This window comes from Jaculus jaculus, chromosome 4 (assembly GCF_020740685.1).
Source record: "Jaculus jaculus isolate mJacJac1 chromosome 4, mJacJac1.mat.Y.cur, whole genome shotgun sequence".
Classification (NCBI taxonomy): Eukaryota; Metazoa; Chordata; class Mammalia; order Rodentia; family Dipodidae; genus Jaculus; species Jaculus jaculus.
Genome location: NC_059105.1, coordinates 39,476,137 through 39,620,315, shown reverse-complemented (window position 1 = coordinate 39,620,315; position 144,179 = coordinate 39,476,137). Strand labels below are relative to the sequence as shown.

The following is a 144,179-nucleotide window of genomic DNA, read 5'->3' as shown; positions in this document are numbered from 1 at the left end:
TTAAGGTCAGCTTTCAAAATGGCAAGGGTTCAGAGTTAAATAAAGGAAACAAGCAGGGTGCAGCCATCTAGGCCCCCAGTGAGTGAGAGAGCAGTGTCTATCCTGAGAGCAGAGAGCAGTTGCTATAGGGGTTCAACTGACTTTCAGAATCCTGTATTATTTTTTATTTTTTATTTTTGAGAGAGGGAGAGAATGGGCATGCCCCGGACCTTTCAGGGGCTGTGAACTCCAGACATGTGCGCCCCCTTGTGTGCATGTGCGAAACTGCATGCTTGCATCCCTTGCATCTTGCTACATGGGACCTGAAGATTTGAACAAGAGATCTTAGGCTTCGCAGGCAAGCACCTTAACTGCTTAGCCATCTCTCCAGTCCTATTTTTTGTCTTTTTTTTTCCTACTTCTCTATCATGTGGTTTACAATGAGTATGAACTACTTTCATAATATAAGACATGGAATATTCATGATGGAGAAAATAGCATTCTAGTTGAGCAATGGCCTTCTTCTTGCCACTCCCATCTTCATTTCCAGGCTTGTAGAATTTTAACAAAGCTGTTTAACTTTTAGGGCTAACACTTGGGGGTAAGCATCAGCCTGACCCATGTGAGGGGCATCTTGGTTGATGTGGCCTCCAACCTCCCCAGGAGAGGACACAGACAAACCAAGCTCTCTTGAAGTGCCTGAGAATCCTTGCCGGAGAGTAGATCCTGGCTGTGGGTCCTCTGCACCCTCCTCTGTGATGGCATTGTTTAGGAAGGAAAGGTGGTATTGTCCACTACTTCTGTTTTCTGCTGAATCCATCATGCTTTTCACATGGATGAGTGACAGACAACTTAGTTTCAGATGTTTGTGGCACAAGTTACTTATACGATCAGGTTGTAGGCCATATGGGGCATAATGTCATTCTGGTCTACTCATCATGACTTGGGTAGTGATTTATCCAGTCCAAAAAATGTTTGTCTATCTATTTATTTTTGGTTTTTTGAAGTAGAGTCTCACTCTAGCCCAGACTAACCTGGAATTCACTCTGTAGTCCCAGGCTGGCCTTGAACTCATGCTGATCCTCCTACCTCTGCCTATCCAACTACTGGGATTAAAGGCGTGCGCCACCATGCCTGGCATGTTTGCCTTTAAAGATCTCCAACGGACTTCTTTGACTTGTCATCTTATAAAAACAACTGATAGGTTTATGAAAACAACTTACCTAGTAACAGAAATACTGCTGCACAGCTTACTGATTTTCATGCAATTCTACATACTACTGTAATAACTTGAATTTTAAGTATAAATATAATAGACATATAAATAACTGTGAACTATAAATACTACCCACAGTGTTATCCTTGCCAACCCACAATCTCTCTGTATGAGAGGATTGTTGGAGTGGGGATAGCTCAGTGGTGGGGGCATTTGCTTAAGATGTGCAGGCTGCTGGGACTGTTTGTTTCTAGAAGCAGGATCTCACGCTAGTCCAGGCCTATCTGAAACTCACTCTGCAGCCTAAGCTGGCCTCGAGTTCACAGCAATCCTCCTACCTAGCTTCCCCAGGGTTGGGATTAAAGGCATAACAATAGCAAAAGATTGCTGGATTGTTTCTGTGGTCTAATTTCAGTCCTCTTTGATAGTGGTGGCTGTGTGTCCCTGCTGCCTCTTCTGGACCCTGTGGTATTCACATTCTTGGCTGCCTGAACTGGAATGGTGGTGGTATGTTTATATGAAGGCCTTCAACCAGCTAGGAAAAGCTGTTAAGCCAGGCGTGGTGGCGCACGCCTTTAATCCCAGCACTTGGGAGGCAGCGGTAGGAGGATCGCCATGAGTTTGAGGCCACCCTGAAACTACATAGTGAATTCCAGGACAGCCTGGACTAGGAGTGAGACCCAACCTCGAAAAAACAAAACAAAACAAAACAAAACAAAACAGAAACCAAAAGCTCTGTTGCTCTACCTGCGATCCATTGTTTGAAGTCACGTCTTGACTGATGGAATCTTCCTCAGTGGCTTTTCGCAGGAGGCACAGGTTGTGACTGGGTGCTGCCCACGGGTCCTGTCTTCCTATGCCCAATCTCACATCTGAACCCCTCGCTGCACTCACGCAGGGCCTGGCTGAGAGGATTCCAGCTGCTCGCGCTTTGCTGAGGTGAGCGTGTCGGGGATGCTGGCTGCTCCCTTCCCTCAAACTCTGGCTACCTCAGCGGCTCCCTTCCCCGACTCCTCTCCCCACATAACTGTGCGCCCCCCGCCCCACATGCGAACAGCCCTGCCCTCCCACCACCAGCTTCAAGCACCCCAGCGAGTGCTTCATGAGCATTTCTGATCTGTTGCCATGCAAGTTGCACGCACGTAACTGCAGAAATAAATTCTTCATCCAGAAATGATAACTTGAGTCTCATCATCTCATCATCAGAAATTAGAAGGGGGTGGCACTGAAGTGATTTTCAGTCTTTACAGTCTCTGTTTTGCAAATAACTAAAGAATGATTCATTCCAATAAGCACATGTCAGGGTTTGCAAGAAAGTCTTCCCCCACCACACACACTGTGCTAACATGTTTTCTTCCAAATGGCTTAATGAGGTTGAAGAAGCAATGTCGCTACTCACAACAGAAGCTTGTCCATCTCTCTTTCCGTCCTTTGGTGGTCATATTACTGGTAAACTTCCAACCTCTGATCTCAGCCCCGTTTTGGGTGTAGACAATTGCATCCTCAACGGTGCTTCGATGGGTGAGTCTACCGAGTTCACGTCTGAGTGTGGAGTATAGTTCTATAAACACCGACGACAGAGGGTGGAATGATATGGACTCACTTACATGATTGGGTGTAATGTTGTTTCCTTCTGTGGGTAGACTGGAAATCACACATGTGGTGAAGATAGAAGGGGAAATAAGAGACTTCAAGAAATTGAGTATAACCAGTGAATCCACCTCCACTCGATGTCTTTCTTATCTGCTCATCATCAAGAGCTAAAAAAGTACAATTAACTCATGTTATAGAGTGAGTTATAAGGTAATACAGCACATAATTATTGCAGTGACAGTTTTGTATTAATAGCTTTGTGACTTGTGCTTGTATGTTAAGCCAAGGTGCACAAAGTGATGCACATGTCTAGAGTTCGTTTGCCACAGCTGAAGGCCCTAGCGTGCCCATTCTCTCTCACTCCCTCCCCCTCAAATCAATAAATTAAAAAAAAAAATTAAAAAACAATATGAGGACCGTGCTTCAGGGATAGGAGCCCGACGTTCAGGATGGCGGAAATGATGGAGACTTAACATTTTCTAGAATTTCCTGTGAAATTTGGCTGCAGTGGTATCAAGAGAGGACACTATACCCCAGGATCTAGACACGGTGTGAAAATTTGAAAATTTGTGGTATTTCCTGCAACAAGCTTCTGTGGAGAGATTAAGGCAGGGAACCTTATGCCCAGGAAGCCAAAAATGATGATGCATTTGTGGACTGGATTTCTCGGCCAGAGAAGACGTAAGCCTGAAAGTAGAAACAGTGTTTGAGAAGACAGGAGGACAAAGGAGCAGAGCCTCACAGCTCCACAGAGGCGCCTGAGGAGGAAACGGCAGGGCAGGGAGGCGAGGTGAGAAGTGGCACGCTCGGTAGCTGTTCCATGCCCTGGCCCGCAGTAGCTCCTCTCCAGTTTTAGACATGAAGGAAGTAGAAGCACTCATCTTCCCATGATGTTTTTAAAAGGTTTGTGCTATTGTTGTTGTTGTAAGTTCTCAGTGCATATGCCAGGCTGGAATTGAACTTGTAATAGTGCAACTTTGGCCTCCCAGTAGCTATGATTAAAGGCCCGTGCTACCTGGAAAAAAACAAAAAACAAAAAACAATATGAGGTTAGATGTCACTCATCTTCATTAAAGAACATCAGGATGTTGCCTTTTCTTGCCTTTCTTCTTCACCAGCTCTAAAAGTACCCTTGGATTCATACACCATGTCTGTATAAAGAGCCCTTGTTGTGCAGCCTAAAGAAGCGTGCTCATTTCAACAAAGTTTCACAGTGGATGGGCGGCAGAATCAGGACCAAAGCCTACCCTCAGCCTCAGAGGATCTCAGTAGAATAAAGAACAGCTGAGAAAATCGTTTTGGCCTTACTCCCCAAGATGAGTGTTTTCTTCAAGTTGATGATGACAACAGAGACGCACATAAGGAACGCAATGAGTTCTAGTTATGTAAGACACTGTCAGCATGTCAGGATCTCGCCGATTTGTTGATGGCTAAATATGGCTTTAACTTGCTCTTTGCTTAAGGGAAGTGTCTGTTTCCCAATGGGAAACTTGGGCAACTTGGGAAACTTGCATCTTGTTTTCTACATTAGTTCAATCAGTACTTAAAACCAATTGCCATTTCCAGAATGCAGAACAGCACAGTCACTTGTTGACACTTGCCCTTGGTGCCATTTGCTTATTTGATGTCTACTGAGAGACTAGTGAGCATGAAGATGAGTATCAGGGACAGAGAGATAATCATCACCATTTACCAGAAACAGTAATGGGTATCGCCTCTTCCCCAGGGCCTACAGTTGGCAAAAGCTAAGAAGTATTGATGAATCAGTTAGAAGAATAAGATTAAAGATTTGCAGCTACTAACTGATCAACAGAACCCAACATGTAGAATGAACTTCAAGACTAATTTCAGAAGTGCTAGGACTTCACAAAAGTCCTGTTGAACTTGAGTGAGCATTCTGTTGTGGGCTCAATACGTTTTCCCGAGGGCATCTGAGGCAATGAGATGATTCTGAACGAATGAAGCAGTACGGCCTATACTGTCCACCCGTGTCATGTTCCTGCTACCCTCAAAGTTTAACCTAAGTCAATTCATAAAGATATAATCAGATAAACCTACGTTGAAGAACAGCCTGTAAAACAGCTTTCACTCACAAAATACCCATGTCATTAAACACCAAAAAGAAAAGTAGAGAGCTCTCCTAATGAAAAGCTAAGAGAGTTATGAAGAAGACCTCATAGCTGGGGTGGGCATAAAGGTCATACTTGTCTTCCTGAAGAAATTTGAATGTAAACAACTGTGTGTTAAATAAGAGCATCCTATAAGTACTAATTTGATAAACTCATTATTATGACAGTGTTGTTGGGCTACAGCTATTCAGGAGAAAGCCCTTGCATTTTAGGAGTTTCATGGAGAAATAATTAGTGATCAAGTGTCACCATGCCTAAGATTAACTCTCACATGTTCCAACTAAAACTTGGAGGGAGTGGATGAGTATGTGACTGTGTATGTGCGCAGGTGTGTAACTAAAGGGAGAATGGATACCTGATTAATTACTGTGCGTCTATGAATGTAGGTGAAGGTGTTAATTGTACTGCTGTTAAGACTTCTGCAGCTTTGAAAAATATTTAAATAATCAGTCATTCTTCTCATTTTTCAGTGGGAGTTTGTATCAGCTTTCAGACAGGCTCCATGTCAGCAAAATGCCCTTGTAATTGTGAACACTGGGATGAGTCGTCTCAAAGAAAGCACAAACACCATTACGAGCTTCAACATCTTATATGGGGAATTGGCACTACTATAATCAGTGCAAATAACACTTATCAGAAGTTGATTTATGAACTTATACTTCTGCCATGTAAGTCTGTTGCCTCACAGGCGCAATAGTGGCATGTGTCATGGTGGAAACCAACTGCCCTCTAATTGGACAGGAGGCCCGCTCCATGGGAAGGAATACATCCCTGATACCGAAAACCTACAACGGGGAAGCCATGAACCGTAGGGGTGTATCATCTGCTGCTGTCTAGCTAAATGTATATACTAGGCTTATCAAACTGCCCAGTAAGCAATTCTCTTAATGTGCATACCCACATATTAATGTTACTCTCACTTGTGGTAGAGAATCTTCTCTTTTCAGATGGCAGTGACCTTGGGATGACTCAGAAGGCATCATGGTGCTGAGAAGAAGTGACTGAGGAGCGCTCAGCACTGCAAGGTGCTATCATACCTTCCAAGGCTCAGGGTCCATTGTGGAAAAGGTGGTGGAAAGAATGTAAGAGCCAAAGGAAGGGTAGGACTCCTTAGAACATGCTCCTCCAGACACAAACTGGCCTAGATATCCAGGACCTCACAGAGCCTGACACCACCTACACAAGACCATCATAATAGGAGAAAAAGATCATGACATCAAGATAAAAGAGAGGGGCCGGGCATGGTGGCGCACGCCTTTAATCCCAGCACTTGGGAGGCAGAGGTAGGAAGGATCGCCATGAGTTTAAGGCCACCCTGAGACTACATAGTGAATTCCAGGTCAGCCTGGGCTAGAGTGAGACTCTACCTCAAAAAACTTAAAAAATCAATTGCTCTTGATTTGGCTAACTGATCCACTCAGTGGTACTAGACCCTTAGCTGGAGCTGGGAAACAAGTCAGAACCATACCCAAACACAAGCCCACTCTACAATATCAAGCTACCATCAATCATGGGGTATAAGAGGGCCTACACCTATCAAACTGTCTATCAAAAAAGTAAGTGTTATCTCAATTTTCCGGGTGCTAACTTACTCTCCGTTGGAGAATCTGCTTCTCTTTTCCAGATAGATGCAGATCCTAAGAAGAGAGCTGCCCCAACATACCTCAAAAGGGGCTCAACTGAAACTAAGGACAACTGGCGAAATAAGCAAGGGTGATGCTTTCCTGTGAACCGGATACCAGCACAAAGGGGAAGGAGACCAACGCAGAGAAAAATCAACTCCTACCAAATCAGAGAGCCAAAGCCTCAGAGGCCCCCAACACCTCAGCACTGAAGCAGACCAAAAATGAACCCAACATGGCTCAGGGAAATCTTGCGGAAGAGGGGTCGGAAAGAATGTCAGAGTTACATGTTGGGTCATGATTTGCAGAGACATTTATCATACTAATAACTGGGGGCTAACTCCACAATGCACGACCCATTTTCATTAACAAGGAGGGTCTAATGGGAGGGGGTAGATCACAGATGAGCCTAAATAATGGTACCAAACTGCCTGTATTCACTGAAATGAAAACTAATAAATTAAATTTTAAAATAAATAAATAAATAAATAAATAAATAAATAAATAAAAATAAAAGAAAGACTGATTGAGAGGGGGAGGGGATATGTTGGAGAGTGGAATTTCAAAGGGGAAAGTGGGGAGAGGGAGGGCATTACCATGGGATATTGTTTACAATCATGGAAGTTGTTAATAAAAAATAAATTAAGTCTGTTGCCTCTAGAGAGTGGTAATTGCCATAGTTATCAGAGGGGGGGGGGGCTGTCTCTTCTCTATAGCATCTGTTATACTCAGCTTCATGTTGCTGGCAGAAAACACCTGACCAAGATCAGCTTATGAGAGGAAAGGGTTTATTTTGGTTTACAGACTCGAGGGGAAGCTCCATGATGGCAGAGGGAAAATGATGGCATGAGCAGAGGGTGGACATCACCTCCTGGTCAACATCAGGTGGACAATAGCAGCAGGACAGTGTGCCAAATGTTGGCAAGGGGAAGCTGGCTAGAATACTCATAAGCCCACCCCTCAAAATACATCACCACCAAGAGGCTCCACTTCCCAAACTGCTACCAGCTGTGGACTCAGCATTCAGAACACATAAGTTTATGGGGGGACACCTGAATCAAACCACCACAGCATTATAACGCTTTAAGTAAGACCTAAAATAAAACAGCATTACAAAGGCCTAATATGTGTTATGATATTCCTATGAAAAACTAGATGTTCACAACCTTTGCTTATATTTTTTTAAACATTTTTTTGGTAAGCACTAGATTCTTTTTTTTAGTTCTTTAACTTTAATTTTTTTTTTTTTTAATTTTTGAGAGCGAGATGAAGAAGAATTGGCACACCAGGGCCTAAGCCACTGCAATCAAACTCCAGACAGTTGCACCACCCAGTGGCCATGTGAGACCTTGAACTTGTCTCACCTTTGTGTCTGGCTCATGTGGGATCTAGAGACTCGAACATGGGTCCTCAGATTCTTGTCTGTCCTTCACTGCACTACATGGGGTGCATTTCTTTTTGCATAGATCTAGGTGTGGGGATGAAGGGATGTTGAATAAAGTTTGCATACTGGTTCTAGGTGAAATCATCCTTCTGTCTTCTTTCTGATTTCAAGCTATGTTTCTGAGTCCTTATTACTATGTGAAACAAACACAAATGGCTCCTTCACTTCATTTACATTTTCCCAAAGCAATGAAAATAAGGGTCTGGAGACCATGTGGAAAATTATTTCAACTATATCTTCACAGTAAATACTTCTCATCTTTGCTTCAGGATCCCTGAGGATCTTCTGACATCTTCAAGAAACACTTAAGTGTTCTAGAAGACTTTCCTTTGACCAGGCCTCAGGGGTGCAGCCATTTGAGGCTAGTGGGTTTTTTGTTTGTTTGTTTGTTTGTTTGTTTCCTAAATGAACAGAATGGCCAAATGAGGCTACAACTATCTTCTGACCTGGATTTACTTTTGAATTTCAAGTTACTATTGTGGTCTCATCCTTTAAGGAAGGATCAACTATGGAGTATTGTACATAAGCAATGGTCAGTTAGAAAATGCAATGGAATGCTGTCCCACTACAATAGTGAACAATAATTTTCTAAGAGTAAAATAAGTAAGAAATTTGCAAGACCTATGCAGAGTGAACTTTTCAACTACTAATAAACTTTCAAAAGAACTGACTTGCATAAAGGGAAGTGTAGTCCTTGGCTAGGACATATAAAATACAAAGATATCAATTTTCTTTTAAACCACACCATATATGTGGAATGTATTCTGAATAAAAATACCAATAAGAGTTTTGGGGTACTTGATCTTAAGGTTTATATAGAAATATCAATGTAATTTTTATTGTGAAAAATAATAGTCATAATGAGGGATACTTTCATGTATTAAATTTATACCTCTAGTAGTTAATACTAAAGGCATAGTTAATACAGGAGTAGGCTAAGAAACCTTTAGAACAGTTTAGAGTCCAGAAACTGACCAAAAACCAGGGCATCATTACATGCAAAAATGCATTTCAAATAAATAATAAAATAGAATGTTTAAGAAATGATATTGATATAAGCCACCTTGAAAACAAAGAAACAAAAGGCCATGTTTCCCACCTTGCAGTAAAAATTAAAATTCCAGATGATCAAATATATTAAATATTGAAAAATAAAAGCATAAAATATTTGATTTTTTAAAAAAATTCATTCCTGAGGAAGTCCTCTCCAAATATTATATGAAACTCCAAAGCCTTAAAGGAAAATGATAAATATGGTTATATAAAAGAGAAAGTACAAATAGTAAATAAGAAATATTTGCAACAATAACTTTTATATTGTTATTTATTTATTTGCAAGCAGAGAGAGAAAGAGAGGAGAAAGACAGACAGAGAGAGTAGAAGTGTCAGGGCCTCCAGCTGCTGCAGGGGAACTCCAGATGCATGTGCCTCTTTGTGCATCTGGCTTTACATGGATACTGGGGAATCGAACCTGGGTCAATAGGCTCTGCAAACAAGCACCTTAACCATTGAGTCATCTCTCTAGGCCTACAACAATAATTTTAGTAAATTACTAGAAAAGTAAGCTAAGTATACCCACTGCAGGTCACTGAGAAAATAAATTTAAAACATTAAACTATATAAAGCCTCACTCAGGGTTTTTACAATGCAAAGTAAGATAGCAATGACACAAAGTTTTAATCTATCAGATTGGAAACCATTTTTAATTGTTTTGTTTTTTGAGGTAGAGTCTCCCTTTAGCACAGGCTGACCTGGAATTCACTATATAGTCTCAGGGTGGCCTTGAACTCACGCCAATGCTGGGGTTAGAGGCGTGCACCACAACACCTGGCCTAAATTTATTTATTTTTTTCGAGGTAGGATCTCACTCTAGCTGAGGCTGACCTGGAATTCACTATGGAGTCTCAGGGTGGCCTCCTACCTCTGTCTTCCAAGTGCTGGGATTAAAGGCATGCACCACCACGCCTGGCCTGGCTTAAATTTTTGCTGGTACCCAGAGCTCCCTGTATTTGAAATATTTTCTGTAAGCATAGTCTATGGTGTAATAAAATTACTGGAGAGGGAACAGCTTATTTGTACAAATAGTATTGGTTCCCAGGGCTCAGCAACAGGGGGCAGCAGAGATCTCCTTTGTTACCTGGTTTTTACACACATGGCCTTCTCTGCAACATGGTTCCTGGGATGACAGTGCCACAGGAGGAGATCATTACCAGCTCTTGCCATCTTGGTGGCTTTGAGTAAATCTGGTGGCAGCTCTGTAGAACCTTCGTGGCAGGTGTCGCGTTACTGTTCCCAAGGAGTTCTGTACAAGCATCCATTTACCGAAGAGAGGGCACCAAAGACAGGCCCAAGAAATGATTCTATTCAAGGCCATCTTGGTGAACCAATGAGCTTACCAGGCTAACTTACATGAGCATGGATGAGAGGTCACTTATAGGAGTGTGGGTGACCCTAAAACAACTGAGTCACCCAAAGGACCTGCCACAACACAGGTGACGACTCCCCTAAAGCTGCATAGAGGGAACCCCATTCAACCCTCCACCTTCTGCACACTCTCGCAACCTCCCGAAGCCACATGCTGTTGTTTAACTGGGAGGCAGGAGGGCTGCAGGAATCTCAGGTGAGGCTCAGCGACCCTCCCTAACTCTCTCCCTAAGGGAACGTTAAAGGCCTGATCTTGTGGGAGAATCGTTCGAGCACAACAGCTCTCATTTCAAAATGGGCGTGTCAAGACCAGGATGTGCACGTGTCACATGGGTAGAAGACTTGTAACCAACATCAGAGCAGTGGGTGACAGCACCCCTGTCTCTAGATTAGTACTCTGAGAGATAACGCCTGCTCGGGGAGGTTTAAAGAGTTGGTGCTCACAGAATTTGTTTTTATTCACCTTTTGTTGAGTGTCCTTTGCAAGTCAACAAACTAGACCATGGAGAACAATGAAGCAAGTGTCAAAACTCTGCCGGGGCCAGAAATTTTCACTTGTCTTACCGAGCAAACACCAGCAACCACTGCATGGTTTTGTTGGGAGAGAGAAGAAAATCACAATATTGGTGTGAGGAGTAGGTTGGCCCAGCTCCTTCCTTGTGTGTGTTGTGGTGGGGTTGGGCGGGGGGGGGGGCAGGGTGGGGACTTGGCACCCACGTGGGACTCAGATTGGTTTCTGTTAACTAAGGTGTTGCATATGTAGGCCCTCCCTGAAGAAACCCGCCCTGGCCCAGCTCAGCTGACCGTGGTGATGGACGCGTCTGGGCTCATCCAGCCACGCAGATTCGCTTTCGGGAAATGTGTTCATCAACTTTCCTTCGCGGTGACCAGATAGCTGACGTAAATGCGCTAACGAGAAGGGATGGTATATTTGGGCTCACGGTTTCGTACACTTGCCCCCATGGTTTGTTTTGGGGACTGGGGTGAGGCAGGACGTGTTGAGGACAGTGCATGATGGAGCAAAGCTGCCCCCCTCATGGCAGCCAGGAAAGCGAGGGCAGGGGCGGAGGAAGGAAGAGAAGGGGCTACCGTCCTGATGTGCTCTTGAAAGGCAGGTCCCCCAAAGACCTGTCTTCCTTCCACTAGGCTCCACCTCCCAAAAGCCTTTAACACATGGCCTTTGGGGGACACTTCAGACCCAAACTATAGCAGAGAACATGCTGCTGCTTTGTTCTCTATCATAGTCAAGGCCTGTCCTGCCGGCTGCCACATGGCCTTAAGAAGCCTTGGGGGAGATGTGTCCTTCCCTGGGCACAGGGTCAGGGGCAGCGTGGACTGAGAAACCAGTATAGAATGGGTGCAAGCACGTGCATGCACTCTGCTTTCACTTATTATTACAGAAGGAAAGCATGTCCTTCAACAAACATGTGACAAATACAAAAGAACATAAAAAAGAAAACCTCAATAGTCTATATGATTCCCTCTGCCTTCCTCTGAATGCTTGCTTCACAGGAGCCAGTGCCCCCAATTCAGTGTTGGTTTATGCAAACGAGTACACTTCTTCCCAGAGATTACCAAAATGCTCTCCTGAAGGGGTTCTTTTCCTTCTCCTTCTTCCTTTTTCCTCCTCCCTCTTCCTCTTCCTCCTCTTCTTCCTTCCTCCTCCCCCCCCCCCTTCTTTCTCCACTGCGCCCAGCGGAACCAATCCCTCTACCTCCCATAGTGTTAGCCTGGGGTTAAGGCCTCCCTGGGGATGTGCACGAGAATCCCAGCATTCCTCTTAGGATTTACATCATCTTCTCATAGATGAGGCCCATATTATCCTGTGACACCCTGTAATTTGGTTTCCTTCCTAGTTCCCTTGATGTTTCCAAGGTGTTGACATCCGTTGGAGTGATTGGTGTGATAACAGCTCAGGATGTTTCTGGTGACAATGGCAGAGGGGGAGAAAGACTGTATGCACAGGGTGAGGTAGAGCTGTAACAGTGACTTAAGACTCTCAGAGTTTGTGAACACAGTGACGGCTGTTATTCTCTGGTATAGAAGATTGCACAAATAACTTTAGATACATGCAATCTTAACAACCTTAGATTATCTATTTGTACTAAACCTGCTTTCAGAACAAATTTAATGCAGCTGAGAATTCTGGTAAATTGGCACAGTTTTCTCTAAGATGAAAACACGGAGGCTTAGGGGGTGTTCGACTTATCTCTAGTGGTAGCAGAGCCACTATTCAAGCCAGCTCATGATTTTCTGTGCTCCACGTTGCCCCGCACACCATCCCAAGCCAGTCTCCCTCCCCAGGTTTACAAGGGTCTCACCAAAGCATGCTTATTTATTTCCTTCCTTCCTTCCTTCCTTCCTTCCTTCCTTCCTTCCTTCCTTCCTTCCTTCCTTCCTTCCTTCCTTCCTTCCTCTCTCTCTCTCTCTCCTCCCCGCTCCCTCCATCCCTTCCTGTCTCCCTCACTTTCTTTCTTTCCTTTTGTTTGTGAGTTAATTGCCTTATATTCCGGAAAACACGGAGACTGGTGCTCACATTCAGCTTTTTCTGGTGTATTACCTGGTCTGGTTCTTCAACAGGTGAGCTGTGTGGGTCACACTGCCCTTGCTGTGGCTGCTGAGTCAGGTGCTCCTGCCAAGAAGACTTCAAACAGAGTGACAATTGTATACAAAGATAAGGAGCCTATGGTTGTAAACATTCAGGTAAATAGCATCTGTCTACTTTTTGGGTCATCCGACAGTGAGTTTTTCCAGAAAGTTCCAAGAAAGTCATAACAACAATACCTGTGAAAAGCCTCAACTTTAAAGAATTTCTTATGTATTATGGAGGTAATATAGACTGATTCATATATCTTAGGCCTTGCTCCTTCACTGACCTTGAGTTGTCTGCTGTCCCACGTGGAACTGGCTCATTTATTTTCTCTTGGCCCACGTGGAACTGACTCACTTCCAGAATGCCAAGTGTGTGCTCTTTCGCCTGGGCTCCCTTCAGTTTTGTCCGGGCCCAAAGTAAAGTTGCGGGAACTCCTTTTGTGCACTGGGTAGAAGATGTTCTAGAGAAGGAAGCTGCTCAAGGCCTAGAGGAGGGACAGGGATGGGAGTCATTCGTATTGTGTGGCAGGCGCGGCAGCCACGGGACCTCCTCTGCTGCTTGAACTCGGGACCAGAACTGAAGATGGTCCGCAAGCACGTGCAGTGGGGTCGTGTCACACATAAGGACCAGAATTAACCTTAACACATGAGCAAGATAAGAAGGGACTAAGCACTGAATGGCGAAAATTAAATCAACAGTAAGGGAAGCAAGCCTGGGTGAACACCCTATTCATATACCTGAATATAACTCAACATCCAAATTCCATAAGAGAAAAGGTGAATGAACTCAGCAGCATCTACTAGTTAACGCCTTCAGCATGAAGAAGAGTGTGCTACAGCAGTCAGAAGGTAAGTACCAATTGGGAAAGTACTCATAAGCCAACATAGACAAGAAGCTCATTTCCTAATTATATTAAGATTTCTTAGTGGTGAAAAACAAAGAGAAAATGGAAAAATGAACAAAGGACACAAACAGACAGATCACAGTAAGAAATTATAAATGATCAATGCTATGAAATAATCAGAAATTTTAAAACTTCAACTAAGTACCATTTTCAACCTATCAGAGTAACAACAACAACAAAAACAAAAATACAAAACTTTAAGCCAGGTGTGGTGGTGCATGCCTTAAATTCCAGCACTGGGGAGGCAGAGTAGGAGGACCGCTGTGAGTTCAAGGCCACCCTAGGAGTAAAGAGTGAGTTCCAGGTCAGCCTGGGTTAGAGTGAGACATTAAAAAAAAAAGTTTGACGACAACACACTCCATTGACAAGCTGTGGGAAAGCAGGTACTTCTGTATCTCCTTGAAGGAGTATGGACTACAAATCATCTCCATGAAGAAAACTTTAGCAATGTTTACAAAAATTCCAAGTGTCCTCTCCAAGGCTCAGGGACCATTTAGGAAGAGGTGGTAGAAAGAATGTAAAAGACAAAGGAAGGGGAGGAGTGTTTACAATGCTGTCTTTCAGACACAAAGTAGCGTTGAGATTCATGACCTCACAGTGGCTGACACTACCTACACAAGACCTGCATGATAGGCGGGAAAAAGTGATGAACTCAAAATACAAGGCAGACTAGTTAAAAAAGAAGGGATTCAGTGGAAGGAGGGTCTAGGAGAGGGAAGAGAGGGTGGTGGGAGGGGATTATGATCATGATATGTTATCTATATTTATGGAAGTTCCTAATAAAAAGTTTAAAAGGGGGACTGAAGAGATGGCTCAATGGTTAAAGGCACTTGCTTGCAAAGTCTGATGGCCTGGGTTCAGTTTCTCAGTGCCCATGTAAAGCCAGATGCTCAAAGTAGCACATGCATCTGGAGTTCCTTTGCAGTGTGGCAAGAGGCCCTGGTGTGCCTATTCCCCACACCCCCTCTCTTCGAAAATAAATAAATAAAAATATTTTTAAAAGTTAAAAGCCAGGGGTAGTGGTGCACACCTTTAATCCCAGCACTCAGGAGGCTGAGGCAGGAGAATCACTGTGAGTTCGAGGCCACCCTGAGAATGCAGAGTAAATTCCAGGTCAGCCTGATCTAGAGACCCTACCTCAAAAAACAAAAAACAGCCGGGCGTGGTGGCGCACGCCTTTAATCCCAGTACTCGGGAGGCAGAGGTAGGAGGATTGCCGTGAGTTCGAGGCCTCCCTGAGACTCCACAGTGAATTCCAGGTCAGCCTGGGCTAGAGTGAGACCCTACCTCGAAAACAAAACAAAACAAAACAAAAACAAACAAACAAAAAAAAAAAGTTAAAAGCAATTCCAAGTGTGTATACCTTGTAAGTAACAACCTTAATCTAGGAACTTGTCCTGAAGTTTAGCTTTTTCACTTACAAAATAATGTGTTTCCATGGGCTGGAGAAATGGCTTAGTGATTAAAGGAGATTGCTTACAAACCCTGACAGCCTGGGCTTAATTCCCCAGTCCCACATAAAGCTAGATGCACAAAATGGCACATACATTTGGAGTTTGTTTACAGTGGCAAGAGGTCTTGGCATCCCCATTCCCTCCCTCCCTCCCTTCCTCCCTTTTTTCAATTTCCTCTTTCTCTCTACTTGAAAATAAATAAAATATTAAAACATAATTTATTTCCAAAGTAATTTTTTTGTATCACTGTTTGCAGCGGTAAAATATGGAGTACAAGTGAAATGCCCATCTGTTTCTATGGTATGGCTGTCTTATGGCTCAGTGCTAGAGTACTCGCCTAGTATGCAGGAGACCTCCTCGTCATTGCAAAAAAGCACAAAAATAAATAGATAATGGAATTCTGTGTAGAAGTGTACATTTTTTAAGGAAGACATTCTCTATACATGGTTATAGAAAGATTTCTAAGCTATAATGAACAGTGAGAGGGAAAATGCAGAAAAGTGTCCAAAGTGAGGAGTCTCGGGACATAAATTTCACATTTGCTTATATTGGCATGCAGAAGCTCTGGAAGCATGCACGGGAAACTAATCATGACACACGCCCTTGGAGGGAAGGGTAGAAACTAGACAGAGAATCTAGGTGGGCAGGTGTCCTCACTAAACGTACTCAGATTCTGTTTCACTCCTAAACCTCTGGGATGTGTTATCTAAGTTTGAAAAATAATCTTAAATCTAATTTTATTTATTTATTTATTTTAGTCATTCCCAGATTTACTGAAAATATTACAGAATAGCAGGAAACTTTCAAACGGCTCCGCGTGGTGTCTTGAAGTTCATCCCGACTGTAGGCTGAGTGACCTGGAGGTTGGAGAGACTGCCGAAGTCCAAAAGGTTGAGCATGTTCTTCGCGTCAGGATCCACCTCAATGATCTCCTCATGCGGGGCTGAGACCTCAGGACACCATTGTCTCTCCTCTCTCCATCTTCTTCCTGTCGCTCGAGGGAGAGTCCTCTCACAGGATCTCTCTCAATCCGCTTCATCAGACGCTAACATGGCCTCTATCTTGTTGCGGAGCTTCTTGCGGGGAGTGATGGCGACCTCCTCGCACACCCGCGTGTTGGTGTGGAAGTCATTGCCCAGGCGTGCGTACGGTGCTTCATGACGATGACCCAGCTGCTTTCCTCATGGTCTTCATGCACACGCAGCCCATGTTGGCGGGTCCTAGGGAAAGAGCTTAAATCTAATCTTAAATCACTCACAAAGTGCAGAACATAAGCAGGGAAACAAGAACTTGACTAAATCAAGAAACATAGGTTATATTTCACTGTAGGTCTTGGTGTCGAAATCATTCTTTGTAACATACTCATCAAAATTCCTAGGTCAGCATGGGGCATGAAGAGAGCTCTAAAGTTAGTCTCAGGGTTTAAACTAATCCAATATTAACCTTACCTAATAGTTTTGAGGATTAAAGAAGGTAGAAGAGTCCCAGGGAAGGTTGGGAGTTACAGGGGCAGGGTTCCATTATATGATGATTACATTTTCTGAAATGTGTCAACTCAGGAGACAGGATATAGAAAATATAGCTGCACCCAATGAGGTAGTGGGAAGTCATGTTTGAAACCCTTCTGTCTTGGGAGTTCTGGAATTGACATCATGTATGGTCAACATCATGTATGGTTTTCAATATGAGGGATGTGCAGGTGACCAAAATCACAACTCTTGCACTGAGCATTAGTAATACATTTTATTTGTATCCTTCCAACCCTTTATTAGACCTGAAAAAAACTAGAACAAGAAAATATTGATGAGGCATTTCAATGTGTTGGTCAAATCCTTAAAGGTAAACTAATTTCCTTTTTATGCATGTGTATATGTGGTGTGTGTGTGTCTGTGTGTCTGTCTGTGTGTTCAGAGGTTAAGGTCAGGTGTCTTCCTCAGTTATCCTCCAAGTCTTTTTTTTGTGGGGGGGGGGGATGCAATTTCAAGGTAGGGTCTCACTTTAGCCAAGGCTGACCTGGAATTCACTATGTAGTCCCAGGGTGGCCTTGAACTCAAGGCGATCTGCCTACCTCTGCCTCCTGAGTGTTGGAATTAAAGCATGCACCATCAAGCCCGGCTCTCCAAGTATTTTGTTTGTTTGTTTGTTTTTTGTTTTTCAAGGTAGGGTATCACTCTAGTCCAGGCTGACCTGGAACTCACTATGTAGTCTCAGGGTGGCCTCAAACTCATGGCAATCCACCTATCTCTGTTTCCCAATCTCCAAGTATTTTTTGAAACAGGATCTCACTAAACCTGGAGCTTACCAATTAAACTAGACTAGCTAGCCAGCAATCCTAGGAATCCTCTTGTCTCTTCTTGCCAGCTCTGAGATTATAGGCGTACACTGCCATGACCAGATTATATGTGGGTGTTGGAGATCTGAACCAAATCCTCATGCTTTGCCAACTATGCCATCTCTCCAGCCCCCTTAAGTCTCTTTTTATCATGGGAGGTTTATTTTTTTTTAACTTTTTTAATTTTAGAGAGAGACAGGCAGAGAGAAAGAGAGAGTTGACATGCCAGGGCTTCAGCCACTAAAATTGAACTCCAAACACTTGAGCCACCTAGTGGGCATGTGCGACCTTGCAACTTACCTCACCTGTGTGCATCTGGCTTGCATGGGATCTGGAGAGAAATCAAACATGGGACCTTAGGCTTCACAGGCAAGCACCTAAACTGCTAAACCATCTCTCCAGCCCTCATGGGAGTTTTAATACATTAATGTTGCTTTGTCAATAAAGTTGACTCTATGGAAGCTAAATGAAGCCACTTATGATGGCACATGCCTGTAATCTTAGAAATCAAGAGGCTAAAGCAGGAGAAGCTCAGGTTTGGGGACATCCTGGGCTACCTGTCCTGAGGATGTAGCTAAGTGACAGACTGCTTGCCTAGCATACACAAAGCCCTTGGTTTGATTCTTAGCACCCCCAATAAGTTTGGTGAACTTAATGCATCTTAATTTTTGTCATGAAATTAATAGAGCTAGGCACCTTTAATCCTAACACTTTGTAAAGGATAGGGGGATTACCATTAGTTTGAGATCAGCCTGGGGCTACAGAGTGAGTTCCCAATCAGTCTAGGCTAGAGTGAGACCCTACTGCAAAACACCAAAAAAATAAAAAATTAAAAATTTAAAAAAAGCAAATGAGAGAGAAAGTCTGAAGATAGGATCAGTAGCCACACTGTTGGAAGTTGGAGGAACATGGTGATTCCAAGGTATTCATTCTGGACACTCAGGGATGTGAAGGCAAGGCTGGCCGTATACTGGATTTGGTACCAGATCAATTTAAAATTCATGTCTGTAGATCGCAAAATGTCTCACCACATCTTTTCAACTGCCTTGATACTTTTCTGCATGACATCCATTGTCCTGACTATAAACCAACTGTATTCTTTAATACCAATAATTAATCACAGGTTTCTGACGTTTTCACTTGCTATTTGGATGAAAGTTTGAAAAAGAAAAACAGACGATGAGGCCAAAGAGGAGGACAGAATTTTTGTCCTCCACCCCCTTCCTCCCACTCCCCTATCACATACATCCATTTATTCTTCCCACGAGAGGTCTTTGTTTTGTTTTGTGAAGGGAGGTGTCTTACCCTGCGGCCTCACATAAGCTAGGCACGCACTCTGCCCATGTGGGTCTTCATGAAATCTTTCAACTCAGTGGGTGCGGCGTTGTGGTATTGCTTTAGTATTTCTAGAAAACAGATGAAGGAAAGATATGTCTGACTGAGGGTCACTGTTGAAGTACAAGTTTCGACATGCTATGTAAACTCAACTGTGCCCCAGGCAGTTTCATTACAGAAATGAACCGAACCTTAAGTAAAGCCCGGCACTCCCTACTCTTACCTGATGTTCTAGCTGTTGCTCAAGCCAACAAAACTTAATTTCTCGTTCTTGTGAGAACACACTGGAAAGAATATGTGGGGAAAGAGAGCCAGTCTCGTAGAAGATTTAAAATTGCACATAATTGCCCAATTATCTTACATATAACAGCTACTTAAGGCAACTTGGCCACGTTTTAATGATGCTTTGACATCAAATGTCATTCTCATGACCTGAGAGAAAATATTAAGCTTTAGTGAAGCATGCTACATTCTGCTTTGAATATATTTAAATGGTGTATATTAAATGATAAGTACCTCAAGGGTCTAAAAGGGGAAATAAGGCTGAAGAGATGGCTCAGCAGTTAAAGGTGCTTGCTTCAAAGACTGCCACTGTCTCACTCACACACTCTCTCTCTCTCTCTGAAATAATTAAATAGGGCTGGAGAGATGGCTTAGCGGTTAAGGTGCTTGCCTGCGAAGCCTAAGGAGCCAGGTTTAATTCCTCAGTACCCATGTAAGCCAGATGCACAAGGTGGTGCGTGCATCTGGAGTTTGTTTGCAGTGGCTATCGGCCCTGGTGCACCCATTCTCCCTCTCTCTCTCTCTCTCTCTCTCTCTCTCTCTCTCTCTCTCTCTTTCTCTCCCTCCTTCTCTTTTTGCAAATAAAACTTTTAAAAAGTTTACTTCTTTTTACCTGAAATAATGACTACCTTCTATTTAATTAAGAAAGAGAAATGAGACCAGAAGGTCTGAATGTTCCTAGTCCCCATCTCTCCTCCACAACAGTCTACAAGGGAGGGGTCTAGCTTTACACCTGCACCTTTGGTACCTGTTACTCCCTACAGTTACCCCTCCTGTGTTCTATAACTTTAACTTTTACTCTTAACTACCCATTCTGATCAGAACATAAAAGCAAGCTTGTCCCATTCTCTTTTTTTACAAAAATTTATTTATTTGACAGAGACTAGGTGTACCAGAGCCCCTAGCCACTGCAAACAAGCTCCAGATACATGTGCCACCCTGTGTATCTGGCTTAAGTGGGTCATGGGGAATTGAACCTGGGTCTTTAGGTTTCACAGGCAAGCACCTTAACCACTATGCCCTCACAACTCTTTCCTGTCCCATTCTTAAAAGCAGGGCATTTTGACACATTTGTTTATCCTTGCTCTTGGAAAGTTAAGACAGGAGGATTGCGAGTTTGAGGCCAACCTGAAGTACACAGCAAGTTCAAGGCCAGCCTGAGCTAAATAGACCCTGTCTTTAAAAAACAAAGCGCCCCTCTGCTTCACATGGTAGCGATTTCTCCCAACTCGTCTTCCCTTCTGAAACTTTCTTACTTCCCACTACGCCTCAATTCACTGCCTCTGCCATAGCCCCAGCTCCTTCTACTTCTCAACTCTAAAAATGCTTCGCTGCAACCGAAATCCAGATGCATGGGGCTTGTTGTGTTTTTACATGGATACTGGACATCAAGCCCAGGCTGTCAGGCGTTGCAAGCAAGTGCCTTTAACCACTGAGCCACCTCTCCAGCCCTGCATTGTTCTGTAGACTCCTCTACTTTGCCCTCATCGCCTCCCACAGCATGTTACTGAAATGTCCGGCAGGCCTGGAAACTCTATGGACTCCTACAAGGCACAAATGCAGCTCTTTTTCTCCTTTCCCTCCCCTTCCCCTGCCCCTCGCCCCCACTTTCTCTTCCTTTGAGATAAGGACTTACCTGGTCACTCTAGCCTAGAACTCAATATGTAGGCCACTGTGGTCTCTGATAGGAGATCCTCCCCTTTCAGACACCACAGAGCTGGGATTGCAGGCTAGCCGCACCTCCCCCCACCTCCCCCCCCCCGCACCCCCCCCCCCGATTTGCCCCTCTTTCTGTTGCCATAACGTTCCCAGCAGACATCTCTCCCTCCACCCTCAGTACTGTCTCTATTCTGGGGCTTGGTGCTTTTTTCCTTATCTTTCTCTCAAGCATTTAGTATGTTTCTTTAAAAGTTGTTGCTTTTTTTACTTTATTTATTTGAGAGAGAGGGGGTGGTTCGAAAATGGGCGCCCCCCCCCCGCGGGCGTTGGGCAGCTGTAAATGAACTCCAAGGGCATGCGCCACCTGGTGTATCTGGCTTACGTGGGTACTGAGGAATTGAACCTGGGTACTTTGGCTTTGTAGGCAAGCACCTTATCTGCTAAGCCATCTCCCAGCCCCAAAATTGCTGGCTTTTGCAAGAAAAGATAAAACCTGCTTTCTTGCCTCCCCAAAAGCTTTGCTGTTCTTTCAGGAGTTCCTGCTGCTTCCCCTCAGCAGACCCCTGTGCACTCCTGATGATGAACTATTGAATCTTTGTGAAATAAAATTAAATAATAAAACACAAGAATAAAACGAAACATGGTAGGTAGGTATGCATATATGTTACATGGCCCAAAGATCCTCCTTTATAGTCACGACACAGCCATACTTGGGAAATTCCACACTGATAAGCATTATTTATCTCATACATGACTCACTTTCGAATGTCCTCAACTGGCTCACAAATATCCTGGGTTTTATTTTTTAATTTTTTAAAATTTTTTTTGGTTTTGTGAGGTAGGGTCTCACTTTAGCCCAGGCTGACCTGGGATTCACTATGGAGTCTCAGGGTGGCCTCGAACTCACAGTGATCCTCCTGCCTCTGCCTCCCAAGTGCTGGGATTAAAGGTGTGCGCCACCACACCTGGCCTGGGTTTTATATTTTATGACTCATTTTGTTTTCTGATTTAGGACCAAATCTAGGATCCTGCTTGTTGTCTTAGTGATATTTAATCTAAATCCAATGAAAATACACAGCTAGAGTTTCGAGTTCAAAGTTCATCTGGATTAATATCTATAGTAATACCAATTTTAAATTTTTATTTTACTTTGTTTATTAGAGAGAGCGAGACAGACAGATTTGGTGTGTCAGGGCCTTCAGCCACCACAAATGAACTCCAAACGCATGTGCCATATTGTGCATCTAGCTTACATGGGTCCTGGGAAACTGAACCTTGGTCCTTTGGCTTCATAGGCAAACCCCTTAACTGTTAAGCCATCCCTCCAGCCCTAATATCAATTTTATACATAACTGACCTCATCTGTTTCTGCTTATAATCAGGCTAGCCCTCAGAGTTTTTAATAACTTGCTCTTCAACAGTGTATTTGAACACTAAAGCGTGTGATATGCCATGTCCTGTCAACCTATTGCCATGGGTTCTTTCCATGTGACCCTTTAGAATATGGGCTGTGATGCCAGGTGTGGTGGCACACGCCTTTAATCCCAGCACTCAGGAGACAGAGGTAGGAGGATCACCATGAGTTCAAGGCCACCCTGAGACTACATAGTGAATTCCAGGTCAGCCTGGGCCAGAGTGAGACCCTACCTCAAAAAAACAAATAAACAAAAAGAAGAATATGGGCTGTGAGCTAAGCATGAGGATGGCTATCTCCGTCTGTGCAGCGTGAGCCCCACAAGGTATCGAGATTACTCCTGGAAGTCACATCAGCCCCAGACAGCTAGCGTCATTCCTGTGGGCAGTGGTTCAAATCCCACGTAATCCCTGAGAACCTTGAGTGCAGATGCTGTCTCCTCTTCCCAGACCACTTATAGCAAAACCCTTGCCAACAGAGCTCCACTTAGCTATTCCTTTTATTTAAAAAACACCTTATTTATTTCTTTGCAAGGAAAGAGAGGAGAGAGAGCGGGCGAGCCAGGACCTCTTGTCAGTGCAAAAGAACTCCAGAGGCATGCACCACATTATACATCTGGCTTTATGTGGGTATTGGGGAATCAAACCCGGGCCCTTAGCCAGTGAGCCATCTCTCCAGCCCAGATCTTTGTTAATGTGTCTCTTTAGGGGACAGCTATTTACCAGGCTTGCAAATCCTGGATGCAAGATTCTCAGCATGCCACCCCGCTCAGAAATCTGTTGACAACAACCCACATAAGGAATAAATTTTCTCTAAAATGTATTGAGGATTAGTTATGCATTCATAAACACTTAGAAATCATGTAAAATTTTGCATAACTTACAGAGAATTAGGAATTTACATTCAATGGTACTTGGTAATAATTTTTTGATTCATTCCTTATCCACCCGTTGGTGAGTCTTCAAGCAGTTACAGTTAAAGACTGCCCTTATCTTCTTCCTCTGTCCCAATGCCACCATATGGCTGTTTCTAGCATCTTCCTTACTTTTGCATGGCTCTCTAGATGTCACGTGTTTGATTTCAGGCCCTTCTCGAGTGTACAGATTATCCTGAATGTGCTAACACTGTCTATTTATCCTTGTATTTTTGCAGGGGCGTCTTGGTCACTCACTGCCCAGCTGTGTGACACCTGCTGTGACGCCCATGGTTTCCCTTCCAGCCTCCCTCCAGCCTCGCTTCCTACTTCTCCATTCCAAGTGGGGGCCGTCTGTGGCATGCTGGGCTGGTAGCCACAGTCTTCAGCAGGAGGAATTCATTCCTGATTGATGTCTGAGTTAAGCAAGGCTTCTCTGCTGACAGAAGCATGGATCATATAAAGACTGGGAGTTGTTGTTCCTTAAACTTCCTACACCCCTGCTGGGCCAGGGTTCACTGTGGCCACTTCTTGGTCATTACCAGCTTCCCTCCTCACACTTGCTTCCACTTGCACACCCCTTTGGGAGGCTACACATTCCGATTTACCTTCATGTCATGTGCACGGCTGTTGCCCTGCCTGCCTGACCTGGGATGGCTTTTTAAAAAAATTATTTCCCTCTGGATGGTGCATAGCTCGCTCTGCCTTTTCTGCCAGCTCATTTGTATAAGGTATTGAGACTCAGAGTTAAGGGGGAAGAGTCACAGGTGCTCCTTGGTAAACCGCGGGGGACAAGTCAGGACCTCAGTATGGTCACTCTGTAATGTCATCTGTCCTTAATAAAGTTTGAAAAGTGATACCAATTTATTCTTTCAATTGAGATGTCACCGGTGTATGCAGCTTTTTTCTGCAGACATCCCTCCAAAATAAATAAATAAATATATTCTTATCATGGACAATAGAAAATGACATGCAGGTTTTTTTGTTTTGTTTTGTTTTTGTTTTTTAGTGAATGAATCTCTTACTATCCATGATTATTCTATGTTGCCTTCTTTGGAGCTGGTAACTCACCACCAACCCACAGGAAATAGTGGCTCATTAGTTGGGCATTGCACAAACTAGGATCAACTGCCCTGTGGAAGGAGCTGATGGAGACTTCAGAGGGAAATTGAGCAACCAGGCTCCTCGCTGCCATGGGGGCCGCGGGGGCACAGAGGTGGGAGTGTCCATTAGCCAACTCAAATGGGTTTCAGATCCTCCATATTCTGGTTCTCAGCCATTGGGTTTCTCAAAGGCGCCTGATGACAAAGGGGCTGCCACCCCATTCAGACCTAATTCCCAGCAGCCGCTGCACAGGACGCAGAGGTGCACTCGCCTGACTGCCTGCTCTCCAGCTTAGTGCACAGAACAGGGCGGGTTCAGACCCATGGCATTGTCAACTCAAAGGCCCTCCTGTCTTTCAACTGCCAAGGAAGTAAGACACAGTTTGATCAGTCCACAGTAGCCACTGAGACAGAGGCAAAACTCCACAGAGACAGACAAGACTGAACGTGACAGTATTCAGACCGTGCTCATGGGTGCTTTACTGCTTCTAAGAAAAGAGAACACCTGCTAGCACATTAAAAATTCAGTGTGTTTAGGACATTCAAGAAACTGCTGACAACTGTACTTTCTGGAAGAACTGTCCAACTATAAGCAGGAGCAGGGACATACTGAGCTCTGGTTTGAATTTTTGAGTTGGGTCATATGAGCACATATAACATATTCAAAAATATATTTTTTTAAATTTTCTTTTTGTTAAATCATATTTTTTTCTATTTATTTTATTTTATCTATTTGAGAGAGAGAGAGCATGGACATACCAGGGACTTCAGCCACTATAAACAAACTCCAGATGCATGCGCCACCTTGTGCATCTGGCTTATGTGGGGAATTGAACCTGGGTTCCTTGACTTTGCAGGCAAACACATTAACAGCTAAGCCATCTCTCCAGCCGCCCCCCCAAATAGTTTTTATAGCTACTACTTATGCACACATGTAGTAAGGGATGCTGATATAATGCTCAAAAGGGCAAATCATAAATCTCACCTAAGACAGACCACATGTGTTTTCATAGGGAGAGTATCCAGGTGTCATAAGCTCGCTCACTCGCTCCCATTCTCTCTCTCTCTCTCTCTCTCTCTCTCTCTCTCTCTCTCTCACACACACACACACACACAGTTCCAGAAAAAGGCACAACTTATAAAGACATAAGGCATGTGCTCAATTTTAGTAATTTTAACCATATTTACATAGACTGTGATGGTAAGAGCTTCACAAATGAGGAAATCTTAAGTAAAACACGAAAGGAAGGTAAAGTGAGGTCAGTGCAATGAAGGGACGCCACCAGGTGTCTGTCTGTGTTTGGTAATCACAATCACAGTGATGTTTGCCTAGAAGATAGCATCTACTCCTCTTCAGGGAAGGGAAGTAGAAATGGCCAGAAAAGACTCCAGAACTCCAACCACTTCATTCTGGTTGCAACAAAATCAAGTAAAATCAAAATCAAAGGATGCCTATTGGAAAAGAGAATTGCTGTAGAGATGGCTCAGCAGTTAAGAGCACTTCCTGTGTAAGTGCGCGGGCCTGAGGAGGCGTGAGAGATGGCTCCTTGATCCCTAGGACCCTCATACACAGCCGGGCATGGGCACATGGGTCTGTAACCCTAGTCCCACAGGGGAGCAGAGACCTGAGAATCACTGAACTTGCAAAAAATAAAAATAAAAATAAAGCAAGCTCTGGGATCAGTAAGACACTTGAGCTTAAACAAGAACTAGAGGAAGAGTGACAGAGGGGAACACCTACGATTTCCCTCTGGCCCTGTAAGCAAGTATGCAGGGGAGCGCAAGGGACACCTCGTTGGCACCTACATATGCATGCATATACCACCTACATACACACATACTGACATACTTATTACATATCACATGCACACACAAGCCAAAAGAAAATTGAACCCTAGAAATATTTTAGGAGAAAAAATTAGGCGCAATTTAAACATGAAATCGTCGGATGAAGAATGTGAGTAGTTAAGATATAAAACTGAACTTTCAGATGAACAAACCATTGACGTCATTAATGTAAATGAAGAGTGTGGTCACTAAAGGTAATAACGAATAATCACAGAAATCTCAATTTTCAGAGGGTTTTGAACTTGTGAGTTACTCTGAGGAGAAAAATCCAAATCACAGCTGCTGACAGCACTTTAAAATTCTGAGTCAGGCCCAAAATAACAAAAAAAGAAAGAAAGAAAGAAAGAAAGAAAGAAAGAAAGAAAGAAAGAAAGAAAGAAAGAAAGAAAGAAAAAAAAAAAAAAAAAAAAAAAAGCTCTGTCATGACTCCTAAGAAAGATCAATGCAAAAAGAACTTCTTAAACCTACAGGTATCTTTGCCAACTGCCTCCTCTGTCATGAAGCAGTAAGAAGCTCACAGCTTCTCTCTCTCCTGGGAGAGGTTGCATTCTGACTCTTTCATGTACAGTGAATGGGATGCCGGTGGTTTCTGGAACATTCTATAGACCTAAATTCAAATTTCAAATCAGTTGAAGTTACAATTCCATCTCTTTCTCTCTGGGACATTTTACTTCAGAGCATGGAAACGACATGTGGCTAGCTAGAGGACATTGCCTGCTGCCGGGAAATACGAGGTGAGCAGATAGCAAAGTCACCTCTCACATTTCCAGTGCAATGACCTACCAGACTGCAATGCCAGATCCGCACAGCCCTGTGCTCACCCCCACACAGTGAGCGCTCTGCCTTTTTAATAAGTCTCAGGACTGCCCAGGGTGACAGCTGAGTCACTGCACAGAAAAGATAAAGAAATACTAGTATGGAGAATGCGAGAAAGGGTCCAAGCAAGACAGAAGTGAGCAGAAGTGTTGGCATTCTCACATCTCCCTGGGTCTGGGGACCTCTGGAACGCACAGATGTTCTAGGACTTGGAATGCCACTTCTCAGAGCCTGGTTTATCCTACACATTCATGAATCTAGGCCTAAGCGAGGTCAGGGGAAGGGATTGAGTAAAGGAAGGTGGGAGGAGGGTTAACCAAAATTTAAGATGTTCTGAACAAGCCATATGGAAACCTACTTTTAAAAAAAATGAAGAGGCAAATTGAGATAGGGAGGAAATGGGCATGCCAGGGCCTTCAGCCACTGCAAATGAACTCCAGACACATGAACTACCTTGTACATCTGGCTGATATGGGTCCTGGAGAATTGAACCTGGGTTCTTTGGCTTTGCAGGCAAGTGCCTTAACCACTAAGCCATCTCTCCAGACTGAAACCTACTTTTTTGGATAATGGCGCACCCAGGTTGTTACTAGAAACTGTTTCAGTGCCAGGGATGGGATACCTTCCAGTGAGTTATTGGTCAGGAAGGTCCCTGATGCACCAAAACATTCCAGGCCATTTCCAAGGCTCTTGGTTTCCCATCAGAAATAGACGATAAGACCCTATTGCTGAAGAGTCCACATATTTGGGTTGCAAGGTCACTGAGAAATCTTGCTGGAGCTGGACTGAAAATCTCCTCCCTGTGTCCCAGCTGACAGAAAGCTGGAAAAAGTTGCACTGTATGCAGCCCTGTGGGAGAGAGAGTCATCTGTGGTGATAAACAACAGTAGACACTGTTACCCTTAAGTTTGGCCAGCCAGGCAAAATGAACCAACAGTTGCAATAGCAGCATGTCTGTTATGGGGGAAACCAACTGCTCTCTAATTGGACTGGAGGCCCGCTCCACAGGAAAAAATACATGCCTGGTACTGAAAACCTAGTCAAAAACCTATGGCAGGGGAGGTCATGAGCCCTAGGGGTGTAAGGCCTGCTGGTGTCTGGCTAAATGCATATATTATGCTCACCAAACTGCCTAGTAAGCACTTCTCCCAATGGTCATACACATATATTAATGCTACTCTTACTTTTGGTTAGAGAAGCTTCGTTTTTCAGATGGTGGTGACACTGGGATTTCTCAAAAGACATCAATCACAGTGCTAGCTGGGCGTGGTGGCACACGCCTTTAATCCCAGCACTTAGGAGGCAGAGGTAAGTGGATCACTGTGAGTTTGAGGCCGCCCTGAGACAACATAGTGAGTTCCAGGTCATCCTGGACAAGAGTGAGACCCTACCTCAAAAAACAAATAAAAAAAAAATAAACCACAATGCTGAGAAGAAGTGACAGAGGAGTGCTCAGCATTGAAACATCTCTATCACACCTGCCAAGGCTCAGGGTCCATTGTAGAAGAGGTGGTGGAAAGAATGTAAGAGCCAAAGGAAGGGCAGGACTGCTTACAATACACTCTTCCAGACACAAAATGTCCCTGAACATCCATGAACTCAGTGCCTAGCACTCCCTACACAAGACCCTCATCATGGGAGGAAAAGATAATGACATAAAAACAACAGAGACTAATTGAGAGAGGGAGGGGATATGATGGAGAGTGGATTTGTGAAGGGGAAGGTGGGGAAGGGGGAAAAATTATCACGGTTTATTATCTATAATTATGAAAGTTCTCAATAAAAAAATAAGTAAAACCAAAAAATTAAAAAAAAAAAAGAAAAAGAAATGCTTCCAGTCTTCTGGCAACACCAGCTTCATGGATTTGTATCTAGAAGGAAGGAAGCAGAAAATGCTGCTAAGATAAAAGCAATAAAATCGGCCCCAATACCAACCCCCAGGGACTTGATCCCGTAACAGGGGAGCTTTGATTCTCACGCGGGGTCCTGCAGACTAACTAAAAGCCCAGATAGCCCCATTCTATGCTGCGGATCAGACCCCCTCAGATGACACCTTCTCTAGGAGATGTCTACAGTGGGGCCCCGAGCGCCCACAGAGCTGCTTCCCTGTGCGCTGCCCCTACGGAGTGCTTCCTGTGTGCAGGGTGGCCTCAGGCTCCTTCCCTCCTCGCCTTTGGGTCCGACCTCTAGCCTTGCGCATCTCATCTCAATCACATGGCTAGTGACGAGCCCGTCTCCATGCCAGGCCACTGGCTTGTGGGAGAGAAAGGTTCTTGCATTTCCACGTCTGTTTCCCTAGTACGCATCTCATAGGCAGTGCTTGCCATGAACGTGCTGAAATGCAGTGTGTGATAGCCAGCACTTTAAAGAGTTGGAGGTCAGACAGACAAATATGTACACTTTCCTTGGAGTGATAGTTCATTCAACAGACAAATTTCCCGCTCGAGTTCCTTTAATAGAACCTGCCAGAAAGAATCAGTTCCATGCGTCAGAGCAGTGAGAGGATTAAGGGCCACTGAAAATTTTCTCTTCCCAACTCTTTCTCTCTCTCCATATTAGTCAGGGTTCTCTAGAGAAACAGAACAGATAGAATTAATTGCATTAAAAAGGAAATTTCTTGGATTAGCGTATAGTAATCCAACAATAGCAGTATTCAGGCTTGAGAGTCAAGGAACCCCCGGAGCTGCTCAGTCCATGTGGCTGGATGCCTCAGCGTCCCCATGCAGCACTGAAGGCCTGGCCTGGAGGCTTCCTTGGATTGCTGCTGGTCTTCAGTGCACACTGGAAGGCTGAGGAAAGTGGGTTCCAGCATCGACAAAGACTAGCTGCACAGTACGGATGAACGCACTGGCAAAGGCATTCACCAACAAGCTGTGCCCACAGCCAGAGGGGGCTCTTTTCTCCCGGAACTTCATAACATGAGGTCCCCTCTGGAAGAGTGGCCCACTCTGGGGCATGGTCTCATTCTGGAGGAAGGACTTCCTCCTCCTTCAGTCAATCCTTCCTGGAAGCAACCTCAGAGACCCACCCAAGAGGAATGTCTGTGAATTCTTAACCAGATCAAATTGACAACAGAATTTAACCATCTCTCTCTCTGTATCTTTCTATCTCCTGCTTCTCTCTCTCCTCCTCTCTACTTCCCTTCTCTCTTCTCTTGTCTCTTTCTTCTCCCCTTCCCTGTGTGTCCCCTTGTTTCTTCTCATTCTGCTTCTCCTTGCTCTTTCTTTCCCCTCCTCCGCTCTCTCTATTCTCCCCTTGCCCCTCTTTGCTCTTCTCATGTGCCCTCTCCTCCCCTCCTCTACTCTTTATTCTTGTAAATGCTGGTGCCAACTGAATCAGATGATTTCACAGCTTGCTAACGAGGCCCCGTGGGACAGTTTGGAAAGCTCTGAACAAGCTGGCGTTCCTGTCTGGGTGGCCAAGAGCGCCTGTGCCAGAGCCCTGGTGACCCTGATGAAAATGCAGACTCCAGATCCACCCTGCACCTCTGGAATCAGAATATCAAGGGGCTGCTTAGACCCAGGCGTCATCTCCTGACAGAAGCTGTGCACTGGAAGGTCTGGGGGAAGACGACCTCTCAGGTTCCTTCTGACTCCAAACACCAAGTTTGTTGAGCCCTTACTCCATACAAGAGCTGTGCCAATAAACCCGAGCTGGCTTTACTGATCTGGTTCCTTGTGTCGATCAAGCCGTTCAGTCTCTACCGCCCGCTGCCTGTGAGGCAGCCAGGGAGCCGTGGGCCACTTTGTAGCTCTGAGATACCCTGTTTAGGCTCGCTCTATCCACTGGGCTCCAGAGTCAAATTGTGACCCGTTGAAGAATGCCTTAGGTTTCCCCGCCCCCTCCACCCCCTCTGGACCCAGCACAGAGTTCTTTCTTCCTTCCAGTACTTTCTCCTGGAGAAGGGTGAGTGGGAGAAATGGAGGTCAGGGAAAAACGATGATGCACTTTCCTTCTGGAACAAGGGCAGGGCTTTAAGTTTGGCCCAAGCAAATCTCTCCTCTGCTTATGCCAAGGAAACCTCTTAGCTGCACACTTCCCAGCCTCTCCTCTCTCGCTGGGAGCCTACGCCCTACCTAAACTCTGGTCCAGGCCCAGCTACCTCAGTAGCTCCTCATGTTGCAAAATCACATGGAGTCCTTCCCAGGGTATTGACAACAGTTATCAACAGACGTGAGGACACCACTGGCCTGTTCAATTGGTTTTTCAACATTTTATTTATTTATTTATTCATGGGATGGGGAGAAAGAAGGTGAGTGCCAGGGCCTCTAGCCACCGCAAATGGACTCCAGACACATGTGCCACCTTGTGCATCTGGCTTTACGTGGGTACTGGAGAATCGAACCTGGGTCCTTTGCCTTTGCCGGCAAGCGCCTTAATGGCTAAGCCATCTCTCCAGTCCCCTATTTGACGTTTTGCTCACTTCCCATGTTTCTGTCAGTTCCAGAAGCTTCAGAGTTTGTCTTCCTCTACTTGCTCATGTTATCATTGCCTTGATTTCCTGAGGAGCCCAAGTAGGAATCCACAGTCCACTCTCATGACCCACCTGGCCATGGTTCATTCACCCATGCATCTGTCAGAGCTGTTCTTTCCACTCTTTATCTACCCAAAGTCAGAGTCTATGATTTGGGACAGTTACTCTGTGCCATCAGTACCAGAATGTAGTTGTCCCTTAGTACTCACAAGGGGATTGTTTCCCTCACAGATACCACAACCCATAGTTGCTCAAGTCTCTCATATCAAATGACAGCATTTGCTTATAGCCTACACACATCCTCCCACGTATTTTGAATGATCTCTACATGACATGATCTCCACAGAATGTCGATGCTGTGGAACTAGCACAACACTGTAGTGTGGAGGAAATAATGAACCCACTACGCCTGGACGTGGTCTGTGTGGACAGAATGTTTCTCTGGCTTTTATCAGTCTGAGGGTGTTCAGGTGTGGAGGACTGCCTGGACTCTGATGAAAGGTCATTATCGGAGGTTTTGGGCTTTGCTAAGCATTTATGTCTTAAGCATGCAGAAAAATAGCAAAGATCCCAGGAAATAAGAAAGAAGTGAAGTCTCTAATCAAAAGAAGAAAAATTCCAATATTCATACTACTCATCACATTTTTGAGTGTCAGAGAATTTTTTAAGAGGTAAACATTAAGTTCTTTCCACTTCTACGAAATACAGAACATGTATTACGGAAACATTTTTTTTCCTCCCCTTTGGTGTTGGGAATTGAACCCAGAACCTTGTACATACTAAGTACATGGTCTACATTGATCTGCTTCTCCAGGCCCTATAAATGTCTTCTCTCTCTCTCTCTCTCCATATCTATACAGATGTAAAATACAATATGATATTTAAAATTAGCTAGACAGTCACTGAAGTAGATGGCCAGGGAACGCATGAAATTCTTCTCTATGGCTGTGCTGAGGAGTTGAGAAATATATTATTTTATTCTCAACAGGGGGCTGACCTTTCTCCTGCCCAGACAAAGATTTTGATCAATGCTCACTCAAGGTGACATGAATCAGGATTTCATTTTATCCATTTTTCACCTCGTAACACTTTCTAGGTAATAGAATATGCTTTAGTCAAGCTGGAAAATGCTTATAATTTCCCCAACCTGTGCGTTCGTAGCTGACACTGCAAGACTAATTTGCCACAATACATCCTTCCATGGGTCCCCAGATCCTCTCCAAGAACATTTGTCACAGACCTGGGTGTCAACAGTAGCAGCCAAATGCCACTTTCCACCAGAGAAGGTAACGGGAACTGATAAAGTCTTCAAAAAGTGGCAAAAGATGCTTGCTGGCAGATGGAGGGGCATGTCCGTCAGTGGTTTTAGCCACTTGTGGGTTTCTCATTTTCTAGAAAACACCTTCCCACCTGTGATCATGCCATCATAATTCAACCCAATGGGTCAAAAACATGCATTAAAGTAGGATGAGGATCTAATGGGAAGAAGGGATTTTTAGTGGGAAAAGGAGGGTATTTAGGGGACTGGAATCAAAATGCATTGTATACATGTATAAAAGTGTCAAAAATCTTTAAGTAAGGAAAAGTACCATTTTTCAATTATTTAAATCACATTGTTTTAGGTTAATTTCAATCTGACTCCATAGTGTTCTATAGCTAATCTCTTCTAGGGACTGCTCTGTGGGTCTTACTGTGAAGTTTAGCATTTTTTATTCACCAGGCTAGAGAGTTAAATATGTACAAAACAATTAATGGGAAAATTTATAAGCAAGAATTTGACCCAAATAATATGATAATGTTCTGGGATAAAAATATAGAAAATCCATCAAACTATAGCACAGAAAACAGTGGAAGAATTTAACCAGTAGAGGTTTTGGAAAAAGAAAGGCACTGCCATTATCCAAATTCTCAGCTGGATATCCAAAGACATTTTATTAGTTGTTAATTTTCAGAAATGCTTAAAACTCTGGAAAAAAAGATTTTCTAAGCGCTGGAAATGAAATAATGAAAGATCTACTGATACAAATTTTTAGAAACTAACTTGACAATTTCAGAAGTTGTGATACAGATTAGGAGTATAATAGATTTTTTTGTTTTTTTTTTTTTCTTCTGATGGATAGGTAGTTAGGGACTGACCCACAGAGCTGTGGATGCCACTCTGCCTGCCCTGGCAAGATGAGAGCCCACATCGAATCCGGACTCATCCAAAATAGCTACAAGCAACAACATCTCAGCAACTGCTTGCTTTTTTCTCAACTGGTCCTGGGCTCAGCGCACCCGTGAGCTGGCCCTTCCCGAGTCAACCTCTTAAGCCCATCAACAAATCAGGTCTCTCCCTTACACAGCTGAGTCTAGTGATGAGGCTCATATAAAAGTTCCTGAGCCACGTGTGTGATCCTCTCTTGGCCCCTTTCCACTCTCCTAGCTCACTCTTGCCCTATATGAGGAGAATCATCTCCCATTCGTTGTTATGCTTTGTGTAGCTCTTAAACATTGCTCTGGAAGGTACCTCTGACCTGCAGTCCCTTGCTGCACCACTCAGGTTTGACGCTTAACTCTTAAGATCAGGCTATGTTGAAACTATGATTTACAGTAAGAGCTCTTCACTCTAGAAGTGAGGCCTTGGTTTTTAGTCACCTGCTGATTTCTCAGCCGAGCAGAAGGCACACATGACTGTGTGTATGTACGTATGTGTACAGATAATTGATGATGAGGAACAAGTGGTGCAACGGTAGTGAGTCTGACTCCAGATAATTGGTAATGGATAATAATAAATATAGTTACATCAATGAGAATGTGAAGGAATTTTTATGAGTGTAGGGTCTTCTTGATAATTCCTTTGAAATTATTCCATAAGTTCTAAAACACATAGCTGGGATTACATGCTCATTTCTATATAGGCAATGTGGACCTCCCCTGAATCACACTCAGAAATCACCACCTTTTCTGCTAGTGACTTGTTATTGCCTATAGATTTTCCAAAAGATATATTCTAGCCTGGGGGTGTAGAAACAACCAGAAGTATATCTTTTAAAATCAATGCCATTGAGACCATCAAGATCAGGCACAGGCAGATACCCAACAGGTGTTGTTAGTGGGAGTATAGAGAAATATTTTACAAGATGTGAGTTTCATAGGATTACATTAGAAAAAAAGAAAAAACAGGTGAGATTGAAGATTCTTGTACTGAATACCAATGAGCTCCTTGTCAAAGGGACAGGAGTATGAGATACTGATCATGCTTCTAGCAACCACCTTCCCATGGTGACCCCGGGAAAGGAAGCAGCTCTGGGCGTTGGAGTACCTGGGCTAGCTCATGGGCCTCCATTCAGCAACTCCACTTTTCTCTTTGCATTTTTCCAAACATTGGTTTGGAAACATAATTCTTACTTTCTAAACAGATATCTTTTGGACATTTAACCACACTCAAAATTATGAGGGGGCTGGAGCTGGCTCAGCAGTTAAAGGAATTTATATGCAAAGTCTGATGGCCCTAGTTTGATTTCCTAGTACCCATGCAAAACCAGATGCACAAAGTGGTGCAGGCATCTAGAGTTCGTTTGCAGTGACAGGAGGCCCTGGTGAACCCATCCTCCCTCTCTTTCTGTCTGCTTCTTTCTCTATGTCTCTTTCTCAAATAAATAAAAATATTCTTTTAAAAAATTGTGATGGAGATCAACCATCAACCTCAGGGAAAACAATGACTAGTTTAACTTTTGTGTTTTTTTTGTTTTGTTTTTCAAGGTAAGCCCTGGTATACCCATTCTCTCTCTCTCTCTCTCCCTTCCTCCCTCTTTCAAATAAATAAATAAATTTTTAAAAAAAAAATTGAAAATGGTTGGGCATGGTAACACATGCCTTTAATCCCAGCACACGTGAGGCAGAGGTAGGAGGATCATCATGAGTTTGAGACCAGCCTGAGACTGCATAGTGAACTCCAGTTCAGCTTGGGCTAGAGTGAGACCCTACCTCAAAAAACAAAACAAGAAAAACTTAAAATGTACCTGACCAAGACTCTACCTGCTTAATATATCCTCTGTTCTGCTCTGCTCTTAAAAGAGATCATAAATTATGCCCACTTGGTAATAACTGTACTTGAATAAGAAAATGTAGAGGTGGGGTGAAACTCTCCATGTTTCTGTAGTGTAAGAGCCTGCCATGCAAGCAAGAACCCACCCCATAGGACAAGGGGTCTTCAAGCCTCTTTTATCCCCAACTAGGCAATAGCTACATGGCACATCTCCTTTCAAAGAATTTTGTTATAGCATTATTTTTTGCAAGGGTATATGTGTGTTAGTTCATGCGTGTGTGTGTGTGTGTGTGTGTGTGTGTGTGTGTGTGTGTGTGTTTAGGCTAGAGGTCACTGTTACTATTTGCCTTATTTCTTTTTAAAATTCTATTTGTTTACTTATTTATTTGAGACAAAGAGAGAGAGCACAATAAGCAGAGAAAAAGAAAGTGACAGGAAAGCCAGTATGGTGCGCCAGGGCCTCCTGCCACTGCAAACAGACTGCAGGTGCACGTGCCACTTTGTGCATCTGGCTTTATGTAGGTACTGGGGGATCAAACCCAGGACATCAGGCTTTGCAAGCAAGCACCATTAACTGCTTGCAAAACTGAGCCATCTTTCCAGCCCTTTGCCTGTTCCTTGAGACAGGATCTTTCACTGGACCTGGAGCTCATGGTATGGCTACGCTAACGAGCCAGCTTGCCTGGAGGGCCTCCTGTCTCCGCCTCTCAAGTGCTGAGATTGCAGGCTCATATCACCACACCTGCAAGTTTTTTGAACTCAGGTCCTCATACTTGTATGGCTATTTCACCAGCTTAGTTCATATATATATATATATATATATATATATATATATATATATATATATATATATTATTTATTTGGGAGAAAAATGGGAGAGAGAAAGAGAAAAAAGAAGAGGCAGATAAAGAGAGAAAATGGGCACACCAGAGCCTCCAGCCACTGCAAACAAACTCTAGACCCATGCGCCACCATAAGCATCTGTCTTACATGGGTACTGGGGAATTGAACCTGGGTCATTGGGTTTCACAGGTAAGCATTTTAACTGGTAAGCCATCTCTGCAGTCCATTTACTGTATATTTTAATGGATAATATTTTTCTCAAAGAAAATGTTCTGTCGCTTTGCTTGTCACTATGTAAATAATGTAAGCTTACTATTAGATAATACAAGAAATTCATGAAAAATATCTGGAAATGTACCATGTAGATAAAATCGCTAATAACATTTTGTTAGTATTTTTTTCTATGCCTCTGAAGGTGTCTACACATGTCTATATAATTGGACACAATTGAGATCACTTTATTCATGCTGTGTTTAATTGTAAACACAGTTGAAAAGGGTTTTCTTCTTTGCTCTGCTTTGGGTTAGTGGGAGGGACTGTTGTCTCCTCCTCCCCCCACGTCTCCCCTTCACCCCCAGCCACCAGCCAGCCAGCATTAGTAGCTTACATACTTCCATTTATCTCTCTCCATTTCCTCCTCCAGCTGCATAAACTCGGCAGTCCATTCACACACAAAGATGGAGACTTATTGCGATGACATGTCTCTGTGTGAGAATGTTCTTTTCATCCCCCACTTCCTAACTCTGTTCCTTACCTAGTGATAAAGCAAATTGAAACTAACTCAGCATTGATCTAAATAGAAAAGCATGGGCTGGAGAGATGGCTTAGCGGTTAAGCGCTTGCCTGTGAAGCCTAAGGACCCCGGTTCGAGGCTCGGTTCCCCAGGTCCCACGTTAGCCAGATGCACAAGGGGGCGCACGAGTCTGGAGTTCGTTTGCAGTGGCTGGAAGCCCTGGCGCGCCCATTCTCTCTCTCCCTCTACCTGTCTTTCTCTCTCTGTCTGTCGCTCTCAAATAAATAAATAAAAAAATTTAAAAAAAAAATAAATAGAAAAGCAGTAGCTTCAAGAAAACTCTAATGAGTTGGGGGGGTGCAAAACCTCTCTGCCTCTCTTGAAACTTTCATTTAGCACATTCCCTCCAAAGCCACTTCAGTCACCTGCTTTGAGTGGAGATAAACCGAAAGTTTGGTCAACTCAGTGCACCTCCACCATCACCTCCTGGGCGGGTGACCGATGACCTCATCCTGGCACAGTGCTGGAGCCAGGGGATTGGTACCAAAAGGCCTGGTGTGCACCTGCATCTGCATGTTTTTTTTAACTATGTTTTATTTATTTATTTGAGAGAGAGAAAGAGGGAGAGAGAGAAAATGGGTGCACCAGGGCCTCCAGACACTGCAAACCAACTCCAGATGCATGTGCCCCCCTTGTGCATCTGGCTTACGTGGGCCCTGGAGAATCGAACCAGGATCCTTTGGCTTTAGCAGGAAATGGTGCGATCAGAATCACAGGCTGTTGTGGAAATTGAGGGAGATGATGCATATGAAAGCATCTTCAAGTTACAAATGCATTCGAATGAGAGACACAAAGACTGAGACTGTCCCTAATGAAGTGTCCTCGGGTGGCACAGACTTTAAATAAAACCATTATTGCTATAGTGGTGAAACTGGCTTTATGTTCAGTGGCTGACAAAGGTTCAAGTACAAATGGTGGGAAGAACTGATTCTCTTGCTTGTTTGTGTGTTATTTGAGATCAAACTTTGAAAAGCACATTTGTGAAACCACAAATGCATGGTATTTTCCACATATGCATTTCAAATATACATTGAGAAAACTGAGTAGGTATTTTTTTTGAGTGGTAATTATTGCTATTCTTTCAGAATAAAGATAATTAAACATTACCTAGCCAAGAAATTGAGGAAGCAGAGATTCTTCTAAGCCCCATAAGTATTTAATTGATGCTATTGGAAAATGACTTTGAAGTTTCCTGGGAACTCCTCAGAGAGCTTTAGCAGATGGTACAATAGAGTAACATAACATGCAACATGAGCAAACAGAGTCATTCCACTTTTCACTTGGTTCCTTTGAACCTGAAACTCACTCTCTCTCTCTCTCTCTCTCTCTCTCTCTCTCTCTCTCTCTCTCACCATAGTTGTAGCTCCACCTCAGACCAATTTGTCCAGGTATAGGAACAGAAGGATGGAGACCCTCTGTCAGAGTTTGCCTGAGAACTCGGACTCTAAACTCCCATAACAAACATTCACATCCACCCTTTTCCACTTGTTCTGTGAATGGATCCAAGACAGTGACTTCAGCTCCTCAGAGGAAGTCAGACAAGCCAATCATGCTTGGCTGCTGTGTGCTAGAACCCACCCGGGCCATAGCTTCAGGCTCATTCTGCAAACGTGTATTCCCAAGAGTAAAGGCGAGTGTGATAGCCAGTGATTTGTCCTGTGTTTTTGTCCTTTGATTTGTTATATATCTGTGCTTTAAACATATTCCTGGGTTTCACATTAATGAAGCTATTCCTCAAAACCTGAATCTTTCTACCACTGCATGTTTTAGGTAAGGAGTAGCTGATGTTCCCCTAAAGTTATTCTCTTTCAGAATATAAAAAGATCTCTGGAACTATGTGTATAACATGTTTAATGCTTGATATTCATTTTCACCAGAGAGAGAAGTGCTACGCTATAAAGGTAGGTATATAACTTTAAGACGAGGCACGCAATTTCCTACATGCAATGCATTGTTACTTACAATGCAGCCACAGTTTATAAGTTTCATGTCAATAGTCCCATGCATAGTGTGGACAACGGTACGTAGGGATTTTTTGCAAATCTTTTAGTACTGCCTGTCATGGGCTTAGCACTTGCATCTTTTCATCTTTGTATATAAGATGACCCAGTATTTGGTGCTTCTTAATATTCTTTTCTCAGAAATATTGCCTTGAACTCTCCTTTTGTGACTTTATCCTCTGGTCATGTGGGGGATTGGTTACAGAAGCTATGGTCTAGCCAGAGATGACCAAAACAGCCTCATACAAATAGCATGTGGAGTTGAACAAAGTAACTCAGTGGAGTGTATCAAACAAGGGCTGTTTGCCCAGAACATAGAAGATATTTCACTAGAAACAACACAAAACTAACCCTGTTCTTACTATATGAACACATAGAGACACATCTTCTAGGATTATCTCACAGTGTGTTGTACTGTGCTAAGATCTATAAAGACACAGATCACACCAGGAAGACCTCAGTATCAACCACCCAGAATAAGGGTGTGAAAACTACAAAGAGGGAGCTCAGCTTTGGTTGGTCTCACATTCAAGACCATGGAAGGCAGAGGCATTCCTGAGTGGTGAGTGTAAAGCGTGGTAAGTCTCCTGAGGAGGTAGACCAGGAGCTGGAGAAAAGGCAGCCATATGTTGGCCCAATGATTGGATAGAAGTAGGCTGAGTTCAGAATGATGGGACTATCTTCTTTTGTTACCTTTCATCATTTATCCACGTCTTATATGGACTCTAACTTTGTTGGGCTGTGGAGAGTCAACTCAAGAGTCTTGTGTCCAATACAAGAAAAGAGAGGGATGATGCTGCCCTCTTGAGCCAATTTGCCAATGATAGGATCAGACATAGACCCCAAAAGAAGGGCAAATCATGGGTGAATACAAGGGTGAAGACAGGGTTGACACAGAGCTCTATTTTTATTAAGAAAGACAAAATAAGACTAGAGAGATGGCTTAGTGTTTAAGGTGCTTACCTGCAAAACCAAAGAACCGAGGTTCAATTTCCCAGGACCCATGTAAGCCAGATGAACAAGGTAGTGTATATGTCTGGAGTTCATTTGCAGGGATAGAGTCCCTGGCTTGCTATCTCTCTCTCTCTCTCTCTCTCTCTATTTCTCTCTCTCTCTCTCTCTCTCTTCTTCTCTCTGCTTCTGTCTCCCAAATAAGTAAATAAAATAAAATATTTTTTTTAAAAAAAGAAAGAAAGGTAAAATAAAGAGGAAGGAAGGAGTGAGTGATGATTGAAGGAAGGAAGGGGAGAGAAATAGTATATTTATAGAAAAATGAAGTCTCCTGGGCTAGGGAGATTGCTCAGTGGCTAATGACAGTTAAAAGTGTTTTCTTGCAAAGACTATGAGCCTGAGTTAAATCCCCTAGTACCCATGTTGAAAAAGAAAAGAGGAAAGAAAATAAGAGATTAAAAGAAGTCTCATTCATTAGGTGACCAAATTGGACATGATAGATGGATTCTCCAATCATATTATTAGGAGTTGAAAATGAAGAACTTTGTTCAGAAGGTCTGAGCTTGCAAAATAAAGTTTAAATGCAACCAATAAAAGACTTGACAAGAAAGAGCAAGATGAAAGAAAATTGCTTAAAAGTGAGAATCATTTCAAAATCGTGTGGGAAGTTGAAGTTTACACAGCAGAGGAAATTTTGGTGACAGCCTGCTATAAACATGACAGGAAACTAGAGTCCATCTAATAAATGACAGCATCAAATTGCATTTTCCTTACACACCAGTCATAGCAAATGATATTGTTGAAGAACAGCCTGAAACAGCTTAGCTGCACAGAGAAAGGCACACACCTGAAAGATCTAACCACTCACTGCCATGTAGTGACGATGGCTGTGAAGACCATGTTCTTTGGAAAAAGGCTCAGCAGCAGTAGGGAAAATGCCCCATTTCATGATTTGTGGACCTCACACCTTCCAGAAGCAGAGTCCTGTGCGAGGACCTCACACCTTCCAGGAGCAGAGTCCTGTGGTTGGACCTCACACCTTCCAGGAGCAGAGTCCTGTGGTTGGACCTCACACCTTCCAGGAGCAGCTGCTGCTACTATGTCATCCACTAACACACTGATCCCTGGAGAGTTCACCAGAGCAAAATTGCTCTCAGCCTGCCGGGCACACAGCTGTGTGAGACTGCTTTAGGAAAATTGTGAGTTCTAGGACAGCTTGAGCTACACAGCAAGTTTATAGGCTGCATGAGCTACCTAGCAAGACCCTAGCTCAAAAAAAAAAATGCTCTAATTTGTAAAATCAATAGTTTTTGGTGTCTCCCAATTTTAGGGGAATTTGAAAGGGATTGTCAGGTTTATTCATAGAGGAACTAGTAAGGGTTGGGAAACTATAAGAAAAAAAAGAATGCAGGCATGTATACAAGGATCAACATAGAGAGAGATAAAAACTAGAAGAGGTAATTTCAAAAGGTGACTTTATTTTTTATTTTTATTTATTTATCTTTTAACCACGAGTCTCTTGATACCCAATAGCCTTTTCCCCAGATTTATTTTCAGCAGGGAGCTCATGGCATTGTGCTGGTTCCTGGATGAGTCCTGAAAGAATGGTCCCTCTCAAGTTGATGGGACTTTATAAATTTCCCAGAAGGAAGTTTCTTGAAACATCATATTCTCAAACAGTAGCTTTTTAAAGTTGCCTTATGGGCTTGGAGAGGTGGCTTAGGGGTTAAGGGGCTTGTCTACAAAGCCAAAAGACCCAGGTTCGATCCCCTAGGACTCACATAAGCCAGGTGCACAAAGTGGGGCATGCGTCTGGAGTTTATTTGCAGGGGCTAGAGGTCCTGGCACACCCATTCTCTCTGACTGCCACTCTCTTTCTGTCTTTCTTTCTCTCAAATAAATAGATAAAACTAAAAAAATTTTTAAAAAGCAGTTGTCTTTTTAGGGATAGAAATTCAGCACATGGTAGAGCACTAGCCTAGCATGTTCAAGGTCCTGGGTTCAATCCCCGTATCTCCTCAATACTACACATGCAAACATGTGTCACAATGGGACAAATATTACATGATTCCACTTATATTATATTCCTAGGGTAGTCACATCCAGAGGCCAAAGGTAGAGCGGTAGTTGCCAGGGAATGAGGGGGATGGGAAGTCAGTGTTTAGTGGACATAGTGTGCCAGTGGGGAAATGAGAAAGTTCTAAGGTGGATGGTGCTGATGGTTGTACGGCCATGTGAGTATACTTAACATCACAGAACTGTGCACTTATAATGACTAAAATGTTAACTTGTGTTATAAATAACAAATCAGTGCTTTAAGGTTTGCTTATTCAGCAGATTCTTTCCCTGCAAGGTAATGACTGACTATAAATGCTTTAACATGTCTAATGATATTTCTGAGTTGAATGAGAAACGTTGATCACAGGACCTCTATGTCTGTGTTTTTGTGAAATTAAAAACAACATTAATAGTCAAAGCCCTTCAGTAAATAAATGTTTGTGCAGGCAGATCAAAACTACTTTATTATGCTGAAGAGATTGCTTAGCAGTTAGGGCATTTGCCTGCAAAGTCTAAGGACCCAGGTACGATTCCCCAGAACCCACATAAGCCATATGCATGTGGTGGCGCTTACATCGGGAGTTCATTTGCGCTGACTAGAGGCTCTGGTGTGCCCATTCTTTAAAAGAGAAAAGAAAAACTTGTTTATTGAAATTTCCACACTAATACTTGTAGTCATTGCAGGGTTTTTTTGGCATGGTTTCTAGACCCCTTAATCTCATGACTGCCCAACACAACATATTAAGAAATACTGACTTTGTATCACAAGTGCTTCTGGGTCTAGGTTTCTGAAACATCATAGTAATAAGTCAAAGAGGAGGTGTCACCACTCTCTGGATGTTTCATTTGATAAACCGTGTCATTTGTATTCATTTTAGCCTCAATTCCATTTTAGCCTCACTTCCAACAAATTAAATACTCAATGCTACAGCAACTTGCAAGCAGAAGGTAATTTTTCCAAAGGACAACTATTCTATATTTTCTTTCTACTGCCAATTGCAATCGTTTAGATTAATGTCAGATGTTTTTTTAAATGCTGACATATCATGGTGCTGTTTACTTTGCTTAAAAGTGAAGCTTCTGAGGCTGGAGAGATGGCTCCATGGTTAAAGGTGCTTGCTTGTAAAGCCTGATAGCCTCAATTCAGTTCCTCAGTACCTATATAAAGCCAGAAGCACAAAGTGGTGCATGTATCTGGAGTTTAATGGCAGGAGGCCTTCGTGTACCCATACTCACTCTTTCTCTCTCTCCTTCTTTCTCTCTGTTCCTCTCAGATAAATAAATAAAAATATTCTAAAATACGTAAGTAGGGAGGGAGGGAATTACCATGGGATATTTTTTTATAATCATGGAAAATGTTAAGAAAAATTTAAAAATTAAAAAAAAAAACATAAGTAGGGCCTCTGTTGAAATTCTCCATAGGAAGTGGATCACACTCCTTATGGTGGGCAATGTCCCTTCTCTGTTTTTGATAAAAACACAGCATTCTACATAGCATAGTTTTCCTCTGAAACTAATGTGACTTCTCTCATTTCCATGTTCTTAGGGAAAACCTCACTACCAATCTTGTGTCCTGACCAGGGATTGTACTTGACGTTCTCAGGGACTCTAAAGCTCACACAGACAAGAACAAGAGAGAAGGTGACATTTTTCCTTATTTTGTTTTTGGAGCAGCCTGTTCTGAGGTTGAAGTTGACTGACAGGGGCTCGCAAAGCAAGTAGCAAACACTATCACTGGCATGGTACATTTTAAAATCTGTCGTGTGTGTATATACATGTGTACATGATATGTGCATGTGCATGAGCATATGAGTGTGGAGAGGGGAGTTCCATGGAGCACATGTGAAAATCAAAAGTAACCTCACGTGTTGCTTCTCTCTCTGTATCTTTTGAGGCAGGATCTTTTGTTGTTTGCCCATTGCATATATACCCCAGGCTAGCTGGCCTGTGAGCATCTGGGAATTCCCTGTCTCTGCCTCCCACCTCCCTAGTATGTGAGAGCTAGGATTATAGATGCATACTACTGTGTCCAGATCCACGAGCAGAAGCAGCTGATGGAGGAAAGGGGTTTATTTCTGGCTTACTGTTCTATATATATATATATATATATATATATATATATATATATATATATAATTTTTGATAGAGAAAAGAGACAGAGAGAGAAAGAAAGAAAATGTGTGTCCCGTGGCCTCTAGCCACTGAAAACTCCAGATGCGTGCTCCACCTTGTGCATCTGGCTTTCCGTAGGTCCTGGGGAGTCAAACCTGGGTCCTTAGGTTTTGCAGGAAAACATCTTAACTGTGGAGCCATCTCTCCAGCCCCTGGCTCACAGTTTTGAGGGGATATTTCATCGTGGTGGGGGAAGCATGACAGGAGCAGGCAGCTGAGCATGCCTTTTCACATCAGCAGGGAGGAGGTAGCAAGCTGGCAAGTGGGACTGGGCTGTCACACCCAAAAGTCCACCCCCTGTGACACACTTCCTTCAGCAAGATGCTACCTCCAAAAGGCTCAAAACCTTCCCAAATAGTACCACCAACTATGAATTAAGTATTCAGACACATAAAGCAGTAGGGGACATTTTACATTCATATGAACACACACGCTAAGCCACCTTCCCAGCCCACCAGTATGATAGTTTTTTTTTTTTGTTTATTTTTTATTTATTTATTTGAGAGTGACACACAGAAAGAGAAAGAGAGAGAATGGGGCCTCCAGTCACTGCAAAAGAACTCCAGACGCATGCGCCCCCTTGTGCATCTGGCTAACATGGGTCCTGGGGAATCGAGCCTCTAACCAGGGTCCTTAGGCTTCACAGGCAAGCGCTTAACCACTAAGCAATCTCTCCAGCCCAAGTATGATATATTTTTAATCAAAGGGATGAGTCCTGCTTTTCCTTGCCTATCACATGACAAAGGTTTAATAAATAGCAATTTTGATGTCAACAAATGTGTGAAAAAAAAATGAGTTCTCTCATCCAATGTTGGTCCTGGTTTATTCTAGCACCTTTTTAAATGCTTCTTAAAATGACACATCTAATGTCTTTACAGTGTGAATACAACCCTAGTCAGGAATGCCTGTCAGGCAGTTTTCCCAACTCAATCTGAAGTGAGGAGAGGTAGGAGGTGGTCAAGGAAAGGTTCTAGAGAAAGCAACCTGGAAGATAAGTCCTCCAGGCAGAAAAGGGCCAGTGAGGTGGCAGATAAGAGTTTTATGCAGATAAAACAGCAAGGTCGGGCTGGAGAGATGGCTTAGCGGTTAAGCGCTTGCCTGTGAAGCCTAAGAACCCCAGTTCGAGGCTTGGTTCCCCAGGTCCCACGTTAGCCAGATGCACAAGGGGGCGCACGCGTCTGGAGTTCGTTTGCAGAGGCTGGAAACCCTGGCGCGCCCATTCTCTCTCTCTCCCTCTATCTGTCTTTCTCTCTGTGTCTGTCGCTCTCAAATAAATAATAAAAATAAAAAAATTTTAAAAAAAACAGCAAGGTCAATATGTTTGCAGATGGCACCACTTAGAAAGGGCAAAGCAAGGAATGCTGGGAGTTAGTCAGGGATCATGGCCATGTGCCAACCCACTGACCCAGGTAAAGTTTCTCTTTTAGGAGTGAGGCTCAGTGAACAGTTTTGAGCAAAAGAACATTTCAGTTGAACCCGTGATTTAGATACGTCCGTTTGGTGGCCATGCGGAGGATGAGTTTGAGGGAGGGAGTTTGAGGAATGACACTTCACGGGAAGGCAGGGAGAGTCCTTGGGAGGGTCCTGCATGTTCTAAGCAAGAGGATAAGCACCAGAGCAGGAGACACAAACTCAGGAGGGGATGGAGGGGGCGAAGTCAAAGCATACCTGAATGAAACCAGTGACACCTGGTGAGGGTGTGGAACGAGAAAAGCAATGGTCATTGTGCTTCGGGCGACTGGACCATCCATTTCATTTTCTTTTTCTAGAGCCTGACCTACTGTCTGACACATACGAGGTAGTTAACAAGTGGTCACTAAGTTAGTAAAGTTTTGGCTTTATTTGTAACATGCCAGTATCACAGTAATTTCAAGTTTTGAACGAAATAAATGAAAATTTTCTTAAATAGAAAACCATTACTGGGTCCATCCACAAGCTGCTAATATACAATAAGGATAAATTATCAAAGACCTGTGTGATAGGACAGGACCATTGCTAGCAAGCCAGTGTCTTAGCGAAACTTTAGAACTTGACCCCAAGTCCCACTAGTTCAGATCCCTCCAGCTTCTGTACTCTGGACACTGGTAACATGCTCCCCTAGGCAAGACATCCAACGAGACCGGGCCTGCTCTGGGATGCCATGCATTAGCCTGTTGACCTGGGAATAGCATCATGTACTTTCTCAGTTCATCACTCCCTCGTCTGTGGGGCTGGGTTCACAGACACTAGAGGCCAGAACGTTCAGTCACCAGATGACTGAAATCCACTCTCACCACGGTGGAAGGATAGCTCTGCTCACTGTGGAAGGCAAGGGCTGAAGCAAAGCATTTGGATCTTTCCAGGCTCTGGGGAAAGTTGTGTTGATTCTGGGAAACGAGGGAGGGAGTGGTCAGCCAGGAGCAATATCTCTATGGGCATAGAGCCCAGAGCTGCTAACAGAAGACCTGGTTCTAAACCAAGAAACCAGATCAACAATGACAAATAAACCAAAGATGAATGAAAGGTGGAGGAGAAAAAATAAAACTCCACTGAGAATGAGTTTACAACTCAAAGTTCAAGAGTACACAAGAAGCCAGTCGTGGTGGTGCATGCCTTTAATCCCAGCACTCAGGAGGCTGATGTAGGAGGATTGCCATGAATTTGAGGCCATCCTGGCTACAGAGTGAGTTCAAGGTCAACCTGGGCTAGAGTGAGACTCTACCTCAAAAAAAAACAAAATTAATAATAATATAAAAGCCCACAAAGAAAACCTAATGCCATCAAATACAACAAATAGAATAATTTGTCACCATGGGAATATAGCAAATTAAAATGATTTTAAGATAAAAGTGGTTAAAGTCCTCAAGGAAATATAGCTGCTAAAGACATATTTGTGGAAGAAACAGGGTTGTGACAGGGAAAGAAGGAGGGAGAACGAGAGAGAGACTATACTACAACCTTATCAGTTTTAACTCCATGGTGAAGAATCATCCAATTAAAATTATCATTTTAAGGGGACCCGCATGTTTAGCACATTACAAATATGAACAACGGCAATGCTTAATGTTCAGTGTAGTAGGTATTACTCCTCTCATTGAATTTTCTTGAATCTCAGTTTTGTAGTGCTAAAATTCTATGTTGATTGAAAAATAAAATCTGGTGGCTTGGTGGGTAAGGCGCTTGCCTACAAAGCCAAAGGACCCATGTTCAATCCTCCAGGATTCATGTAAGCCAGATTCACAAAGTGGTACATGTGACTGGAGTTGATTTGCAGTGGCTAGAAGCCCTGGTGTGCTCATTCTCTTTATATATCTGCCTCATTCTGTCTCTCTCTCTCTCTCTCTCTTTCTCTCAAATAAATAAACTATTTGGGGGCTGGAGAGATGGCTTAGTGGTTAAGGCATTTGCCTGCAAAGCCAAAGGACCTCAGTTCAATTCCCCAAGACCTGTGTAAGTCATTTTACACAAGGCGGTGCATGCGTCTGGAGTTCGTTTACTAGGGCAGGAAGCCCTAGTGCACCCATTCTCTTCTCTCTCTAATAAAATTTTGAGAAGAAAAGAAAAGAAAAGAAAAATACAATCTGGTGCTAGAGAGATGGCTTAGCAGCTAAGGTGCTTGCCTGAAAAGCCAAAGGATCCTTGTTTGATTCCCCAGGACCCACGTAAGCCAGATGCACAAAGGGCGCATACATCTGGAGTTCATTTGCAGTGACTGGAGACCCTGGCATGCCCGTTCTCTCTCTTTTTCTCTCTCAAATAAATAAATAAAATATATAAAAAAAGAAAAAATAGCCGGGTGTGGTGGCGCATGCCTTTAATCCCAGCACTTGGAAGGCAGAGGTAGGAGGATTGCTGTGAGCTCAAGGCCACCCTGAGACTCCATAGTGAATTCCAGGTCAGCCTGGGCTAGAGTGAGACCCTACCTCGAAAAACAAAACAAGACAAAAAAAGTATGAGGACTTTTAAAGTTAGGTGAATGCATTACATTTTAAATTTATCATGTATGGATATCAGTTTATGGGGGCCAGGAGCAGAATGTGGTTGTTTGATTCAGGGGTCACCCATAAACTTAGACGTTCTGAATGCTGATGAAGATTTGGGAATTAACACCTCCTGGAGGAAGTGTATTGTTGGGGGGTGGGCTTATGGGTGTTATAGCCAGCTTCCCCATGCCAGTGTTTGGCACACTCTCCAGTTGCTATTGTCTACCTTATGTTGGCCAGGGGGTGATGTCTACCTTCTGCTTATGTCGTCATTTTCCCTGCCATCGTGGAGCTTCCCCCTCAAGCCTGTAAGCCAAAATAAACCTTTCTTTTTCCACAGAAGCTGCTCTTGGTTGGGTGATTTCTACCAGCAATGCAAACCTGACTGCAGCAATATCACACAAACATACACAAGAAAAATCTAGGACTTAGAATAAGAGGAAAGGGGTGCAGATGCTAAAGGAATTTTCTGAAAAAGCTCTTCTTAGAAAGAACAGATCCAAGACGTTCATTACTGACGTCAGATTGGTCACTCTGGAAAGGAGGCTGAGGAGTTATTTCTCCACTGTACAAATGACTTTTCTAGAGATTGGGCCTCAGAGGTCTCAGGTACCTGTGTCTAAAACCACTACTATGCAAATGATCCATCAGACTGTGGAAAATCAGCATTACTGTTTTTTCAGACGAGTCCAGAGATTCCAGATGTCATTGTTTGCACCTGGAAGTAGAAGATGGAGAGCTATCAAGGCCTGGACTCTGGAGGGGGCTAGTCATATAAAAGAATGGCATCCCACCTCCTCCTCCATGTAGAGCAGCTGACAGAAAGCTGGAAAAAGCTATGCAGCATGCAGTTTGGTGGGAGAGAGAGAGAAATCACCAGTGAAGATACTCAACAGTGGACACTGCAAGCCTTAAATTTGGCAAGCCAGGCCATTTGAGTTAATGGGTGAAATAGTGGCATGTCTGTTATGGGGAAACCAACTGCTCTCTAATTGGATTGGAGGCCCACCCCATGGGAGGGGATACATCCCTGATACTCAAAACCTACAGCAGGGATAGTCATGAGTCCTAGGGGTGCAAGTCTGCTGCTGTCTGGCTAAATGTATATACTATGCTCACCAAACTGCCCAGTAAACACTTCTCTTAATGTTCATACCCATATATTAATGCTACTCTCACTTTTGGCTAGAGAAGCATCTCTTTTCAGATGGCAGTGACCTTGGGATGACTCAGAAGGCAACATGGTGCTGAGAAGAAGTGACAGAGGAGTACTCCGCACTGCAATATCTCTATCACACCTTCCAAGGGTCAGGGTCCATTCCGGAAGGGGTGACAGAAAGAATGTAAGAGTCAAAGGAAGGGTAGGACTCCTTACAATGTGCTCCTCCAGACACAAAATGGCCTGAATATCCATGACCTCACAGTGCCTGACACTACCTACACAAGACCATCATAAGAGGAGGAAAAGATGACATCAAAATAAAAGAGAGACTGAGAGGTGGAGGGGATATGATGGACAGTGGAATTTCAAAGGGGAAAGTGGGAAGAGGGAGGGAATTACCACAGGATATTGTTTACAATTATGGAAGTTGTCAATAAAAAAATAAATCATTTTTAAAAATAAAATAAAATAAAAAGAATGGCATTTTTAGGTGATATTTAGAAAGTCTTAGCACAGCACACAGTAAATGAGGCTCATTCCTTTTTCTGTCTCAGGTTGAAGGGACATTTACTCAAGGTCTTGGACTTTAGAGGAAGGGCAATATTCTCCTGAAGGACTCCTGTACACCCATGGCCCAAAGCAGTACAAAATCCCCTCAGTTCCCGACTCCCCAGAGGAACTCCATGTGTCCCTTCTGTGGCCAACCCAAAACCCAGAAGCAATCTACTCACTCAAGTGAGTGTCAGTCTTAGTTTGTCATCTCTACATGATCTTTAAAAAATGGATAGGTGAACCAGTCTATATATCATTAGGCAAATTAACGGAAGAAATGATGTAAATAGAGCAGATAGCTACGATGAGCCATGGGCAGTGTGGACAGGATGGGTGAGCCTGTGCCATGCCCTGGCCCTGTACCTATCACCTGTCAGCTTAGAAAACCACACACTTCATACCCTTCCTGAAAAAGAGCCTTGTGTACTAAACCCAATTAATTCTTTATTTCTAATTAATCAGTACATGTCCAAAAATAGTATCAAGACCAAAAAGAGTACTCCTCATTCAAATCAGTTCCAACAATGATGTACACACCCATGTAAAACTCACCACCTTCTCAGTTATTACCAGCTCTTTTTTTTTTTTTTGCACATTGGTCTTCAGTAAACATGATCAGTCTGCAGTCTCTTCACCCAAGAATAAGACTGTCTTCTAGAAGAGTCTTAATTTACACACACATACATATCCCATGTAGATTATAGAATTTTCCTATTTACCAAAAAGAAACAGAAAACTAGTTATAGGGCTGGAGAGGTTGCTCAGCAGTTAAGGCACTTGCCTGCGAAGCCTAACAGCTCAGGTGAAATCTAATTAAAGATAGCCTGTGATATGGGACACATCATTCACATGTGCAGATAGACTGGGCTTCAACACAAGTCTTGGGTGCCTAGCAATCACGCATTGCTTCACCGTGAGGATATATACTCTGAGAAATTCAATGTTCAGCAATTTCATTGTGGCGTGGACATCATGGCATGTCCTCACATAAGCATAAGCAGCATTTGATAATCATTCGACATGACCTATACATTCTCAGGACACATAGGAAACCCAAGCTGCACAAAGCTGCCGCTGGGTAACGTGGCATTCTGTTTTACAGTTAGCTTTTTAAAAATAAACGAGCACACTCTGTAAGAATAAAAATATAGCCCATGCATAACCTGGAAACATGGGAGGTCTGTTTACACTCACCTCTCACAAACTCATGAGCAAGGATACGGTGCTACGATGTTATGCTGCTACGGTATCACTAGGCAATGGAATCTTCCACATCCCTTGTCAGCATGCTGGATTCCTGTTCATATCCTCTCCATCACTGATCAAAACATGGTTTCCCAGTGCACAGCTATCCTCAGAGGAGCATGTACTTAGGTTATGTAGTTGCTGCATGCCAACCAGGAGAAAGGGAGGAAAGGCACACACAAACATACCCAAAGTTTTGCTAGGCAATTCATAAGTCACTGTCAGAACTACTACGCAAGCTTATCCCAGCCAGGTGTTCATGCTGACACTTAACAGGAATTTTAAAATATCTATATGGGATATTTTTATGTTGAAAAGGCAAAACATGGCCCCCATTTTTGGTTGACATGGTGACATCATTACTGAGCTCTTCCTCATGGCTACAATGGAATATCATTGCTATGTTTCTGGTTAATTTAACCCTCTTAAGGTGTCTTTGGCCAGCATTTACTTCCCCTGTAGATTTTCCTACAGGCAGAAACCATCCCGGCACTATCTGTATAGTCTGGGTTTTTCTTCCTAAGTTAATATCATGAGTCTGAAGACGTTTTCTAAGACCAAATGAATTATGGAACCCTGGTGTGGTGGCTTGATTCAGGTGTCCCCCACAAATTTAGGTGTTCTGAATGCTAGGTTCCCAGCTGATGGACATTTGGGAATTAACGCCTCCTGGAGGCAGTGTATTGTTGGGAAGGGCTTATGGGTGTAATAGCCAGTTTCCCCATGCCAGTGGTTGGCACACTCTCTTGTTGCTATTTTCCACCTGATGTTAGCCAAGGGGTGATGCCCACTCTCTGCTCATGCCATCATTCTCCACTGCCATCATGGAGCTTCCCCCTCGAGCCTGTAAGCCAAAATAAACCTCTTTTTCCCAGAAGCTGCTCTTGGTTGGGTGATTTCTACCAGCAGTGGAACCGGACTGCAACAATAAAGTGGTACCAAGAGTGGAGTTGCTGCTAGACACCTGACTGTGTGGCTTTGACCTTTTAGAGCTGATTTTCAAGAGGAATGTGGAAGGATTTGAGACCTTGGCTTAAGAGATGCCTTGCAGTGCTCTAAGCACAGCTTGATGGACTATCCTGGTCAGATTCAGGTTGAAAGGCCTGAATGCAGTAAGAACTATGGACTGTGAGGTTTGGCTTATGATGGGGAGAAAGACCTTTGCCTGGACTGGGCTAGCAGCTTGTGTGAGAAGCTCACTGTTATGCCCATGTCCTGAGAACCTGTGCAGGGTTGCTTTGCGTAGAAATGAACTGGTGTGAGCAGAGGGATATGACACAGAAAGAAAAGTCTTTGGGTGAACTGCTGCCAATTCAGATGCAATTGAGAGACTACAACCTTTGAGATTGGGCCAGCTGACCTGCAGTGGGGCAACAAGAAGAATGTAGACTCTTTTGAAGGGGCCTGAGTGCTCAAGGAGTGTCCTGTTCTTCAAAGTCTGCTTTATTCCCCCCTCAGATTAACAAATTAGCACCTTCCTTGATATTGTGGAGTATAAAAATGCAGGAAAGAGAGGGCCATTGAGTTTGCAACACAGTCTTGTGTTTTGGAAATGGCCATGGGCAGTGTGAAGCAGGTTTGCTGGATGCCTGCATGGAGACCCCCAAGGGGCCATGAGGATAAACTGTGGATTGCAATGGAGACCCAGTGGAGATGCTGGGACCACGAGATGGCTGCTAGTGAAAGCTGCCTGGCTTGATGAACTTTTCCAGGACTGTGAGCAGCCTAGCTGGAGGGGTGGAATTGGAATGTCAGAGACTTGTTGCTGGCTAGAATTATCGGACTTGGAGATTGTCACTAACTAGAGTTGTTGGACTTGAAGCTACAGAGCTTTATGTTTTCCCTGGTTGTTTTAAATCTTGCATTGGCTGAATGTTTCTTTGCTATGCCCAGTGCCATCTTCTGCAGTGTTAATGTTTATTCTGTGCCATTATGGGTTTTTTGAGGTTATTTTTTGGAATTATGGCTCAGTTAAAAGATCTTGGACTATGGGGATATTTGAACATCATTGGGATTGATAAAAACTATGGGAGCTTTTAAAGTTGAATACACTGAATACACTGTACTTTACATCATGTATGGATATCAGTTTATGGGGGTCAGGGATAGAATGTAGTGGCTTGATTCAGGTGTCCCCCATAAACTTAGATGTTCTGAATGCTAGGTTCCCAGCTGATGGAGATTGGGGAATTAACACCTCCTGGAGGGAGTGTATTGTTGGGGGTTGGCTTAAGGGTGTTATAGCCAGTTTCCCCATGCAGTGTTTGGCATACTCTCTTGTTGCTATTGTCTACCTGATGTTGGCCAGGGGGTGATGTCCACCCTCTGCTCATGCCATCACTTCCCCCTGCCATCATGGAGCTTCCCCCTTGAGTCTGTAAGCCAAAATAAACCTCTTTTTTCCCAGAAGCTGCTCTTGGTTGGGTGATTTCTACCAGCAATGCGAACCTGACTGCAACACCTGGTACCCTTGAGTTTCTGGAGTAGACCGCAGGTCGCAATGCCAGCTTTTTCTCATTTCCTTCCAGTCCTTGACACTTTTCTTTCAGGAGCAGGCTGAGGTATGGCTAACAGAGCTCAGTTGTTTATACCCGGAGACCTCCACCTGGAGCACCTCTGCATCCTTTAGCCATCTTGCCTAAGCAGGACAAGCAGCGTGCTGAGAAGAATCAGAAGTCTAACACATGTGGAAAGGTGGCGGGAGCAACCTTCAGATAGCCGGTACAGTCACATGTCACATGAGGACATTTCAATGTCACACAATGCAAACAATGTGCACCCATGGGACTATATCACCTAGTGGCCTTGCAGCTGTCTTTTTTGCACAGTTGCAGAATGAGGAAATTGCCTAATGGCACATTTCTCATAAGATATCACCATTGTTAAGTGACAAGGAGTATATAAAGGTTTACCTACATCTCACCTACCCCTAGTTCTCTGACCCACCGAGGGCAGGAACTTAGGGGGTGGTAACCCATGATCTCTAACTGCAGACAACTCCCAGCTGCTATGAGAGCAGGGCTATAGGACCTGACTGGACCAGTATAGATGGAGCATTGAGCAACCAGATAATGACACGCAAGGGCCTGGAAACCTCCCTGAACCAAAGTACCTCTACAGCTATCTGCTAATTCCAACAAGAGTCACTGTTGGAAGGCTTATTGTGGGAGTTAAGGCATGATTGATCTGTTAAACCAACAGATTAGCTACAGCATATAAGAGTAGGAAGAAAGTTATACAATTCACAGTAAAAATCTTTTGATGGCTTCCCTGGAGCTGGTAATAAGACACAGTTCTTCCCATGGCTCCCAAAGCCACACAGCTTTCAGCCCCTGGATGGAGCCAGCTTTCCTCTTCCTTGACACATTTGTATCCGTCACTTGCATCAGCCAGGATTATCCAGACAACCAACCCATAGGCTACACCTAGCTATATATAAATATGTGTGTGATAGATATGCACATTGTATACATACCTGTATATGTATGTGTGTGTGTATATATATATATATGTACATATATATATATGTACATATAGATAGATAGATAGATAGATAGATAGATAGATAGATACACATGTGTATCAGTATATACATATGCATCTGTATACTTATATCCAGATGTTTTTTGAGACAAGTCCAACAGGCTGGACTTTTTTTTTCTTTAATGAGAAAGAGCAAGAGCGAGAGAGACAGGATTGGCACACGAGGGTCTTCTGCCCCTATAATCAAACTCCAGACACATGTGCCACCTTATACACATGTGCGACCTTACACAGGTGTCACCTTGTGCATCTGGTTTACGTGGGATCTGGGGAGGTGAACATGGGTCCTTAGGCTTCACAGGCAAGCGCCTTAACCGCTAAGCCATATCTCTAGCACTATAGACTTTTTTGTTTTGTTTTTTGAGGTAGGGTCTTGCTCTAGCCCAGGCTGACCTCAAACTCAAGGCAATCCTCCTATCTCTGCCTCCTGAGTGCTATGATTAAAGGTGTGTGCCACACCACACCCAGCTTCAGATTTATTTTGAAGGTACTGGCTCACATGGTTGTTGGGTTGACAAATTTAAAATCTGTGGAGCAGGGCCAAATGTCTGGAAAATCAGGTATAGTTTCTACATTGAGGCTTTGAGGCAGCATAATCCCTTCTCCTCAGAGGAAACCTGTTTTTGTTCTTAAGGATGCCAACTGGAGCTTCACCTGCATTACCAAGGCTAATTGTCTTTTAAAGTCAGTGCCAATTACATTCACAACTTACTTTCTCAGCAATACCTACATTGGTGTTTAGCCAAGTCCTGACAGCCAGAGCCTCACCAAGTTGATTCACAAATTTAACTATCAGACTGCGTGCATCTCGGCCCAAGATTTACCCTCTCCCCTCTCCTGACTGACCCCGCCTCACCTCATACCCATCAGTCTAAATGTCATTTCAGGAAACCACTGGTGCTCTCTCAGCCCATATGGGTGCCACAATTGACCATAGCATCGCTTATTTATTTCCTTATTCACTCCTCTCCCACTTGGACATAAATCCAATCATGGTAGGACCATACAGTTTCTGGTCACCACAATGGGGCTGCTCTTGGTCCATTGAACATACTGGACCAGTCAGAGAAAGGCTGCCTGCTTCCTAGTGAATACACCTCTAACAGATCAGGGCCTGGTGTGTGGGGCCTAGGCTAGATGTCACCTGCTGATTTGATAGTCCTGTGTAAGAGTCAGCCTCTACAGGTCAACAAAAGAGGACCCAGCAGCACCTGAGACAGCATCCTCCATCAGCGTAGGAGGTGTGAGTGTCCCTTCTACACAGTGGTGAAGGATGCCTAGAGACAGATGCTCAGTGGCAGGCAGGCACCACCCATCAAGAAGGCACATCAGAAGCCAGGCATGGTGGTGCACGCCTTTAATCCCAGCACTTGGGAGGCAGAGATAGAAGGATTGCTGTGAGTTCGAGGCCACCCTGACACTAATCCCAGGTCAGCCTGAACTAAAAGTGAGACCCTACCTTGAAAAATAAAAATAAAAAAGACACATCAGAATCCACTGGAAGGGGCATGTGTGCCTTGAAGAAGCTTTGATTCATGTAGTACTCTTTGGTAGCTTGGGAAAGCTTTTTAAGGCCTGTTACTGTTCCAATTCAAAGAAAGAAGGATAAATCCTTGGCATGGGCCCCATTAGGAGTGCCAGCCATTAGCACCCTCATCCTTTAAAAGCCTAGTTGCCACTGTTGGTAATACCTTGAGCTGTGGCTGGCTTCACCAGCTGTGCCCACACAGTCTTCTGGGGCATGAGCATGATAGGCTCATGTGGTAAGTGTTGCCAGCATCCGGATTACTACTTGGGCCTACCCTCCTTCAGAATAGAGCTTCTTTGAGGCCCAGCCAGCTCCCTAAACAAACAGAAGCCAGATCTGTAGCAGAGCTCAGAGATGTTCTGGAGTGTGTCCTGAAGGTGACTGAACAAGTCTTATCACTTTGAGAAAAGAATGAGTTCTGGTAGGCAAGAGTGCGGAAGAAGCCAGAGTCAGCCAGAAGCACACAGGCTCAACCTGTGGTGGGTTCATGGAACAGGCCCTGGACAAGCCAAGGAAACAGCCGGGACCTGGTCAGAGGCTCTCCCAGCTGCCTGCTGCAGAGCTGGAAAGGAGGGAGCTCCTCTGGGTCAGCTCAGGCAGCTGCCAGAGGGCCTTGACTCTGTCCACTTCCCACATGGCCCACATATTCTAGGCTGTTTCCAAAATTCTTCTCATTTTGTCTCTTGGACCTCCAGGGCCTTCACTATTACTGACATTGTGGCAAGTTTGCAGGAGAGGGGGTTGTCCCTGATTTTGTCATGGAGCTGATTTGAATGTCCTGGGTGGATCAGTTTAAATACTTGCTATGAGAGCCCCTCTGTCCTGTCAGTGAATTTCTGCAAGCCCTTCCACGGTTCTCTGCTCAGGCAGGGACAGAGAAAAAGCGTCAGTTCAAATGGAGACTCATAATTCCCACCGGCAGAATGTCTTCCTCTGGGAAAGGGATATTGCCAGTGGTGAATGTTCCAAGTAAGAAGCTATAGTGTTTTTATAGTTGAAGAGGGGGATGTGCACTTTAAGAAGTGGTTTTCCCTCCTGGGTCCTGGAAAGGCTGCAGTAGACTGTGGGCCTTTCTGCTGCACAGGCCTAGTCTTGCTTCTCCTTGTCCCCTTCTTCACACTCCCCTTCCCCCTCCTTCTCCACTACCCAGGGGAGCTTCACAGTATCATTTCCTATATGTGACGTAGCCTGGAACCACAACCAAGAGCCACATGTGGCCACTAAGCCCAGAAACAAGCCTACTCCATGTTGAGATGTGCTTTAAATGCTTGAAGATGTGTTACTGAAAAATAATGGAAAATGATTCCTCAATCAGTTTACACTAATAAGACAGTGCAATGGTAATATTTTAAGGTATTTAAGTTAACTTTATAATTAATTTTACATACGCATCCCCCTAATGACCTATAGGCCTACTTTAAGGGGCCACACCATTTGCCACCCCCATGTTAGTGACCAAGCTTTCAACACAGGAGACTTTGGGGGACAAATCTCATGCACACCACAGCAACATTTCATTTTATTTTATTTTTTCGGTTCTGAGGACTGAACCCAGGGCCTTGCGTTTGCTAGGCAAGTGCTCATCCACTGAGCTAAATCCCCAACCCCAACATTTTAATTTTTAATGTGACTACTAGAGCATTGAAAAGCATGGGTGGCTTCCAGTAGTGGCTTGCACTGCATTCCAATGAAACTGCTGCTGCTGTGGACAATCTCTTTTGCATCTTGACTTAAGAAAAGAGACTGGACTGGGGGCACTGGCATTTGGAGTGATTTAGGCCTATGGGGATCCCGGGGAGAAGCTCCAACTTTTCACTGCTTGAAAGAATAAACGTTCACAGAGTCCCGAATTTAAAAGCACATGCCGCTGGGCTTTATGGCACATGCCTTTAATCTCAGCACGCGGGAAGCAGAGTTAGGAGGATCACCATGCGTGCGAGGCCACCCAGAAACTACATAGTGAATTCCAGGTCAGCCTAGGTTAGAGCAAGGCCCCACCTCAAAGACCCCCCCAAAAAAAAATACATGCCAAGAAGGAGAGCAGGATAGAAGAGGAGTGCTGTACTGACAATTATTAGTATACCCTGTCAGGCTCTGGATTTCCAGCCATTTTTCTGATTTTCTTAGCCTCGGCATCATAATGGAAAATTGATAAAAAGGAGGAGCTTTGACTGAGTCACAGTGGCAGAGGTGGATAAATGTGTAGGCTTGGCAATGAATACTATTATCCCAGTGTGGTGTCAGCTGTAACCTCCCTTTGCCATCAGATCTGTACAAACCTGACTTGATTAATGTTCTGAAATGCACGTGAAGAACATTTTAATGTAGCTCTGCACCAAAGGGAGCATGTAGTAGCCAATCATAGTTATATTATGGGATGCATATGTGCATGTACTTAAACAGTTAGACTCATTCCTCTCCAAGAACCAAGACAAAAAAGAGAGAGAAAAGCAGTGATGGGTACAATCATTCATGTATGTAGTCAGCAAATCTTTCTGGAGTTCCTAAAACACTGTGGCCAGGTACTTAAGAAATGGCAAAAATCAGCAGGGCACAGTGGCACACACCTTTGATCCCAGCACTCAGGAGGTTGAGATAGGAAGATTTCTATGAGTCCCAGGCTAGTAAATCTGATTTATAGTCAGATTTAAAGTCCAGGTCAACCTGGGACTACAGAGATGAGTTCTAAGACAGCCTGGGTTAGAATGAAACTTTATTTCAACAAAAAGAAGAAGAAGGTGAAGGAAGGAGAAAAAGGAGAAAAGAAAAGCCAAAAATCAATAGAACAAGGATCCTACCTCATGAAGCTTATAGTTTAATGATTAATAATCTTACAATGAAAGTGAATGCAAATAAAGTACTATACATACCCGGCCCAGCACAAGTGCAGACCAAAGGAGGGTGACGAGGAGGAGATGGCATCCGACTAATGGGTGAGATATAGACAAATGGACATACACAGGAAGGAATTCCAGGTGGGAAAGAAAATTAAAAAGTTCCTGGGGAGGAGGCCAGAAAAACATCAAAGAAGTCTCAGAAGACAGATGATTTGGGCTGTGTGGATGGTAGGCTAGGAAGGGGGGAATCTGAAGATTAAACTGGAAAACTGGGCTAGAATCCGGTCAGTCTTAAATGTGAATAGAAGCCCTTGGGATCTATACTGCAGATCAGCAAGGTCATTGAAGGTATAGTGGTCACAGGAGTGACATAATCAGGAAGACTCATCTGACAGATGCCATCGCACAAGTTAGCTTGAGAGAAAGAGCAGCTGGGAAGCTACCAGGATAGCTAAAAGATGGAGCAAAGGCCTGAGCAACACCAAGCTACCTTAAAGGAAAGGCAGAGTCAAGCAACATCTGCCACTTGATGAGTTGGGGGTGAGCCGAGGAGAAGGAGTTCAAGACAAGTCCAAGGTTGCACTCAGGCTGAGGGCCAGGACTGCACGGCCTATGATGTCAATAGGTGACATAGATGCTGCCTCACAGGGGGCAGGGGGTGAATTCGCCCTCAGATTTACAGCCTGGTGCTCAGGCAAATGCTTTCTCCAACAAGCAGTTTGTTCAGGATTGGCAAGAGGGCTGGATTCCAGACAGATTTATGAGTCATTAGAACAAATTGGTGATTAGAGTCGTGAAACTGGATAAAACTCACCAGAGGGCGAAATTGTAGAAGAGCAAGGGAAGGGTGAGGACAAGGAGAAAAGAAACAGAAGAAAAAGAGTGAGCAGGGTGTGCTGCACGAAGGACACCAAGTGGGAAGGCAGATCTGACAGAGAAATGTCAAGTAGCAGGCCTTCAACACCTTGTCAAGGAGGTCCGCAGGCCCTGCACACCTTCAGACAGAGCCAAACACATGCTGGGGCAGCTCCCCAGCACCCACTTAAAACAAAAACAGACTGTGCGGTCTTGAAAACCACATCATCCGTGTAGATCACATCAGCAGTGCAACAGAACCCAGGGCTGAGTAAAGACAGGAAGCCTCCTCTCCTGGCTCCCTCCCTCCCTTGCCTGTTTCCACCCCCGCTTTGGTACAGCCAGGGTGGGGCGAGGCCTTTGTGGATCTGGAGAAAGGAAAGGTCAGAAGAAATGCTAGGTCCAGCACTGCAGGAGGTTGAGGCAGAAGGATTTTGAGTTTGAGATCTACCTGAGCTATTATATAGCCAGATTCCGGCTGGAGAGATGGGTTAGTGGTTAAGGCACTTGTCTGTGAAGCCTAAGGACCTATGTTTAACTCTCCAGATCCCATGTAAGCCAGACACACGCAAGTGAGGCAAGGGCAAGGGCACACATGCCCACTAGGTGGTGCAAGTGTCTGGAGTTTGATTGCAGTAGCAGAGGCCCTGGCGTGCCAGTTCTCTCTCTCTAAAAAAAAATTTTTTTTAAATCTATAGCCAGACTCTATCTCAAAAATAAATGAATAAATAAATATGAAAGAGCAGAGAAGGGGAGGAGAGAGGAGGAGTATGAAGAAGGGAGAAGAGAGGGAAAGAGAGAAAATAAGCGTGGGTAGACGTTGAAGACACCCTGGCGACTTTGAAGTACAGATGTGCAGACAGCGCCCTTGGGAGGTCTGAAGCTGGTGCAAGGCAGCTGAGTGACCTAACCGTATCTGAAGCAGTGGGCTGTTTGGACCCAGGTCCTTCCGGTCTGAACTCCCCTCCAGCCAAAAACTGGGAGCTTGAGAGAGCAAGCCCTGCGCCCCGGCCACTGGCTACACTGGGGACTGGACTTCGCGCTCAGTATTACCACGCCACCAACCCACACGTTCCGCGCCATGCGCCTACAAGAACGCTGTGCTTTTTAGATAAAGTTAACCGGGAATGTGGCTGTCCCTTCTGTCATGCCAACCCTCGCCCCAGGGCACGCTCCACGAGTCAGCCGGGTGGGTGCCACCTCTCAGTCCTGGGGGCACGGGAGACCAGTTCTATGCTGTGGAGAGATCTTACGAAGAGCACCAGGTGTCCCAGAAAGTGGAGCGTCTATCCTTGTGTTCTGGGGCCAAAGAGAGTTTAGGTGAAGAACGTTCAGGGCCATCCTGGCAGTTTTCTCCAATGGCCCAATGGTTCTTAGACAGCGTCTTGGTAAAAGAGAGGAAAAGTGTTAAGGGCTCCAGTCTGCAAAGAGGTCTACCAAAATGGCTTCAAAGAACTCTGTAAGGAAGCTGGAGGGCATAGCCCCAGGTGCCTCTTGCGCATAGGACCAGAGCGCTTGTGAACTGGCATAATTTAGCCCCAAGACAGTCAGCCTGGCAAATCTGTTGCCTCCTTGAAAACCAGTCACCCTCTTTCCACAACACAGCTGAAAATGAATTCAGAAGTCCAGAGAACAGACCTTCACTCTTGAAAAGTGACAGAAGCAAGTGGTTTTGAACTTGGGACAGCAAATTTCTGGGGGAACTTTGCCCATAGGTAGATGATAGATGATAGATTGATTAGACAGATAGATGATAAGCACATACATACATATATACACATGTGTGCATTCATACATACATCACTATAATGGAAACAGCTTGTGTATGACAACTATAAATTGCAGAAAATGAAGAATTTCATCAGCAAACTTGTTATAACTGCTTTAAGTTTAGCGACCTGCCTGAACTAACCCAAGAAGACCAATATTGAAACAAGGCCTCTGCGAAGGCCTGTTCTTTGTCTTCCTCCTTTGCATGATAATGTAAGGACATCTGAAGAAAGAAAATGTCTCTAAATTACTTGTGTCGGGGAGATGTCATCTTGTGCCTTTCATTTTTTATGAGCAGACATGCTGAAAAAAATTGGGAAGTTCTATTCTGTGTAATAAACGTGAATTCATGCCTCAGATCAATTTTTGACTTTACTGAATATTAGTGAATTCCAGTTATCCATCTGTAAATTTTCTCTTAGACAAGAGATTATTGAAGAGGAAATCTGGTAGTATAAATGTAAATTCTGTTTTACATAGTATGTTTAGCTTTTCTCTCATGTTAACCATTTCATCCTTTTCAGTTTCCATACCTAAGTGGGCACTTATTTTTAAAGATTACACATATTTCGGACTTCTTGAAGCTAAAACGTTTTTTTTTTTTAATATATCTTTTTGAATTTTTTTGTTCATTCTTATTTATTTTTTTGAGAGTGACAAAGAGAGAGAGAGAATGGGCATGCCAGGGCTTCCAGCCACTGCAAATGAACCCCAGACATATGCGCCCCTTGTGCATCTGGCTAACGTGGGTCCTGGGGAACCGAGCCTCGAACCGAGGTCCTTAGGCTTCATATGCAAGTGCTCAACCGCTAAGCCATCTCTCCAGCCCAAAAGTTAAGTTTTTAATGTAAGATTACTTTATGCTAATTTATTTTAGTTTTCCTTAGCAAAAATCCACCAAAACAAAAGGTGTAGGGTTTTGTTGTTGTTGTTGTTGTTTCCAAGGAAGGTTTTCACTCTAGCCCAGGCTGACCCAGAATTCACTCTGTAATCTCAGGGTGGCCTCAAACTCACAGTGATCCTCCTACCTCTGCCTCCCGAGTGCTGGGATTAAAGGTGTGCACTACCACGCCCAGCTAAAATTTGTAGTTTTAAGGTTTCACTGGAGGATCACAGGAGGAGTATCATTGGAATTTTAATGAGCTATTCATTTGATTTATACCACTTTTTGAAATAAGTTGTACATGTTTTCAAATAATCATTGTTCATAAATATGATGTTCCTAGAGTATCCTCCATTCTTCCAAATTCCTGTATCAATTTTTTTTTTTTTTGCTTTTATTTTATAAGAGAGAGAATGAGAGAGAGAATTGGCACACCAGGGCTTCCAGCTACTGCAACTGAACTCCAGGCACATGTACCACCTTCTGCACATGTACAACCTGGTGCATGCATCACCTGTGTGTCTGGCTTACTTGGGATCTGGGTAGTCAAACATGGGTCCTTAGGCTTCACAGGCAAGTGCCTTAATTCCTAAGCCTTCTCCCCAGGTCCCTGTTTCAATTTTGATGAAAGTTTACTTTACACTTAAACTTGCATCTTTGCTTCCAAACCAGTTGCAATTTCCTCAAGCTGACAAGACCTCATAGAAAATATTACTAATATCAAAAGGCCTAAAGTAGAAAATTTAACACACAAAAATCTTCAAATCTGCATATTTGCCCTGATTTAAACATGTCGAGTCTCTATATTTGCTGTTGAAAAAAGAAAAAATAAACACCTCTTTAGTTTCTTTTCGGGTGAGTATTGTGCACATTTTCTTTTAATATGTCAGAAAAAAATAGGTTTTTAAAAATTTATCTAAAAGGACTGAATTTCTGTTTGGAAAGAAAACATAAACTTATACAAATTAAATAAATACTTTGGGAGGGAATAGATATGTTAAATGCTTAAAAAGAAACTTTGCTGCTGCTTAATTGTGTGAGCAGTTGCAAGTGTTCGACTGTTACATCATTAACCTTAATCTTTTGCTGAATGTCTCTTTTAGGTCTTATTAATTGGTTCTAAATCCTGTAAGCCCTGTTGCCTAATTCTTGAGGTGCAAGTGCAGAAGGTGATTTCCTGATGGATTAAATGACTCAGCAGGTCACCAGTATAAACATCCTTATTTTTTTAGCTATTATTTATCTTTTTAAAAGATTTTTATTGATGATTTATTTGCATGCAGAGAAAGAGGGGTGGGATATTCCAGGGCCTCCTGCCACTGTAAACAAACTCCAGACACATTTGTCACTTTGTGTATCTGGCTTTATGTGGGCACTAGGGAATGGAACCTGGGCCATCAGGTTTTGCAAGCAAACACCTCTAACCGCTAAATCATCTCTCCAGCTCTTTATTTTAAATCTATAGAAAATTGGAAGCAATTCTTAAAATTTCACATTTATAAAATGTCTTGTAGTCCCCAAACATATCTACCAGAAGTAATGATGTTTTGGGGCGCCAGCAAAAATTCAATCAACATAACAAGCTTCAGTTGGATAAACAATTTCTTTGCTGATTTTTATATAACAGGGATGTCTAGATTATAATGTGCCTATCCTGAGGAAAACAGACAGGATCAAGGAGTCTTTCAATCAGGACAATATAGTCAAGATCAGAGTGAGCTGAACCAACTGCCGCGGACTGACTCTCGGGGAGATCAGGACCGAGGGAGAACAAGGGCGAAGGCTCAGGGAGAACTCGGGATTCGGCGAGGAAATGACAGACAGACACACTCAAGTTGAATATGCTGCTGCAATTTACTGAAGGTTTCATGAAGATTTTATACAGATTGAACAGAGAAACTTAGCAAGCCAACAAGTGATCTCAGAAATCATTAATCTAAACAATCTTGAGTATTGTTCTATTGTAAGCATACATGTAATGTTGATCAGGCAGGAACTGTACCCATTTTTTAAGAAGGGCGTCTTGTATCATTGACCACAACATTATACAAACAGAAACTAGGTGTAAGGTGAATAACAGGTTACTTATTTCTTATACCCCAAGGACTGTATAAACACCAAGGCTTACGCTTCCTTGTTAAGCATTCCCGTAAATGGAAGAGAATGCCATAGCCTCCTTTTTACTTCATAATTCACCCATCTATTACCGAATTCATCATATCCTCCCTCATAGGGGAGTGGAACTAAGTAGATTCCAGCTCTAGGAGTCCACCATCTGCCCTTGATCAAGTACTGAACATATCCCCCAGGAAGTTTCCTGGTGGGAATGCCTAAGTTTTGTAACTCCTTATCTGCAGAACTGTCATGTTTCTTATGAACACTACCGATCAACATTTCTACTTTCATATTCTCAGGCTCCGTATCGTTCTCAAACATCATAAGCTGTTTTTACTTTACACCATCTAAAAACTGTTCTAGAGTTAATTTTTTATTCCTAGTAGAGTTATACATTCTCTCCATTGCCCTAATCATAGGAGGGGCACATTCAATACTTAGATTGTTTCTTGTACTCTGATTGCGTGCATGATTACTAATAAGTGTTGAATTAGCTGTTCTTAGACAAACAGCTAGAAGAAAGCAGGAAAGAAACAGCATTGGCGCCAGCAATTAGGTCGTCGTGACTTCATGGGCAGCAGGAACCTTTACAGTAACTGACTGCCAAGGGGTCACCGGGGGCATCCCTCCGAGGAGTGCTGGCCCTCTGTCCTCAGCTCTCTTCCAGTGCAGAAGCATTTCTGCTTGCTACACAGGCGAGGTCGCCGTGGACGTAGCAACCAACAACAAAGACCTCTTTGCCATATCAAATCCTAAAGGCCTTGCGTTTGTCTGGATGCACCTCAAGTTCAATGGTAAAAGTGCATCTCCTGGGCAGGGGAGATGGCCCAGCAGATGAAAGCATTTGCTGCACAAGCATGAGGGCCTGAGACCACCTGAGTTCAACTTCCCAGCACCTGAGTAAAGAGTTGGGTATAATACACCTGCCTGGAATCCGAGTCCTATGGGAAGCAAAAGACAAAGAAACTGCTGGGACCCACTGGTCAGCCAGCCTGGTGGAAAACAGCAGCTCCTCATTCCGTGCGAGACTTCTCAAGGGAACAAGAGAAAGAGCGACAGAGGAAGACACTGACTTTCACCTCTAGCTTCCACACATGTGCACAGCAAGGATATATATCTGCTCACACATGCACACATCAGTACACCACACACCACACACATCTACATACACACACAGAGTAAAACTTCAATTTAGATTCAACTTATTTCAATCAAGCAATGTCAAGAATCACACTCAACCAAAGTCTGTGACCAGAATGATGGATTAGCCTTCTGAAAATAAGAATTTGGGGATGTGATATGGAAATTGTGAAACACTGATGCTGAGGGGACCCCTGAAGTTAGAACAGCTGAACATTAGACAGAGGAATTGAGCAGATGACAAAGTATTGTAGCAGCTTTTTCTTTTGTTTGCTTTTGGTTTTTGTTTTTCGAGGTAGGGTCTCGCTCTAGCCCAGGCTGACCTGGAACTCACTCTGTAGTCTCAGGCTGGCCTCGAACTCATGACAATCCTCCCACCTCTTGTGTGCCGCCATGCCCCATGACTGTAGGAATTTTATTAGAAGCAAAGCTGGGGATTTAGGCTGAGTTCTGTGGCTAAGTAATGCTGCAAGTCCTTGCCTTACGTTCAGCCCACTTGGCGATGGCTGGCCCGGCAGTGAGGAGAGGTGGCAGGACCTGGCCCTGTTCACAGGAGAATGTGGCAGAAGGCAGACAGTTGTGTTCTGACCCTCTTGGACTCAGTACTTTTGATTTTGTGAGCCCCTTCCTCAAAAAAATTAAAAATAAAAACTTGCTTCATATGGCTGCACTGGTTAGAAAGAAAGCAAATATAGTCCACACAACTTTAAAAGTTTACAGTCATTATTTTCTGTGGGGTTTAAGAGACTGGAAACTATTTTTGTGAACTCTAAAAGTGAGTGTGCGAACCCTGCAGAAGGCGAGTGGGAATCTCGCAAGTGGGGATCCAGAGAGATGGAAGGGGGTATTCAAATAGACTGTGGGGTCCCCTACAGGGCCCTGTTCATGGAAATGTGACAGGTGGCCCTTGAACAAACACCTCAGAGCCCCTGTAAGTGTTCTGGCCTCACGTGGCCAGACTCATGCTTCTAGAGATCCATGCTCCTTCTAATCCATATATGGAGCTGTGCCAAGAGAATAGACTGGAAGCCAAAAATAATGTCACCATGTTTCCCCATCTCTGTATCTCTTGAAGAATCCTCCTTGAAATCTAGTGCATCCCTCAGGATGCCTCTTCTAAAACTGCTATTTCCTCCCGGTTCTCTCAAGCCCTGCAACGGCTCTTTCTCAAAACCCAGCAAATCTGGCCCTGTCCAACTTGTTGCAACTCTTTCCGGCTTTCTCGAGTTTCCTTCCCACTCACCCCCAAGCTCTGTCCACAAAAGAAGGCAAAAAGAGCAGGCTAGGAGGACGAAGCTCCTCTCTGGGAGGGCAGGCCAGCAGAGGACACAGCTAGCCCCTCAGTCTGTCCGTCATAGCTGCAAAAACTACATGCCTTACAAAGGAGCCCATTTTATTGCAAGGCGCTTTTGGAAACACCCTTGCTGAGACCAGCCTGTGTGAGGAGCTGTCAGAGGCAGGACCGCAGGGAAGCCGATGAAGAGCTAGGCGAGTTCACCCTGCTGCTCAGGCCCACACGGCCAGGAGAATGGGGAGAAGAGAGCAGAACCATGCTACCCAGCCCTCCAGGGTCGTTCTGTTCCTCTGACAGACAGCTGCATGGCAGGAAAAGGGCAAAGAATTCTCCAGGCCCCTTGATGGAAAAATTAAGGATTCCATTCCCACAGATGAAATAGAAATGAAACATACTAAAATGAAGTGCATATTGTGTGGAATACTCAGAAGCCTTATTTCTGCCTGTACATTCTACTTGTCACACATGGACAACAGCTAAATGTTTAAATACCTGGTGTTTTTAGACTCCAGAGGGTGGGCGCATATGGAGGTCTCCAAGCTACAAGTCTGCCAAGACCTCAGCATGGGGAGGATAGCTTCCCCACCAGGACAGTGAGAGGCTGAGTTTCACATCTTTGGGGGAAGCACAGGCTAAGCCCACTGGTAATACAAGGACTCAAGCTGTAATTGCAGGTTTCGCATGCTAACAGCGACCAGGTCATCACTGTTATTACAAGCTTGAACCAAGAACCCTCAGGCTCCAGCAGGGTGTCTGTGCCATTCAATCTGCCCGAACAGCTGGTGTTCTGCACATATATATTTCTGTTCACCGGGGAGGCGCTGCCACTCCATCTGCTTGAAAAGCAGCATCAAAATAGCCTAGACTCGGAATTGTCAACACAGCTCAGAAGGGTCACGCTGTGCCACCGTACTCCATCAGTGGCGAATCTAAGGCGGCCCAGCCAGAGACTGGAAACAGCCAGTGTTGGTCTCTCAGATTTTAGAAAACTTGATGGGTAAAAGCTGGAGGTAAATTGCCTTGACATTTAAAAAGCCGCAATTGTTTCTATTTCACGTGCCATGGAAACCTTATTATTCCGTTAGGGTAGATGATCTCAGCACTCCAGGGCCACTGAGAGTCATTCTCTGTCTCACCGAGTGGCTAAGGAAACACACTGTATGAAGTGATAAGCAGCAATTTCAGAGGGCACAGACTCAGGCGTGCAGCACACGTAACTATTTTTCTCTGAGTGCCTCTGATTTCTCGTTTGTAAAATGGAGATTATAGATATTCCTATTTCAAAGGTTACCCTGAGATTAAATGAAATAACACAGGGAGGCATTTGGCCTGACATATACTTGAATACTGATTAAGGGTTAGTTATTTATGGTACAGGTTTAAATATAACAATGCACACACACACACACATATATATTTAAATTCCATCTTGAGCCCCTGGAGGGAAACAAACAGAAACTCAGTTCTAAGGAACTACAGAAATGAAGAGAACAAAGACTTGAGGTGATGGCAGTGGGAGGAAACGTCTGTGAGGCATCCTGCTCACTGTTCCCCAACTTTGTTCCTGGAGTCGCGAGTGGGGATGTCATGAGTCTTCCTCTGTAGGCGGGAGGCATGGCTACCCTCCCGGATATTCACAGGATGGACAAGGCACTTGCAGGGAATCTGTTGTGGTCAGGTTCACATTTCTGGCAAAAAATCACCTGACCAAGAGCAGCTTGTTGGAACAAAAAAGGTTTATTTTGGCTTACAGACTCTAGGGGAAGCTCCATGATGGCAGGAAAAATTATGACATGTACAGAGGGTGGACATCACCCCCTCACCAACATCAGGTGGACAATAGCAATAGGAGAGTGTGCCAAACACTGGCAAGGGGAAATTGGCTATAATACCCATAAACTCACCCCCAACAATGCATTGCCTCCAACAGGCATTAATTCCCAAATCTCCATCAGCTGGGAGCCTGGCATTCAGAACACCTAAGTTTATGGGGGACACCTGAATCAAACCACCACATTCAGCCCCTAGGCCCCATAAACTGATAACCATACATGATATAAAATGCAATGCATTCATCCAACTTTAAAAGTTCCCATTGTTTTTATCAATCCTAATGATGTTCATACATCCCCATAATCCAAGGTCTTTTAACTGAGCCATAATACCAAAAAGAAAAAAGAAAAAAAAAACCATAATGGCACAGAATTAACATTCACACTGCAAAAGATGGCATTGGGCAAAGAAATATTCAACCAATACAAGATTTAAACAGGGCAAGCATCAAACTGTAGCTACAAGTCCAACAACTCTAGTCAGTGACAAGTCTCCAAGTCTGATAATTCTAATCAGCGACAAACCTCAGGAGTTCCAATTCCGCCCCTCCAGCTAGGCTACTCACAGTCCTGGAAAACTATCTGGGACCGGCAGCTCTCCTTAGCAGCCATCTCATGGTCCCAGCATCTCCACTGGGTCTCCACTGCAATCCACAGTTCATCCTCACGGCTCCATCGGGTCTCTATGCAGGCATCCAGAAAACCTGCTTCGCACTGCCCATGGCCATTTCCAAAACACATGACTGTGTTGCAAACTCAATGACCCTCTCTTTCCTGCATTTCTTATACTCCACAATACTAGTTAGGGTGCCAATTTGTTAATCTGAGGGGGAATAAAGCAGACTTTGAAGAACAGGACACTCCTTGAGCACTCAGGCCCCTTCAAAAGAGTCTACATTCTTCCTGTTGCCCCAATGCAGGTCAGCTGACCCAATCTCAAAGGTTGTCATCTCTCATATAATTACAGTTGAGCGGAGAGAAGTTTCAGCCCAAAGATTTCATTTCTATGCTATAGCTCTCTGAACACACCAGTCTGTTTCTACACACTGCAGTTCTGTACAACTTATCAGGACATGGGCATAACAGCAAGCCTCTCACACAAACTACTTTTAGCCCAGTACAGACAAAGCTCCTTTTCACCCTCCTAAGCCAAACCTCACAGTCCATAGTTCTTACTGCATTCAAGTCTTTCAACTCTGACCAGAATAATCCAACAAGCTGTAATTACTGCAAGGAGTATATCAGGCCAAGGTTTCGAATTCATCCGCATTCCTCTTTTTTTTTTTAATTTTTTTTAATTTATTAATTTGAGAGCGACAGACACAGAGAGAAAGACAGAGAGAGGGAGAGAGAGAGAATGGGCGCGCCAGGGCCTCCAGCCTCTGCAAACGAACTCCAGACGCATGCGCCCCCTTGTGCATCTGGCTAACGTGGGACCTGGGGAACCGAGCCTTGAACCGGGGTCCTTAGGCTTCACAGGCAAGCGCTTAACCACTAAGCCATCTCTCCAGCCCCATCCGCATTCCTCTTGAAAATCCAAAAGGCCGAAGCCACACAGTCAGGTGTCTAGTAGAAAATGACAACACTCCTCAGTACCAACATTACTGTTGCAGTCAGGTTTGCATTGCTGACAGAAATCACCCAACCAAGATCAGTTCATGGGGAAAAAAAAAGGTTTATTTTTAGGCTTATACACTCTAGGGGAAGCTTCACAACTGCTGGGGAAAAGATGACATGAACAGAAGATGGACATCACCCCCTCACCAACATCAAGTGGACAACAGCAATAGGAAAGTGTGCCAAACACTGGCAAGGGGAAACTTGTTATAATACTCATAAGCCCCCCCAACAACCTCCAAGAAGCATTAATTCCCAAATCTCCATCAGCTGAGAACCTAGCATTGAGAACATCTAAGTTTATGGGGGACACCTGAATCAAACCACCACAGAATCCCATCACCTAACAATTCATAATGTTCTCCTGCCACAGTAGAAATGGGACTTTTCATGTTACAATTCTCAGAGTGTGATGAGCTAATTATTAAAACTGACATCTCCAGAACTCAAACAGGAAACTTAAATTGTGCAGGTCCAAGAGAAGACTTTTGATGTTTTGTTTTGTTTTTTTCCTAGAACCCAGTGCAACATCTCCAGACTTTTCATCTCAGCAAATGGCAATATCCTTCACCCAGTTGCTCAAATGAGACTTGAGACTCATCCTGAATCCTCTCTTCCTTTTACTCCACTCTTATTAGCTGAGCCTGTTGGATATGTCCCCAGATCTCCCCATCTGGATGCCACCATCACCTCTAGCCTGGGGTACACAGAATGGCTTCAGATCTGTCCGTATGGTTCCAGTAGTAATTCTTTCTCTACACAATAGTATGACCAAATTTAAATCACACCATGTTATGTCCTAGGTCAAAATCCTTGGGAGTGGGAAATGGAGGATGGAAGATGAATTCTGCTTTCACTTGATGGAGATGGGGGTAGACACTGAGAAGACTCAAGACTCCTCCAAGCAGAAAATAAGAGGCTGGCAAGAGCTCAACACTAAAGGAAACTTCTAATCTACCCCCCACCCAAGGCTCATGGAACATTGTGGAAAAGGGGGCAGGAAAGAATGTAAGCACCACAGGGTATACACACACAAACACACATATATGTAAAAGCATACTGTGGGCTTAACAGTTAAGGTGCTTGCCTACAAAGCCTAAGGACCCATGTTCGACTCTCCAGATCCCACATTAGCCAGACGCACAATGGTGAGGCAAGTGCAAGGTCACACATTCCCACTAGGTGACACAAGCATCTGGAGTTTGATTTTAGTGGCTGAGGCCCTGGTGCACCAATTCTCTCACTCTCTGTCTCTGTCTGTCTGTCTGTCTGTCTGTCTCTCTCTCTCTCACTGTATCTCTCATTCTAAAAAAAAAAAAAAAGACATACTGTGAGACACTGTCCTGACATGAACCAACCAGTAATTCAAAACTTCACAGTGATTACCAATACTCCAACAAGACCTGCACTGTTCTCATTCTATAAACATTTTGACATAGACAAGGGAAGAAGGACACAAGAAATGAGACAAAACAGAGGAAGCCACCTTGAAAAGAGGGTCCTGAGTAGATGGGGGGCCAGGGAAGAAGAAATAACAGACAGTGTTCATAAAATAAATACAAATTAAAATAATGTAATAATAATAATAATTTCCATACATCCCTCTTGGCTTAGTAACAGTACACCTGTCATGGCAAGGCAAACCTGAGGCATGCCTTCAGAAAAGTCAAACCAACGTTCATAAGAGAACTAGAAGCTGTGGCAATTCAAATTCATCTTCACGGTTTTACCTGCACGTTGGCATGCAAAACACAGACTTGGATCTACTTGTTGGGGCCGTTCCTCATGTCAAGCTGTCATGAAGATGAGCCACGGAATAAAATCGAGGAAATATATCTTTGTACTTTACACTCTAATGAATGGCTGGCAATTTGAAAAAAAGAAAAAAGAAAAACCAGCAACAACTTAAATGCTGTTGCAACTTAAAAGAACATGTCCCTGAGGCTTTCTTTCCCACCTAGCTCCAAAGCCCTTGTTCCAACCACTGCTACCTCTGTGACACCCCTGTCCTCCACAGTCAGCCATACAGCCCTCTGGCTGTCCCAGCAGGCCAAGTTCACACGGTGGGCTCCTCCTCTGAGATTCTGCGCAGACGCACTCGAGCACCAACTACCTAAAGCTAAACGTGTCTCTTAAATGACTTTCTGTCACTTCACCCTGTTTACCACACTGCTACCTACGTCCCGAAGTTACTCTCTTTCTGCCCCTGCTTAGTTTCCTGCCACATTAGAAACACATGGCACTGGATCTCACACTTCACAGTTCCCACACTAGCCTAAACTGCACGGAAACAAGGTTCTTGTCAAGCAACAAATATTTTTTAGTGATGGAGCGATTTTATTTAATATTTCTATTCCTGTGATGTATCCCCATGACATTCATATGCAAATATAAAATAAACTATAAATCTCTGAGTCAGCTGGGCATGGAGGCACATGCCTTTAATCCCAGCACTCGGGAAGCTAAGGTAGGAGGATCACTGTGAGTTCCCAGGACAGCCTGGGTCTACAGAGTGAGTGTCAGAGTATCCCAGCCTAGAGTGAGACACTACCTCAAAAAAATGAAAGAAAGAAAGATCTCTAAATCAAAGTGTATTCAATCCTTAACTTTTTGTCTTCACACATATGGTTCCCTTTACTAAAAATGTCCTTGCTGTGCTTCCCTGGTGAACTCCTTCCTGTTCCTATTTCAAAATCCTATACAGGTGCTGGAGAGATGGCTTAGCAGTTAAAAGACACTTGCCTGCAAAGCCAACGGACTGAGTTTGAGTCCCCAGAACCCACGTAAAGCCAGATGCACAAGATGGCGCTCACATCTGGAGTTTACAGTGTCTGGAGGCCCTGGCATGTGTTCTCTCTCTCTCTCTCTCTCTCTCTCTCTCTCTCTCTCTCTCTGACTGTCTCTCTCCCTGCCTCTTTCTCTCTCAGATAAATAAAATATTTTTAAAACTACTATTTGGGCAAGGAGCCCTGAAGGGATAAAGCTGGAAACTGCTGAGGCAGCAGAGGAATGAGTGGCCATATGCTGTGGTCAGAACTACGACCTTGAAGAAAGACTGGATGGAAATTCTGACCCAGACCTGGAGCCCTCACTCTGCTCAAGACAGAAAGCAAAGACAGCACCCCCAAGAGTCTAGCAGCCACTCCCCATCCCCATATCTGCATGTTTGTTTAAGGCATCTCAAACTTAATGTGCCCAGGTAAGACTTCAAAGTCGCTTTCAGCTTGGCCCCACGACTTCGCTTCACTCTCTCATGCATACATCACATCCAGTCTGTGGCGCCCTTGGTCCCTCCCCACCTCCCCCTCTCACGTAGTCCACGCCCCCCAACGTCTTTGCTGGCCCTCTGATGACCTGTAACTCTGGCTCGCACCTGCCCCAGTTCCTTCATTCTCCATAATAAATAACTAAAACAACTTGACAAAACCTCGACGCCAATCCCACCAAGCTCAACTCCAATCCCACCACCAACTTCTCACCCTGTTGGGAACCTCAAGACACCCCCTCCACAGTGTTGGGACTCTACAGAGCCTGGTGTGGGCTCCACCTCAGCCTCGGGTCCCACCAGGCTTCCTCGGCAGCTAGGAACGAGGTTTAAAACTGTCAACTCCAGAGCAATCCTGAGGGTCGTTGGCTGTGTGATATTGGAAGAGTTGCTTAAAGTCTCAGTGCCTCTGTTTCCTCATCTGGAAAGTGAAGATGAGGAGGAGGAAGAGAATAGTTCCTGAGCTACTGTAAGATCAAAGAAGCTCCAGTCCATGATAACCGCCTACAACCCACGGCAGGCCTCTATGCATGCGAACAACTTAAAAGAATTTGGTGTCCTGGGTACCTGGATAGCTCAGTCAGATCAGCATCGAGACTCTTGAACTCTTAAAACAATTTCATGCCTTGGACCCTCACAGGCGGGGAGGAGGGAGAGGGAGCAGCAAAGATGAAGACAGGAGAATGTATCTGAAAGTTGTTACAATCAAATTTTAAAGACACAGTTGAAGTCTTTCATGAAATGTGTAGTAGAACCTTCCTTTACACTTAAACATAGGAAAAGCTGGAGAAGGGATTTGTCTCCTTAGTGCAGACATCACAGTACTGATAATAGCTAGATTGGGGAGGTGGGGTTCGAGGTAGAGTCTCACTGTAGCCCAGACTGACTTGGAACTCACTCTGTAGTCCCAGGCTGGCTTTGAACTCACAGTGATCCTCCTACCTCTGCCTCCCCATTTCTGGGATTAAAGGCGTGTACCGCAACCACCTCTGGCTTTATATCTTAGTATTAAAATCATAATGGTCTGTTAAAAACTTACTTTTCACTTGTTAGTGGCTGACTTTAAAACCATAACTGGGGAAACCAGTCTTGGATTTCAGTGGGGACACATAAAGAGGCTGACTTGAGTCACTCATGCCAAAGTAAGGCACAGGAGCTGTTGGAACACCTGTGGGCCAGGCGGGGGAAAGCCCTGGTTGGCATGGTGAAAGCTCTAGTTGGCAAGGCACTGGTTGGTGTTCCTCTGAGTGCAACGTGACTATAAATCACACCTTGTCAGTCTGCGCTGTCAGTTTGGGCTTTCCCAGGGTCCTACAGGCATCCAAGGGATTGCTCTAGCCCATCCACCTGAAAACAAATCTCTCTCCAGGGGGGGCATCTGTTTCATTTGGTTGTGTTGTTTGACTTTGATACAATGCCTTCTGCTTCCAATTCGGATGAGCTGATATTTTTTGTGAATGGAAGAAAGGTAAGTTCATGACATAACTAATATGAATTTTTCACATAAGGGATAAAAGCCAATCTTTGTTCCACTATATGTTTTATTTAGTTAACCTCTCTGTTGTCTTTTTCAAGTCATATATAGTAATATGAACTGGCTCACATTTTAGTGTCAGATCACTAAAGCATGAAGCCATCTGCTTGCTTCATATTTTTCTTTGGGAACCAGGAAAAAAGTCTCTTCTGTTACATTGTAATGAGAGTCAGATCCTGTAGCATGGCTTCATTGTGGAAGACTGTCATCGCACTGTGTTTGGATATTAATCTACTGGAGTTACTAGTGGGAGTGTGTGTGTGTGTGTGTGTGTGTGTGTGTGTCATGAAGGGTAATTAAGAGCAAATGATATTTTCTCTGCCTAACCCATCAACCCGGAGGCAGGAGCACCCTGCCTGGGCTGTGCAGCCAGGAAGCCGCTTCCTTCTACATCCTCACACAACCCTGAGAGCTGATCTCAACCCTGAGCTTCATAAACAAATGAGCACATGGGAACTTTAGAGTCAGAATGCATATTTGTTTGGGGAAAATAGAAAAAAAAACTAGTAAAATAAAATAAAATGCATTAAGAAGCATCTTGTTATATAGTTCTTTTGCTTCTCGCTCCTGTTCAGCTGGATTGCTGGTGTTTTTGTGGACAGAAGAAATGAAATTTCCAGAAAAGTGAAAATTTTAGCAATCCTCCCTGCCAGATAGCAAGAAAATGGAATTTATGGGAAACCTGTGAACTTAACATGAAATGGAAAAGAAAAGAGCAGAATACCTCACATGCACACAGTCTACATTTAGCAAATCAGGAATGACCTGAAGCCAGAAAAATAATCAGAAAAATAATTGTGGTTTGCAACAATCTAAAAGCCAAGGAATTTTCTGTGTGTGAAGAAATGGTCTACCCTGCTTTGCCTTTGTTGATGGCAAAAAAAAAAAAAAAAAAAAAAAAAAAAAATTGTCCTATAGTTGTTAGCATGGTCAGGTTTCTAGTCGTTTTTGAATTCAAAACCAGCAGTTGTTGGTTTTAGCCCTTTGTATCCTACAGTTTTCTAGGACAAGTTACAGATGTCAAAGAGCTGGAGAGATGGCTTAGTAGTTAAGGTATTTGCCTACAAAACCTAAGGACCCAGGTTCAATTTCCAAGGACCCGTGTAAGCCAGATGCACAAAGTGGCACATGCATCTGGAGTTTATTTGTAGTGGTTGGAGGCTCTGGCGAGCCTTCTCTCTTTCTCTCTCATAAATAAAATATCAAAAAAGGAGGGACTAGAGAGATGGCTTAGTGGTTAAACACTTGCCTATGAAGCCTAAGTACCCCCACTCAAAGCTTGATTCCCCAGGACCCACATAAGCCAGATGCACAAGATGGCACATGCGTCTGGAGTTCATTTGCAATGGCTAGAGGTCCTGGCAAACCCATTCTCTCTCTAGCTATCTGTCTCTTTCTCTGTGTCTGTTGCTCTCAAATAAATAAGTAAAATAAAAATATTTTTAAATATATCAAAAAAATTTAAGGTGGGGGGAGTACATATAACTGAAAATGTTATTGTAGTTCTTTCCTTGAGACCTGAACACAAGGAAACCAAGGCACACCTTCCATCATGGCACACCACCTCACCCCATGCCCAAGGCTCCTTGCTCATTTCCTACTATTAGAGATTTTTTTTTCCTACTTTTGATCCCCTGTATCCTCTTCCCCATATGATTTCACTCTTGTATACATTCATATCTCTGAGCTTTCCATCTACTTCCCATGTGCCCATGCAGAAGTACAGAATGTCTGTGTGTGAATGAATGTGTGGATTCTGGACAAAGGCTGGGGACATCTGCCAATCTCTTTGTTGGTTTTCTGACTCAGCACTGGTTTTGAGATCTGCGCCTATTGCTCTTTGAAAACCTGTCTCCTACTTCCCACCTGCACAGCTCTCCAAAGGGTGCCTATTCTTCATTGGGTTTACCCCAGTGATGGGGCCCCGGGCTGCTTTCAGTTCCCCACATACTCCCACCAGCACCACCACTTGCAAGGGACTCTGAAACCACAGCAAGATGATTTCCTAAGTTCGGCCAGGAGGCTTCCCAGAATGCGGTACAATTCACATTTCCCAGAATACGTGGCATAATGAACTCTGCTCCCTTGAAGAGATAAGGTTGTTGGCAGTTGCTGCAGTCACTTTCTACATTTTCCTATTCTCCCAGATATAAAGTGTCATCTTGGTGTCGGTTTTTTAAAAAATATTTTATTTTTTTATTTATTTATTTGAGAAAGGCAGAGAGAGAGAGAGAGCTCGTACAAGATTGAGATTACTAGGGTCTTCAGTCACTTCAAATGAATTCTATTGTTCCTCTTGTGCATCTGGCTTACATGGGTCCTGGAGAATCGAACCTGGGTCCTCTGGCTTTGCAGGCAAGCGCCTTAATCACTGAACCATCTCTCTAACCCTCGGTGTTGGTTTTGTTGGCATATCTGATCACTAATGAACTTGCTCCACTTTTCAAATGCTTAATGAAAGTAGGTGTATTTCCTCACATAGTTGTTGCAATGTTTATTTTATGTTGCTGGGAAGGCTGTCAGAATTACAGATGGCAGCCTCAAATTTCTCAGCCAAATCTTGCCCTTCTTGGTTTTTTGTTTTTTGTTTGTTTGGAACCTAGTCATGTTTATTTTATGCTTTCTGGCCCTGAGACAGCCATGACTAAAGGGGAAAACAGTAAACTAGGGTGGGGATCCAAGTCTTGAATTTCATCAGGCTTTGTTCTCCTGAATGTATGGGGGAGAAAGTATAAAGTTCTGGCCCATTGCTGTCCCTCACCTCCACCTTGGAAATAATCCCGCAGGCTCAGTTATGCTGTTCAAGAACATATGACTCGGAGGCCTTTTGCCTTTGTGTGCCCTGCATGGAATCCCCTTCACATGCCAAGGTTCAGAGTGTGGGTGCTGGGCTTGTCTCTAGATTCAGAAATCTTCTAAGAAGACTTGGAAATAAGAGGCACGGGGTGAATAAATCATGTGGTTTGTCTTCTTCAAAGGTGATAAGAATCAGGAAAAACTCTAGCCAGGCATGGTGGCGCACGCCTTTAATCCCAGCACTCGGGAGGCAGAGGTAGAAGGATTGCCGTGAGTTTGAGGCCAGCCTGAGACTACACAGTGAATTCCAAGTCAGCCTGGGCTAGAGTGAGACCCTATCTTGAAAAACCATTTAAAAAAAGAACCTTCTAGTGAGGTGCTTCTTGTCCATGTAAGTTACTTCCTCTTGCCTGGCGGTCCCAGGGAAGGGACTGACTGTTTTCCTCCAAAATCAGGGGGCAGCGGCTTTCACTGCTTATGCTGGTTTTGATCTCATAGCAGTAACAAGTGGAGCTCAGAAGAGGGGTACAGCTATGGCTAATGTCCCTCTTTCTCTCATACATTGGTGAAGCAGGGAAACAAAACCCCTAGTTTGAGCAAAATCCTCTCTGCCTCACCTTTTCTGACTTTTTGTGGCTCACATGGCATCTACATTATCTGCTCCTCATCCAGTCCTTGCCAGGGAAGTCGGGACTCAATGACTGTCGTAGATAGCAGAAAATTCAGACAGTGAGATCAATCTTCACTATTTAACTTTGGTTCCAGGCATTACGAAGGGATTTCTTTGCTACTTTTTCCCTCTGTCAAGACCCATGCCTCAGAAGAGCCTAGATTGCTGGAACACAGTGATAATATGGCCCTACAACCCTCTCCTTTGTTTCACAATGCAGGTTATAGAGAAGCATGCCGATCCTGAAGTGAATCTACTATTCTACCTGAGGAAGGTCCATATCCTTTTACTGCACTGCAAAGTACAGTGTCCACATGCCAACAGCACCAGGAAAGTCACCTGCATTTCATAAGTACTGTGTGTCCTGTATGTGGAGTCTAGTTGAAGTTCATACAATGTACATGTGGCCCATGCTTTCCTTGTTGTAATTTATTTACCTGAGCAAAAGCGAAAGAACCACTAATGAACGATGAGTGTGCTCACCTTGGAAAGAAGTTTGTGATTCCTGAGCCCCATGGTCTCCCCAGGATGACTCATACTTAGGAGCACTAATATGAACATGTTGAGCCAAACTTATGTCCCTAAACATTCAGGATGCATGTCATTTTTTTGGTTGCTTTCATTTTTATGAGGCAGAGTCTAAGTCTTGTAGTCCAAGCCAGCTTGGAACGCCCTGTATAACTCAGGGTGGCCCCCAAATTCTTAGCAATCCTCCTGCCTCAGCCTCCCAAGTGCTACCATTAAAATGGAAGCCATCAATGCCCAGAATCTTGTTGGTTCTTTTTTCCTTGTTTTGTTTTGTAGTGTTAGGGATCAAACACAAGGCTTAACAATTGCTAGGCAAGCAATCTGTAACCCTAAATCTCCAACATATCACTTTATTATGTTTCTAACTGAATTGTTTTTTTTTTTTTAACTCCTTTTATTTATTTGCAAGCAGAGAGACAAAGATAAAAGAAAGAGAGGGGCAGGGGAGAGAAAAGGGGGTGTGCCAGGGCCTCAGCCACTCTAAATAAACTCCAGACGCTTCTGCCACTTTGTGCCTCTGTAAATAGGTACTGGGAAATCAAACCCAAGTCTTTAGCCTTTGCAAGCAAGTGTTTTAACTGCTAAGCCATCTCCCCAGTCTGAATTGAAAATTTTTATATTCAGAAATGCCCCTGGACCCAAGGTGCTCAGAAAGCTCATATGGATTTCCAAGGACCCCTCCTCACTTTCCTCAACTGGCTCAGGTATTAGCAGTACATTAATCATTCATTCTCTAAGCAAGAAACTGTGGCAAACTTGATATAAGACTCAAAGAAATGTCACAACTAAAGCATCCTGGGTCCCCTTTTCCTTGACTCCCTTCCTTCCAGTCCGCCTTACAGGCACTAAATATGGCTGTGGGGGAGGAGGCTGCGGTGCCTGCACGGTGATGGTGTCACGATATGATCCCAAGAACAAGAAGATCCGGTATCCTTTGTGTTGGCCTAGCAGTGCACTAGGCATAGCTGGAAAGAAGAAGCCCCCCTGAAGGCCTCACTTTCCCTGTGACCGTGAATCCAAGTGTGTGTCATGTTCGCACTGCCTCCAAATCTTTCCCTACGTGTTCTGTTCAGCCACAATTATTTGTCCTGTTGTCCAGCTCTTGTGGCTCTGGTCTTTATTGCTTCATTATTACTTTTTTATCTGAGAGAGAGAATCGCCACACCAGGGCCTCTAGCCACTGCAGCAAAACTCCAGACGTGTGCACCATCCTGTGCCCATGTTTGGCCTTGTATCACTTTGTGAACCTGGCTTACGTGGGACCTGGGGAGTCAAACATGAGTCCTTAGGCTCAGCAGGCAAGTGCCTTAACTGCTAAGCCGCCTGTCTAGTCCTCCCTTTGTTTTTGAACAGGAGACTTCAGAGTAAGTGTCAGAAAAAAAAAATGCTTAGTACAAAGAAGCTAGTCATGGTGGAAGATTAGGACTTGATAGCAGTTTGCCCAGAAGGTCTGAGTGATTCTTCAACCCAAGCTTCATGATTTAGCAAGCATTGCCTTGACCTGAAAAGGCAGCCCTGCTCTGACTGAATGTAGAGCTGAAGTAGTTGTCTAGCATGATTGCCTAGGTTTGCCTTTGGTGACTGGTTGGTGCCATTCACAGATGATAGAACTTAAAAAAGAAAGTGGCAGGCTGGAGAAGATGACTTAGCAGTTAAGGCATTTGCCTGCAAAGCCAAAGCATCCTGGTTCGACTCCCCAGGACCCATGTAAGCCAGATGCACAAGGGGGTGCATACATCTGGAGTTCATTTGCAGTAGCTGGAGGCCCTAGCATGCCCCCCCCCTCTCTTTCTTTTTCTCTGTCTCCCTCTTCCTTTCCCTTAATTAAATAAATAAGTAATTTTTTTTAAATGAACACATCTTTAAAAAGAAAAGAAAGTGGCAAAGAGAGGAAAATGTTGAGCTTAGCTTGGAACACATCACTTTCAGGGTAATTATGGAATACCGAAGGGGATTATCCAATAAGCATTTAGATATACAGTTTTGTTGCTTAGAGAAGAGGTCTCATCTGGAGATACAATTTATTAGATGTGGTCAACATAGGCAACAACATATTTATGAAATAACTAGCATTTGTCAAATGCCTCCTGCATTCTAGGCACCATTCGAAGCAGCTGACATATATTGTTTTAAATGTTTTATTTTATTTTAAAGAGAACGAGGCATATAGAGACAGAATGATGGCACCAGGGCCTTTAGCCACTGCAAACAAACTCCAGACACATGCGCCACCTTGTGCATCTGGCTTACGTGGGGCTGGGGAATCGAACCTGGGTCCTCTGGCTTTACAGGCAAGTGTCTTAACTGCTAAGCCATTTCTCCAGACCATATATAGGCATATTTAGTTCCGCAAGCAACCTTAAGATAGGCATGCCTCTCACCCACACTTACAAAATGAGAGACAAAACTGAGGCAAAGAAAGTTAAGTACTTTGCTCAAGATTTCCTGGGTCACTTGGCAGTGAGTACAGATTCGGTGAGGCCATCGGAGACAGCAGGAACTTGAATAGAGCACAGAAGTAGAATGCTGTCAGAAGACAGAGGGAAATGGACACAGAAAGACACCCCACAAAGGAGAAGGAAAGGGAGCAGCATCCAGAGCTGAAGCGAGAATATCAAGAGAAGAAAGTTTCAAGAAGGTGCAAGTAGTCACGAGTATGAAACACCAGGGTGTGGCCAGGGCTTCAGGCTGCCAGGACAATGTCAGCAGAGAGATGGGGCTGGAAGGTAAGGCCAGATGGCATCACGATGACTGGAAGGCAAGGAAGTGTGAACAGCCTTTGAAGAAACTTGAATAAGGAAGAGGGTCTGGCGCTGGAGAGGGACGTGGGGCTCTTGATTTTGTTTGCTTGTTTTGTTCTTCACCACAGCAAACACTTGCTTTAGAGTGAAGCAAGGCAGTGGCTAGTAGTTGATGAGAGGCGAAGTCCACGTGGAGAGCAGAGGAAACGGGAGCCAGAGGACAGGGGAAGGACTCTTCGCCCTCTGGGTCTTCAGTAGTGGTAGGCGGATGCCTAGTGTTGGGCACTGGAGGCAGGACTGAGGCAAAAGGGAGAGCGAGAGAAGGTCAAGAGAAAGCAAAGCTCAAGAGGGAGAGGGTGAAAGAACATAGAAAAACAAAACTGTGTCTATTTGCCCTTGTGTCCCGGGTCTGCCCTAGCGATTGGGGTTCCTTGCCAGTCCACTGTGTGGCTTCCAGAGGGCTCTGATGATTCAAAGGGAAGGTAGCACCAAGAGCAGCATCCACACCCTCAGCCTGGGTAGGAGAGTCATCCTCAGGGAAGGCGACTATTTCCCACGCCTGCCTAAGCACCTAAAGCTCAATGCCAAATCTCCCTAACGAAGTCTGGGCTCCATTCTCAACCAGTGAGATGAATCTAGTGCTAATCATATCTTCTATGCCATGAAAACAGACACTCATGTGGGAGAGATGGTTGAGACAAGGGCCTAAAATCTGCCTTCTGGGCTGGAGACATGGCTTAGCAATTAAGGCGCTTGTCTGTGAAGCCTTAGGACCAAGATTCTATTCCCCAGCACCCATATAAGCCAAATACACATGGTGGCACACGCATATGCAGTTTGTTTGCAGTGGCTAGAGGCCCTAGCATGCCCATTCTCTCTCTCTAAAATAAATAAATAAAAATAATTTTTTTTAAAAAAAACTGCCTTCTAAATGTGGGTGTAAGCCAAGTATTATAATGCATCCCAGCACTTGAGAGGCTGAGGAAGGAGGAGGAGTTCAACCAGCCTAGGTTACATAGTATATTCCAGTCTGTCCCCCCACAAAAAAGGGGAGGGCTGGAGAGATGGCTTAGCAGTTAAGAGCTTGCCTGTGAAGCCTAAGGACCCCGGTTCGAGGCTCGATTCTCCAGGACCCACATTAGCCAGATGAACAGGGGGGCTCACGCATCTGGAGTTCGTGTGCAGTGGCTGGAAGCCCTGGCGTGCCCATTCTCAATCTCTCTCTCTCTCTCGTTCTGTGACTCTCAAATAAATAAATAAAAATGAATAAAACTATTTTAAAAAGGGGGGAAAGGGAGAGGACTAGAGATTGGCTCAGTGGTTAAAGGCACATTGTTTGTAAAGCTTGACAGCCAGTTTGATTCCCCAGTACTACGTAAAGCCAGATGCACAAAGTGGCATATGTATCTGGAGTTTGTTTGCAGTGGCAGAAATCCCTCATACTCCCATATTCATTCTCTCTCTCCCTCTCAAATAAATATTTTTTTTTAAAAAAAGAAGAGGAACAGAAAATAAAGAAGGAAAGGAGAAAAAAGGAAGGAAATAAAAGGACAGAATTAAGGAAGGACTGAAATCATCTGAGATTTAAAAGTGACTGATCTCAACCCAGAGATTCTGATTTAATTGGGCTAGAATACAAGAACATTAATATTTTAGAAACTTCCCACAACTGAGAATCACTAGGCTAAACTACCCAATGATTGTTCACATAAATCCAGTTTATCATGTTCTGGCTTTGCTAGTTACTCTGGTCACTGTGAGCAAACTAGCTGACAGAAACAACTTAAGTAAGGGAAGAAAAGATTAGTTTGGCTCATGGTTTTCAAAGAGCTCCCAATCCAGGGAAGGCATGGCCTTAGTTGTGGGAACAGGTAACAAGTCTGTTCACATCATGGTGGGCCTGAAGACATCACAGACGAAACCAGGGGCCAGGCTGGCATCTACGAGGCCCATTCCCCTGACCTGCTCCTGCCAGCCGGGCCCCGCCTCCTAAAGGCTTTACAGCCTGACAAAAGAATGCCACCAGCTAGGCAACCAGCATGCAAAATGTGAGCCTATGAGGGACATTTCCAAACCATGATACTTCTTTACCCTAGAGGGAAAAAAAACGGTAAAAACAATAATGAGCAAAACAAGGGTCTCCTGGAAGTCTGATATGAAAATATTCTTTTGTTTTCCTTTCCATTCTGCCATTCTTCACTTGTCACATGTAAGTTCTTTATTGAAATTTTATAGCTAGTCTGGTCTATGCTCAGGGAGATGCAGTCTTCTCACTCAGCTGGACTGAAGTGGCTCCTCAGATTTCGTCATACACTTGTCGTGATTGCAGTATGTTCTCTTTTTTTTTTTTTTTTTATTTATTTGAGAGCGACAGACACAGAGAGAAAGACAGATAGAGGGAGAGAGAGAGAATGGGCGCGCCAGGGCTTCCAGCCTCTGCAAACGAACTCCAGACGCGTGCGCCCCCTTGCGCATCTGGCTAACGTGGGACCTGGGGAACCGAGCCTCGAACTGGGGTCCTTAGGCTTCACAGGCAAGCACTTAACCACTAAGCCATCTCTCCAGCCCCAGTATGTTCTCTTAACACAAGCCCATCACAGCCACTACCCAGCAACAGCGTGCCTGGTGCCCATCTGCTCTCTGCATGGGGCAGCCATCACCACCGTAGAGGGTGTGGGAAGCATTAAAACCAGGATTCATCCTGTGCAGGTGAGAGCACGATGTGAGGGGGACCTCAGGCTTGTAGGGGCATCCCCAGTAGTCTGATATGTCCCTAGTCACTCTCTAACTTTGAAAGACTTTGTGCTTTTATTTTTTTATGTAAGATTCCATGCTTTGTAGTTAGGAATCTTTTCAGAGTTATCTTCAAGGTGATTTCATTGATTTTTAAATATATTTTAACTCCAAGAGACCTTCTCAGTTTCATCCTTGTTATAAACTAAAAAGGAAAGTCCAGAGAGATGACTTACTGGTTAAGGTACTTGCCTTCTAAACCCAAGCACCCATGTTCAACTTTTCAAATCCCACATAGGCTAGACGCACAGGAGGTACACAAGGTCACACAAGGTGGCCCAAGCCTCTGGAGATCAATTGCAGTGGCTGAGGCCCTGGTGTGCCAATTCTCTTTCTCTCTTCCTCTAATTAAAAAAAAAAAAAAAAAACTAAAGGAAGACAAGTCCAGTCTGACATGAGAAGAAAATGAGACAGGAAATGAAGTTTAGACAAGATTCAAGCTCCTCCCTCCTCATATTTCAGACCTAATGGAACTCTGATCATGAGTTCAATTATGTGTTAGGAATGTTCCAGAAATGTCATGGAAGTGCATGGCAAGTAGTGATACACACTGATATAATGAAATAAAGCTACAGAGACAAGGCAATTACGAAAGCTTAGAGAACTACTTGAAGAAATGGTGATGTTTTTATATGCCAGAGTAGAAACTTATGCTGATAGGAGTTTTAAAGGCAGTGTGCAGCAAAGGAAAGACGTGGAGTCTTGACACTCCTCTAGAAAGGCTGGCTAGAACACAAGCTTGTTAGCCTTGGTGGACACCTGTGAATGGTGCATGTCTTTTGGTCATGAACTTAAATTACCTTGTGCTGTCTTTAAGATCTTATCCCACACTTGGTTCCTTGCCTTAATTACTCAAGCACTTCCTGATGCAAGGTAGAGTTCTTCCTCTCCAGTCTTGACAGACTGGTTCAAGATTTGCTCAGTAGTGCCCCAGAGCAGGCTTGTTCTGGCTTGTGAAAGCTCATTGTAAAATATGCAAGGATTCCGCAAGCCAGTCTTTAAACACATCCATCATTAAATTAAACTTTGCATACATGTACAGTTCCTTGATTTATCCCAGCCATGGTGGTAGATGTATGTGTACAATGAAAAGGGGAAAATAAGAGGCACATGGAGGCTCTCCCTGCCACACTCAGCCTGGCTTACACGGACCATCCAAAACGGCCACATAGAAATGGACCCAACACAACCATGCCGTCCCCAAGACCAAGGCTGGCATTCATGGCTCCCAGCTGCAGCTTTATGCCATAGGGTTGTTGCATGGGGAAAACTGTTCTTTCTCCCTATTTTTTCATTGTTTAGTTTGTCAATGGATAGCACTGAAGATGTATAAATTCCATGTGTGACCAGCCCAATCAATAGCAATTAATTTTAAAGCATGCATATAGACTGTCACTTAATACATCAAAAACTCGATAATATACACAGAAAACAGGGGTGGAAATGCCTTTCCAGAAACTATGCTAAATGCTGTGCACACATTCATTCATTTATAACCATTCGGTAAAGCACATGCCGTTATTACCCTAATTTGAAGATAAAGAAATGTTTAACAGGGGCTGGAGAAATGGTTCCGTGGTTAAAAGTTGCCTGTTTGCAAAGCCTGACAGCTTGAGTTCTGTTCCCTAGTGTCCACGTGAAGCTACATGTACAAAGTGGCGCGCCTGGAATTCCTTTGCAGTGGCAGAGGCCCTGGCATGCCATACTCCCTCTCTCCTCACCCCTTCATAAGTAAATACAAACTATTTAAGAGAAATGTCAAATGAGACATCCAAAGTGACAGGATACATGAGCTGTAGGAAGAAGAAACGCTCACATGAGAATGGCTCCAAGGCATTTTATTTCTCTACACTTTCCATTCCACAAATAAGGAAACTGGGCTCCAGAGGGAACTGATTTAATTCCTGTTAGTAACAATTCTTCTTTCTTGAGGGCAAAAATGATATGCATCTGACTTCAAGTTTTATTTGGGGGGGGCAGTCATCTGGGAAAGGCTGAGCTACGTGTTTCACCTCTGGTTGGAGTGCAAAGCAGAGGAATGCCAGGTGTAACTGTGTGCCAATGTCTCCCAGGAACGGCTTGCCAAGTGTCATGGCACGCAGTGTGGCTTCTGCAGCCCAGGCATGGTGATGTCCATCTACACACTGCTCAGGAACCACCCTGAGCCCACCCCTGAACAGATCACCGAAGCCCTTGGAGGTGAGCTTTAAACTTGACCCTGAGCAGGCAGGACACAGGATGGGAAGTGCTCAGGAACCTAAAAATGGCTCCCTAGCCAGCCTCCTAAGATCTTTCCAGAAAGAGCTGTGTTCATTTTGGCAGCAGTAGTGCCAAGAGCTGGGGCAATGTTGGTTTCATCACAGGCCTGAAGCTTTTTGTTAGCTTGGCAAGGGTACTTCAGTGGGCCGCCTCTAACACAGTCTTTTCCAAATGTGGAAATGGGCAGGGTGGAAGAAGAAGATTCTGCCATCTGGATTTGAATTAATCTGACTGAATCATCCATCAGCATTGTTTACTGACACTGACTTTGCCAAGGAGAGACTCTCAGATACTCCACAGCTTTATGTCCTGACTGGCTCTTCATCAGATGATAACCAGTTGTTGTAATCAAAGTTACCAATTCAATCTATGGAAACATAGCTATCAAATTTAAGTGAGAAATTGCAACTGTCTATCCAAGAAAGCATATTAACAAATGCAGTTTTCTACCACAAATCCACCAAGCTACTGTACTACACAGAGACCCTGTCTCCAAAAAAAAAAAATCAAATGTATAGTTAGTATAAGCATATAATTTCTAAAATGCACAAAGTAGCATGAATCACTGTTTCATGTAATTTAGACTTTTCCCTTCAAGACTAGGAGAATTAAAATTTTGAATTCCATCCTTTGTTTTATAATTAGAAGAAATTCACTAATGGGTAAAATTATCTTTCTTCAGTAGAACTTGAAGAGTTGGCACTGATTCTGTGACCAAAACAGACAGACAAAACTGATCCTGGCTCACACTAAACTTGAATGTGTGCTTTATCTCTCTTTTTAGCAGAAAGAAAGTATTAATTGTCTCTCAAATACTTCTATCTCATGCCTTTTAATTATGGTCTAGGAGTCATGTCTCCTTCCCTCCATTCTAAAGATGAATTCTAAATTCACATCCTTTAATGATAGTTTCCCTTTTAGCAATCATTATTGTGTATGCAGTTTCTTCTTGGAATGTTCTTATGCTACTAAAAAGGAAGGAGTGTACTCGTAACCTGAGTTTCCACATGACTCACTGGTATGTTTCCACACACTTTTCACTTGTCACTAGTTATCATTAGAAGGATGCTATGAATGAAAACATGAATATTCTAGGGGGTTGTTGGTTTGTTTCAAGGCAAGGATTCACACTAGCCCAAGCAGACCTGGATCTCACTCTGTAGCCTCAAAATGACTCAAACTCACCAAGGTCTTCGTAACCCAGCCTCCCAAGTACTAGGTCTAAAGGTGTGGGCCACCACACCCAGCTGAAAACTTGTGAATATTAGAAGAAAATTTCTTATTCTTTTCAAAAACAAACCTGGACAAAACCCAGTTATGATATAAAGACACAGAATAAAACTAAGGAAAATTTCAATTTAAGTATAGCTGGCATATAGATATTTCTTAATATTTTCTCTTACCACTCAACAATACCTTCTTCACTCAAAATTGTTCACTTTCTGATTGTGCTATTAAAACTTTGACCTGTGGCTTCAATTAGTGTTAACCAAACCCGTGTGGATTAAGGAACCAGTAGTCCTTTCTTCAGTGAAAGGACAGGTAGTGAGTCATCAACACCTTTAAAAATGAGGAATTTAGGGATTTTTCCAGTTTTTGTTGGTTTAACTATGTGTAGACAGTCATAGAAAGAGGTATTATTGCTGAGGCTGGAGAGGTGGTCCTTCCTTGCAAAGCCTAATGGCCTGGGTTTGATTCCCCAGTACCCACATAAGCCAGATGCACAAAATGGAACATTCATCTAGAGTTCATTTGCATGGCAAGAAGCCCTGGAGCATCCATTCATATTCTCTCTTTCTCTCTCTATCTCTATGTCTATGTCTATCTCTATCTCTATCTATATCTCTCCCCTCCCCCTGCAAACAAATTTTTTAAAAAATTTACAAAGAAAGACGGATCATTTCCTTCTGGATTCTGTGCCTGTAATTCACATGACAACCATCAGGATGGAAATACTGTCATCAATTAGCAGCTGAGGGCATCAGTGGCAGAGTGCTTGCTTAGCATGCATGAGGCTCTGGATTCCGTCCTCAACATTGGAGAAAAAAAGAAAGAAGAGGAGAGGGGAGGGGCGGGGAAGAGAATGAAAGGAAGAGGAGACCTGTTAAATTTGGCTAAATACAGACAACTTGGGCTGGAGAGATAGCTTAGTAGTTAAGGCACTTGCCTAAATACAGACAACTTAAAGAGAATACTTGTGCCTTTTCTAGGATTATAAATGTTAGCCACACTAACAACATATATCTCCATAGCCTAAGAAAAGCAATGATATAAGTTCAAAGAAATGTCATTAGCTAGGTGTGATGGTGCTCACCTGTAATCCAAGTACTTGGAATGCTGAAAGAGGAACATTGCTAGTTCAAAGCCAAACTGTACTACACAGAGACCCTGTCTCCAAAAAAAATAAATAAATAAAATGTACAGTTAGTATAAGCATATAATTTCTAAAATGCACAAAGTAGCATAAATCACTGTTTCATGTAATTTAGTCTTTTCCCTTCAAGACTAGGAGAATTAAAAATTTGAATTCCATCCTTTGTTTTAGAATTAGAAGAAATTCACTAATGGGTAAAATTATCTTTCTTCAGTAGAACTTGAAGAGTTGGCACTGATTCTGTGACCAAAACAGACAAAACTGATCCTGGCTCACACTAAACTTGAATGTGTGCTTTATCTCTTTTTTTAGCAGAAAGAAAGTATTAATTGTCTCTCAGATACTTCTATCTCATGCCTTTTAATTATGGTCTAGGAGTCATGCCTCCTTCCCTCCATTCTAAAGATGAATTCTAAATTCACATCCTTTAATGATAGTTTCCCTTTTAGCAATCATTATTGTATATGCAGTTTCTTCTTGGACTGTCCTTGTTCTACTAAAAAGGAAGGAGTGTACTTGTAACCTGAGTTTCCACATGACTCACTGGTATGTTTCCACACACTTTTCTTCTAGGTGTTCAAACATGCCCTATCTTCACATGCACATTGTTTCAGAATATTTTTAACTATAATTGAACTTAATAATTGGAGATAAGATTTTTTTTGAGGCAAGCCCAACAGAGAATGAGAGTGAGGAAGGAAAGAATTGGCATGCCAGGGCCTCCAGCCACTGTAATGGCACTCCAGATGTGTGCACATGAAACCTTGCATATGAGTCACTTTGTGCATCTGGCTTACATGGGATCTGGAGAGTTGAACATGGGTCCTTAGGCTTCACAGGCAAACACATTAACTGCTAAGCTATCTCTCCAGCCTGAGATAAGCTTTTTAGTATGAAAAAGCATGTTCTAGAAATTGCTCAAAATTTAAAAGACAAAGAAAATCTTATGTATGATTCTGCTGCCAACAGACAACCACTGTCAAATGCTTTCTTTTAAAAATATATATATTTATTTGAGACAGAGAGAGAAGAGAATAAAGGAGAGGGAGAGAGGGAGGGAGGGAGAGAGCAAAAGAGAATGGGCATGCCAGGGCTTCATACCACTACAAACAAACTCCAGATGCATGCACTACCTTGTGCATCTGGCTTATGTGGGTACTAGGGAATCAAACCTAGGTCCTTAGGCTTTGCAGGCAAGTGCTTTAACCACTAAGCCATCTCTCCAGCCCAATACTTCCTTATTCATTCCATCTTTTACATTGTTTGTTGAGTTTCAGTACTTGCAACTATTATATTTGTATTTTTATATTGCATTACAATTTTAACAGCATAAAAACTTCCCCATGTTATTAAGACCTTTTCATAAATATCCTTCATACAGGTTGCAAACTTTGCATATAGGTTTTCAAAGATAATGGTTTCCTTCACCCTTTCTACCATATATTAGAAATGCTGACTGACTAAAATAACACTAGCTACTTAGCTACTAAAAGACATAGACTTTGCTTTTCTGTGTGGTTCGGTGACCTCCAACCCTTGCCTCTTCAGAAGCTTACAATCCAAGAAGGAAAGTAAGTTTCACCCACAAGTGACCCAGCACACTTGGGTGACAAGTCAATATCATGCTTTAGGTAGCCGGTGACACATGTGGCTGGAGTAATCCCAGGAGAACAGTGACTGGGAAGAATGACCCTGTGTTGATCAGCTTTCCATTACTATGACCAAGTGCCTGATATAATTTATAAAGAGAAAGGGTTTACTTTGGCACACAGTTTTTGAGGTTACAGTCTGTGATCTCTTGACCTCATTACTTGGGACCCAAAGTGGGGCTGTGCATCACACTGGAAGCATGTGACCAAGCAAGGCTGCTCACCTCACAGCTATGGAGAAAAGAAGAAGAGACAGTAGAACCCCACCGTCGTTTTCAAGGACACATCTCAAATGACCTGAGGACCTTCCACTAGGCCCCACCTCCTGAGGGCTCCATCACCTATCAAAACTATCAGCCTCAGGATCAGGCCTTTAATACACGGGCCTTTGAGGGATGTAATTGCATTTTTTTCCCCAAAGAATCTTTCTGGATTTAGGTACCAGAAAAGAATCTAGTTACTAAAATAGATATTCCACTGAAAATATTAAGCACACATATGCAAAATACTTCTATAGCATACCTCAAAACCTTATTCCTTATTAATCAGGTAATTTGTGCCGATGTACCGGATATCGACCAATTGTGGAAAGTGGGAAAACATTCTGTGTGGTAAGTAAAATAATACACATATCAATATATGTGTGTTTATCCATTCGGTTGACCTAGTGTTTTAATGAACTTTCACATAAAATAGGCTATTGAAATCAACATATTATATATATATATATATATATATATATATATATATATATAATATATAAAATATATGTAATGTATTATATATATATTATATTATATTATATATATTATAATAATTATAATAATATATTAGATATAATATATTATATATGTATATAAATAATTTTTTTAAAAAATCTGTATTAAAGTGTAGCAAAACTAGGAAATGTCAATTCCTTTGTTGTGAATACCAAGGTGCCTATATCTAAATTCCTTACTGAGTTAAAAGTTTAAAGTGCCAGCTACCACCTTACAGTAGTTCCTACATGCCAGATGCTGTATGGAGTTCCTCACAGTTCAGTCTAGCTAACTTGTTTGGGATGGGTTTTATTATCCCATTTTAATTGATTATACTGGGATAATACATGACACCAGGAACTAGACTCAGGCCTCCTTGATTTCACATATGAAGCAATTATCTCCAGATTGTCACACATCCTGTGGTGGTATTCACTGAAAAGGTTAAAAAAAAAAAAAAAAAAAAAGAATGATAAGTGAAGCTAGGCAGGAGTGCCACAAGCTGGAGGCCAGATTGAGGTACATAGTGAGTTTCAAGTCAGTCTGGGCTACAGTGTGAGACACTGTTTCATTTTTTAAAAAAAGGAAGAAAGAAAGAGAAAGAGAGAGAGAGGGAGGGAGGGGAAGAAAGAAAGAAGGAAGGAAGGAAGGAAGGAAGGAAGGAAGGAAGGAAGGAAGGAAGGAAGGAAGGAAAGAAAGAAAGAAAGATGGAGAGAAACTGGGTGTGATGGTGTACACCTTTAATCTCAGCACTTGGGCAGCACAGGTAGGAGGATCGCTATGAGTTCAAGGCCAACCTGAGACTACATACTGAATTCAAGGTCAACCTGAGCTAGACCGTGACCCTACCTCAAAAAGAAAAGGAGAAACAAAGGGGTAGGAGAAGGCAATGGAGAGGGAAGGGAAAAGAAGGAAGGAAGGAAGGAAGGAAGGAAGGAGGGAGGGAGGGACGGAGGGAGGGAGGGAGGGAGGGAAGGAAGGAAGGAAGGAAGGAAGGAAGGAAGGAAGGAAGGAAGGAAGGAAGGAAGGAAGGAAGGAAAAAAGAGAAAGGGAGGGAGGGAAGCTGGGGAGATGAGTCAGTGAGTAAGAGTACTTCCTGTGAAAGCAGGAGGGCCTGAGTTCAATCCCCAGTGCCACATAAAACAGCTAGACATTAAGCCTGATACCCCAGGGTTCAATTCCCCAGTATCCATGTAAAGCCAGATGCACAAAGTAGCACATGTGTCTGGAGTTTGCAATGGCAAGAAGTCCTGGAGCAATCATCCCCACCATTTGCAAATAAGTGAAAATATTTTTTAAAAGCTGGACATGGCCACACATGCCTATAACCCCAGTGCTAAGCAAGGTGGAACAGGAGAATCGCTGGGACTTGTTGGTTAGCTAATCTAACTAAAACATGGGGGCTCCAGGTTGGGCGAAATACTGTCTCAGGGAAATAATGCATAACAATAAAAGGCAGCCAATATCCTCCTTTGGCCTCCACAAATGTGCGCATGGGATATGTGAGCCTGTACACACATGTTCCCGTGTCACATGCACACAAATATGCACACATGCTACACACATACACAAAAAAAGAAAGAAGAGAGGGAGGAAAGGAAAAAATAATAAAAGAAAAGTAAAATAGGTATGACAGTGGGTAATGGTGACAGTAACTGACAAATGGATTCAGGCCAAAAACACTACCAATGTCCTGCTCCTAACGTCTTAAAAATTAAGACTAAATGGTTTGGTCTTTGAATCATCCAAATAATTCACAATGACTCCAATAATATACAAATAAATTTGACGGTTTGCCTTGTTTATATTTGTGTGTAGATGTTTTTATATTATTGAACACTTTTCTTCATTTATGAGAGAGAAGGAGAGAGAAAGAGAGGGAGGGAGGGAGGGAGGAAAGGAGAGAGAAAGAGAGAGGTGCACCAGGACCTCTTGCTGCTGGAAACAAATTCCAGGCATATTTGCTACTTAGTACATCTTGCTTTATGTGGGTACTGGGGAATGGAACCTGGACAATCAGCCTTTATAATAACTGACTTTAATCACTTGGCCATCTCCCCAGCCCACATACAAAGAATTTTAAAAGCATTTTGTCTTCTCAGGATGTCATTAAAGATTCATGGTGGGACTGGAGAGATGGCTTAGCGGTTAAGGCATTTGCCTACAAAGCCAAAGGACCCTGGTTCGATCCCCCAGAACCCACATAAACCAGATGCACAAGGGGGCGCATGCATCTGGAGTTCATTTGCAGTGGCTGGAGGCCTAGTGCATCCATTCTCTCTCCCTCTCCCTCTCCCTCTCTCTCTCTCTCTCTCTCTCTCTCTCTCTCTCCTTTTCTCTATCTCTTTCTCAAATAAATAAATAAATAAAATTTTAATAAAAGACTCATGTTTATCACTCTCACTGCTAAGAAAAGAAAAGCAATCCACTTGGATTGATGGCCACAGCTTACTATCCTCCAAGTATCTCACTTCCACTGAGAAGCCTCAACTGACTAATCCCAGGGACTCTAACTCTGAGCCTAGACAGACACTGTTTGCAAGTCTCCACTGGTAACATGGTTGCACACTCCCTATGCTTTTCTCTAATTGTTCAGTAGCTGGATAGCTTGCCACCTACCCTTCCAGGAATTCAGATAGAGGGTTTTGTTCTCTGTGGTGCTGGGGCTCTAACCCAGGGCCTTGCACATACAAGGCAAGTGCCACACCACTAAGCTATGTCCCCAGCGCTCTTTCCTTTTTCTTTCTTTCTTCCTTCCTTTCTTTTTTCTTCTCTCTTTCTTTCCTTCTTTTCTTTTTCTTTGTGAGCCAATGGCCCACGTTGGCCCTCATACTTTATTATAACTAAAGCTGACCTTCCTACTTCTACCTCCCAGGTCTTATTATTTATTTTTGTGAACACTTTTTGCTCCAAACTATGAGCTCTCTCTTCTCAGAATTGTAGACCAATAACAAGACTGAGGCAAATGGCTCAGGGACCTTCATTCCCTTCGGCTGAGCATAGAAGTGGAAGATCCAAGAGTGCATCTCACTCCTTTGGCAGATTGCAGGGTCAGGATCTCATGTGGAGTGTTTAAAGAACCAACTAGTGAAGTTGACTTAAACTGCATTACTTCCTAAGGAATCTACAATTTGCCAAATGAAAGGGTCAGGAAAGTGCTGCATGGATGAAGATGAGAGCTCTCTCGTGAGTGGAGAGGAAAAGGTAAGTGTTTGGTTTTCTATTTCAGTTGGGGTTGACACAAACACAAGAAACACTGACATAGATTCCAGTGTATCAGAGTTCTCTATTCTTGTCCATGAATAAAGGGCAAAAGAAGAGAATTGGGGTCATCAAAAGCCTTAAAGAACTCCAGAAAGGAGAAGGGAGGCCTGTGACATCCATGAGGCTGGCCACACAACCCACATGCCTCTGGAAACATGGACACTCTATGCCTTAGTCTGGGCATCCCAGGGCCCCAAACAGCACTAAGAGAGCTGTGAGCTCATGTTATAACAATGGTGCAGAGGGACAAAGCACAATTTCTGACACAGAAGGAGAAAGTCCAGACCTGTGGTGGTTTGAATAGAATAGATGGCCCCAATATATTCAGTTGTTTATTTGTTTGTAGTTTGCATCTGCTGCCACCTGGCTGGAGGCAGTGTCACTGGGTGGATCTTAAGGTGTGATGGTGGGTTTCAGATTTCAATCTAAAGATATGCCAAGTGTGCCTAGCTGAAGTTCCTAGCTGAAGTATGCTGTGGCTTTTGACCTTTAGGCTTGTATTTCTCTCTCTCTCCACTTGGTCCTGTGAAGGCAGGCCAGCTTCTTCTGCCATTTATGGAACTTCCCCCTGGACCTGTAGGCTTCAATTAATATCCCTTCCTCCATAACTGTTCCTGGTCTGGAAGTTTATCTCAGCGAACCTGAATCTATCTGCTATAGAATTTGGTACCAGAAGTGAGGTAAGATGAACCTGACCATGTGGATGCTGATCTTTTGGAACCTTTGTTTTGGAGGAATAGGCATGGACTTGGTGCTTGCAAATGAAGATGCCTTCTGGAGTGGTAAGCCAAGTTTTATGGACTATTATGATGAGAGTTTGAGAATTCTAAGTGTAGACAATATTGAACTTCAAGGCTTGGCTTAGGAGATTTCTTAGGGGAAGGAAAGACTTCAGAGGACTTTGTTGGAACTGGGCTACTGGCATAAGGGCTGGCTGTATCCTGATGCCCAGGCCCAGAGAGTTTGATCAAGGTTAAATTTGTAATGGACTGATGTGCTTGGCTAAAGATATTGGACTGAGAGATTTAAGATTTTAAGCTGGAAAACCTCAAGCAAGTTAAAATTACAGGCACTGAGACTGGTTTTAGGTTACTGAATCTGCTATTGTCAAACACATTAGCAATCTTAAAGGAAGATGATCCAATTGTTTTACCATGGAAAGGATGCCTGAGGAAAGACTATCATAGAAATGCAAACACTTTTGGAAAGAGTTGACTGGAGAAGGAACCTGCTTTTCAAGGTTATGATTTATTTTGTCTGTGAATTAAGAATATGGCTGTGTCCTTCACACCTGGTGTTGGTTTCAGAAGCATGAAAATGCGAGGAGTGGTCATGAATTGCACATGCTTCCAGGAGCTGCCACTGAGATGCAGCATGAGGTAGGGCCTGATGCCCTGATAGGCTGAAAGAGCCTTTGGAAAATGTGAGGCGTGGTCATGAATTGCACATGGTTCCAGGAGTTGCTGCTGAGATGCAGCATGAGGCAGGGCATGATGCCCTGATAGGCTGAAAGAGCCCTTGTAAGATGGACTGTGGTTTGCTTGAAGACCTCAAGATGTTTTGGATATACCAGGACTATGCAAGGGCTACCATAGAGTGCACTGTTAGCCTAAGATAGAAGGGTTTCCTGGCTACTCTGCCCAGCTGGAGGGGCAGAATTGGAAAATCTGGAGACTGTCGGTCTTTGGTTGTATTGGACTTGAACTGCAGAAGTTTGATGTTTGTTTGATGGTGGGTAAATTTGCATTGTTTTAGTCTCTCCTTTCTATGCCTTATACAGTTGAAAATGTTTACTCTGTGCCTTTATATGTTAGAAATGTTTAACTTGTTTGATTTTACAGGTCTTAATATCTTAAGTTGATCAAGACTGTGGGGAGTTTTGAAATTGAACTGAGTACAATTTACAATATGTGATGGTTATAAATATATTGGGGGCTAGGGGCAGAATGTGGTGATTTGAAGAGAATAGGTGTCCCCCAATATATTCAGTTGTTTATTTGTTTGTAGTTTGCATCTGCTGCCACCTGGCTGGAGGCAGTGTCACTGGGTGGATCTTAAGGTGTGATGGTGGGTTTCAGATTTCAATCTAAAGATATGCAAAGGGTGCCTAGCAGGAGTTCTTGAAGTGTGCTATGCTGTGTGCTTTTTGTTTTTTGGCTTGTGCCTCTCCCTCTCTCTCTGCTTGGTCCTGTGAAGGCAGGCCAGCATCTGTAGGCTTCACTAAATATCCCTTCCTCCATAACTGTGCCTGGTCTGGAAGTTTATCTCAGTGAACCTGAAGCTGTCTGCTATAAGACCCAATATACATGCTGAGGAAACCATCCTATGGTCCTGCTGGGAAGGGTTACATTCTGGGTGTCCTGTGGAGTTGGTACCTCATTTTAGAGGAATCAGACAGAGGTGCTGTGTCTGAATTCTCACACTTAAATATTCCTGTGCCTCTTTCTGTAACTCTGAATTTCCATTTGTGTTTTGTCTTGTTTTGTTAGATGTGCACAAAACTGTATAATGAAGATGAATTCCAGCCCTTGGATCCATCCCAGGAACCTATATTTCCTCCTGAACTGATAGTAAGATGCTGTACTTTGGTTATTTGATCACACGATGTAGTATATGCCGTTTTGGATTACTCAAGGGAATCACCACACTCTAGATATTAAAAGTTGGAAGTGTGTCCACCATGATAATGGAGCAATACCCCATTTTAGAGACTTGTTCAGGCTCTGCAGTAGCTAATTGAAGCAGTCATCTTGGAAGAGAGGTACTGCCAGGGCCTCCGAAGCACTCTGGTTGAACCCCATCAGCTGAAAATCCTGAGGTCAGAGTGTAGATGACACACAGTCTCACAGCTACACTGTGAGCTACCTTAAAGGCAATATGCAAAGCCAGTCAAGAGTGACATGATACTTAGAACAATGGGATTGCACTGTTTTTGCAGTTAACCTCTAGTTTAGCTCAGGCAGGAAGAAGAAGAGAAGGAATGATGTAAGTAGTATGGTATGTCTACATTCACACTCCACAACTACGCATTGGAGAAAGCACGAGAGAGCAGTGCAAGTCCCATTGACTTCTCAGAAGCTCTCAGCCCTGTGCACCCCTCAGAGTCTGAGAACTCAGACACCTGACTATAAATGCACTATTTAAAAGTGCATTGTGTAAACATAGATCTATGTAGATTAATTATAGATATATGTAGAGTTGTAGCCGGGTGTGGTGGTGCATGCCTTTAATCCCAGCACTCAGGAGGCAGAGGTAGAAGGATCACTGTGAGTTCAAGGCCACCCTGAGACTACATAGTGAATTCCAGGTCAGCTTGAGCTAGAGTGAGACCCTACCTTGAAAAAGAAAAGGGGGGTTATAAAAACTCCATTCATACACTACACCTGCTAAGTATTTAAGGGATATTTTCTAAGAAAAACTTTGCTTATAAGAAATTTTTGTCCTAATCCCCAAAGATGAAAGTTCTTTGAGTCATGTGACCAGGAATTCAGTTCCATTGCTTCCTGATTTATGGGGGGGGCAGGCATGGTGGCATACGCCTTTAATCCCAGCACTTGGGAGGCAGAGGTAGGAGGATCACTGTGAGTTCGAGGCCACCCTGAGACTATACTGTATAGTGAATTCCAGGTCAGCCTGGGCTAGAGTGAGACCCTACCTTAAAAAAAAAAAAATGTGTGGAGTTCTACTCAGCGGTAAAGAAAAATGAAGTTATGAAATTTGCAGAAAAATGGATGGACCTGGAAAGTATTATACTAAGTCAGGTAACCCAGGCCCAGAAAGCCAAGTGCCACATGTTCTCTCTCATATGTGGATCCTAGCTACAGATGACTGGGCTTCTGTGTGAAAATGAAAATACTTAGTAGCAGAGGCCAGTAAGTTAAAAAGGAGACATAAAGGGTAGAGAAAGGAAGGGAGGAGGATACTTAATAGGTTGATATTGTACATATGTAATTACAATGATTGTAATGGGGAGGTAATATGATGGAGAATGGAATTTCAAATGGGAAAGTGTGGGGGTGGGGAGGGAGGGAATTACCATGGGATATATTTTATAATCATGGAAAATGTTAATAAAAAAAAAATGGTGGGCTGGAGAGATGGGTTAGTGGTTAAGCACTTGCCTGTGAAGCCTACGGACCCCGGTTCGAGGCTCGGTTCCCCACGTCCCACGTTAGCCAGATGCACAAGGGGGCACACGCGTCTGGAGTTCGTTTGCAGAGGCTGGAAGCCCTGGCTCGCCCATTCTCTCTCTCTCCCTCTATCTGTCTTTCTCTCTGTGTCTCTCACTGTCAAATAAATAAATAAATAAAATTTAAAAAAATAAAAAAAAATTAAAAAAAATGTGATTACCTACAGGTTCCTCAGAACTGGGAAGAAAACTTCTCAGCTGCTCTCTGCCTTGCCTGCAGAAATGTTGTAATTTGTAGAAAAGATGTTACAAAAGCCAATAAATGTGCATATATACATTTAGTGGTGAGATAAGTTATCAGAACTATGATCTGCATCTTTACCTGGGAGCCAAGTTCTTTCTCTTTCACATCAAAGTGGAATTTCCTGTGGAAGTTCTTATTTTTTTCAGGGACCTGTTAGGCAGAACTTGAACAAAAAGTCTGGCATTTTAATTCCAGAGTAAGGGCAGGAGAGATGGCTTAGCAGTTAAGACACTTGCCTGTGAAGCCTAAGGACCTGGGTTCAATTCCCCAGAACGCATTTAAGCCAGATGCACATGGTGGCACATTCGTCTGGAGTTCATTAACAGTGGCTGGAGGCCCAGACATGCCCATTCTCTCTCCCTGCTTCTCTCTCTCTCATAAGTAAATAAAAGATTAATTCCAGACTAAGACGCTCACACCATCCCATGCTGCTCCTTCACACCCTCGCTTCTTGTGGACTCCTCTCCATCCCTAGCATGACGTTTATGCAGCATTGCCTGATAGTGCCAAACAGGCCACTCTTCCTGATCTCTACAAGTTGAGTTTCTTCAGAAAGCTAAAATGACCAGCCAATTATACTTTGGATACCCAGAAAGCATGTTAAATTTGCTTCTCTACAGAGAATGGCAGAAGATCCAAATAAGAGAAGGCTGATGTTCCAAGGGGAACGAACTACTTGGATCATGCCTGTGACCTTGAATGACCTTCTGGAGCTGAAAACCAGTATCCCCAAAGCCCCACTCATTATGGGGAATACTACAGTGGGTAGGTAGCGATTGCATATGATTTTTTGTTTGTTTGTTTGTTTCGATTAGGAAGCCTCTTCTTAAATTCTTTGTGTGATTCATTTCTACTAATGATAGCTATGGCCTTTAAGAAAGCTTTGTAGTTTTGCAAATGAGTTTTGTAAGCTAGAGTTTTGACCCAGCTAATCAATAAGTGACATTTATTATCATCCATTATCTTCTTTTTCTAATTGTTTTACATATTTTCCTTCTTAAGGACCCAGTATTAAATTTAAAGATGAATTCCATCCAGTTCTTATATCCCCACTGGGGCTTCCAGAGCTCTATTTTGCGAATAACACAGCTGATGGTAAGCACTTTGTTTTCCCAAGAAATTAGAGTCTATGGCTGGGTTCAAGGGGCTGTAAGTTACCAATGACATGCTCGGGGCTGTTTTGAGCACTTCATAGAGTATCTGCCTCACTTAGACGTTCAAAGTAATCTATTGGGCATTTACCATGTGCCCTCCATAAGTATCTTCAAACTGGCTCAACTGTGTCACATCCACTGCTACATTGTCTCTGTGTGTAATGATGTCCTGGGAGCTGTAATAGGAAAGGGATGAAAAATAGCTCCACCACATATGGAATGACCAGCCAAACAGAAACCATGAGACATTTATTGGCCAATAGAAAAGTTTCTTGCCACTCAACTCCTTCATTCACAAATTTTCTGGAGGCTCAACCTACACACACACACACACACACACACACACACACGCATGAAAAAAAATCTTGGCAACAGGACTTGAAATGCAACCATGAACAACCTTAATTTTTTACTTGTCACAATTTACCAAGTGCTTTTACATGTATTATCTCTTTGATATTTTTGATAATGTCAGAGGATAGGCCTATCTCCTAGTCTGAAAGTCTCCATTTTCCTTCAGAAGATGAAGAATCACGGGGCCTGACGAACTTCCCCAGCTTCAAGAAGCAGGGCTAGATCCTCAGTCTTCTCGCTGCTTAAAAGTGCTGGACAAGACTGCCTGAGCTGTCCCACTACTTGCTATCTACTTGAATAGATAACAAGCTAGAGCAACTAAAAATGCTAAAATGAGATTTTCCCCGAAAAGTAAACAGAAACCAAGTGGATACGTTTTTGCTGCCCTCTCTGACCCACCATTCTAAAGTCAATTGGTCACTCATTGTTTTCACCTATGGGGAAGTTGCTCTCAGTGGACTCCCAGGAACACATGGAGCGAGGGAGGCCATCCAGGTAAAGGGTAGGGAGAGAACCAGGGTAGAGGATGCTGGGGATACATGGAGGGGGTGCTGCTCAGACATTTCTTCATTGCCGTCTCTCTAAGCTAAGGGGCACCACGCTGTTTCCTAAGTCGTCCCTCGTGCCACAGATAAAGTGTTCACGTTTTATGTTCAGTGTGTGCTTGGGTATAATGAGTGAACATTTTTTATCTGTCCCTGTTGAGAATGAATGAGTTAGGCAACATCCTTACTCAAATCGTACCCCATGAGCATACCTGCAGACTGAGTTGACAAGGTACAGCAGGTGTCTGTCCCTGTTCTATTTTTATTTATTTATTTATTTATTTATTTATTTATTTATTTATTTATTTATTTGAGAACCACAGACACAGAGAGAAAGACAGATAAAGGGAGAGAGAGAGAATGGGCGCGCCAGGGCTTCCAGCCTCTGCAAACGAACTCCAAACGCGTGCGCCCCCTTGTGCATCTGGCTAACGTGGGACCTGGGGAACCGAGCCTCGAACCGGGGTCCTTAGGCTTCACAGGCAAACGCTTAACCGCTAAGCCATCTCTCCAGCCCCCTGTTCTATTTTGATAAGGAATCAGTAGGAGAGATGACCACAGGAGGACATGATGGGCAATGGGAATCTTGCAAGTAAATTCTCACTAAGTTTAATGATATTGAAGTCTTTTGTGGGCAGTGGGGATGGTTTCGAGGCAGGGTCTCACTCTAGAGCACAGGCTGACCTGGAACTCACTATGTAATCTCAGGCTGTCCTTGAACTCAGTGATCCTCCTACCCCTGCCTCCCAAGTGCATGCATTAAAGGTGTGCACCATCACACCCAGCTTTGGATTATTTTTAAGAGTGGCGGCATGTACCTGTAATGCAAGCATACGGGAGGCTGAAAAAGAAGTATCACTAGTTCAAGACCAGCCTGGGCTACATAGCAAGATTCTATCTCAAAAAAAAAAAAAAGTCACATAAGACTGTGGTTCAAATTTCATACCAGAGCAATTTATTCAGGGAAACTAAAGGAAGTACTGAACTTCAGATATGTCTTCTAAAAATCAATGTGAACATGATTAAGAAAAAAAAATTTAAGCCGGGTGTGGTGGTGCACGCCTGTAATCCCAGTACTTGGGAGGCAGAAGTAGGAGGATCACCGTGAGTTCGAGGCCACCCTGAGACTACAGAGTGAATTCCAGGTCAGCCTGAGCTAAAGTGAGACCCTACCTTGAAAAACCAAATACATACATATATATATATATATATATTTGATACATAACATTTGATAATTATGTTAGTCTTTCCTCATGGTAACAAAAATACTTGAAAGAAATAACAAACAGGGAGAGATTCATTTCATTTTATAGCTTCAGAGTCGTCAGTCGATTGTGGCATGGAGGGTGTAACAGAGCAAAGCACTCACATGATGCAGCCAGGAAACAGACAGAGCATTCTCGCACGGCTGCCTTCTCCCTGTTCCCCTTTTATTCCATCTGGTCTATCAGCATACGGGACAGTCCTGCCCACATGCAGGCCAGGGCTTCCCTCCTTCGTTAACCCAGAGGTGTGGTTTACTAATCTCCAAGGCACATCATCCTCCAAGTTGAACATCAAGGTTGCCATCATAAGAATAAACCAAATTATTAAAAAAAAAAAAATTTAGCCACATTGGGCCATTGTCATTCTAACGAAATATGGAAAGAGAAATTTTATTTAACAGCCAGGCATGGTGGCGCATGCCTTTAATCCCAGCACTCGGGAGGCAGAGGTAGGAGGATCACCGTGAGTTCGAGGCCACCCTGAGACTATAGAGTGAATTCCAGGTCAACCTGGATGGGAGTGAGACCCTACCTCAAAAAAAAAAAAAAAAAATTCATTTAAAAGCCTACCTCTATATCCCTTGTCACTGAAAATTTATGCTCTATTCTCTTACTTTCAGGGGTCACAATAGGGGCAGGATACAGCCTGGCACAGTTGAACGAAGCCTTATATTTCACTGTCTCGGAGCAACCAAAGGAGAGGACCAAGACCTATTATGCTCTCCTGAAACACCTGAGGATCCTGGCAGGAGCCCAAATTAGGAATATGGCTGTATGTTCTCTCTTGTCACATAAAATAAGCCACAGTTCACTCATTTTAACAAATAGCATTCAGGAGAAGAAGCTTAAGTTGCTGTGGCTAACTAGAGCCTACATCTGCAAGTTCTCTTAGGGTTCATTCCCTCAGATTCCCCCCTGTTGTCTAATGGTCTAGCTAGTTGGTGTTTCCTCATTATTTAGAACTTAAGAGTAACTGGCTCAGACCACTCCCTGTTCCACGCATGATGGGGTAGTCCAAAGAGTTTGGTAGGAGTCAGACAACAACATATATCTCCTATCTCTGGCCCTTCTGCTGATCCAAAACATCTGTGTGTTCTCACCATCCCCGTTTTATGTCCACTTTCTGGATGACACTGCTCCTCTCAATATCAACCTGTCCTCACAGTCTTCCAGAGAGCTTGCATACTATTTAGACCACCAGCTGATGGGACAACCTATGAAGCAGCCATTTCTAAAGGTTTGAGGCTGTAGAGATTCCATGACTCAGCAGCACTGTGGCCGTGTTGAACTGAATGCCTCATGCCCCTGTTCTCTGGACTTCACTCTGTCGAAAAGCTCTGCACCCTCCCAGGGTGATGGGGTAGTCTTTCTCCCCTCTGGCCACACTCTCCCTCTTCTTACCCTGCTGACGTCATTATCTTCCAAATTCCTATTCACTTCTCTTTTGCCTGTCTTCATAAATAAACATGAAGGTGGAAACCTTCCCCTGCCATATACACAATGTGGTATGCTGGCATAGTCAAATAATAAATACATGCTTTAATAAGTAAATAAGTGTGCATATCAAGGAAGGCTTCCAGACAAACACAAATATGCATGAGACTCATTTCTCCAAGAAATTACTCCTCCTCTTTGCACATGGAAGAGGAATAGCTCTTCAGGCTATACGTTGGATGGAGTCAAAAGGAGGAATTTGGAGCCAGGAGTGATGGTGCATGCCTTTAATCCCAGCACTTGGGAGGCAGAGGTAGAAGGATTGCCATGAGTTTGAGGCCAGCCTGAGACTACATAGTGAATTCCAGGTTAGCCTGGACTACAGTGAAACCCTACCTTGCAAAAACAAAAAAAAAAAACAAAAAAAAAAAAAAAGAAAAAGAAAAAAAGGAGGAATTTGACACAATATGTTGTTTGGATCTATTTAGCTACCTTAAGACTCTTCCAGATCTTTCTGTAATGCAAAGATCAGAATTAAAATCTTACACGAGATCTCTGTGTACAGAATTTCTTATTTGTCAAATAGCTGTGTAAAACATTTTTAAAATTATTTATTTATATATTTATCTGAGAGAAGAAAGAGGCAGAAAGAGAGAGAAAACAGGCACACCGGGGCCTCCAGCCACTGCAAAAGAACTCCAGACCCATGCACCACCTTGTACATCTGGCTTATGTGGGTCCTGGGGAACTGTACCCAGGTCCTTTTGCTTTGCAGACAAGTGCCTTAACCACTAAGCCATCTCTCCAGCCCTGAATGAAACATTTTATATGTTATATCTTTTTAGACATTAGGAGGACATGTGGTGAGCCGGCCTAAATTTTCTGACCTAAATCCCATTTTAGCAGCAGGAAATGCTACCATCAATGTGATATCTAAAGGTAAGAGACCCAGCTTTAGGCATTCTGTTTTATGTTTATCACTGCCTGTTATGTTTTTTTCTGCTGTAAATTATGAACTAGGCACCCAAGGACATCTTATTTCCCCTCCTGGGCTATGTTTACATTACCTCAAAAATAAGGAAGAGCAGGGTGCCATGGCACACGCCTTTAAACCCAGCACTCTAGAGCTAGGAGGATTTCCATGAGTTTGAGGTCAGTTTGGGAATACAGAGTGAGTTCCAGGTCAGGCTATGCTAGAGACTCTACCTCAAAACAAACAAAAATAAGGGAGAAACTACAATCAACTTTCCTGCCTTCTAGGTGTTCTGTATCTCATAGATGAGACACTTCATTGCATCTCACAATTTTCTTAAATATTTGACCTACTTGTGAGCTGCCCAAATACTATCAAAAAAAGGTCAAGGGCTGGAGAGATGACTTAGCAGTTATGGTGCTTGCCTGCGAAGCCTAAGGACCCATGTTCAACTCTCCAGATCCCACATAAGCTAGACACACAAGGTGACACAAGCACAAGGTCACCCATGCACACTAGGTGGTGCTCACATCTAAGTTCAATTGCAGTGGCTGGAGGCCCTGGTGTGCCAATTATCTCTCTTTCTCAAAAAAAAATAAATAAATATAGAAATACAAAGTCACGAAAGTAGTTAAAAAGAGGGCTCTCTGTGGCTTTAAAGAGTATGAAAAATTTCACTCCACAGTTTCAAAGAGATGACAATTTCTCATGAAGCAATTTTTATTTCAAACTAATTCAAATGTATGCGAAACCTTATTCATCACTTCTTACTTTCTCTAACAGAAGGAGAACGGCAGATCCCTTTAAATGGTCCTTTCCTTGAGGGATCAGCGGAGGCCAACCTGAGACCAGAAGAGGTTGTGTTGTCTGTGTCTATTCCCTACTCTACTCAGGTAAGGCTCCGACCTGCCACCTGCCCCATGGTGTCCTGCTTGCTTGCAGAAAGCCTGTACTTCAGAGGGGCTTCCAGAAGGTTATCAGGATGCACTGTGGAGTCACAAATGTACTGGTCAGTCTCTGTGTGGGGGGAGGGCGAGGACAACATACCAGAACACTCCTTTCCACCCTATGGCTCTTACAATCTCTCCACCCCCTCTTCCACAATATTCCCTGAGCCTCAGAGGGCATGTTGTAAGTCTTCTTTAGTGTTGAGCTCTGTGCAGTCTTAAAAATAAAAAACATTTCCATGGGCCCCTAAAGTGTCCTGGGCCCTACTTTGGGCTTGACAGATATACTGTGGGCTCGCAAAGAGAACCTTTTGCGTGAGTGGAATTTTTGGTTTCGGTTGAATATGTATCTTAGCCAAGATTGTGTAAATTTCTAGTCTGTACCAGCTATAAGAAATTTCTAATAAGCTGAAAGTTTATTATAAAGTGTACCATAAAGGTAATTCCCAGTCAAACAATACTTATGGACTAGGCAGTTTGAATGAAATCATGTCTATATTAAGCAGCTACTGCTGTATATCATAGCACAGGGCTAAACTCAGAAGACACTACAAGAGTTAGTGAGCTCTAGGGTCCTTTCCACCAAGCTCTCTAAGTCTAGTGAGAAAGACTTGAAATAGGAAGTAAAAGCTAATCACTTGGGACAGAGGACTGGAAGAGCTGAGGCTGGAAGAGCCAGCGTGTTGGAGCTCTGCAATGGGAGGGTTGGCAGTCAGGATCCAACGTAGATTATAGCCTCTAGATCCACCCAGGAAGGGTCCAGATAAGCAGAATGACAACTTCAATTTCCCAGCAAAAAAAAAAAAGGTAGATGCAAAGTGGTCCATGCACCTGTGATCCAATGTTCCTATGGTGATGGGAAGCAGAACCAGAGAATCAGGAAGCTCATAGGCCAGCTAGACTGGCATACATAGCAGCAAAAGCAAAGGCGACTATGTCATAAGCAAGGTGGAAGGAGAGGCCAGACACCCCAAGGTTGTCCTCAGACCCCTACACTCAAGTGCCACACATGCACATGCCCATATCAACACATATCATTCATAAATACACACAGAGAGAGAGAGAGAAAGAGAGAGAGAGAAAGAAAGAAAGGGAGAGAGAAAATTAAATTGTTCTTCCTCCCCCAAATAATAAATAAATAAATAAATGGCTGAAAAGATTGTTTAGTGGTTAAGGAACTTGCCTGCAAAGCCTAAGAACCCAGGTTCATTCCCCAATGCCCACATAAGCCAGATGCACAAGGTGACACCTGCATCTGGGGTTTGTTTGCAGTGACTAGAGGCTCTGGTGTACTCATTCTCTCTCTCTCTCTCTCTCTCCCTCCCTCCCTCCCTCTTTCTCTTTGTCTCTCTCAAATAAGTTAAATTGGAGGTCTGAATGTTGAAGGATCGATTAGGAGGTCAGTATAATTATTCAGGTGGGAGATGGTAATGAATGTGGTGGCAGCAGGAATGGAGAGGAGGCTCCCCACCAAACAGTATCCCACATATGACCTACATGCTACAAGCCCTTCTTTTATCACCAGCACCTTCGATATCAAACATCCTTTAGGCCACACAGGGCTCAAGTGATACGATTGCCTCTCCTCCCACCCCCACGAAGATGCTGGCCACTCGAAGCCCCGACTTCAGGTCACCAGCAATGAGATTCTACCTCGAATGGCAGGAATAGACCTAGGTGGAACTTTGCAGGCTGTGTTCCAGAGCATTCAAGTTTTTCTTGATTTCATTCAAATGGAATTTACCTAGAAAGCAAAACTAAAGCCATGCAAATGAATCCATAGTACCTGAGTCTGAGAAACACATCATCTCCTTGTCTCCCCCTCATCCCACCCGCAATCTTGACTGTTGCATCTGAGCCAACCCAATCACTTTTGCTTAGAGAGAGGGAGAGAGAGAGAGAGAGAGCATGAGTACAGCAGTGAATTGCTGCATCTGGCTTTACGTGCATACTTGGGGAATAGAATCCGGACCAGCTAGCTTTGCAAGCAATAACGTCTCCTGAAGCCCCCAAATCTCCTCTTATTTTTATGTATTTGTGAGCAGAGAGAGAGAATTGTGTGCTGGGTTTCTTGCCACTGCAAATGAACTCCAGTAACATGTGTCCCTTTGTTTGTCTGGTTTTACGTGGGTACTTGGGAACTGAACCCAGGGCCAGAAGGCTTTTCAAGCAAGCTCCTTTAATCACTATGCCATCTGTCCAGTCCCCCAGCCTCTTTTTAAAGTAAATTGAGATCTAAACAGTTTGAGTCAATTCCCCGAGACCACAGGTGCTAACTCCTAGTAAAAAAGGCAGAGCTTACAGTTCAAGCAGACTCCAAACCGACCTCTGCCACCTCCTGGGTGACCTCCTACAGGTTCCTAATGTCTGTTTCCTCATGAGATGAATCAGAAATGAGCAGAGTAGCTGAGCATCAAATATCTCTATGGGCAAAGCACATAGGGACAGAATTTACACAATGTCCAGGCAATAAAGATAACCACTGGCGTTGTTGTCCTGCAGAACACCAGACACAAGCACTAAGTGATCAAATACCCTTCTGTCTGTAGTGGCACTTCGTGGCTGGGCTCCGGCTGGCTCAACGTCAGGAAAATGCCGCCGCCATTGTCAATGCCGGCATGAGCGTGAAGTTTGAAGATGGCACAAACACAATCAAGGAACTTCAAGTGTTCTATGGAAACGTTGGCCCCACCATTGTCTCTGCAAGCCAGACCTGCAGGCAGCTCATTGGGAGGTGTGTCATAGCACATCTGGGGCATGATGCAGGCCTTTCTATTTCTAAGTTTTTTAAAATTGAAATAGTACTTGGGGAAAATATTCATATATATATATGGATATATATTATGATATATATGCATGTATGTATATATGTGTGTGTGTGTGTGTGTGTGTGTGTGTGTGTGTATTTACCTAGAAAATTTAAGCACTGAAGAAAAATTTTTAAAAAGTACTGACATCCAAAAGCCAGCCCTGTCCAAGTCAATGATTTTTTTTTTTAATTTTTATTTATTTATTTGAGAGCGACAGACACAGAGAGAAAGACAGATAGAGGGAGAGAGAGAGAGTGGGCACGCCAGGGCTTCCAGCCTCTGCAAACGAACTCCAGACGCGTGCGCCCCCTTGTGCATCTGGCTAACATGGGACCTGGGGAACCAAGCCTCGAACCGGGGTCCTTAGGCTTCACAGGCAAGCGCTTAACCACTAAGCCATCTCTCCAGCCCTCAATGATTTTTTTTATTGCAGTCTTCTTAAATATTATTTATTTATTTATTGGAGAGAAAGAGGAGAGAGAGTATGGACATGCCAAGGCCTCTTGCCACTGCAAACAAACTCTGACCAATGCACCACTTTGTGCATTTGGCTTTACATAGGTACTGGGGAATCAGACCTAGGCCAGAGCCTTGGTAAGCAAGCGCCTTTAACCACTGAGCCAACTCCCCAGCCAACTGTAAGTGTCAATAAGATTATTACACAAATTACATGGTTTGAGTAGATATTGTCTTTAAGTAATCTACCTATGAGGTGTGTGCCAGGCTCCAATCTAGTTGCTAGAAATATAGCAGAATTCAAGGTCTCAGAAAATTTTGATTTTTATAGTATTTTTTAAATTTTTATTTATTTATTTGAGAGAGAGAGAATGAGTATGCCAGGGCCTCTAGCCACTGCGAGTGAGTTCCAGATGTATGCGCCATCTGGTGAATCTGACTTACCTGGGTCCTGGGGAATTGAACCTGGGTCCTTTGGTTTTGCAGGCAAGTGCCTTAACCACTAAGCTATCTCTCCAGCCCTGCTTTTTGTTGTTGTTTTAGAAAAGCTACTTGAAAGAAAAAAGAAAAAAAGAAAAGTTACTTGAGGTAAACCCATATTTACAGCTCATAAAGTTAAAAACAACAAAAGAAGGCTCAGTAAGGAATAATGGAACCATCGCATGATGGAACATGCCTCAAAAAATTAATTAAAAAGGAGAGACACGGGCTGGAGAGATGGCTTGGTGATTAAGCACTTGCCTGTGAAGCCTAAGGACCCTGGTTCAAGGCTCGATTCCCCAGGACCCACGTTAGCCAGATGCACAAGGGGGCGCATGCATCTGGAGTTCGTTTGCAGTGGCTGGAAGCCCTGGCACACCCATTCTCTCTCTCCCTCTCTCTCTTTCTCTCTCTCTCTCTGTCACTCTCAAATAAATAAATAAAAAAAAAAGGAGAGACAGAATGTGAGACATTTTGAGACTATGATGTTTAGATTTCAAAGGCAACTACAGTTGTACCCCAGCTTTTTTTGCACTATCAGTTGAGTGTCTGTCTTAGTGCACTTTCTGTTGCTATAACAAAATACCTGAGACTGGGTAATTTGTGAAAGAAAAGAGTACTACTTTGGTCTCTGGAACTGGAGGCTGGAAGGCCAATAGCGTATCTCTGACTAGGGTTTCCTACTGCTGCTGCTCAACATCGAAAGTAGATGAGACAAAAGGACAACCTTGTTTTTTATAACAACCCACTCTCCCAATAGCTAATCCAGCCCTGAAGAAGTCCTGCGCCCCTCTTAGGGGCCTCATCTCCCCACTCCATCACTGTGACAAATCTCAGCATGAGTTTCAGAGGGCACAAGCCCCAACCAGATCTTTGCCTGTTCTGTGACACATCCACCTTCTCTCCTGCCAGGCAGTGGGATGACCAAATGCTGAGCGATGCGTGCCGGTGGGTCCTGGAGGAGATTCGCATTCCACCAGCAGCTGAGGGGGGCATGGTGGAATACCGGAGGACCCTCATCATCAGTCTGCTCTTCAAGTTCTACCTCAAAGTGCGGCGAGGACTGAATAAAATGGTAAATGACCTGTGTGGGTCCCTGGGCGCCTTGGCATTCTGAGGACGAGTCGCCCCCCCCCAACCCCCATGAGAAACTTCCCCTGCCTGCTGTGGGTGAACTCTGAACGTGCCTGGGGTGGGCCTTAGCACTTAGACCTTTGAGGCTCCTCCCCACGCCTTTCCTTCAGTCCTGGACTCAAAAGGGGACAGCGTTGTTATTCCTGTTACACTGTAATCTGTAGGACACTGTAACGCAAGGTTGACCAACAAGAGCAAAAAGCCATTAGTAAGTATATTATATCCTTTCCTTTTCAAGTGTCTCTTATCAAACTAACGCTTTAATTTAGAAATATAAATTCAATCAAAAGAGAGGGGAAATTGCCTGGAATACCAGTATCATTCTTATTCAACCACTATTAATATTTTTGTGTGCATCCTTCTAAATTCTTCCTTAAAGATGTGTGCATGGGAGGGTGTGCTAATAACTATTCAGTATAATAATGTCTTTCAGTGCCATTAAATATTTGTCAACAATGTGATGACATAATGGCTATATGACATGTTGATGGATGAATATACCAGTATTCAATCCATTCTATATTTTATTTTATTTTTTAATTAATTAATTATTTACTTATTTATTTTGTTTTTTCAAGGTATGGTCTCACTAGCTCAGGCTGACCTGGAATTCACTATGTAGTCTCAGGGGGCCCTTGAATTCTCAGCAATCCTCCTACCTGTGCCTCCCAAGTGCTGGGATTAAAGCATGTGCCACCACACCTGGACCTGCATTCTATATTTTAAACATTCAAATCATTTCCAATTTTCTGTTAACTAGTTTATATTACCCTTCATTATTTTCAACTTACATCTGGAGCTGTTTCTTAGAATATACCCATGCTGGGCTGGAGAAATGGCTTAGTAGTTAAGATGCTTGCCTGTGAAGCTTAAGGACCCTGGTTCATTTCCCCAGAATCCACATAAGCCAGATGCACAAAGTGGCACATGAGTCTGAAGTTTGATTACAGTAGCTGGAGACCGTGATGCACCCATTCTCTCTCTTCTCTCCCTCCCTCATGTGCTCTCTCTCTGCTTGCAAATAAATAAATAAAATATTTTTAAAAAAAGAATGTACTCTGGAGCCGGGCATGGTGGCGCACACCTTCAATCCCAGCACTCGGGAGGCAGAGGTAGGATGATCACCAAGAGTTCGAGGCCACCCTGAGATTACATATTACATAGTAAATTCCAGGTCAGCCTGAGCCAGAGTGAGACCCTACCTCAAAAAACCAAAAAAAAAAAAAAAGAATGTACTCATGTCTATGGATGTTCTCTTTTATATTTTATTTTTATTTATTTATTAGAGAGAGAGAGAGTGGACATGCCAGAGCCTCGAGCCACCACAAATGAACTCCCGACACATACACCACCATATGCATCTGGCTTACATGTTTTCCGGGGAGCCAAACCTAGGTCCTTAGGCTTTACAGGCAAGCGCCTCAACTGCTAAGCCATCTCTCCAGCCCTATGGATGCCCTTTCGATAAGCCTAAGCTACAAACTGACCCAAAAATAGCAGACAAATTCCTCCCTCCTATTTCTTTTATGACTAAGAGCTTTACTCTGTTGGTTCAACCAGTTCTTTTCATTTTTTGTATTATTATGCTTTCTTATTAGATATCATTATGTTTTCTATTATATATTGTTTAACATATTCAGTATATAAATGTCTAATCATATATGTAATATGTTACCTATTAAATGTTTTTATTTTACATATTATAAATTATCATATTTTCTTTTCTATTGTTTTTTCAAGATAGGATCTCATTCTAACACAGGCTGTCCTCGAACTCATAGTGATCCTCCTACCTCTGGCTCCTACTTGGATGACAGGAATGTGCCACCACACCCAGATTTATATAACTTTTTATCACATATATAGCCTTCACGATAGAAATAATATTTCAGAAATCTACTGTAATCTAATAAGACTACTACAATCACGGTTAGCACTTTGGAATATATACATTTATATATATATATATATATATATATATATATATATATAATGTCTTATATTTATATAAGTATATTTTATGCACTTGTAGCAGACAGCTTCAGATTCGCTGAGATGAACTTCCAGACCAGGCACAGTTATGGAGTAAGGGATATTTATTGAAGCTAACAGATCCAGGGGAAGTTCCGTAAATGGCAGAAGAAGCTGGCCTGCCTTCACAGGTCCAAGCAGAGAAAAGTACAAGCCTAAAGGTCAAAAGCCACAGCACACTTCAGGAACTCCAACTAGGTACACTGCATATCTTTAGATTGAAATCTGAAACCAACTACCACACATTAACATCCACCCAGTGACACTGCCTCCAGCCAGGTGGCTGCAGATGCAAACTACAAACAATAAAGAACTGAATATATTGGGGGCCATCTATTCAAACTACCACAGTACTTATATATTCTTTTACATTGGAGTCATTCTGCACATAAGTTTTTAATCCATTTTTTGTTTTTAATTGTATTTCTTGAACTGCATATTTCAGAATCCATAAATATACTTCTATACAACCACTTTCATGATTATAGAATTTTTTTGGTTTTGGTTTTGGTTTTGGTTTTGGTTTTGGTTTTGGTTTTGGTTTTTCAAGGTAGGGTCTCACTGTAGCTCAGGCTGACCTGAAATTCACTATGTAGTCTCAGGGTGGCCTCGAACTCACAGTGATCCTCCTACCTCTACCTCCCAAGTGCTGGGATTAAAGGCATGCGCCACCATGCCCAGCAATTATAAAAATTTTTCTCTGAATATGCCATAATTGATTTAGCAATGCCCCCCTTGTTATATATTTAGTTTAATTCTATTTTCCTCTACTCATCCAAAAGGAGAAATGGTGAGAGAAGTCTTCACTCATTGAAAACACCATTTGCTCAATGGATATTGAAGGGACTCTTCAGACAAATGCTCCTAGCCTAGGGAACCTGACCTGCAGGTCTTTCTCCCAGCAGAACTGCAGTCTAAGATCTTGAAGAATAGATTGGATAATTCTATTTCCTAGTTAGTAACTCAGGCTATAAAGTTGAATGGAAATAATCATTATTTTCAGGATCCCAAGAAGTTTCCTGATATCCCAGAAAAGTTTGTGAGTGCCCTAGAAGACTTTCCGATAAAAACACCCCAAGGACTTCAGATGTTTCAGGTTGGTGGGCAGGGTCTTTTTTTGTTGTTTTTGTCGTTGTTTTTTAAATCTGTTTATGCATTTAAAATCTGTCTATGCATTCAAATATGTTTTATGCACATGCCTCTGTCTTTAACAACTTTATTACTAGTAAATATCACCTATAAAAGTCAGCTTCTGGGCTGGAGAGATGGCTTAGCAGTTAAGCGCTTGCCTGTGAAGCCTAAGGACCCTGGTTCGAGGCTCGGTTCCCCAGGTCCCATGTTAGCTAGATGCACAAGGGGGCGCATGTGTCTGGAGTTCGTTTGCAGAGGCTGGAAGCCCTGGCGCACCCATTCTCTCTCTCTCCCTCTATCTGTCTTTCTCTCTGTGTCTGTCGCTCTCAAATAAATTAATTAATTAAAAATATTTTTAAAAAAAAGTCAGCTTCTAACACTTTGCTTGCTTCATTTATTTTACTAAACTAGCTGTTTAACTAGCGATTTTATTTTCAAGGTTGCATGCGGAATTAGAGTTTGAATCTTCCTTCTCTACTATTTTCAGTTTTTGTTGCCTAAAATTTATCCTTTTCCTCACTAGTGTCTTCCCCTTGTCTGCCCCTCTCCTTTAAAACCTGACTTGGGGCTAGAGAGATTGCTTAGTGGTTAAGGCACTTGCTTGTGAAGCCTAAGGACCCATATTCAAGTCCCTAGATCCCACGTAAGCCAGATGCACAAGTGACACATGTGCAAGGTTGCACATGGGCACAAGGTGGCACATGCACCTGAAGTTCCAGTGACTGGAGGCCCTGGTGTGCCAATTCTCTCTCTCTCTCTCCCTCTCTCTCTCTCTCTCTCTCTCTCTCTCTCTCTCATAGGAAAAAGGCCAGTCTATAAGGCTTGCCTCAAAAAAAAATGACTCAACATAAGTGCTGTAGAGCTCCATCTTTTTTATTTATTATAGTCCCACTCATCTCCCACAAACCTGTGTGTTTTCACTGTCTTTTAACAGTTGTATAAATTATTCTTTATTGCTATAAGAAGCAAACTACATTATTTTAATATGTGTTTGTATATATTCTGATTCCCCAATTAAATTATATAATCCTTGAGGGCATGAATGATGTCTTCTTTGGGGAAGGGTATTATAACCAGAATATCTATCTCCCTTATCATCATTTTCAAGGAATATTTATTAACCTTGACTAACATACATTGACATTAGATTGCCTGTATCTTGACTTGTGCATAACCCTAAACATATCAGACCCAATGTTCAGGTATGACAATGTTGGTGTAAAATAAATTGCTTTGTTTGATAACAGTGTGTGGATCCCAGCCAACCTGCACAAGATCCAGTTGGACACCCAGTCATGCACCAGTCGGCCATTAAACATGGCACAGGGGAAGCCATATATACTGATGACATGCCTCCCATTGACCAAGAACTCTTCCTTGCTGTAGTTACTAGTACCAGAGCTCATGCAAAGATCACGTAAGGAAATGCATGATAAATCTGTCAGTGAAATGCATCATATTTCATATTCAAATTGAGAGCTTATGACATACCTAAGTCAATTTAGAATAGTCATCTCTTCTGGATGAGTCATTTTTTAAACACAGAAGCTTGTATAGGAAGCTACAGCCAAGAGGTACAATGCCAGCTAAGTACTAATATTTTTCAACACAGACTATGCCCCATGATTTAGTTATGACACCCATTATAGTTTTTCCCTGTTTCAGGAATGATTTATATTACACTGTGAACTTAACCCTGCAACTTTAATGCTTGGCTTCATGTTTGTCCTCCCAGATCTATTGATGTTTCAGAAGCCCTGGCATGTCCTGGTGTGGTTGATGTGATTACAGCAGAGGATGTTCCAGGAGATAATAACCATAGTGGAGAGATTTTATATGCACAGAATGAGGTGTGTGCATGGATTATTGTTCTAATGCTCTGCTAGAAATGCCAAAGTGGTTGTTGACTATCACCTCCACAGATGCATGTTCACATCACAAAGATTTATTTACCAGGCACCAATGACTCTACTTCAGTTGTTCTCCACTTTCTGCTTTTTTAAAAATATATCTTTGTTTATTTATTAGAGAGAGAATGGCATGTCAGGGTCTCTAGCCACTGCAAATGAACTCCAGACGCATGTGCCCCCTTGTACATCTGTCTTTATGTGGGTACTGGGGAATCAAACCTGGGTCTTTTGGCTTTGCAGGCAAGCGGCTTAGCTGCTAAGCTATCTCTCTAGCCCCTCCATTTTCGTCTTAATCACAGATCCCTCTGAATTCTGATAAAAAGCCATCAGTCCTCTCAAGGAAGGCTTGCTAAAAGCTAGAGGCGGGGCTGTAGAGATGACTCAGCTGTGAAGGTGCTTGATTGCAAAGCCTAACGACCAGGGTTCAGTTCCCTAGTATCCACATAAAGCCAGATGCACAAGGTGGCACATGCACTCGGAGTTCATTTACAATGGCTAGAGACCCTGGTGTACTACTTGCCTTCTCTCTCTCTGTCTCTCTCTGTCTCTCTCTCTCATAAATAAATAAATAATCCAGAGACAACATAGAAAACAAGACGTTGAAAGAAAGCAGAATTTCAGGTTGACTGGATCACTTTGGGCACTATGGAAATGATGAGAAGTGTGGGCCAAGACAACAGAAGGCAGATCGTGAAATACAGACAATTAACATTCTGCATCCAGTCTTTGTGCCTCCTCTGTCCCACTCAACCCGCTGTTTTAAGTTTATTTTCATAGACAGAAAACAGTCTTCATTTTTAGCCACAAAAGCCCAGTAGTTAAACATAAGAATGTGAGAACAGTAATTCCTTTGGGGGTGATTCTATGTTTGAACTAATAAACAAACATGTGGCTTTTCTGCAGGTAATTTGCGTGGGTCAGATTGTCTGTGCCGTGGCTGCAGACACCTATGCTCATGCCAAAGCAGCAGCTAAACATGTGAGGATTGCTTATGAAGACATAGAGCCGAAGATCATCACCATCGAGGTAGTCCAAGCGCGCTGCATCTTTGAGAATGACGAGAGCAGCATGTTCATCTAGGGGGCCGTGAAATTGTGTATGCTGGACTCCATCGGTGCTTGCTCAGTGTTACCTATAGTTGCACAGTAAAGCCTCCAGTAATCTGCACATCAACACGAGAGAGTGAGACCTTTCCTACCTAAACTTCCTCTCCCCACCCACACTTCCATGGGGATCTGTAGACACAAAGCACCCTATATCCACCTCTCTTGTGCCTGGGAGTACAGAAAAACAGCACCAGAGAAATGCCCTTATGGCCGTCCATGCAAAAGCAGGAAGTAGCAAAGTCTAGAGCTGTGGCATGAACTCACCCTGTTACAACTGCTGAGTCCTCCCTGCCCACTTGCTGCTTCGGCACAAGCTGTGGAGAGAGACAACTTGTGACCTTGCTTTTCATAGCTTCTTAATAAGAATGAGAGCTTTGGCAAACTACTTAAACTTCTCACACTTTGGTTTCCTCATATATAAAATGGGAACTTTACAAGGCCAGCCTGAGACTACACAGTGAATTCTGGGTCAAGAAAGAGAGAAAGCTAGTCGAGCGTTCATTGCTCTCACTTCCTCTCTGCTGCTGGGATAATGGGACACTGGTTTACTGCTTCTGCCATATGAGCTTTACCCTCTGCAAATATAATATGAAATAAACTCTTCTTCCCTTCAAAAAAAAAAAATGGGAACTTTAGAGTGATTATGCTAGGCCAGGCATGGTGGTGTATGCCTTTAATCCCAGCACTTGGGAGGCAGAGGTAGGAAGATCACTGAGAGTTCGAGGCCACCCTGAGAGTACAAAGTGAATTCCAGGTCAGCCTGGACTAGAGTGAGGTGCTACCTTGAAAAAATAATGCTTATGCTAAAAGGTAGTGTCAAGTAGACAGAATCAGTAAAATGCTTAAAATAGCACCTGGGACAGGAAAGGCATTCACTAGCTGTTAACTATCATTTCTGGTTTGCACTATTATAAATGAGGGCAAGGACGTGTTGTATTTCATTTTTATCAGTGGTACCTATGAAAGTGCCAACCCCATAGCAGGTGCTCAGTAAGCGTGTTGGGTGGTGGAGGGATAGATGGATAGGCAGAGGCATAAACAGCATGCAGCCTGGAACACCCTTTTGCTTCTCCCTGGTTTTCCCTAACAATGGCCAAACTCAAGTCTTTCTTAGTTACCTTTTAAGTGCCCCCAAAATCTACTCCTTTCTTTGAATTCTCACTTTCACCTCACCCTCCAGCCCTCTCTTTCCATGTTACTGTCAGAATTAACACTTAGGTGACTTCCTTTTCAGCCCACCTACTCACAGCATTACCTCTAAACCACAAAGGTTCCCCATTCAGTTCTGCCCTCTTTGGTAAGGTCTAAACCCCTTAGCATAGAATCAAGGTCTTCCATAGACCCGCCCCAGTCCACACTTTAAAGATCACTGCTCATTTTCTCCTCATTGGAAGTCCATGGCCCTGCCAACTTGGCATAGGCTTCATTTGGGCTCCTCACTTCACTTCACCTTCAGATTATTTTATGCTGTGCCCCTAATTTAAAATGATTAAAATGATCTAATTCAGGTAGTCAATTCCAGGCCATTCTTAAGCAGACCCTACTAAATACTGTGTGGGCTTCTCTTTATCATGTAACTTCCTTGCCTGAGTTCGCACCTTAGTTCTGAAGTGCCTTAGGTAGTCATTCAGCAGTCTAGAGGTGGGACCTCATTTATGTACACTTGTACCCCTCTCAACAATTCTCAAGAGCCTTGAACAAAGTTGATGAGTCATCAGTGCCTGAAGTCCTTTTGGGTCTCACCCTGCGTTGGCTCCAGTTGTTTTAGTCTGGGAAGGTCTGATGGAGCAGAAGCATAGAATTCAGATGATAGGCCAGTGGCTTTTTAGAATGCAAAAATAAATTATTTTATTTTGGTTTGTTTGGTTTTCCCCTACAGCAAGCCTTAGAGCACAATTCTTTTCTTTCTACTGAGAGAAAAATCGAGCAAGGAAATGTAGAACATGCCTGGAAACAGGTGGATCAGGTAATTGAAGGTACGTACAGCAGTCTTGAGCAAGAGAAGAAAAAAAAAAAAAAACAAGCTTAAAGGTTTATCTTTACTTTTTACTTTTACTTTTTTTATTAATTAGTTTTGTATTCAGCAAATACAGTCAGTTTGGTAACATTGTTAGGCTCATCTGTGACCTACCCCCTCCCCTTTGGCCCCTCCTTGTTGAGGTATATGGGTCATGCATTGTGGAGTTAGCCCACAGTTATGGGTAAGATAAATGTCTGTGCATACCATGACCCAACATGTGGTTCTGACATTCTTTCCAACCCCTCTTCTGCAAAATTTCCCTGAGCCATGTTGGTTTATTTTTGGTCTGCTTCAGTGATGAGGTGTTGGGGGCCTCTGAGGCTCTGGCTCTCTGATGTGGTAGGGGTTGATTTTTCTCTGTGTTTGTCTCCTTCCCCCTTGTGCTGGTATCCCATTCATCAGGAAATCAGCACCCTTGCTTGTTTTGCCAATTTTTCTTAGTTTCAGCCAGGGCCCTTTTGAGGTATGAGGGGTGGCTCTCTCCTTAAGATCTACATCTATCTGAAAAAGAGAAGCAGATCTCCAACAGAGAGTAAGTTAGCACCAGGACAAATGAGATAACTCTTACTTTTTTTACAGAGAGCTTACTAGGTGTTGGCCCTCTTGTAGCCCATTATTGATGGTAGCTTGATATTGGAGAGTGGGCTTATGTTTGGATATGGTTCTGACTTGTTTCCCAGCTCCAGCTATGGGTCCCATACCACTGAGGAGATCAGTTAGTCAAATCAAGAGCAGCTGGTTCCCCACCATGGCTGTGTGCCACTATCGCACTTGTGTGGGCATCACAACAGGTTATTTGCTGCTAAGTAGGTTAGACCATGAGTTGCTTGGACAGATATTGGTCATTTACCCCCAGTTGCCCAATTAGCACCTTCTGGCACTAGATGCGCTGACTGTCTGGGAACTGACTCTCTTCCAGCTTCCAGCCATGCCATTCCATTTTACGTGTCACCATATGCTTGAGAAAAACTGATATTTCCGTATCAGTTACCTTCTCACTGCTGGAACAAAACACCCCATCAGAGGCAGTCTATGGAAGGAAAGGGTTTGTTTTGGCATAGAGTTATAAAAGGAAGTCTGTCATGGTAAGAAAAGCATGGCAGGAGCAGACAGCTGGCATCACATCTTCACATCAGCAGGGAGGAAGTTTATAATGTAAGAGCACCAAGTAGAGCTGACTATAACACCTCAAGTCCCATTCCAGGGACACACTTCGTCCAGCAAGACTCCACCTTTTAAAGGTTTCACAAATTTCCTAAACAGAGCCACCAACTGAGGATCAGATATTCAAACACATGAGTCTGTGGGGGATATTCCACAGCTAAACCAGTACACTGTCTCTCCTGACACAAATGTTAAATAATAATTTTAAAATGAACAATAAGTTTACAGCTTTATGGGTTTTACATATGTATAAGTCTATGCAATACCACCTGCATCAAGATGCAGAACATTCCAGCACCCAGGAATTCTCCTGGTGGCCTCCAAAGCATTATTCAAACTTTTATCCCTATAGAGTTTGACTTGCTTTGAACTTTGAAATCTTATTTCACATTTATTTCACATGCTGGAAGAGTAATCCCTATTGTGTTAAATCAGTAGTTCTTTCTCATTGTTTGGTAATACTCTATTATACAGATCCCATGTAGTTTATCCAATAACGAACTTTCTATTCTTTCTATTATGTTTGTCATTTAGTGTTCTCTGGCTTTTACATTTGTGCATGTGTGTGCATACACACACACACACACACACACACACACACCACTTACATGATGTAATGAACAAGCCAGAAAGCTTACCAAATCCCATAAAAGCATGATTGTTTTAAGGCAGAGCATAACCTTGTCTCTGCCACTTTCAACCTTTACATCCTTGAGCAAGTTACTTTCACTCTGAGGTCCATGAGCTATCAGTGTCACCTAATTCAGTTACAGATTACTATCTTCCACTCCATCTTACAGCTGAAGATACTAGGTTTAACAACTTGGCCATATTCACAGTCCAGAGACTTGGCTGAGCCTGGACATATAGCCAGACTAGTCTGTGATCCTAAGTCTGACCATGTTGCTACACAAACGAGGAAACTGAGGTCAACAAAGGCAAAGCTGGACAGGCACAGACAGAAAGAGAAAAGTTGTTTCATGCAAGTGTTATCAAGTCCAGTTCCATGAGGTTATGCGGCCCGCCCTTCCTGACAGAACACCCCTAGAGCTCATGCACTAGCTGTGACTGAACATCGTCTGTGTTTGTGCCTTGCAGGTGAAGTCCATGTAGAAGGTCAAGAACATTTCTACATGGAAACACAAAGTATCCTGGCTATCCCAAAAGCCGAAGATAAAGAAATGGTGTTACACTTGGCAACACAGTTTCCAACTCGTGTGCAGGTAAAAGGACATTCTTGAAAATGACACCACACAATCATATGACATGATTCCTCCCAGTCTTGCATCTTGAACTTCCTGTATACTTAATACTAACCAAAGCCCAGCCTGAATTAAAAAAAAAAAAATGGGGCAATATCTTTCAAAGTGATCATGAAATTTTGCTACATTCCAAGACATGGGGGAAGATGTCCATTTTTTTCTGTATAACAATTAAATAGTGTGAAAAATCTGAGAGACATCAAAGTCTTAGTATTATAATTGAGTTTACTTTGGTTGATCATTTGTATTGTGATCCAACATGACTATCTTCAAGGGCAGGTGGGGGCATTTGTAAAGCAATGGCATTTCTGGCTCACCAAGGAGTGAGCCAACTCCAGTCCTATGCTGGTGGTTGAGATGGAAGGCCTGGCTGCCTCCAGGGAAGTGAGCAAATCCCCTTATTCCCCCTTTTTTTTTGTTGTTTTTGTTTTTGTTTTTGTTTTTGCTGTTTGCTTTTCGAGGTAGGGTCTCACTATAGCTCAGGCTGACCTGGAATTCAGTATGTAGTCTCAGGGTGGCATTGAACTTATGGCGATCCTCCTACCTCTGCCTCCCTAGTGCTGGGATTAAAGGCGTGCGCCGCCATGCCCAGCTCATTCCCCTTTTTGAAATACAGAGTTGTTGCCCTAGAATAGTGCTGGGCACACTGTGGATACATTTCCACATTGTACTAAGAAGAAGACCTGCACCAAGCGTCCTGAGGAGGAAAGCTGGACTTCCTGATGGAGGACAGGCGAGTGGACCTTGAGTTCCTGAAGAGGTGGACCACGGGAGGAGGGCATTGCCAACTGCCATTCGAGGTTGGCATCAGTAACTGAGCAGTGCAGTGGCTGTGTAGCCGTGACCACTACAGTTGCAAGATTTTTTTGTGTTTATATGTTTGTTTTGTTTTGTTTCTTGCTTTCTTTTGCTTTGCAAGGTAGTGTCTTGCTCTAGCCCAGGCTGTCTTGGAATTCACCCTGTATTCTCAGGGTAGCCTCGAACTCATGGCAATCCTCCTACCTCTTGCCTCCTGAGTGCTGGGATTAAAGGTGTGCGCCACCACCCCCAGTTTACAGTTGAAAGGTTTTGGGGTGTTTGTTTGTTTGGTTGGTTTTCTGAAGTATGATCTCACTCTAGCTCAAGCTGACCTGGAATTCACTATGCAGTCTCAGGTTGGCCTCAAACTCACAGTGATCCTCCTACCTCTGCCTCCTGAGTGCTGGGATTAAAGGCATGTGCATCCACAGCAGGTTTTTTGAAAGTTTTGAGTTAAGGCAGAGGAAAAGCAGAAAGATACATGCTTTACCCTAAAATTGATCTCTCTTGCAAAGTGCAATTTCCTTTTCTGTAAATTGAGGGAGATGATAGAGATCACTTCTGAGGTCCCCTTTGGCAGGAGACCTATAACTCTGGGCCACAAAGGACAATGATGTGTGTACCAAGATCATCACTGCCATCTGCTACCCACCCCTCCTAGATTACAATCAGTCAGTTCCTCAACAGGTGGCATTTCCCAGGGAAACTCGGGCCCTAGGCATCCACCACTTGCTGTATCCCAGAACATAGGGCAGCACCAAAAGCAGTGCCAGGAAAGGATTCAAGTGGCTATTTCTCTAAAGAAGAAATGTAAGTGACTAATAAGCATGTGATAAGATGTTTAGCATCATCAGTTGTCAGGGAAATACATAGCAACATCACAGTGAGATACCATGTCATAACCAAAAGAATGGCTATAAACCAAATGACACATAATAACAAGTGTTGGGAAAGATGAGGAGAAATTGGAACCTTCATCAATTACTGATGGACATGAAAAAAGAACACAGCCACTTTGGAAAACAGTTTGGCAATTTCTTGGGATGTTAAAGAGAAAGTGACCATATCACTCAGCAATTCCACAACTAAATATTTACCCAAGAAGAATAAGAGCACGACTACATAAAGACTTTTTAAAAATTACTTATGTATTTATTTGAGAAAGAGAGACAGAGAAAGAGGAAGAGAGCGAGAAAATGGATACACTCATTTCTCCAGCTGCTGCAAACGAGCTCCAGACACATCTGCCACCTTGTATATGTGGCGTACATGAGTCCTGCGGAATCGAACATGGGTCTTTGCAGGCAAGCACCTTTGCCACTAAGTTATCTCTCCAGCCTTGCATAAAGACTTTTATACAAATGTTCACAGCAGCATGATTTGTAATAGTCCAAAACAACCCAATGTCCATTAGCAGATGACCATATACACAAAATCTGGCATGTCCGTTGTTTAACCACAACAATAAAAGACTTGTAAACATGTAATAACATGTATGACCCCTGAAAGCATTATGCTAAGCAAAAGAAGCCAATCACAAAAGGCTACACATTGTATGATCCCATTTATGTGAAATGTCCAGAACAGGCAAATCTACAGAGACAGAAAGTTGGGTTCAGGATTTCCTAAGGCTGGGAAGTTAGGAGGAGATGAGGAATGATTGCCTAATAGATACATGATGACTCTGGGGACGCTGAAAATGTTCTAAAGTTAGATTATGATAGTGGCATAACTTTTTAAAATAGGCATTGATTGGATGGATGAATTTCTTTCACTGCAGAGGGGAAGGACATGGTGAGAGAGTAAGCTATGGAATTGCATTTGTGTGGCTTCAAGGACCTTCCTCTTGCAGGAATACGTGTCTGCAGCACTAAAGGTCCCGAGGAGTAGAATCGCCTGCCACATGAAAAGAGCTGGAGGAGCATTTGGCGGGAAGGTGACCAAGCCGGCTCTGCTGGGAGCCGTCAGTGCCGTGGCCGCCAGCAAGTAAGAGTCCAGTGACCATTGTACGGTAGCAGCCTGAGTCGTGCGCATGTCATGTGAGTCCTTCCCACCCTGTACTCCGCCTTTCATCTCAGCCTTACAGGGAACATAGGTGTCCTGCAGTAAGCCAGGAGCTCTGCTCTGCTGCCTCCAGTGCCCGCTCAACCTCTGCCCTCCTGCTAGAACCAGACAGTGATGCTCCCACGACCAGTGACCTTTGCAACTGCCCGAGCTCACTAAGCTACACCCAGGAAAACTTGCCTCACCCCAGAAGGTGCCCATAAAAAAGAAAGACCACGAACACTTAGCTTGTTGGTCTCTCTAGCAGTAGAAGTGGTTGCCCTAAGTAGTGGGTTTGCAGGGTCTAGGAAGCAGAGACCTGGATGGACACTTTTCCACAGGGGCCCTGCGTGGGAGGGAGGTTGAGCTTGACAGAGCCTTGGAGATCCATCTTTAATCTCAGCAGCCCTTTTGTGGCAGTGGCAGTATTTTATTTTTTTAACATTTTATTTATTTACTTGAGAGAGAGGCAGATTTATATGAGTGAGAGGGGGGTAGAGAGAGAGAGAAGAAAAAAAAATGGGCATGCCAGGACCTCTTGCCACTGCAAATGAACTCCAGACACATATGCCACGTTGTTTCATGTGGGTACTGGGGAATCAAACCTGGGTCCTTTGGCTTTGCAGGCAAGTGCCTTAACATCTGAGCCTTCTCTCTAGCCCAAGTAGCAGCATTTCAATGCTTCCTTTACTATAGCAAAACTTGTAATAATAAACCTATTTATACACACATACACATAATTGCAAAATGATCATTAAATTCCTTTATGTAATATTAAGAATTAAAAGGGAATAATTTGGGCTAGAGAGATGGCTCACTGGTTAAGGCACTTGCCTGCAAAGCCTAAAGACCTGGGTTGAGTTCCCCAGCAGCCACATAAAGCCAGATGCACAAACTGGCACATGCATCTAAAGTTCATTTGCACAACTAGAGGCTCTGCCATATCCATTCCTATTCTCTCTCTTCCCCCTTACAAATAAATAAATAAAAATATTTTTAAAGGGAACAAGTTATAACCAAATAGTGTAGCATCACAATCATCACCATCTATAAATAGTCATAATCACTAAATAAGAAGTATTCTTTAATTTTAGTTCCCCACTGTTTCAAATGTTGTTCAAGGCATGTTACTACCTATTCCCATTTAAAACCACCATTAAGCTAATTACCTCAAGTTCCCTTCCCCTATCTCCATATTTCTACAACTTCATGAAAAAAGCACCGTGTGTGTGTGTGTGTGTGTGTGTGTGTGTGTGTGTGTAAGAGAAGCCTTTGTAATCAAGCATTCTTCAAATTTATTTATTATTATTATTATTGTGGAAGAGTGGGCAGAAAGGTTGTAAGTGCTGCAGGTTGAGACATCATGCCCAGAGGCATTCCCTCCCCCCCCCCCCCCCGCTCCAAAAAAATTACTGACTGCTGTTTCCACAATGCATAAGCCACAACCCCATGGGGAGTAAGTGCAACCCCACTAGAAGTCTCCCCACTTGAATGGGGGGCAGGAACAAGGGGGGAAATGCACCTTTTTAACACAGGGGTTTCCCCTAGGACTGGCCACCCGATCCGGTTTGTTCTGGAGCGCGGTGATGACATGCTGATAACCGCTGGCCGCCACCCACTCCTGGGGAAATACAAAGTGAGTGTGAGCAAGAAGTTCAGCAAACTGCCAAGAGGTCATTCCCTGACAACAAATCCACGGTGAAGACATTACTGAACTCCAGGGGATGTTTGGATGCTGCCTAGGAGTAGGCAGAACCTTCTGGATAATGTCCATCCTCGGGTTCCCCTGAGGACATGCATGTGCATACGCTTAACAGCCATGCTCAGACATTTGTGTCCAGCAATTTGTCACAAAGGACCACTGAGAAAATCACCTCGTTTATCACTTTGCAGGTGGGGTTCATGAACAGTGGGGAGATCAAGGCTGCTGACATACAGTATTACATCAACGGAGGGTGCACGCCCGATGAGTCTGAACTGGTAAATGAGAATTAAACCTTTCCCATAGAACATATGCATCATCATTAATGTCTTACAAACTAGAAGGGTGTAAGTTAAGAATAAATTTCAGGGCTGGAGAGACAGCTTAGCCATTAAGGTGCTTGCCTGCAAAGCCATAGGACCCGGGTTCAATTCTCCAGATCCCACATTAGCCAGACGCACAAAGGTGAGGCAAGTGCAGGTCGCACATGCTCAGTAGGTGGCGCAAGTGTCTGGACTTCTATTGCAGTGGCTGAGGCCCTGGTGCCCCAATTCTCTCACTTTCTCTCTCTCTCTCTCTCTAAAAAATAAAATTAAAATAAAGTTCATATAAAGTGGCTTTAAGCATCAGACAGATACGAGGTTTTATTTTGCTTTTAATTCAGGTGCTGGAGTTCATCGTGTTGAAATCTGAAAATGCATACCACATTCCTAACTTCCGGTGCCGGGGTCGGGTGTGCAAAACAAATTTGCCATCTAACACGGCCTTTCGAGGATTCGGCTTTCCTCAGGCGACAGTAGTGGTGGAGGCTTACATAAACGCCGTGGCATCTCAATGTAACCTACGCCCTGAGGAGGTAAATGGTCAAATGCTGGCAGCACTGGTTCAAATGTGTCTGGAGTGCTTGCACATAGCCTTATGTGGATCAAGTCTATTGTGCATTCTTGGTTAGCTTTTGCTGTTGTAATGAGTCAAACACAAAACCTGGTGCCTTAAAGCAATGACATCATGACTTATGATTCTGCAGGTCACCTGACAGGGACTCTTTTGCTCTGGGCCTGCCCATCTGGAATCTTATAGGCTAAGATGGTGTCACTGGTGTGGTTCTCAGGCTGTCCCTCAGCTGGGAATTCTGCTCCACAGTCTCTCATTCTCCAGCAAGGCTAGCCCACATTCATTCTCATAGGAACGGTTACAGAGTTCCCCCAAACAGCAAGAATGTGCCATTCCATAATACACAAGCACCTTTCAAGCCTCTGTCTGCATTGCTATGAATGGTCTGTTGGCCAAAGGAAGTCACAGGACCAATCCCAGAGTCAGTATGAAATTACACACGGGTCACTCCCCAGCCTGCCTACCTGTGCCTCGGACACAGAGGAGGGGCTCAGAGCTGACTGCACTGAGTAGGGTAGCCACCCAGAGTGTGGATGGTGGCAAATACTAGGGGGGCACACATGCCCATCAGTACAATAAGAAAAGAGAGCCGGGCTGGAGAGATGGCTTAGCGGTTAAGCGCTTGCCTGTGAAGCCTAAGGACCCCGGTTCGAGGCTCAGTTCCCCAGGTCCCACGTTAGCCAGATGCACAAGGGGGCGCACGCGTCTGGAGTTCGTTTGCAGAGGCTGGAAGCCCTGGTGCGCCCATTCTCTCTCTCTTCCTCTATCTGTCTTTCTCTCTGTGTCTGTCGCTCGCTCTCAAATAAATAAATAAATAAATAATTTTAAAAAAAAAGAAAAGAGAGCCAAGTGCCTCGCCTAAGGAATCATCTCTATCGCCTCTGCCAGGGCCCAGGAAACTACAGAAGTGATGGGTTTTTTGTTTTGTTTTGTTTTGTTGTTGTTGTTGTTTATTTATTTATTTAAGAGCAACAGACAGAGAAAGAAAGAGGCAGATAGAGACAGACAGAGAATGGGCATGCCAGGGCTTCCAGCCACAGCAAACGAACTCAAGATGCGTGTGCCCCCCCCCCCTGCTTGTGCATCTGGCTAACGTGGGTCCTGGGGAATCAAGCCTTAACTGGGGTCCTTAGGCTTCAAGGCAAGCGCTTAACCGCTAAGCCATCTCTCCAGCCCAGAAGTGATGGTTTAAATATGAGAGCTGCTCTCACTGAGAGAACCTTCTCCAGGGAGATGGTTGTAGATGCCGAGGAGACTCAAAACAGAAAATCAGAGGCCTCTGAGAGCTCAACGCTGAAAGAGACTTATAACACACCCTCCGAGGCTCGGAACATCGTGGAAGAGGGGCAAACAGAATGTATGAGCAGGCTGGAGAGATGACTCAAAGGTTAAAGTGCTTGCCTGCCAAGCCGAACAAGCAGACTTCAATTCTCCAGTGCCCAAGTAAGCCAGTTTCACAGAGCAACACATGTGTCTGAAGTTTGTTTGCAGTGGCAGAAGACCCTGGTGTGTACACATTCTCTCTCTCTCTCTCTCTCTCTCTCTCTCTCTCTCTCTTTTTCCATTGCAAATAAATAAATAAAATATTTTTAAAGACTTTTTTATAAAAGAATATAAGAGCCGTAGGGTAGAAAGGTATATTCTGAGGCATTGTCCCCTTAGTGGAATGCAGGCAGGGAAGAAGGGACATGGGAGTTTAACCTGATAGGAATATGACAAATATGCAACATGTTCAAACAAGGGAGTTCTCCAAATCAAAGTACAGAAATTACACCAATCAGAACCAGAGTGGAATGACTGTCGATTCTTACACAAGTACTTAATCATAGTTTAAGACTCTGGACAGAGCTGAGAATGTAGCTCAGTGGTAGAGGGCTTGCCTAGCATGCTCAAGAATTTGAAGAGATAATTTGAGAATAATTAGGTATAACTAGGGCTTGTGAGTCAGGAGAATTTTGTCATGCCAACAATCTAGTGGCAGAGTTAATAATAGTACCCCAGGGCTATAGTGACATTAACTGAGATGAGCAGACTTAATCTACAGGCTGGAGCATATGAAATATTCAATAGTAGTTTCTATTGTTTCATGATTGTCATTTTTACACATTGACACTTTCATACTTACAGCTATTTAAATAGTACGTCTTTTTTATTAGAAAGCTTTCTCTCTATATCAGACATATAACAAAAATGCTTGCTTCTCTTATGAAACAAGCATCCATCCTTAAAATCCATTTGGAGCCTGGGGAGATAGCTCAGCAGTGAAGGTGCTTGCCGGTAAAGGCTGACGAGCCAGGTTCTCTTCCCTAGTATCCACATAAAGTCATATGCACAAGGTGGCACATGCATCTGGAGTTTGTTTGCAGCCCTGGCATACCCATTCATATTCGTATTCCCTCTCTCTCTCTCTTTCTCTGTCTACTTGCAAATAAATACAAAAATTTTAAAAACTAAGAAAACCTTTTGCCAGGTTTGGTGGTGCATGCCTTTAATCCCAACACTTGGAAGGCACAGGTAGGAGGATTGCTGTGAGTTTGAGACCAGCCTGGGATTATAGAGTCAGTTTCAGGCAAGCCTGGGCTAGAGTGAGACCCTACCTCAAAAAAAATCCATTTTGTTTTCTTGCCTTTCAGATAAGAGAAATAAACATGTATAAGGGAACTAGCGAAACAGCCTATAAACAGACATTTAATCCAGAACCTTTGAGAAGATGCTGGAAGCAATGTCTGGAGAAATCATCATTCTATGCTAGGAAACAGGCCACAGAGGAATTTAACAAAAAGAATTACTGGAAGAAGAGGGGGCTTGCTATCATCCCCATGAAGTATACCATTGGAATCCCCATAGCCTTCTACAATCAGGTAAAGTATCCTCTCAAATCCTGTTCCAAATGGCTGACTCTGAGTAAAAAACAACCATATTCAGCCAGGAAATTTACAGGCAATCATGTCCCCTCTGGGGATAGAGAAGTAACTGGGGCAGTTCCCTTAGCAGGAGACAACATAGGTTTAGGCAAGGGTTGAAGAGCATGGGTATCAGGGCTGACTTGTAGGGTATAGCTATTCAGGACCTTAGAAAGCGATCAGTGGTAAAGTCAGCTGAGAGAGGCCCAGCCTGGGGATGGCCCTAAATATGGATATTATTTGTTGGGCCAAATTTTCTGAGAGAGCTGGGGAAACAAAGGATTCCTTTCTTGCTTTTTTTTTTTTTTTCTTTTTTAACTTTTAGATAGAATAAGTGAGAGAGATGGAAACAGAGGGAGAGAGAGACTATTGGCCTGCCAGGGCCTCAGCCACTGCAATCAAACTCCTGATGCTTGCGCCACCTAGTGGGCATGTGCAATCTTGTGCATCTGGCTAATGTGGGATCTGGAGAGTCAAACATGGGTCTTGATTGTTTATCTTTTTTAGAGGGGGAGGAGTTGAGGTAAAGTCTCACTCTAGCCCTGGCTGACCTGGAATTCACTGTGTAATCTTAGGGTGGCCTCAAACTCACAGCAATCCTTCTACCTCTGCCTCCCAAGTGCTGGGATTAAAGGCGTGAGCCACCACACCCAGCTTTGCTTCCTTTTTAATTGCACCATAATTGGTTTTTCACGGAACTCAATTTCTGGTTTGATTTATTTTTTTTCTTTTTAATGTTTCTACCGCCACTGATCTCTGACTTGCTACCCATAACCAAAATCACCCAATGGAAAGAATATGAAGTCCTTCTGTGGTGTGAATGAGGTGAACCCACAGCGTCTCTTGCCAGAATTATCTTTTCCAATGTGCAGCCTCCCTCAGCTCCAGCAAAATAGGAAACAGTATAGGAGTGACGGGAGGTCCTGGGCCCCCCAGAGCACGTGTTTGGCTTTCCTCCACGTGGTATTTTCAAACTAGCATAGTTTCAGATTCTCTTTAAGAAGAAGATTCTTGTAGATTTTTCAACAGTTGCTTAAAATATTTACTTTGAAGTTATTTAACTATGTATATCACAAAACAAAAATGTTGCACATATCTATACATTTATAAAACACAAATTCGCAAATTAAGTAAAAATGATTCTATAAGTACAATAGAACTCAAACTGGTCATATTAACTGAAAATGGTGGATGATGATGTTTTTCAAAAACTAAATCTTTACCCACGAGATAATAGTTCTGGACATGACTATACAAATTAGGTGAAGTCTTTATCCTACTATTTATTTATCCTGTTCCATTAAACAAAGTGATCCTACTTGGTGCTCATACAGCCATCATCATAGATACAACATGCTAGCTGAAGAAACATGGATGTAACCACTTACACATGGACATCTATTACTCCTGCTACAGTATCAGAGAGGTGAAAACACGGGGGGTTGTAGCTCAGAAATAGAGTGTTTGCCTAGCATGTACAAGGTCCTGTGTTTGATCACCAGCACTAAAAAGAAAAAAAAAAATCAAATTTACCTACCGGGCGTGGTGGTGCACACCTGTGACCTCAAGCATCTGGAAAATGGAGGGATAAGGAATACAACTTTGAAGCCAGCCTGGGCTGCACAGTGACATCCACCTCTAACATCGTGGCCGGGGCCGTAGCTCAGCATTCTAGATCCCTAGCTTAATTGTTCTGACATGCTCTATCATACCCACGATACTGGAAGAGAAGAGTTAGTGAATATGTGAAGGCTTGGTGGCAGAGTCGTGGACATCAGTACAGAGGTAGGCCCCAAAGGGGATAGATGTAGTATTCTAGGCCACATTCCTGGGTATAATGGGAATTTATTCTAAAAAAAGAAATTCCAGTTCCTTGCCAAACCACCTACCTATATAACCCAGCCTCCTCCCTGAGCCTGGTCCCCAGAGCCACACGTGATTATAACTGGAACAACCAGACCCAGACATGGAAAATGCCAGATAGTTTGAAGAGACATATAACATCACCTTTAACAACCATAGGTCAACTTGGGAACTGTGCTATCCAGTCCTGACCTCTCCCCGCAACCCCCCCACCCCAGGCGACCAGTCCCTTATGTGCGAAGTGAAGAATTTGGGCTAAATTATTGATCCCAAACCTTGTATCAGCAGATTCACCTGGAAGCTTTAAACAGTAGGTATGTAGGCTCCACCTCTAAGATACTGCTGCATCAGCGTTCCTAGAATGAGGCCCATGGCCCTCTTCCACCATGATTCTGAAAGACGGCATTTCAGAACACAAAACATTTCAAGTCCCTTTCAATTCCTCTAATATCCATAAGCCACACCTGGAAATTTACTTATGTGAGTTGCAGTGGCTTTAAAATAATTTCCATACCCGGGCAGGGAAGAATAATGAAGTAAGCGCTGTGCAGTGTGCTGTTGTCGAGAGGAACCTGCCAGGACAGCCAGGACAGGCAACCAGCAGGCAGGAGACCATGGGAGAGAGGACAGACCCATTCACACATCAGTATAGATGGTTGTCAGGTCTAGGGTGTCTTGCAAGTAGTTGTCTGTGGCAACTAGTAATTTCTCTCTTTTCCAGAATTAAAAAAAAAAAAAAACATGAGAGATTTATTCAATGAAACAAAATCATTCATCCAGCATCCTTTGGTAAACTCACAGCAACATACATCTGTCTCAGTTTGCAAACTGATATGATGGTTGTTCCCTGCAGGCGGCCGCGCTGGTCCACATCTATTTAGACGGCTCTGTCTTGCTGACTCACGGTGGCTGTGAGTTGGGACAAGGCCTGCACACGAAAATGATTCAGGTGAGATGTGCCCGGGCGCTCCACTGTGGAGGTGTATCACGCCATGCAGTCAACATGCCTGTTATTTTCTTGTTGATCGGGGGAAATGCCAGCACACTAAACATACAGTTTAGTTGTAAGACTCACCCTGATTTCAGGAATGAAAAATGCAGGAGGGGGCTGGAGAAATGGCTTAGCGGTTAAGCGCTTGCCTGTGAAGCCTAAGGACCCCGGTTAGAGGCTCGGTTCCCCAAGTCCCACGTTAGCCAGATGCACAAGGGGGCGCACACGTCTGGAGTTCGTTTGCAGAGGCTGGAAGCCCTGGCGCACCCATTCTCTCTCTCTCCCTCTATCTGTCTTTCTCTCTGTGTCTGTCGCTCTCAAATAAATAAATAAATAATTTAAAAAAGAAAAAGAAAAATGCAGGAGGATGAGGAAGTGGGTGCTAGACCTGAAGAAATATATTATTCATTCTGTATCAAAAAATCAAATCCATAAGTCTACTAACAATTATTCCAATCTTTCTTTTTCTTTTATTTTGGGGGGAGGGGTTGATGTACAGAGATTTAAATATTCATTCTGGCACTTTAATTAAAGTTTTTTTAGATTGTTCTGTTTACATGTCACAGGTGTCCTTTCACGCTGCACCCTTCTCTTGTCCCCCTTCCTGCTCATCTCTTTATCCTCACTCCTGGTTACCATTCATTCTATCTTTATGGGTTCTACCCACGTTTGCCCTACTGTATATATGTATTTATAGATCCTGCAAGCTAGGATCCAAATATCCGAGAGAACATGCAGTTTTGGTCTTTCTGAGTTTTAGTCATTTCACTTAATATGATTCTTTCCAGATCTATCTATTTTCCTGCTAATTTTATAATTTCATTTTTCCATACTGTTGAATAGAATCCCATGTGTATATAGCACATCTTCATTATCCATTCATTTACTGCTGGGCACCTAGACTGATTCCAGTTCTTGGCTATTGTAAATACAGCTGCAGAAAATACAGTTGTGCAAGTACCGTATAGTAAAGTATAGTATAATTTTCAAAGGTAAAAGGCTTTAAAATGCTTTTAAGCTTTATGGTAAATATTCAAAGCAATACTGTATTCATTCAAATCCTTAATTATAAATGAATCTGTTTGGGCTGTAGAGATGGCTTCACAGTTAAGGCACTTGCCTAGGAAGCCTAAGGACCCATGTTTGGCTCCCCAGATCCCATGTAAGCCAAGCAAACAAAGGTGAGGCAAGCGCAAGGTCACTCATGCCCACTAGGTGGTGCAAGCATCTAGAGTTTGATTGCAGTGCTGAGGCCCTGGCATGCCAATTCTCTCTCTCTCTCTAAAATAAATAATAATAATAAATGAATATGGTGCACACAATGAAAGCTTGTTCTCTTATTCTAGACAGAACGTGAAGGTTTTTCATGTAGAAGAGGGCTTATGGTCAGGGAAATAAGTAATATTTTCCTCCTGCATCTGCCAGGTGGCTAGCCGGGAACTGAACATCCCATCGTCACGTGTGCACCTGTCTGAAACGAGCACCGTCACTGTCCCCAATGCCGTCTTCACAGCAGGGTCCATGGGGACAGACATCAACGGAAAGGCCGTGCAGGTGACACTCCTTTGATTTCTTAGTCACCCAAAGAGTATCATGCAGAGACCTTTCTGCATTCTTACCTTTACGAAAAGAAAGGCCAAGTTCTAGGCCACTCAGCAGAGCCAAGGCTCCAAGTCGGGTTTTCTGCAGCTCTGCGCTGGGCTGCTGACTGTAGCCCATGTTCTGCTGCATGGGAAAAACCTCCTTCCACAGCCTCCCTCCCACCCCACACACCAGAGCAATGGGTGACCAGTGTGGCTCCACAAAGACCTTGCGCCCAGCAACTAACCTTGCTAGGAATCCAGTTCTTTTTCTGGAAAACTGGGAATACCAATACCACTCCCCTTAGAATTGTTAGTGACCTTAAGAAATTGTACAGGAAAGCTGCTGCCATCTTCTGCCCCACTCACAAAGTAGAAAACCACCAATGGGCCGTTAGTCAACCCACAGAGACCATCTCTTCAAAATGACCATATCTAGATGAAAAAAAGGCTTCCAGCCTGCCAAGTGCACCCACAGTAGCCTGGAGACTGTGGCTTCCCAACATGTGTTCCCTGGGGTAGCAGTCCCAAGAAGGCTTAATGGAAAAGTAAGTTTTTCCAATCATTGAGCTTGGAAAATGTTGCATTCTGCATCCCACTCAAATAAGCCTATGCACAGTCACATATTTTTAAAAAACCTGACAATGGGCTGGAGAGATGGCTCAGAGGTTAAAGGTACTTGTTTGCAAAGCCTGGCAGCCTGGGTTCAATTCCCAAGTACCCGTGTAAAGCCTGATGCACAGCGTGGAGCATGTATCTGGAGTTCTTTTGCAATGGAAAGAGGCCATGGTGCATCCATCCATCCATTCATTCTCCTCACAAGTAAATCTTGAGTCAGTGCTATAGGATCCAAAGCATGATATTCTTTTTCTTCTGAAGACAGTCTGTATATTTAAATCTTGGGCTGGAGGGATGGCTTAGCAGTTAAGGCACTTGCCTGCAAAGCCAAAGGAGCCAGGTTGGATTCCCTAAGACCCATGTAAGCCAGATACACAAAATGCTGCATGCGTCTGGAATTTGATTGCAGCAGCTGGAGGCCCTGGAGCACCCATTCTCTCTCTCTCTCTCTCTCTCTATCTCTATCTCTCTCATATATAAATAAAAATTTAAAAATTTAAAAAATATCCTGTAGGAGAAGGAAGCAAATCTACAAAAATAAAAATAAAAAAGAAGAAAAAGAGGAATGCCTTCACTGAAATGAACTTGGATTGTTAACATTCTGCTATTCCCTGTCTCTTCTTGTTCCTGATGCCACTTCAAATATTTATCTTTAGAATGCCTGCCAAATCCTTCTGGCCCGTCTTCAGCCCATCATCAGGACAAACCCGAAAGGAAAATGGGAAGAGTGGGTGAGTCTTCTCTCTATACCCCAGCCAGGAGAAGTAATGGCATCCATGTGGGGAAGCGTCCTGCCAGGGTGCACCCGAGGGTGGCTCCCATCCAAGAATGCTCCTCTCTTAGAGCTTGCTTCTACTTTTTCAAGAGTATAAGAGATACCTATGTTCATTGAGCCATGACTTCCTGTCAGAGCATGAGAATGGTGTGAGTTCCAAAGTGCCAGTCACCTAGGGCTGCACAAATGGCCACAGGACCAGGACAAGGGCCTTGGGGCCCCCGTTGTGTCTCCTCTGCAATGGAATTCATGGCAGTCCTAACCTCAAACAATTGCTTTACTTTAATAGGTGTATGACTATTGTTATTATTATTACTCCCTTCCCCTGCCCAGTGCACTCCAGCAGGGAAGCTGACGGATTGTATAGTGGAGCTGGCCAAGTCAACAGAACACAGAACAGGGTGAAAATATATACACACATGTATGTGTGTGTGTGTGTGTGTGTGTGTATCTCCTAAGTACATGCACACATGAACATGGCCTAGCCCCCCTCACTGACTTAAAAGTCCAGACATGTGAAAAGGAGTAAATGGTTTATGTGCAGCTAGTGGCTAATGTTAAGACCTGCACACAGGCCCAAGTCTCACTGGAAGTAAATGTGAATAAGGAGCTAGGTACAAACAGGAAGCTGGCCCAGTATGGAAGCATTTTTTTTTAATCACTTTTCCTAAACTTGTATCATCTCTTGCAGGTTGCCAAAGCCTTTGAAGAATCCATTAACCTCTCAGCCACTGGTTATTTCAAGTAAAGGGCGTTTTTTTTATCTGGCTTGCATTGTACCTGGGCAGGAGTGATGTGGGCCCAGTATTCATTTCGTAGTCATGGGATCCTTGTGATGGGAAAGGGGATGGAGGTAGGAGTGGGAAGGAAAGTAGTCCAGAGCCTCCTGGGGTGGTCATTATTTAGCTATTTATCAACCAAGAGGAACCATAACTACCTACACACATCTGACTGACCCATCCGGGTACCTGTGCCCTGGAGGGCAGAGTCAGACCCGGGCAGTCAGTGTCCTCCCGAGCCTGCTGGGGACTTCTTGTAACCCTAATTGCAAAGTCTGTCCCAGGAAAGGGGGAGCAGACCTCCAGTCAGGATGCTGCCTCCAGGACCCCCTACAGCCAAGTGACCAGACCAGTAGTGGGGAAAGTGCCTTTGTTTTCACGCCTGACTTCTCTTCTCAGAGGCTACCAGACGTACATGGACTGGGAGAAGGAAGAGGGCAAGCCTTACCCATACTACGTTTACGGGGCATCCTGTTCTGAGGTGGAGGTCGACTGTCTGACCGGGGCCCACAAGGTAAACACTGAGGTTTGCTCCCTCTGCCTGCGCTCAGGTGTTTTTCCTGCTGTAATGACTAACCAACTGGATCTGCGTGTGGAGGAGCCAGGGACGGACACCTAATATTGGTCAATATGTTTTCATAAATAGCATTGTCTACTTCGTATTTTCTCTTGCTGCAGCTCCTGAGGACTGACATCTTCATAGACGCTGCTTTCAGCATAAACCCCGCCCTGGATATTGGGCAGGTGAGTCCCTCACAGGGTCTTTTGTCAATCCCATTCAGTGACTGTGCATTCAGAATAGTGTCCCCAGCACCCTTCAGGCTTTGCTCAACCTGCGTGCAAGCAAGCCTTCTGCAATATATAATTTACATCATGCACATACATGCACCTGTGCACACACATTAAACCACTGAAAGAAAATTCAAGAAAAAGCGAATGAAATTTTTGCATAGCAGAAATACATATGATGTGTTCTACCCTATAATATTCTGTGCTTCCCAATTTTTTTCTTTGATGAATATTATGCTTATAATTAAAGAGATAAAAAGGGAAGAGGTGAATAAAGAAAATACCCTCCAAAATGCCCCCACAGTGGGTTGGGTGTCCTAGATACGGCAAACCTGGAAGAAGTAGATCCTGAAGTCACCCAGGGGTGGTGGGAGCATCTAAAAGGCTCCCGAAGTGGGACATGGTGATGTCCACTTCAGTCCTACTTGGAAGGCTGAGATGGGATGATTGTGAGTTTGGAGCCAGCCTAGGCTACAGAGCAAGACCATGTCTGTAAAAAGGGGGCAGGGAGGGGGGAGAAGGAAAGGACAGGAAGGAGGAAGGGAGAACAGAGAGGGAGGGAGGGAGGGAGAGAAGGATGCAGGAAGGGAGATGGGCGAGGCCTCCGGTGAGGAGGTTAGTCTTCATCTGGAGCTTGGAGGATGAGAGTTGCCAGGTGGACCAAGTGAGCTAGGTCAGGTTGCGGAGAGTCAGAAGAAAATACACGTGTTGGATCGCTGAGAGTTCGAGGCCACCCTAAGACTACATAGTGAATTCCAGGTCAGCCTGAGCCAGAGTGAGACCCTAACTCGAAAAACCAAAAAAAAAAAAAAAAAAAAGAAAATACATGTGTAGACATGGTGGTAGGTCAGAGCCTGGTGGGTCTGCAAAATTAACAAGGCAAGTGTTAGGCCTGTGGAGTTGCAAGGATAAAGCCAGGCTAGGTGGCAGGCGCTATTCCTGAAGGACTCTGCAAAGGCCACAGCAGCACCTTCCAGAACGGCTTCCTGTGGCCATCCCGCCCCCACCTCCGCTTTCCTGCACACTAGAATACTTCAGCCAGCCTCATATACTTCTCACCTGTGCCTTTTCTGCCTCCAGATTGAGGGGGCATTTATCCAAGGCATGGGATTTTATACCATCGAAGAGCTGAAATACTCCCCAGAAGGCATGCTTTATACTCGGGGTCCAGATGAGTACAAAATCCCCACCGTCACTGAGATTCCAGAAGAATTCTATGTCACTTTGGTGCGCTCTCGCAATCCCGTAGCCATCTACTCATCCAAGGTAAGAACTGAAGGCCTCTGCCTTAGCCGGTGTCAGCCACACAGAGCACGTGACTAGGTGGCTTAAACAGAGACTGAGTTCTCACAGCTCTGGCTCCTAGAAATAGGAGACTGAGACGTGACTGGTTTAGTTTCTCGAGTCCACTCTCCTTGGCTTGGTCATCTGCGCCCATCCTGTGCCTACTCAGGTGACCTCATTTTAAGTTATTCACCTCTTTAAAGCCCTATCTTCAAATCCAGTCACATTTCAAGGTCCTGGGAAATGATATTGTTAACATATAAATTTAAGGAGAGACAGAATTGGCTCATAATAACTTCCTGGGTCTTTTTAAAATTATTTATTTATGTATTTGAGAGATAGAAAGAGAGAGAGAATGGGTGCATCAGGGCCTCCAGCCACTGCAAGCAAACTCTAGATGCATGCACTACCTTGTGGGTCCTGGGGAAACAAACCAAGATGCTTTGCAGGCAAGTGCCTTAACCACTAAGCCATCTCTCCAGCCCACCAACCTATTTTAAGCACATGAAATAATCCCCTGATTTCACTTACTCCTGAGAACCGGACATCCCGAAAGAAGAAAGCAAGAAAGAAAAGCAAGCTCGAGGCAGATGAGCGCCCACTGACTCAGAAGCCAAGCAGTCTTTTCACTCTTTAGAGACATGTGAAAGAAACCTGATGAGAGCCAAGGAATCGTTGGGCATTTTGATACAATGGGCAAAAGCCGCTAGGAGAGAAACGGGCCTTTTGTGCAGATTCCATGGGCCCAGAGCTCCCTTCTCCGCACCCTTCCCGCCCCTCTACCCCCTCAGATTCAGTTGTTTCCCCTGGGTCTCTCCCACAGCCTCCCCAAAGCAGACTGAGTTTACTGCAAGTTTCTCCGTGGCTTTGTGCTCTCAAGTGTTAATGGTCACTGATTCCTGGGAATGGCTTTTAACTGGACATTAAACAGGGTTCTCAAACACCACTGTGAAAAATGCACCAGCTTCCCGCCCCCCCCCAACCTTGGGCTCTGTTCGGAGCAGCTGGCCAGACAGGTGGTGACTTTAACTTAAGAATTTGTAGGACAGGCCCGGCGTAGTGGTGCACACCTTTAATCCCAGCCCTCAAGGGGCAGAGGTAGGAGGATTGCTATGAGTTCAAGGCCACCCTGAGACTACATAGTGAATTCCAGGCCTGTCTGGTCTAGAGTGAGACCCTACCTCAAAGAATAAATAAATAAATAAAAAGAATTTGGAGGACGCCCTCTTTCCTAGGTGTAGGTTGAGGTTGAGGAAAGAGGAAACTGTGTCTGAACTGCCTCCTTCCCCACGTGTGGCCCAGACTTTGGCCAAGGACATCTCAAAGGCCAGACCAACGCAGGGCAGGATCCTGCCCCTTAAAGGATAGCTTCTCACCATTCTTCTTGGGATGGGACCCACCTTCCAACCCCACCCCCCACAAACACACACAAACATAGGCCTCACTTCTCCCTCCATAGTTTACCTCAAAACTGGCTTTTGACAGCCAAATCCTAGAAATACTTTATTTATTTATTTATTTATTTATTTGAGAGCGACAGACACAGAGAGAAAGACAGATAGAGGGAGAGAGAGAGAATGGGCGTGCCAGGGCTTCCAGCCTCTGCAAACGAACTCCAGATGTGTGCGCCCCCTTGTGCATCTGGCTAACGTGGGACCTGGGGAACCGAGCCTCGAACCGGGGTCCTTAGGCTTCACAGGCAAGCGCTTAACCGCTAAGCCATCTCTCCAGCCCTAGAAACACTTTTTATCAGCTGTAGATTTTATCTGGACAAAAATAGCGGGAGTGGTAAATCAAATTGTAATGTTATTACACAGTTCATTCAAATGCACCCAACACAGAGAGAGGAAGTTAATCCACAAGAAAAAAGGCGCCCGATACAGTCTTTCAGTTCAGCTGGGAAAATAATGGTCATTTCATTGAAGTTTTGAGTAAAATACAAATGGACTGAGGCCTGGGGGTATAGCTTGGTGGTAGAGCACTTGCCTAGTAGGCACAAGGCCCTGGGTTCAGAATACCCTTGAGGACCCTGAGGACTTGGTCTTGGGAACATGACCCTGTGGGTGAAGGGTCTTCAGAGGCCTGTGTGGATATTTTCATAAGCTCTTCATCCTCATCAGAACCCCACACACTGATAATGTGGGGGGGGGGGAATTGAACTAGGCGATTCAGATAAAATCCATTCTAGAGCGGGAGGGAGCTGATAAAGCCAGATGAGGGGAGTGTGGGGGACCCTAAAAATCCTGCATTCCTGACCGCCTTTTATGCTTCTCTCAGGGACTGGGTGAGGCTGGAATGTTCTTGGGGTCCTCAGTTTTGTTTGCCATATATGACGCCGTGACTGCTGCCCGCACTGAGAGGGGGCTGAGCAGGACCTTCCCCTTGAGTAGCCCAGCCACTCCCGAACTGATCCGGATGGCCTGTGTGGATCAGTGGACTGACATGGTAAGAGGGGCCACTGCTGTCATGGCCCCCGACGTGGACTTTAAGGCTCTCGATGTGGATCTGATAACCAGGACAAAATCGCAGGGCACATTGACCTTTTTCAGTGAAAATTCTCCTTCCTCCTGCACTCTCTACTTCCTTCAGAGCAAAGTGCTTCAAATGCTGGCTTAATTGTTTCAGACTCAACCAAAAAATAAAAAAATAATAATATTCTTTAAAAAATACTGAGCAGCATTAATAGCAAACAGATATGGTAGATTGCTTCTTTAACTATTTTATCAAGATGTAGTTGATGTGGCTTTTTGATTACCTCATTTACTAGCTGTCTGACATGTTTGATTGTCTAGGAAGCATTTATTAAGCAAACTAATAAAGATAATTTAAATGAAAATATCAGGTTCCTGAGCACACCTTGACATGCCTCGTAAGCCCACGCTAATAGAAAGCCGCTCCCCTTGCCAGGTGGTGCAGATATGTTTAGGACTAGTGACAGAAAATATTCCTCCATGGACTGCTTCCTGTGGCCACAAAGGAGCCTTTGGTATAAAATGAGATGGTGCTGTATGCCTTGGAAATTACAAGGCTGCTGCATAAGAGAGATCTTATCCCAAGCATAAGAAATTTATCGGGATAGCAGCTAGGGATGGAGCTCGGTGATGGAGCACATGGCTAGGACTCAGGAGTTCAGTCCACGGCACCAAACTACAATAAAAGAACCAGGAGCTGAGCATGGTAACGTATACCTGCAACCCCAACACTTGGAGATCTGAGGCAAGAGGATTACAAGTTTGAAGCCAGTCTGAACCTATGTAGCAATATCTTATCTCAAAAAATGTGCAAATATATAAATATATATTATATGTGTGTATATACATATATATATATAATGAAGATAAATTTGTGACTAAATGTTTAAACTAAATATAAAAATTATGGAGTTTTAATAAAAAAAATAAAGTGGATGACTTATTCTTTTTAAAAATATATATAACTAATTTATCTTCAAATTATAGCATTTTCTGTTACTAACACTTAATTGACAATTATCTCTTTGGTCTTTTTTAGATTCCCAGAGATGACCCTTCAACATTTACACCGTGGTCAATCCATGTGTCCTAGTGCCTACAAGACAATGAAAGAGTGCGTGGCTAACCTTAAAAACCTCAAACCAGAGCAACATATAGGTTGATTGTCAATCGTCAAGCATAATTTTAGTATTTCAGTTATTCTCTGTGATTTAGGTTACTTCATGATTATGTTCTAGGATGCAAATTGTTCACCAAATATAGCTTAGAATCTGAAATTCTGATTTCAGTTTGCTTTATTCTGAAAATCTGCACCTGACACTTTTACACACAGTGGTATTTTCATTAAGCTGGGACAACTCAAGAGGAACTGTTTGTGCTTTTGTTGCAGAAAATGGTTCAGCGTTCGGTAAAATTCCCCCCGCCCTTGTCTATGGCATTCCACCCTGTGAACGTGCCCAATCTTGTCTAAAATTGTCCACCCCAAGACTCTCTGGATTGGATTCTCCAAAGCTAGTGATATCCTTATAACAACAAGCCCACGTGGAAAATCCCTGATTCAATCCCTGATTTACTGTGACTACGACGTCCCATGGCATGAACACTCAGATTAAAGCCATTCCTTGAGGCATCTGAATGTGGTGCTGGAAAGAGATGCCCACAAGCACCCACAAGCCCTAAGAGGAGCTAGCCCCAGTCTTGCTAGCTCCCCACTGTCCGGGAACTCCTGTCACCCCATTTAATCCATTTAGAAAGGGCTGCAGTAAGTTTCTCACAGGTTCATGTGCTGGAAGCTTGGTCCCCCAGGTCTCATTACTGAGGCGGTGGAAACTTAAGAGATGGGGCCTCATGAGAGGGGGTTGGCTGGTGGAAAGGGGTGGATTATGTCTCCCAGGAGTAGAATGCCACAAGCATAGGTATTATAAAACAGAAAGCCTGGCCCCTCCTCATCCCTTGCTTCCTCTCTTGCTATGCAACCCCTTATATCCGTTTCCAGTATGTGATGTCATCTGCTTTGACAGAAAGAAGGTCCTCACCAAATGGGGGAATTACATGACCCCCACCTTCCAGAACTATGAGCCAAAACAAACCTCTTTTCCTTATAAGGTATCAAGCTTCAGGGGTTTAGTTGTAGCAATACAAAACAGATATAAGACACCATTCAAAGTTTCAAGTGGCCCTCCTCCACCGTGAACTGTGTATATGATAGGACATCTTCCTAACCTGGAAGGCCATGCTGTATGAAACAGCCTGCTCACAACACTCTTGGGTGGCAACTTTTGGTTTTGGCTTAATATCGAAAAGTTGAAATTCTAACCACCTTTCTTTTATACTAAAGTGTCACAAAATGCACAAGGTTTCTTCTCAGTTATTTTCTAGTTGTTTTATATTGCATTTCCCTGAGAAAATGATGCCATGGGCCTCCCCTGTGATGTTTGAAAACACAGACTTTCCCATCCTTAAGGCAGACGACACTGTTTGTGTGAGCACCTTAGTAAGGTAGTAAGGTCTTCCTGGGGGTGCTTAGAGTTCAACTTTGTCTCAGCTATTTGGACTCTCACAAAAATAATTTCCTCTAAAACACTGACGGTATTCTAGTTAGGATGGTACTGAATGTATATATTAATTTCAAAAGAACTGACTTTTAAAAATTATTTTGATTTATTTGAGAGAGAGAGAATGGGCTCACCAGGGTCTCCAACTGCTGCAAACAAACTCCAGATGCATGCACCA

At 43.6% G+C, this 144,179-nt stretch overlaps 1 protein-coding gene and 1 pseudogene across 1 annotated transcript; one reads left to right on the top strand and one right to left on the bottom strand.

The window, feature by feature from the left end:
• Nucleotides 1-16,161: 16,161 nt before the first annotated feature.
• LOC101595709 lies at nucleotides 16,162-16,567 on the bottom strand (annotated as a pseudogene).
• Nucleotides 16,568-75,395: 58,828 nt separating this feature from the next.
• LOC101595411 (aldehyde oxidase 4) lies at nucleotides 75,396-142,539 on the top strand. The gene is made up of 35 exons (XM_004653588.2): nucleotides 75,396-75,449; nucleotides 79,202-79,259; nucleotides 80,340-80,436; nucleotides 84,851-84,959; nucleotides 87,116-87,242; nucleotides 91,875-91,936; nucleotides 95,204-95,287; nucleotides 97,837-97,917; nucleotides 100,401-100,545; nucleotides 100,783-100,875; nucleotides 103,719-103,870; nucleotides 105,378-105,471; nucleotides 106,289-106,398; nucleotides 109,002-109,186; nucleotides 111,111-111,273; nucleotides 114,367-114,459; nucleotides 115,742-115,911; nucleotides 116,230-116,344; nucleotides 117,308-117,430; nucleotides 119,390-119,486; nucleotides 121,793-121,917; nucleotides 124,607-124,740; nucleotides 126,346-126,433; nucleotides 126,691-126,777; nucleotides 127,164-127,355; nucleotides 130,027-130,254; nucleotides 133,013-133,108; nucleotides 134,576-134,704; nucleotides 136,005-136,079; nucleotides 136,815-136,867; nucleotides 137,302-137,416; nucleotides 137,581-137,646; nucleotides 138,772-138,957; nucleotides 141,253-141,420; nucleotides 142,486-142,539. Exons 1-35 carry the CDS (start codon nucleotides 75,396-75,398, stop codon nucleotides 142,537-142,539), a joined length of 4,008 nt encoding a protein of 1,335 aa, XP_004653645.2.
• The last annotated feature ends 1,640 nt before the right edge of the window (nucleotides 142,540-144,179 follow it).

Bases quoted from the DNA above. Each gene is read 5' to 3' on its own strand.
- LOC101595411 (XM_004653588.2), top strand. From the start codon at position 75,396: ATGCCTTCTGCTTCCAATTCGGATGAGCTGATATTTTTTGTGAATGGA. The intron at 84,960-87,115 runs GTGAGAGCACGA...AATGTCTCCCAG, and splicing joins CCAGGATTCATCCTGTGCAG to GAACGGCTTGCCAAGTGTCA. The intron at 127,356-130,026 runs GTAAATGGTCAA...CTTGCCTTTCAG, and splicing joins GTAACCTACGCCCTGAGGAG to ATAAGAGAAATAAACATGTA.